Consider the following 126,755-nt stretch of genomic DNA (forward strand, 5'->3'; position numbering starts at 1 on the left):
CTTCTATCAGTTCCCTCTTCATCCAAGAGCAGTCTCAGATTTTTATGACTTGCTTCATGAACTGTTGTATTCACTTTGAATCCTTTATCAAAATATTTGCAATTTGGCAAGCTTTGGGTTACTTATCTGAGAAATTTTTAGAAATTTACTCTTCCTTGACCATTCTGACTATTTCTCTGGCCCATAAATGAATACTTTTCTTATTTTGGGGGGGGGGGAGGGGCCACACCTGCCATTGCTCAGGGCTTGCTTCTGTGCTCAGGAATTGCTCTTGGCAGGGTTTGGGGGATCATATAGAGTGTTGGGGTTTGAATCCAGGTGGGCCACGCCCTACTTCCTGTACTGTCTCTTGTGCCTTGCTGGTTCTCATCTTTCATTCTATCCATTATATCGTGTAGCAGCATCTCATTATAGATTTTGTTTATATTTCTCTAAGGTCTAATGAATTTGAGTACCTTTGCGTATGTTTTTTTTTTTTTTTAAAAATAGAAGCTACAGTAGTTTAATCATTCAAGTAACACAAATGCAAATAAAAATATGCCTGGGCTTGCTTATCACATGGCTGCTCTGAATACTATGGTATGTTAAGTGGCTGGATATCAGCCAACAAAATACCTGAAGTTCTTCACAGACTGGACCCAGAGGTCCACCAGCTTTTGTGAAAGAAATGCTTCTTATATTTTCTACACAGTATGAAATTTCCACCATTGAGTGTTTTTCCTAATACTGTTTTGTATAAGTCTCTCTGAGATTTTTCTCAAACTTTATAAATTGCTTCTAGAGTGATGAAAGAGAGCAGTATAGGAACTCCAAAAAGACAACTGTTATAGAACTTTGAGGATATGTGTTTTGTAATCCTCTGTAAATACCTGGGCTTTTCTTAGAAACCGTATTCTGGGATACCCACCTGTGCAAAAGGCATGTCTTTACAACTATATTTATGTCAACATTTGTAGCATTGTAGTACTGTAGCACTGTCCTCCCATTGTTCATCGATTTGCTCGAGTGAGCATCAGTAACATCTCCATTGTCAGACTTGTTGTTACTGTTTTTGGCATATCAAATAACTCACAGGTGGCTTGCCAGGCTTTGCCGTGTGGGCAGAATACTCTCGGTAGCTTGCTGGGCTCTCTGAGAGGGGCAGAGGAATCGGGCCTGGGTCGACTGCATGCAAGGCAAATGTCCTACCCACTATGATATGGCTTCATTTTGCAGCATTCAATTGTTTACCTTTGTGTATGTTTAAACTTTACTTAGAATTTCTCTCTTACAAAGTCTCTGTGTAAGACATTTACCTATTCTTTTAAGTTCACTGCCTTCCCTCCTTCCCTTCAACTCACTTGCCATACCACTCTCAGTTTTTTTTTTCTTTTTTTTCAATTTGTTCCTCTGTGAGCTCTCCTTCCTCTTTACAGTGGGCAGGGCGTTTGCCTTGCACCCGGCTGACCTGGCCCACCCAGGTTTGATTCCTCCACCCCTCTCGGAGAGCCTGACAAGCTACCGAGAGTATCTCGCCCGCACGACAAAGCCTGGCAAGCTCCCCATGATGCATTCGATATGCCAAACACAATGGAGATGTTACTGGGCCCGCTCGAGCAAATCGATGAATAACAGGAGAGTGACAGTGGCAATGACAGTGACCCAGAATGTAGAGCCAGACTTTGCTTCCCCTAGGGTCTGACTATATATTTTTATTTATTTATTTATTTATTTATTTGGTTGGTTAGTTTTTAAGCACCTTCTCAAATAACCTGTTTATTCTCATTTGGAGATTCATTCTGCTAAATGAGCCAGAAGTTCTAGTTTATAGTTCATTGGACTTCAAAATCTAGTAAGGGTTTCTTGAGTAGTTGGAGCAAAAATGGAATCAACTCTGTGTGTAACAACAGTCTGGAGAACGTGTTTTAAGTGTTAAGAGTTAGAATAATTCCTGTTGGGGTTAAAGATTGACTACCAGATAATTTTAGGAAAATGAGGAAAATTTGAAGGTGGTCAAAATGTCTTTTTCTCTCCTAGGGGGGAACTTTTCTGATGTGTGATATCTTTCTGTGCTATGCTCCATCTTGTATTTCCAATTTGCTTCTCTCCTGCAGAAATCTTCATTTCACTTGAAAGTGACTCTGTTTTCTATGAACTCTTTCCAATTTTCATTACGAAGTTCATTTTCCCTCCTGGAAATGTTCACCTTGTCTCCTTTTGCATTCATTCTTCTCAAAGTTTAAATTGGTGAGTTCTATTCCCCACTGATATTCCTCCACCCCCTATACCAGCTAATCTCATTCATTTATTCTCCTGGTCATTACCTGACCATTATTTATTTATTTATTTTTCTTTTCTTTTATTCCATCCGGGATAGAAGAAAATGATAATTATCACATTTTCTGAGACTGTTTCTTCCCATTTCTTTACAGGGGCTCCCAAGTGGTGTATGATGGTTTAGCTAGGCATACATTCCAGTCTTTTGTACTACCTCCTGGTCCAAGACCATTTTAAGAAAAAGCCAAAGAAACTAAGACAGGACAATTGCGCTGTTTTCAATGACATTCCTAAATTACCTAAATTACCCGATCTTTTAAACTTCTGAAATTAATAAATAACTGTGTCACCTATTATAAATCAGCACCATCTAAATAATTTTTAAATGGTATTACATTTTAGCATATAAGTTTTAATAGATTGTAACTACAAAAATAAGCACCCATGTTTCACAATATATAAAAATAATGAAAATATTAATCAATAGATTATAGCTTAAATTTCTGTTCTGTACTGTGCTTTATAGCATGCAGCTCTCAACATATATTATCTGTGCCCATAATCACCCTCTGAAGGTGCTTATCAGTGAATACTTCCAATTTTTTATTCATTCAATACTTTCCAAAGAGAAAAACTCTTTGAAAATTAAAAAAAAATTGAATAGACATTTCCAGATTGTCCAACAATTGCCAACCCTGAATACATGTTAGAAATCTTGAACAGCATCTAAAAATATCAGTGTTTTCTGGTTTCTTCCTCAGACCTATTCATTTAAAATTTTTTGAGTAGGGCACTTTCATTGCTAGACTTGAAGATTTCCCAGAGAGAACAGCCAGGGTTGAGAAATGTTGAGTCTATGATGGAAAATGTGAAGGAATAATGACAATCAGTAAAAAAGTTAGAAAATTAATGATCTATAGTACATTTATATTTGCATTTCTGTATATTCACAGACGAGTAAGGGGCCTCTCTTTGGCCCAGCCCTGGATTTCTGCTTTTCCAAATATGAGGTAAAAGACCAAACCAAGCACATTAATGGCAGCAGACAGGAAAAAGACATTCCTCCATCCAGACACAGAATCCTGGAGATACAAAGCACAGAATCATTACTCTCAGTGTTTCTTCTCACACCAGTGCTAAAATACCTCTACTTTGTGTATAGCTACATTGATCTATAAATCTACAATACATGGAACACAATACAATAGCTACTTAATGTCTTACACTGCTTTAAAAGGTTTTATAACTCTATGATACTTGGCAGTAAAATGATTCTAAGATAAGTATTGGGGTCTGAGTGGAGATTTAACCCCCCAAAGATTAACTTAAACTAAGGATTTTCTGGAAAGTTGGATTTTTGCCATTTATGAAAATATGATACTTAAAGTCAAACCTAAATGACATTTTTAAGATGTCATTCTTATGTTCTGTTTTGGTTAGGGCTATTGACATCAATCACAATACCCCTTCAGTTGAGCATTTCAATACTGTATGAATTTGAGTTGCTGCCTCTTATTCCTCTCATAGAGGCTTCATAAAACACAATCGTTTCTGGTGTTGTAATCTGTGTGCATGACTAGCAATTTGAGTCAGCAATTAACCTGAAAACTAGATCACAGAGAAATGTATGAAGGACATTTTATTTGTAAACGGATTCTTCTCGTTCCAATCTGGTCCTGCTATTTCATCTTACCTACCAGACCTCATTTGAAGGTGAGAAAACTCAGTTGGCAATATTTCCCATTAGGTCACAAACCATTCTCTTTGACCTCTCTTTCAGTTGACCTTTGGACACTTTGTGTTTTCATTTCATAATTTCTTTACATTGAAATTAATCCAAAAAGATTCATTAATCTTCCCTTTCTGTACCTCTCTCCCCTCTCTCGTCATTCCTTGACAGGTTTCTTTCACTCTGTCAAGCTTTTGCTGCCCTAGAAAATCAAATATGCTGTTTTACCTGCACTATTTATTATCATCAACATCCATTTATTTATAAAAATTCATCTTAGATTATTTTGGGAAACTTAGTCTAAATGACATTAGTCCAGTGTAAGTAATATATTGAAACCCATGCTTGTTTTCATCATCAAATTATATAGTTCTCTAGAGCAGAGATCCCAATCATTTAAGCTCAGTGTCTTAAACAACACCTGCCACCCACAGATGTAATAACTGGCCCCACCTGACTGATAAGGAATCCAGTGGTAGTGGAAGAGATTATTCCCGCAATGAGTCCAAATCCCCTTGAGATTCCCATGAGGAAACTTGCGTATCTGTGGGGAGATAGTTTTGTAAATAAATCTAAGTGAACAAAGCTTATAGCCTTTAGGGAACTCAGCTTTTAGACAATTAAACACTAAAGGTAAAGTCATTTTGCTTAAAGACAATTTAATAAAGACATTCATCTGTTTTCCAGACCTCAAATCATTGTTCTACTGAGTTCACAACAAAGCAACATATCCCAGGAGCCCTGGAACCCACCGCAGCTTTACAAAGCGACAGACACCTTGTGCAGGAGATATGACAATTGATTCTGGATGGACTGCTTTGATTCCAATCCCAACTATGCTGCTGTTTGTCCTTAGACATGCCATGTCCTCACCTCAACCTTGCGTAGTTGTGTAGATGAGATATGTTGAAATATGATAAGGCTTTTATGTCACATCATGGCCAACTGCACTCCTATCTAGCAGTTGATAAACATCTGGTAGCTTTTCCAAATCAGACATGCATTCTGTTCCAGTACACATAGTGTGTAATATCTGATAGGGTTCACTGACTTGGAAAGATTTTCACCCAAATGATTAGTAACCAAGATTGAGAACTGTTGTTTTAAAAATAAAAACAACACCCCTAGATCAACAACAGAATAAATAAAATCCTAAATCAAAACAGCCTTGGATAAACTACAGTTGTTAATACTAAAACATGAGAACCAAACTACAATAATTAATCTTAAAAATTTGTTAAGGAGCGGGGAGGAGTGATGGTCAGCGGGTAGGGCATTTGCTTTATATGTGGCCGACCCAGGTTCAATTCCGGGCACCCCATATGGTCCCCTGAACATGCCAGGAGCAATTTCAGAGTGCAGATTCAGGAGTAACCCCTGAGAACCACCAGTTGTGACCCCAAAAAGGAAAAAAATGTTAAGAAGGGGCCGGAGCAATAGTACTGCAGGTAGAGCTTTTGCCTTGTATGCAGTGAACCTGGGTTTGATCCCTGGCATCCTATATGGTCCCCTGAGCACTGCCAGGAGTGACTCCTGAGTGCAAAGCCAGGAGTGACGCCTGAGCATCTGTGGGTGTAGCCCCCAAACCAAAAACCAAAAAAACAAATGATAAAATTTGTTAAGGACTCAAGCTGAATGGGAGAAATGGAATCTTGAGGACATTAGTCAGGGAAGTTGACACCAGCAGTGGGACTGATGTTGGAACATTGTATGCCTGAAAATCTAGTATGGACACAATAGTAAATCATGATGCCTAAATTAAAAATTATTCTAAAATAGTCTCAGGTCAAGATCACATGGTGACCTTTTGAGTTATTTGTCATTATTTGGCAATCTTTTAGCTCATGTCAGCAACGCAAAGAAAAGAATTGTGAAAGACTGGGACCCACCACCTCTGGAACAGACAAGACCATAGGAATAGACAGGAAGATGAGGAATAGATGGGTAAAGGTCTTACCTGGGGGCGACATCTAAGGTATTGATGATGAATCCAGAGTCACATAGATTGCTAGTCCCAGGAATAAGTATCAACAAAATTATGGTTGTCAGGTAACTGGAAGCCACAAAGGGTAGGGCCACCGCACACAGTGATGGCAGGAAGAGCCCTAAGAAATGAGGACGCACTATCAGGGTCCCTCTCAGACAGTGGGCAGAAGGAGGAATGGATTCATCAGTACCATCCACACATCCTTACCTAAGGATGAAAAGAGTTTCCGTACGTCGATTAATCTGAGAAGATTTCTAGACAGAAGGAAATCTGCCAACTGGCCTCCTAGAATTGTACAACTTGAGGCAGCAATGAAAGGCAGGGAAGACAGAACCCCACTCTGAAGGAAGGAAATTGGCACCGTGAACATAGAGATCCATTTAGTTCCACAGATCAACCCTTACCCCCAGCCCTCTCACCTCTGAAATTTTGAATTATTTTCAAGAAATTAGCATTATTTTCTACTATGAAGAACACTGTTTCAGAAAAGAAGGTTGGAACTTTTTTTTCATACTGGTTTCCAGAGAAAAGCGGTGTTAGTTTTTAAGGAAATTTGAAGAATCAGTTAGGGTAGCATAGTGACTAAGAAAGAGCTTGCTGTAGTTTTACCATTCTGCAGTTGTATAATTCAGGACAAGCCATTTTACCTCTTTGTTTACCCATTTTCACAGCTGCAACGGGAATCATAGTTTCCAGAAGAGTCAATATGAGGGTTCAATGAGTGGTTATGTGCAAAGACAAATGTATAGCCAACATAAAATTATTTCTCTTTATTCCATTACCATCGTCATAGATGTATTCCAAGTATACTCACATCTCTGATATTCACGTGAAGCACAGATCTGATGTACGTTGGTAGGTATGTGATGATTATGGTGCATAACCAGAAATGGCTAAAAAAACCAATGAAAATGGCCCAAAGTGGTAGGCATCTGACCATAGACTTTATGGGGACAGATCTTCTAGGAGAACTGGACTGAAAGAAAAATGTGTAATCAGCAGAGGTTATTAGGACAGGCAAGGAGGTACTCTCCTAGGAGCCCGGCACTCTGCCCTGGAGATCTCCACGTGGTCCACGAGTAGAAGAGATGCACGATACCTGCTGAGCCAGTGAGGATGTGATGTGCTCCTTTTCCCTGACACTTATGCATGGGTGATGCATTGGATCATCATAAATCACTGTGAACCACAGGAGACAGCAGATACAACCGATGCTACCTAGGAAACCGTGATGCAATTAGTTCTCAGATAGATTCAAGACGAGTATGTCCTTCGAAGTGAAACATCTATCTACCTCCTTACACAGACCTGTCATTTTATGATTGTTCTACCAGAAGGACCAGACTTCACTTCAATTCCTCCATAAATCTCCTTTAGCAGAAGCTCTCCAGATAACATCTCTCAAATATAGAGTGCCATTTGTCAACATCAGAGCACTCTGGAGATAGCATGAACATGACTGTACCATTGTTTTGCACATTAATTAAGTCTTAAGATTCTAATTATTATAGACTTAAGTGTTGCTAGTAGAAATTTTGTTGTTATTGTTGCTGTTTGGATCACACCCAGTGATGCTCAGGGGTTATTACTTGTGGATCTTCACTCAGGAATTAATCTTGGCAGTGCTTAGAGGACCATATGGGATGCCAGGGATCGAGCCTGGGTTAGCTGCATGCAAGGCAAATGGCTCTACTAGTTATACTATAACTCTGCCCAATCAGGAGAAAATTTTAATGTACAAATTATTGTAATTTTAAAAAATGTTTAACTAGGAAGAAATGAATAAGAAAATAGGCATATATATAGGGACCAACATGCCACAAAATCAGTATGGCAAGAAAAAAATTTATGCATATGTAATTGAAAATATTATTTGTGGTTAAAAAGCATATCAATTGCAGATTTGCAAAATAAGTCTCGGAAATACCTTATTAGAATATATAGATGAAAATGACCCAGGAGAACCATTGATTAATGACCCCATTTGTATATAACAAGAAAACAGAAGCTAGTCTCATTTGTCTTTTTTTCACTTTTTGGGTCACACCGGCATTGCACAGAGGTTACTCTTGGCTCTGCACTCAGGAATTACTCCTGGAGGTGCTCAGGGGACCATATGGGATGCTGGGAATTGAACCCAGGTTGGCCGCATGCAAGGCAAATGCCCTACCCGCCATGCTATTTCTCCAGCCCAAAGCTAGTCTCATTACGGATACTTGTCATGAAGAAAAGCTATCAAAAAACTTTGGTACTAAAATTATTTAAGTTCTAATTAGTGGATTTATTCGTTTCTATATAAAGCTGTATGTGAGTCACTAAGATGACATCAAAATAAGAAAATAAAAAAATTGGATTTCTTGCCTCAAGTATTTCACAGTTGAGTGGAGAGCAAGAAGGAAAAATTTATATTTATACACTAATATAGTCTAAAAGAGAAATATCAGTAAGTATCAGAAGAGACAGAAAAACTAAATTTGATGAGATAAATTCTAGAGCAGGCATATTTAAATTTAAGTTAGCAAGATTCCCATAGTAGAGACTATACTAAGAGTTTCTTGGCAAAATAATAATTGTAACTAAATATAGTGACACATTGAAAGGTCACTTTACCAACTTGGACATCACCATGCGTGACAATTAGACTTGACATTTCACATGGAGAGTAAGAGATTCTACAAGATGCCTGGGTGTAGAAAGGCAAGCTCCTGATTTCTCAGAGAATGCCACCCATGCATAATCACCCAGAGTGTGATGGCTCCCCTCCTAAAATTCCTAACGATCTTCCACTGAAAGGGACGTTTTCTCTCATCAGAGAAGTATTTTGATGATGGGTAAAAAGGTAAAGGCCCTCCCGTTGATCGTCGATTTGCTCGAGCGGGCCCAGTAACGTCTCCATTAGAGACTTTGTTGTTACTGTGTCTGGCATATCGAATACTCTCGGTAGCTTGCCGGGCTCTCCGAGAGGGGCGGAGGAATCGAACTCGGGTCGGCCATGTTGGCCGCGTGTAAGGCGAACGCCCTACCCGCTGTGCTATCGCTCCAGCAAGAATCAAAATTAATTCCTGAAAACAGAGATTCTAGAAATTTAGAGAAAGCAACTCACCAAATATGTAGAAGATAAAAGGCCAGCCCAAGGCCTGTGAAATTAGTCCCCCAACACAGAGGATGATGAAGGAACCAAAGGCTGACCCTAAAGAGATGGAGGGGAAAAAAACCCAAATTAGGAAAATTGCAAAGTCAGACACTAGAGTACCTGGACTTTATCTCAACAGAGTGGTGGCTAATGTGGGACTGGTAGAAGATGCGTCATTTCTTTCTTTCTCAAAGCTTTCCCACAACAAAGTCACGTGAAGTACAAGTAAGACAAATAATAATACAAATGATAAAGGTATGCCTCCTGAGATATTATTGATTCCTTAACACCAGCATGATCAGATCCAAATCTGTTAGTTTAGCACAGAAACACTGTATAACCATTGCCCTCCAGTTTCCCTTACATTTAGAATTCTAGGGCGTGGAGAGATAGCACAGTGGGTAGGGCATTTGCCTTGCACACAGCCCGGGGTTCGATTGCCAGCATCCCATATGGTCCCCTGAGCACCGCCAGGAGTAATTTCTGAGTGCAGAGCCGGGAGTAACCCCTGTGCATCGCCAGGTATGACCCAAAAAGAAAAAAAATAGAGTTCCTTTATGATCATGTTCTAATCGGAAAGTGGAGGGATGGGGTACTTGATCATTATATAACTGAAATGTAATCACTAAAGTTTGTAAGTCTGTAACTGTATCTCAAGGTGATTCATTAAAAAAAAATAAAAGTTCATATCAAATCAAAAAAAAAAGGAAAAAAAAGTAAATTGGAGACAAAAAAGGAAATTTGTACAAAAGTTGATGATGGAGAACCTTTCAGGATTTTTTGGCCTGTATGCATTCAGATAATGTATTAAATTGCTTATGTTAATTCTTTCCTTTGTAAAATGAGTTAAAAGTAGTGTTTTTTATCAGAGGATATGAGGATGAGCTCAGAATAGTAAAGAACATAGAATAATGTGCATTTTAAAAAATACACTTTCTGGCCTATTTCTCCTACTGCTTTGAATTCTAATCATTTTAATTTCCCCCTTTTCATCTTTGCTACACTGGTGTTTATACAATCTATTTGATCTTCTATGCATGCAAATTCTTTTTTTTGTAATGCGTTTTATATTTTATTTATTTATTTATTTTATTAGTGAAACACCATGAGGTATTGTTGTAGAGTTACAAACTTTCATGCTTGGGTTTTAGTTATACAATGATCGAGTACCCATCTCTCCACCAGTGCCATTTCTTTGCCACCAATGATCCTAGTAGTCCTCCCACTCCCACACCCCATCGCCCCCCTCCCCACCCCACCTCCGTGGCAGGGCATTCCTTTTTGCTCACTCTTTCCTTCAGGGTCTTGTAATTTGCAACAGAGGTATTGAGTTGCCATCGTGTTCAATCTATAGTCTACTTTCAGCACGCATCTCGTATTTATGCAAATTCTTAAGTATGACATTTCATTTACAATGCTTTTATGACTATTCTATCTCACAATGGGAATTTCTGCTTTTGAACTTCAGTGACTTTTATAATATAGACTTACCTTTCATGTTTGTTATGTAGCTGTCTTTTTAAAAAAATTTTTATTAGTGAAACACCATGAGGTACAGTTGTAGACTTACAAATTTTTGTGCTTGGGTTTCAGTTATACAATGATCCAGTACCCATCCCTCCACTAGTGCCCATTCTCCACCATCACTAGTCCCAGTATCCCTCACACCCCCCACCCCCCATCCCGCCCTGCCTCTGTGGCAGGACATTCCCTTTTGTTCTCTCTCTCCTTTTGGGTGCTGTGGTTTGCAAAAGAGCCATTGAGTGGCAATCATGTTTTGTCTATAGTCTACTTTCAGCATGCATCTCCCATCCTGGGTGAATCTTCCCAACTGTAGCTGTCTTGTATTCAAGTTGTTGATAGTACTTTTTTCCTTCTCCCACAAACCAAAGAAAGACGTGATAAGGTAAAGCGGATTTTAGAGCTGAGGTTCATAGTTATAAGTATCTATGGATAGATATATACAGATGATATATATAAAAATTCACATTTTTTATTCACTTATTTACTTACCTGATCCTGCAATGCTGGTGAGCTTGCTTCGTTCAAGTGGAGGAGCCCATTTGGCCCAAATTGTAAACTGACCTGTCCATGCCATTCCCTGAAATAAAAATCATTAAATAAGTCCTTTATTTTGGGCAGAATTCGGGGATGTGATTCACTTAGAATGCGAAAGCATCTCTATACCTGAGCCATGCCCTGAACTGTACGAATAACAATAACCCAAATCACTCCAAAGTCGGCAGCCAACGGTGTTAAGAGGGCGAGAAGGGAGGAAACCAACAAGCCGGTGCCCAGCATCAGTTTTGCTCCAAATATTCCTGCTAAATATCCACTTGGGATCAGAGTCAGTATTATCCCGTAGCTGATGGAGCTAAAGATGATACCCTGGGTCTCTGGGCTCCATTCATAAACAGAGACCTGAGGGGGTGGGGAAATAAAAGGAAAATTCTTTGCTAAGTTCTTTCATACAAATTTGCTTTATGGCCAGAGCTAGCAGGATTGGCAGACCCTACTGTAATATATAATTTTTCTGCATTTTCTCACTTATCCAAATAACCTCTAGGCCTTTAGATGACCTCTCTCGGAAGAGAACAAAAACAGAGAATGAAAAAGAAAAGAGATGAAGAGGGTATAACATAAGGATGAGAGGGAGATAACAATGAAAGGAAAGTTATTGTCACCAATATCTCAGCAATCACGATGATGAGACACCACAGAGGTAACCACAACCACTGAGAGAGATGTGAAAGGGCTTCTATCACTGTCTTGTCAGCACTGGGTGGCACGCTGATTCTCATTTCAAAGAATAAGAAAAATATAACTTTATTGAAGTTTCACTGAAATTAGTCCCGAAATCAAGTTGAGAAATTACAATCTGTCATGGCAAAAATGACTGGTAAGATATTCTAACTGGTTTGAAAGAATTCAAAGCACCACACAGACATAAGTAGGGGGCCAAGGTAAAGTATATTTTTAAATAGATGTCAAATTTGTCCTAGTCAATTGACAGGCAGGTGGAGGAGAAAATCGATGAACTTTTACAATAAAAAAAATTTTTTTTAGAGAATAGAACAAGATCAGTTGTGTTAGTATTTGTTATGTAAAACTTAGAACTGTAAAAATGGTTTAAAGACAACGGAAAATGCAGAGACTCATAAAGTTGAGTAGAATGATACACAAAAACGGTGCCTAGTTGTTCACTGAAAATGTCCAGCAATCTGTTCCATCCATAGGTTATAGAGTTCCCCCTATAATCTCAATTAAATGTTATATTTAGTGATTCTAATTTAAAAATAATCTCAGTCAAATGCTTTTTTTTAAAATCCCAGAGGTTTACAGTATCTCAAAGAAAACGGAATTGTAACCCTTTTTAGTTTGTCATTGGACATTCTTCTACAGAATCTAAATGCAAGCCTTTCTCTCAAATAAGTTTTTCCCTTTCAACAAGGGGATTTGTTCTCCATGTACTTACCCCTGCATTAACTTTCTTGATGGGATTATTGAGTGTGTCCACAAAAGGCCCTTCTGTGGAGGCATTCAATAGATCGTGCTGCTGAGTGCCATTCACCATGGCAATCATTGCAATACTCAGACTGACACGCTGGGTTATCATGGTGAAGTTGGAGAAGTGCATGATGAGAGCCAGCCCATAGCGCAAGGAACAGAAAATTGAACCTGGAGAACACAGAAGTCTGCAGCTATGAGACTGCTTTCCTTGCATTTCTCTCATTGCTGGATTTAAAATATTCACTGCATCACTGTATCACTGTCATCCTGTTGATCATCAATTTCCTCGAGCAGGCACCAGTAATGTCTCCTTCGTCCTAGCCCTGAGATTTTAGAAAGTGCCACATTTGAGGCTCTTTCAGGGTCAGGAGAATGAGACCCATCATTGTTACTGGTTTTTGGCATATTGAATATGCCACGGGGAGTTAGCCAGACTCTGCCATTTCGGCAGGATATTTTGGTAGCCTGCCAGGTTCTCCAGAGTAAGAACTAGATAATAAGATGCCGAGCAAGCATTTTTTAATATCACTTTTGAGAATATCACATAGATCACTGTTCTTTTTACCAAAGAGCCACAACTACCACCTACCACCTTTCTTAGCCTTTAGTTGGCTTCAAAACAACCAAGTAAATAGAACCTTTTTTTGCCAGAAGCTTAGAAAAACTGATTGTGGAGGACATAAAGAGAGAGTTCAAATGGCAGAGCATATGGCTTATATGGGAGAAGGCCATGAGTTTGATCCCTGACATCACATTAAAAAAAAACACACAAAAATGTAGTGGAAGAGATTGTACTAATGAAACTAATTTATGTTAATTATTTGATATTTGCTTGAGCGGGCCCAGTAACGTCTCCATTGGAGATTTTGTTGTTACTGTGTTTGGCATATCGAACACATCACGGGTGGCTTGCCAGGCTCTGCCATGCGGGCGAGATACTCCCTTCCTCCTGCATGGCAGAGCCTGGCAAGCTCCAGGTGGTGTATTCGATATGCCAAAAAGAGTAACTATTAAGGATCTCATTCCCCTGATCCTGAAAGAGCCTCCAATACAGCAGTGTTGGGAAGGAGGAGTGGGGAAAGGCTGCTAACATCTCAGGGCTGGGACTTATGGACACGTTACTTATGCCCGCTCAAGTAAATCGATGAACAACGGGATGACAGTGATATAGCGATAGTTTTTTCCACTACAATTTTTTTGGGGTGGTGTCACATCTGGCGATGCACAGCGGTTACTCCTGGCTCTGCACTCAGAAATTACTCTCGGAGGTGCTCAGGGGACCATATGGGATGCTGGGAATCGAACCTGGGTCGATCGCATGCAAGGGAAACGCCCTACCCTCTGTACTATCACTCCAACCCCAGCATTTTTATGTAGTGGAATAATAAATCTGACTCACTGAAAAAAGGATTATTTCTGTATCCCTGTAGTTTGCTAAGCTCAGGGCAAGTAGTTGGCTACTTGAAGGAATGTTATTGCAGAATTCATATGTAGGTTGGGAGTTCATTCAAGACTCATTCTATCTTTTAGGTTCTGATACTTTAAAAAAATTATTTGACTTTATTTCTGATAGGTAGCCCAGCAGGGGTCTTGTGGGGGCGGGAAGCAACCAACAGGATGCCAGGCATGAATTGGCATTGGTTCAGTATTTTGCCAAAGGAGTCTCTACAAACAGGTGGCATGGTAGATAAAGGAGTCGAGGAGAGCAAATATATGTGAAATTGCTGGAAATAATTTTTCATTCTTCTAGAAAGAAATAAGCTAACAAGACAGGTGGTTTTACCTTTACTGGTGGATGGCTTCTTATCCATTTGGCTTCTTTGGGAAATGGTACCACACTTGGTGGTGGAGTTTCCCTCTGCCCTGAATCTCTTTTATCACGACAGGCCTTTATCTATGGGAGAACAATAATCCAAAAAATGACACACAAATCATCTTACAGTGTTTATGTTGCCTCTCAGCAGCAATGTTTTTGACCCAATGTGTCAATGATTTACATTTTCACACTATACTTCTTTATTGCTCTGCTTGTAAATTACTAGATTTTTATGTAACAAATATGACTATAAGTAAGTTGAGCAATAGCACAGCAGTAGGGTGTTTGCCTTACACGTGGTTGACCCGACTGACCTGGGTTCAATTCCTCCACCCCTCTTGGGAACCCGACAAGCTACCAAGAGTATCTCGCCCACATGGCAAAGCCTGGCAAGCTACCCGTGACGTATTCAATATGCCAAACACAGTAACAAGTCTCAAAATGGAGATGTTACTGGACCTGCTCGAGCAAATCGATGAACCACGGGAGAACAGTGACAGTGATATAACTTAAAAGCTATGTAATTTCATCTATGCAACTTACAAACTAGTCATTAAAATTTTCTACGACTAGAGAGATAGTACAGGAGGTAAGGCAATTGCCTTATATGCAGTAGGCATGCAACTCAAATCCTCAGCATCACATATGGTCCTGCAAGCACCACCAGGGATCACTCATAAACCCAGAGCCAAGAATAGGTCAAGATCTATCAGGATCAAGTGTGTCTCTCACTTGATCTCTCTCCTCTTCTCCCCTAGCCAAATAAATTCTTTAGCCATCTGATCAATAAGAATATGTGTCCTTTCTGAGTAGTGTTGTAAGAATTAAAGGAAAGGGACCAGGGCTTAGCTCAAAGGGCTGCAGTTCATGCTTTGCACAGTGGAGGCCCAGTTCAATGTCTTGCACTGCATGGTGCCCCTGAGCACTACTTAGAGCAGCCCAGAACATTTCTGAGTGCCCCCTAGGTCTAGTTCCAAAACAAATAAGCAAAAATTAATGGGGAAATTTGTAGGTGCTTTATCAAACTCAGAGAACCATGCAAAGATAAAGAACAGTTAAACTCAAGATCTGAGAACAGCCCTTAAAGCACCTTTTCACCCTGTTGTAATTTGTCCTGTACAGCACTATGCTTCATGGACTCTTATTTGAACAAGAAGGACATTGTCTGACTTTTACATACATGCACATACACATACATTTATTCTTACTTTTCCTATTTACAGTTTGGAACTTTATTGAACTGAAAGGGTGTACAAAAATCACACTGAGTAGGAGCTTTCCATCACACAGACATTTTGGTAGGTAAAGATAATTAATGGCCACCAACTTGAAATGTTGAATTTGATTATTCGCATACCAAACTCTCTTTAAGAACATATACATTTGCACCTTTTAGGAATCTTCCCCATTCCAAGAATATTGTCCATTTTTATAGCCATTCCTCAATGAAAACATCTATAACTTTATTTTAAATTTGTTATCAACATAACAATTTTATAGTAATAAATTCGTATCTAAAAGTTAACAAAATTTAATTGTTCATCACCAAATGAATTAATAAAAAATGTTGCATTCCCATACAATGAAACATTATCCATCCCTTAAGCATCCATGACTTTAAAAACACATGTATCATGCTTATTATGCATATATGTATATTTCAAGATTTGCTTCTTTCTGCACATACATTTTTCAATCCTTAACTGAATCCCTAAGAATCTTTACTTTCTACAACATTTGAATGGAGTACCACAAAGAAAAGTACAGATGAAAAATTTTTGCCTAAGTCTATTCTCTTTGGGCCAGGGATGAGGCTTAAGTAGTAGAGCATACATCTTGTATGTCCAAGTCCCTGGTTTTGACCCCCTGCACTAAATGCCTTCCTTCCCTTTCCCCAGCATTACTGGAAGTGGCCTTGATCTTTAAAACATATTTGAGTGTGACTCCTACAAATAATACAAAAAATATCTTTGCATTTGTAGTCATTACAGCATAATATGGGAGATAAATTAACTTAGCAATAAGGACATCTGAAAGACACAATTAAACTAATGTTTTTAAAGATTTTTTATAACATTAAAGAAATCCTTATACTCCAAAATTAGAGCATGTTTTGTGCCTGTGTTAATACAGGCTCATTGAAAGAAAACCAGATTCACACAAGCATTGGCTATGGAACATGGTGATCACGGTATTCTTGGTGATTTTTCCATATTACCCAGTGAATTTTTAAAATAATTGATATATACTCATACCCGAGAGAAGCTAAGTATCTTAAAAAATAAGAATTACATTTTATTAGCAGTCAGAAGAGTTTTACTCTTGCCACAACTCTAGAATTCTGAGGATAAAGATTTTTATTTTACACTCAGGACAAAGAATTCTGTTTTGAAATGTTTTGTAATGTTCATTCTTTATTAAGATGGACCCAAACAGATGCCCAGCTGATAACAAGAGAAGGTCCAAACTAGGAAACATATTGACTCTTTGCTCTGACTTGGAAGATGTTCAAGTTTTGCTGACACCTGGATAATTATCAAGAGTTCAGTTCACTGCTTAACACTTGGATCCTAGCTGGAAGCAAACTGGGCACTTGGATCCTAGCTGGAAGCAAACTGGTATGGACATCTGGAGTTTGAACCTCTTTTATTTGATTTCCATTATTATGTAAGATCTTAAGAATTGGCTGAAGGCAACTTTTTAATTGTAGGTGCAGCTATAAAGTTAATATCTCACTTAAAACGTTGCTAGCAACTTCTCCAATACATCTTTCAAACAATGACCTCTGGAGCTGGTAGAAGACTCAGGTACCCTCTGATCCAACTGCACATTTTATTGATGAGCAAACTGTTGTATAGAACATTTGAAAGGTGGCATCAAATCAAAACCTTACAAAGATAGCATCATGTTTATAAATGCTCACCATGCTGCTTTTTCTATCTGTTAATAGTCTTTTCATCTATGTTTCTATTTTAAGTACAAACTACATACCTCACTTTCAAGTATTCCAGATAGAAATTTGTACAATCTTAAATTAAGTTTTATTCATTTATTTATTTATTTATTTATTTATTGCATTTTGGGTCACACCTGGCGATGCTCAGGGGTTATTCCTGGCTCATGCACTCAAGAATCACTCCTGGCAGTGCTTGGGGGACCATATGGGATGCTGGGAATCGAACCTGTGTCGGCTGCATGCAAGGCAAAAGCCCTACCCGCTGTGCTATCGCTCCAGCTCCTAAATTAAGTTTTTTAGTTGTTTATTCTGAAGGACATCTGATGACAGAAATATTTTCTTTGAAGTTGAAATTTGTACATTAAAAGATAAAATAAAAATAATTACATTTTCTTGTTTTTTTTTTGGTTGTTGTTGTTAGTAGAATCACGTCATCACATACTCTCATCACGTCAGTTGTCCTTCCCATTCTATTTAGATTCATGTTTTCAAATGCTACTTTATATTTTTGTTCAATTTGTAACTTTGCTTATAAGCATCCTGATTTTATTTGCATGAGAGAAATACAGAAATGTGGCAGACCCTTCTACAGTAGATTTTTGTGTGTGTGATATCATAATGGAAACTGTTTTTCTAAATCATAGCATCACTTGAAATTATGGGGCATGATAGAGACACAGTTAAAAACTAAAAAATAGTTCTTAACCCATTTATAAATATTACCAAAACTGTGCCAGGCAGGAGGGAGATTTTTTAAAATTTGTGAATTCTGACTGAGGTTGTAATAGGGCATATATCTCGCATGTATAATGATCTGGGTTTAATCCCCAACACCCAAAGCAAACAAAATGAGTGGATAACACCATCAGGGTTGGAAGTGAACATAGAAAAAGGAATTGCAATTAAATTAAAAGAAGATTCTATATCTTGAATATAACTTTGATACAAAAGAGCTGTACTTAATATATAGACAAATATGACTTAAACTCAAGCAAAGTAATAGTAATGGCCCTTTTTCTTTTCTTAGTCTAAAACTTTCTATTTGTTATGATGGTTTTTCTATTTCTCTTGGACTTTCTCTAATATTCAGTCTGTCTTGCATCACCTCTGTTAGCCAAATCTAGTTTACTCAGAGTAAATGTTACATGTGTTTGAAGGAGCATGAACCTGAAGTTCAAAGGATATGGAGACCAAGTTTCCCCCCTACCATTTATGATCTGAATAAGCCAATGCAAAGTTCATAAATGCTCAGAACTGTAATTGTTTCATAGGGAAAAAAATGGGCAAAATATTACTTCACAGGACTATTGCTAGTAGAAAAAAAAAGCACAAGATGTACCTTTGAATGTAAAACATTATAGGTCATAAAATGACTGACTTAGCAACACAATAATAATAAGCAGTCACAAGACTGACACTTGGTTTCTCGCTGATTACTGCAAGCATATAGCAGATAAAATATATTTCTATTAAATTGTTTTGATTATTAAATCAACTTAAAATTTTTGTTTTAAAAGTGAAATCTACTAGATTAGAATCCATGAGATGTATAAGAAAGAAATGAATCTTGCTACTAACATCAGAGAACATGGGAAGAAGTCATTTCTTCCATGTTTGGAACTTTGTCACCTTGCTACTTTGCTGATCGTGTAAAAGGTATTCCAGTAGGGGCTGGTGTAATAGTACAGCGAGTAGGGCATTTGCTTTGCACATGACCAACCGGGATTCAATCCCCGGCATCCCATATGGTTCCCCGAGCTCTGTCGGGAGTAATTCCAGAGTGCAGAACCATGAGTTATCTCTGAGCATCACCAGGTGTGATACCAAAAGCAAAAACCCCAAACCGAAACCCAAAACAAGGACATGAAATATTTGATCATATTTTCAACTCACTTAGGAAATTAGTCATGAAAGGAAAAAGGGAAATTATACTAAACATCCATAGTGGGTGATCGCAGAAGGCAAGGTTCAAAATTGCAGAGTGACACCTTATTATCTCCATGTTGGCACATGAGGGGATATTGTAGTGATTCTTTGTAGAAATATCCATTGACGATAAGGCGAAGTGACACTTTCCAGTGAAGTGCTCTAGGCTCAGATATGCTTTGGATTCAGGATTTTCCCCAGAAAGGTAGAGAGAGGACTGAAGGGAACTGTTTTTTTCACTGTGTCCTTTCCCTTCCAGCTTTCCATCCTAGCACCAATAGGCAACAACCATTGCATCTCTGTGCACCTTTCCTCCACTGTACAGTGAAGGCAACAAACCTGTCAATCTCTAAAAATGTACAATTTTTCTTGCCTTCAGGATCATTCACAGCTTCAACCATATTTTCCTTATCTTGAGAGAGAATTTTAAATATATAGAAAAATCTGAAAAGTCACAGTCCCCAAACCTAAACCTTGTTAGATCAAATCTTTATTTCCCAGCTAAAACACATCCAACTCAACAGACTGTTCCAGTGAGTACTCACATAATCCTTGGAGAACTGACCGTTGTCCATTGGCATTAGTAGCCTCTCAATCCTTGTTCTAGGGTGTTGGTTGAATTGATTACCTTTTAAAAGAAAGTCTCTTCGCTTCGGAGGCAGAAACCATTCCCGATGGAGGTCCTGAAACTGTCAGATCTTCCTCTAGCTTCCCCTCAAACTGTTACCTCCCATCAATGGATCAATGATGATTAGTAATTATCCTCCTACTCAAATAGAAGAAAAGCACTTACCTTCACCATTAAACCAGTATTTTAAGCCCTAGACAATAAAGCTACCTCGAAGAAAGGGTGTTTCTGTCCTTTCTTGTCTTACAAATAATTCTGCAGTTTTACAAGGATAAATAATGAACCACGTGGCAGCCAGACAGCGGTAGGGTTAGCCCCACAATATCAGGACAGAAAGCCTGGTTTTTGGTTGTGCTGCTTAATTTTTAACTTGCCTTTCAAGTGCTCACAGACAGAGTATCTCAAAAGACAGCACCATATTTTCCTGCTTTGAACTGTGTGTACAAAGAAGAAAGTCAACACATTCTTTTCCTGAAATGCAGATGATCTGGAGTGTAGGGCTCCTGGGATTGCAGTCAAAGGTCAGCCCCACTTTCACTTCCTACTGTTTTCTGTGACCTTCAAGTTACTGCATCTCTTTGATTTAGTGTCTATATTAGTAAGGTTCAGATGTGAGGCTCAACTCAAAGATGAGGAGAAATGTGAAGGAAACGCTTCTAGAAACTAAAAATGAGATTAAAAAATTTTTAAATTAGCTAGCATAAGCACTTACTGACACATCCTAATAATTGTGAATTTTGATTTCTCTATTACCTATCATCTTCCTGACTCCTGACTATAATGTTCTCTTTGTGATTCATAGTTTTGAATAGTAGCAGTTACTGGCTCTTAGCAGCTGTACTCCTGACCCTGATATATAAAGAGGAACTTTCTCTGTCTGCCTGTATCCATTTCAAGCAACCTTACTTGACTTCTGTTAGAGAGGTTTTATCCTACTACCCCAGAGAGCACTAGGATTAGAATTTTAGCTTCTCAGTTCCTCAAACTTAGTTTTATTTTTAATTGCTGCTGTAATAAATCAGCACAAACTTAATGGCTTAAAGTAACATATATTTATTTCTATCATGCTGGGACCACTCTCCACATGTCCGGATGGGCCTCATGCATGAAAGTACTGGCAGAGGAACCCAGGCATGTGGTTCCCAGGGCTGAGGTCTTCAAGCCTACTCGGATTGGGACTGGCCCTTCTCCACCTAGACCCTCCATCTTCCAGCAGGTAGGCATCACACCCACCAGCTGCCACCAGGTTGGTCCCATCAACAGCCAAGATGCAGAGACTATAAAACCCAGCTCCTGGAAGTGCGGCAACATCTTGTTTTTTTCTTTGGAGAACCTGGCAGACTACCAAAAGTATCCTGCCCGCCCGGCAGAGTCTGGCAAACTTCCGTGTCGTACTCAATATGCCAAATACCAGTAACAATGATGGGGCTCATTCTCCTAATCCTGAAAGAGCATTGAAATGGCTCTTTTAAAATCTCAGGGCTAGAAAGGAGACGTTACTGGTGCCTGCTCAAGGAAATCGACGAACAACAGGATGATTGTGATCGTGATTGTGATCATGCTGGAAGTTCAGAAGTCCAAAATGGGTTTACTGGGTTAAAAATCAAGTAAGGGCACATTTTCTCTGGATACTCTAGGGGAGAAGCCATTTCCTAACCTTTCCCATCTTTTAGAGGTCCCAAGCATGGCTTGACACCCAGTTCTACATCTTTAATAGACACAGCATTGCATTTTCAAGTTTTTCTTGTTCACTATGACTGGAGAGAAAACTGGAAGTTTTCTTCTTGTAAAATTCAAATTGTAAACAAAGAGATTTTAAAACAAGTCTCCCTATTTGTCTATAAACATCAAGAATAATATTGGGGGTAGAGCAATATTACAGCAGGTAAGGCTCTTGCCTTTCACATGGCTGACCTGGGTTCAATCCTCCACACCCCAGGTAGTCCTCAAAGCCCCACCAGGAGTGATACCTGTGTGCATAACTGAGCACTGCTAGGTATGCCCCCCCAAAACAAACAAACAAACAAACAAAAATCATCAAGAAAGGTGTAGCAGAAGAGATTCAAAATCCTTAAAAAATAAAATTTCTCCTGTCTGGTATTACCAAGTTGTTTCTAAGCAGAGCATTTCAATTGCACATTTGTTTCTTTTCTTTGCTTTTTTTCCTTTCTAGAGAATTTGCTTTGTTCCAGACACAGTGCTAACTTCTGAGAATACCAGTTTGTTTCAGATCTGGCCTGTGACTTCACAGAGTTCAGAGTCCAGTGAGAAAGTGTATACACAAAAAACAGTTCACTCACATGAAGGGGAATAAAAACAAATATTGACATGCACAGGGTTGTAGGAGAAAGGAAAATAAGGACCCTCAACAACTGGGTGTCAGAGGAAGCCTTTCTGGAGAAGGGGGGGGGGGTGGTGGCTGTGGTCAGTCCTCAGGTGTTGTTAATGAGTCAGTCACATGGGAATGACCCTCGAGAAAGAGCAAAGCCACAGATGCTTGGTATGTAGAATAAAAATCACTTAACACTCAGGTCAGAGCAATAGAATAGCAAGTAGGGTGATTGCCTTGCATGCTTCTAACCTGGGTTCAATCCCTGGCAGCCTATAGTTTCCAAGGCATTGCCAAGAATAACTCCTGAGCACCACCCCCGAGTCATTTAACACAATTGTGGTGTTAATATAAAGGCATAAAGGGAACTTGGTGAGCTGATTGAAACATGCTAAACATTTTATAAATCGATTGTTTTTCCATAAGTAGAAAAAATTGCCAGAAAAGGAAATAGAAAAATTAATGTTCCCTAGAATAAAAACTATACAAAGTTGGGAATTATTTAAGCAACAAAATTATGAGTCAAAAAGAGAAAGATAAGATTAAAGGACAAAAGAAAAATAAAACAAACAAACAAAAAACAAAGCAAAACTAGCCTAAAGGGTGCTCATATACCATATTAACATATGGAAAAATTCAGTATCATAATAATGTTGGTGTTTTCAGGGAGGACTGAGCTAACAAGCACATACAATAAAATTAATTTATGAGGACAAAAAGGACAAACTATAAAGATCTCTGGACCCTTGGCTGGATGGGGACAGATTAAGTCCCCACCCTCACAAAGGTCCCATGCTCCAGCCATCTACATCCAGATCCTATCCCTGCCAGAGGATAAAAAAAACAATTTCTAGACTGATCTCAGAGAGACCCTGGCAGCTGAATTACCCCAGGAAAGTCCAGTCGTCACCCAGCCAAGATTTCTGGACCCTAGACTGGATGGGGAATGGGAGCAGATGGAGTTCCCAACCTGTCAAAGTCCAGTTCTCCACTGTCACTCAATTTCCATCACTAAAAGAAAAATGTCCCAGCTTCAGGACTTATTTCGGAGAAGCTACAGAGACATCTGCAGTTGATCATCCCAGCTCCAAACCACTGAAGTGTGCGGCTACATACTTGGCCATGCAACAGCTCCAAACTTCCTAGAGTAGACAGCCTGGGAGAAACAAGAAATCTAGATGGGAAAATCAAGTGGAAGTCCACAAAGCCCAATAAGTGAAAAAAATAACACAGAAGGCCCAACTCCCACCTAACAGCTGGGTAAATCCTCAGGCCAAGACTTTAGCAACACAATTAGGAGATAAATGTTGCAATGAGCAATATTAAGTAAATGAATTAGTGCCTGCTAAGTAAGCAGGCTTGTGAGGTGGGTGAGATGAGAAACAAGGGACATCAGTGGAGGCAAGGGCACACTGGTGGTGGGACTGGTGTTGGAATATTGAATACCTGAAAAAATTGTGACGTGAACAACTTTGTAAATCATGATGTTTAAATAAAATTTAAAAAAAGACTGTATAAAATTGTCATTTAGAACCATCCATAAGTTTTATATTTTATATATATGTATATATGTGTATATATATATTTTAAATAATGATGAATTCAAAGCCTCATGACATAAGACACAAAATTTCAGAGAGCCATGTATTGATAAACATATTAACAGATGGGGAACTAAAAAGTCATATGCAATATATTACTATTAATAATATGTTCTTTGTGTTGGTTATATATGTGTCAAAATAGAAATTATATTGAAACATATTATTATGGATATTTTCCTTAAAACATACATACCCCTGTGTAAATAGAATGCTATGCTGTCATTTTAGGTGAAAAAAAATCAGAGTAATGTGAAAAATTATACATAAATTAACTAACTCTTAAAATTAAAATCTTTTAGGTATATAAAAAGTACAACAAAAAATTAATACTTATGTTACTAAATAATTTTCTACCTCTGCCCTTCCCTCCAATGAATCCAACATGACGATAATTACAATTTATATTTCATATTATATGGATGATAATAGCCAATGAAGTATTGGAAGAAAAATGAAGTTACTGTTAAATACTTCTAAATACTCTAACTAAAAGGCAACAATTGTTATAATAGATTTCAAATTGCAAAAAATCGATATATATTAGCTAAGAGAGAATTATCTTAAACATAAAACAGATGTTGAAAGTAAATGTATAAGACATAACATATTCTGCAAACAAACATCGAAAAACTGGAGGCCAGGGAATGTGACAGAGTGATAGAGTATTTGATTGGCATAAGTGATGCCCTGAGTTTGATTTCCAGCACCACACACACACACACACACACACACACACACACACACACACACACACGACTGGAGTCTCGATATTTAAAACAGATGGAGTACAGTTTAGGACAGAGTATTACCAAGACTGAACATGTCATTTTACTATTAGGAAAATAATAACCATATGTATGTCTGATTTTAACAGCCAAGATTTAATAAATACAGTAAAAATGGAAAGAATTGTAGGAAAAAGAAACAGCTCTTATAATATAGTTAAAGATTTTAATAGTCTTATTTCAGTAATGAATGGATTACTAAAAATCAGTAAAAACTTAAAGATATGAATAAAAATATTTATGGTTGTTAATTAATATTTATAAATGTGTGAATGTCCTCATCTACACTCTTTTCAGGTACATATGGTACATACTCTAGGCTATCATACAAGATGGTAAAATTTTAAAGAATTTAAAATTTGATGTCTGATCATAATGGAGATCAGCAATCAAAGTAAATAAAACATATAGAGGCAATAACCACTGGGATAATTGAAACTAACAAACTTCCAAATAACCAATCAATGTTCAGTGGCAAAGAATGAAACAGACTCAAAGGCTTGTCCAGGTCTCAAGCTAGCCACTAAAACCCATGAACAAAGGAATGCTGGCCATTTATTGAACATAATTTCTACTCTTCCATCATGGAATGTTTCCATTACATTAAGGGTGTTATGTTAAGGCACATTAATGGCAAAGGCTAGGATTTTTACATAGCTGTGGCAATAAGGTGATAAACAATCAACAAGCACCTTTAATATACATTGAAATAGGTTACTCTCCTTTTCTTGTCTGGAAAACACATTTGTAGCCTTCATAGGCTAAATTAAGCTAGATATTACACCCAAGAAATTTTCTTATCCCTCTAATTGACAATCTCTGATTATCTTGATCACTTGATCACCCAAGGACTATACTGACCTGAGGGTTATTATTAAGGGAATAATTTACCACAAGACAAAGAAGGAAAACAAAAGGAAACAATATTGATGAGAGAGAGAAATATCTATTAAGGTGTAACCATGAGCCAATTTTTGTACATGTCTATGACAAAACTTCACATCGTTGGGTTTTCAGAAGAAATGGAAAATAAGAGAAAAAAAATAAGGAAAATCTTTGTTACAATACTGAGTCAAAATGTTAAAATATTACATCCTTGTTTTGCTCCTCAATTTTGGAGTATTTGCAAATAGAGTATAAAACCTACAGTGCAAATAGAGTATAAAATCTACAGTGCAAATAAGGCCCTCCCGTTGATCATTGATTTGCTCGAGCGGGCCCAGTAACGTCTCCATTGGAGACTTTGTTGTTACTGTGTTTGGCATCTCGAATACGTCACGGGGAGCTTGCCAGGCTCTGCCGTGTGGGCGAGATACTCTCGGTAACTTGCCGGGCTCTCCGAGAGGGACGGAGGAATTGAACTCGCATGGGCCATGTTGGTTGCGTGCAAGGCAAACGCCCTACCGATTTGCAAATAGAGTATAAAACATACAGTGCAAATAGAGGATAAAACCTACTCCTCCTGTTACCTCACCGTTTCCAGACAAGCTAATTGCAAACCCTATGGACAACTTCATAAGTTTCCTGTCACCATCCAGGGCTCCACCTACCACAGTAGTTTCACTTCTGAAATAAACCCAACTACAGTGGACTTCCTTGTAGAAGCCTTAGAGACTGGCAGCCACCGAGAGGATTGGCAACAAAAATGTGAGTGTTTCTTGTGAGGGGAAAGAGTGAAAAGTTGAGATTCTCTCAGTGGAGGACAATGATGTGATGATGATGATGATGATGATGATGATGATGATGATGATGATGATGATGTGTGTCTCTGTGTGTGTGTGTGAGTCTGTGATTGGGTGTGTGTATACAAACGAGCTCACTCTGTACCATACCTCAGCACACCCAATATATGAGTGAAGACTCAGTACAGGCATCTTGGGGTCTCGGAGAAGGGATGTTCCTTCTCCTCAGAGAAGAGGAGCAAAGAGTGTCCCTTTAGGGAAATAACTTGTCAAGGAACAAAAGTTTCTAGAATAACTGCTCTGTGACTTCTAGAAACTGTTCCTGGTTTGAAGAAATGCCCTAACTGTTTACAGAAAAATAGTCTATCTAATTCAAATATTCTTTATGTGAACTCCTGGTTTTAGATGAGGGTATTATTGTCAGTTCAAAGGAAAGTTTATTCTCTAAACATTCAGCTGCCTCTGTTTCATTCCCCATAACCCCATCCCTTTCCTGCCTTCCCTCCCCCCCCCACAACCCCGGCCCTCCAACTCCAGGAAATTGGGAAATGGGGAACAGGGTCAGGTTTGAAGAAACAGCTGCAGCAGTGGGGGAAGGAAAGACTTCTGGTTCCCCTACTTTTGGTTCCTCTTCTGTGTCCCAGACTCTCAAGCTCTTCCTGGTGGACACTTGGAAACAGCAGTCAGGATCCCAGAGATGGCTGCCCCATCTGACCTCTCGCCTCCTCATGTCTTGGGTTTTGCAAACTCTTTATGTTCCAGTTATTTGAAGTTGTGGGAGACCATGCTGGCTTGGAGAAAGACTATTAACTCCCTTGAGTTCCAATAATTCTGTTCCCAAGAAAAACCCCCATTCTTTTCTTTTTCTTTTCCTTTCCTTTCCTTTCCTTTCCTTTCCTTTCCTTTCCTTTCCTTTCCTTTCTTTTTTTCTTTTCTTTTCTTTTCTTTTTCTTTTTTTTTCTTTTCTTTTCTTATTATTAAATCACCTTGAGCAACACTTAAAAAGCTTTCATGTTTGATTCAGTCACACTATGATCTGACACCCATCCCTGCACCAGTGCACATTTCAACCACCAAATATCCCCAGTACTCACTTCTTCCCTCCCCTCCCCTGCCTCTGTGACAGACAATTTCCCCCATACTCTCTCTCTCCTTTTGGGCATTATGGTTTGCAATAAAGATACTGAGAGGCTATTGTGTTTGGTTCTTTATCTACTTTCAGCACATATCTCCCACACTGGGTGATCCCTCCAACCATTATTGATCCCTTCTCTATTCCAGCTGCCTTCTACCACAGCTTATAAGGCAGGCTTCCAACTATGGATAAATCTTTCTGGCCCTTGTCTCTACTGTCCTTGGGTATCAGTCTCACATTATGTTATTTTATATCCCACAAATGAGTACAGTCACTCTATGTCTGTTCCTCTCTTACTGACTCATTTCACTTAGGATGATACTCTCCATGACCATCCATTTATAAGCAAATCTCATGACTTCATCTTTCCTAACAGCTGTATAGTTCTCCATCTTGTAGATGTACCAAAGTTTCTTTAACCAGTCGTTTGTTCTCAGGCACTCGGGTTGTTTCCAGATTCTGGCTATTGTGAACAGTTCTGCAATGAACATACAAATGCAGATGTCATTTCTACTGTGCTTTTTTGCACCCTCGGATTATATTCCCAGAAGTCGTTTTGCTGGGTCATATGGAAGCTCAATTTCTAGTTTTTTGAGGAATGCCCATATTGTTTTCCAAAAACGCTGGACAGTCGGCATTTCCACCAATAATAAAAGAGGGTCCCTTTCTCCCCACATCCGTGCCAGCACTGGTTGTTTTTGTTCTTTTTGATGTATGCCAGTCTCTGTGGTGTGAGATGATATCTCATTGTTGTTTTGATTTGCATCTCCCTGATGATTAGCAATGTAGAGCATTTTTTCATGTGCCTTTTGGTCATTTGTATTTCTTTTTTGAGGAAGCTTCTGTTCATTTCTTCTCCCCATTTTCTGATGGGGTTGGAGGTATTTCACTTGTACACTTCTGCCAGTGTCTTCTATATCCTGGATATTAATCCCTTATCGGATGAAACCTCCATTTCTTCCTAGCATTTTTTAATTCTCTTTCTCTCATAAAGGAAAACAGAGTCAGAGAGAACAGAAAAGATGTTCTCTTTTTTGTTCTGCTTCTTCAAGTTACCTTGTTGACTTTTATTCTGATCCTGGTTAGATAACCTTTGAGAAGATATTGCCACTTTTTTTTTGTTCTTTGGGGGTGGAGTGAGGGTTAAAAGAAACCCTGGGGCTTGAGCTTCAAAGTGAATCAAAGGTGATTGATTGTATGCGTGAAATTCTTCATAGAACTTCAATAACCTTTCCATTATTATCCATTACTACCAAGAAATCCAGGGACTCACTTTTGTTGTTGTTCAGTAAAAGAGAAAAGAGTTTCACATTCTCCCACTCAGTTTTTCTCAACTTTTGTGAGATGGTCTAATTTATTCTCTCTCTTTTGCCCAAGAAATTTTCTACAAAGTTAGAACTTTCTGTCTGGGTTATGATAGAGCCACATCCACTTGCAAATATTAAGCAATTTAAATGTGGTTAGTGATACAGAGAGACATAATTTAAAATTTTATTTAAATTTAATTTGTGTAAATTTAATGTAACTGAATTTAATGTACAAGTCAACTATATATTATGCATCTTCTCAATGATGACTCATTTCTTCTCTTAGAGAGAAGACTTGAACACCTTTGGAAGCACAAAGACTTGGATGAAGTGTATTTTCGACACCGTGGAAAATTCTGCCAGCTTCAACTTGCCCTTTAGTTCCAAATTTGGAGCATTTAAGCAAAAGCTATGGTCTCAGTCACAGCTACCAAGAAGATGAAGGAGGAAGCCACCTGCTCCATCTGCTTGAATCTGATGACTGAGCCCGTGAGCATCAACTGTGGGCATAGCTACTGCCGCTCTTGTCTAGTGGATAAACTTCAAAATCAACGTCATCTGGCTGCATGGCTTGGTAGGTTCTACTGTCCTCAGTGTGAGACTTCCTTTAATTGGGCAAGCATCCGGCCCAATAAGCAGCTGGAAAGCTTCATTGAATATATTAAGGAGATGAATCTTTCAAGTTTGTGTGCAGAACATGGAGAGCTTCTCAACATATTCTGTGAGGATGACAGCCAGCTCATTTGTTCATATTGTGAACGAAAATCAGAGCACATAGGACACCTCACAGCTCATGCTGAAGATGTATACCAGGGTTACAAGGTGAGTGTGTGTGTGTGTGTGTGTGTGTGTGTGTTTTGATATAGGAATACTGTGATTTATTCAGTCACTGATTAAGCTGATTGAAGCAGGCATGAACTCCACATTACTTTTTAAAAACAATTTTTAAAATTAGATATTCGTGAGATAGACCATTACAAAGCTGTTCATAACTGAGTTTCAGTCATACAATGATCCAGCACCCATTCCTACACCAGTATATATTTCCCATCATTAATGCTCCCTATTTCTCCTCCCCCCCCCACCCCCAGTACTCCTATTTAGGAGGTTGTCATAAGCGTTAAGGACATTAATAATGTAAAGAATAAGAAGTACTGACCTTTGTGGGCAGCAAGGACAATCCAATCTTCTTTTGCCAGAAGTTTTCATAGAACTCATTCATAAAAGAATGCAATAAAGAACCCATTCATAGAACACACCCACAACCTCCCTCTATGGGCAGCACTTTCCTTCTTATTCTCTCTCTCCTTTTCCTTCTGTGCATTATAGTTTGCCATCTAGGTACTAAGAGGTCATGGTGCTCAGGGTATTCGGTATTTTTATCAGGATGGCAATGCTGGAGTAGCTTTTAAACTGGGTGGCTGAGCACTGCCAGGATGATTCCTGCATGCAGAGCCAGCAGTAACCCCTGAGCATAGCGGGATGTGGCCCAAACACAAAAAGAAAAAGAAATAAAAATCTTTCCTCATTTAGGGCCAGAGAGACAGTACAGGAGGTAGGGCACTAACCTTGTATGTGACTGACTCGGGTTCAATCCCCAGCATTCCATATGGTCCCTGGAGCCTCCAGGAGTGATACCTGAATACAGAACCAGGAATAAGTCCTGAGCACTGCTGGGTGTGGCCTATATGAAAACAAACAAACGAAAAAACCCAAATAAAATTTTCTTTTAGAAAGTTATTGACTTGTTAAATGTGCAACATTTCCTAGCAAGAAGTGGCAACAGCTATAGCTCAGTTTCCGGGTCAGCAGAAGAGCCTAGAATCACAGCTCAATGATTTACATAATTTCTACCCTTCAGTAAACTTCCTACCCCTGTTCTGGTGTTATTTCTAAAACCAGTAATGACATGAAAATCCTACTAGGTGCTTAGGATTGCCAAAGACATCAAATATGTTACTACACATATACCTCTCAGCATGTAATTTTTTCCTATCATGTATCTAAAGACCCAACAAATATTCAATTGTTATTTTAAGTCTTGGAGAACAGGAATTCTCATTTGCTTGATTAGGAGTTGTAAAATTGAATGGATTTTATTTAATATTTTTTTCCATCAGGAAAAGCTTCAGAAAGCTGTGACAAAACTGGAGTATTTGGAAGACTACTGTAATACTCTGTTGATGTGTACAAGAGAGGAAATAACTGCATGGGAGGTAGGAATTTGAGTATGATGACACCAAATAAATTCTCTTACATATTAGGGATGATTGGATAAATCACCACAACAATTTAATTTCACTTAAAAAGCTCATATCACTTGATCACTTTATATCCCGTTACTCATCAATTTGCTTGAGCAGGTGCCAGTAATGTCTCCATTCATCCTGGTTGCGTGCTAGGATAGCCCAATGGTATCTGCTCACTCCAGGAACACGAAGAGCCTCAAACTGTTAGTTCAGGGTCTTGATGAAGAAGTCTGACCATCTGTAGGTGGGCGGCCACGCAATCTTTTGATGTCCCTTGGAAGCTGGTCGGTAATAGCTCTAGTCCAGTGATTGTCTCCAAATCACATTATGTGTCCAGCCCTTGTTAACATGTGAACACCTTGGCGAACAAGACAGTGTTCTTGATTCTTGATCATCGATGGAGGTCGGAACTCCGAATTCCTTCTCTCACTTGAGTGATACTTCAAGCATAGCTCTTTCGATTTTTCTTTAGGAGACCCAAATAGCGTTCTCATCCTGTTTCATAGAATCTAGGTCTCTGAGGCATATGTTAATGCAGGAAGAATGGTGGAGTCGAAGAGATGTGCCCGGAGTTTTTCGTCCTCTTAGCTAATAGCTAACAGCTAAGAGCTAACAGATCATATAGATGAACCTAAAAGGAAAACATTATTTTAATGCCCCTACTTGCCCAAATATGTAGTAACTTATATTAAATTACTTTAATATTTTAATATTAATTATCTAAATTCATGATATACTGGAGAATTAACAAACAATGCAAATAGGAGTAATTGCCTAAAAGTTAATTTGCTTCACTAAGTCCCCTCAGATCCATATGGATCTTTTTACGTGCTTCCATCATCAATTTTTAACCAATGAAGCAACTGACCTGGTCGATGTTCATGAGTAAATACCTATTTGTCCTGCCCTACTTTCTCCAATCTTTTAGGTGAAGAGGGAAATGAAGCAGGTGACCGGAGAGAACAGTGACAATATCTCTCCCTCATGAGTGCCTGCTTCTGAGGCATGCCTCACCAGCAGCAATTCCTCTAGCTCAAAGGAATCACTGGAGGACAATAGAAAAGTAGCTGAGCAAACTTTCTATTGTATGGGTGTTGTTAAAATATATATGTAGCACAAAATTTACTATTTTTCCCACTTAAAAATCTTCATAGGCATTAACACTTTCATTTTGTTTGCAATCACTGGTATTATCACTCTGCAGCACTTTCAAAATGAAAATAAAAATGCTATTAAATAATAATTCCAGTTACTCCATTCTCTCAACTCCTGGTATTCTCTCTCTCTCTCTCTCTTTCTCTCTCTCTCTATCTCTCTCTCTCTCCCTCTCCTTCCTTCCTTCCTTCCTTCCTTCCTTCCTTCCTTCCTTCCTTCCTTCCTTCCTTCCTTCTAGGTTTTTGGGTCACACAAGGTGATGCTCAGGGGTTACTCCTGGTTCTGAAGCTAGGAATTACTCCTGGTGAGCTTGGCGAACCATATGGGATGCTGGGGATTGAAGTTGGGTCGGCAGCATGCAAGGAAATTATTTGTCCTACCTACCGGTAGTATTGCTCTGACCCTCCACTGTTTTATGTGGTAAATATAACTATTTTTAACTATTTTGTAAAATCATACAAAAATTGAGTGCTTTTTTTGTTTCTGTTTTATTCCTACAGTATCCTCAGAATTCATACTGAAGCATGTTATCAGAGTTTCCTTTATTTTTCAAGATTGAATTGTATTTTATTTATATATGTGTTGATTTGATTTATCCATCCATGGACATTTTTGTTTCTCATCACTCACTTTTTAAGCATACATTCTTCATTTTAGGAGAAGATAGAACGTCAGAAAACACGTGTTCACTCAGACTTTGAGGATATTCATACTTTTCTTCACGAAGAAGAGATGTCTCTTATAATGAAATTGGAGAAAGAAAAATACCAGACTCTGAAGAGTTTGCAGGACAATAAAGCCAACCTGGAAAAGCAGAGCCTGGAACTCAAGAACCACATCCTGGAACTAGAGAAGAAATGTCAGAGCTCAGCCCAGAATTTATTGCAGGTGAGGGTGTGTACTTGATCGAAAGAATGGAGGCATTTGCTTCAGAGGTGCTAAGAGGAGCATGCTGAGGAATACAGGAAGATCGACAAGGCCTGGTGCTTCATTCAACACTGGACACCAATGTGGGAAATAGGGAGCAGAATTTTTCCTATACATATTAATATCTCCAGGGTCCTTCTATTAGTCTCTAGAGTGTCTTTATGTGAAGCAAAACATTTCACCACCTTAGTGTTTGTATGGTGGACTCCTAGGATAGGTAGAGACATGAGATAATTTCGCAACCATTTGTCTGTCTCTGTCCCATGTGCACAGAACTCTGTGTTGTTGACTGCCAAACTATCTCCTGAATAAACTCTTTCAGGTAGGGGATAAAGCAAAGTTTACAGAATGAGTGATAAACTTTTCCCTGATATTCTCACACTAAATAAAACAAAAATATTTGCTCTAGGAGCTCTGTGGGGCCTTCTTTCTACTGCATGAAAATCCAGCCTATTTATATAAATAGTTGGAGATAATTATTCTAGAACCATATATATGCACATAAGTACAAGTATATATGTACATATATATATTCAGAGGTTTTCTGGGGTTGAGAATGTCATATGACTGCTCAAATAATATGTAATAGCTGCTCTAATCACATTAATGTACCAGTTGTCAGGGGCTCTCTATAGGTTAACCACTAGGGACCTCTGCGATAAGTAATCTCTAACATGAGCTCATTGTGAAGGAAATTAGGTCACTGAAAACAAGAGATACACTGTACATCTTCCTGTCCTATTTTCCCAAGTAATTCACAACTGATGTGGTTGCAGACACAATTGCTCCCCCACAGGCCTCAGCAATGAAGACAACAGACTTAGAGACTGATAAACATACTATTATGCTGACTGTCCTAGGGGACTGGAACAGAATCATTTTACATCTGAATTCATCAATTTCTATTTTTTTCTTTTTGGGTCACACCCAGTGGTGCACAGTTATTAGTCCTGGCTCTGCACTCAGGAATTACTCCTGGCGGTGCTCCGGGAACCATATGGGTTGCTGCGAATCAAACCTAGGTTGGCTGCAAGCAAGGCAAATGCCCTACCTGCTGTGCTGTTGCCCCAGCCCCGAATTCATCAATTTATAATACTGGAATCACCTTACTTACTTGGAAGGCGGGTTTATTAGGAGTACGAACATGTATTGAGTCCCATAAAATATTCATGGTTCCCATACTCACTGTCTACCTTTGTTTTTCTATAGGATGTGAAAAACACCTTGAGCAGGTAAGTGCTAGATGAACACAGAGTAAAAGAGAATGACTAAATTGATCTGAATACTCCCTTCAGTCCCACAAAGGAGGTCACTGGTCTCTGCTTATTTTAGGAGTTCTGCTGTGAAGCTACGTTTACCAAATGCCGTCTCTTTGGAGGTTCATACTGAATGCAATGTTTCTGAGCGTTACTTTGATGTGAAGAAAATATCCAAGGATTCCTAAGGTATTTGAAGTCAAGAATGCCTAAAGCTACTCAGAGAATCAGAAGCAATAAATAAGATTGGCACATGTCTCTAGACAATTGGAAAGGGTAATTAATTTCCACGAAGCTATTATACTTTGTATACTCAGGTGCTGGGAAATATAGCATATTTGTTATTTGTTACAGATGCCTTAAATTCCTGCTCTCCCTTTTATTATATCACACCAGCCAAATAGCCTCCTCAGTTCTCTATATGAAAAATGAAAATAAACATTTCCCACTTCAGAATTTTTTTTGAAAATTAAGTTATCATCATATGTAAATATTTAGAATACACTCTATACTTTAAGTTTTACTGTTCATATTTTATTTTATTCATTTCCCAATTAAATGTAAAAAAAGTAGGTGAGTATTTTGAACTGTGATCCAAATGGTTCTAGGAAACTGATCTAAGTAATATGGTAAATCCTAGAGTTGTTAAGAGAGATAAACCTGACAAATCCTATCAGAAATGAATTGGAAGAGACCACAACAGTTAAAGCAAAAATAACAACAGGTTGGGGCTGGAGCAATAGTACAGCGGGTAGGGCATTTTTGCCTTGCACGCTGTCGACCTGGGTTCGATTCCCAGCATTCCATATGGTCCCCTGTGTACCGCCAGGAGTAACTCCTGAGTATTGCCGGGTGTGACCCAAAAAGAAAAAAAATATAAAATAACAACAGGTCATATGAGATTGCTTTGAAAAGCTGCATGCCAGTTAATTGAAGAATCTAAAAGGTGATAAATTTCTAGAGTTGTGCAACCTTCAGAAAGTGAGTCAAGAGGAAGTAGACAATCTAAATAGGCATATTTATATTACAGAAGAGACACAGTAATCAAAAACTCTTCAAGAAAAAAAATTCTCTGATCCAGAATGGTTCTTACTAAGTTTTCTAAACGTTCAGAGAGAATCTATTACCCATCCTTCTGAAGCATTTATAGAAAGCAGAAGAGATAGGAATTTTCCCATACACTTCCAATTAGATCAACATAAACCTGATTCTAAAAGGAGACAGACACCACTAAGAAAACAAAAGAACAATATCCCTGATGAATATAGAAGCAAGGATCCTCAATATAATTCTATCAAGTTCAATATGTTACATTAAACGAACCACACATCATGATAACACCATGGAGTTCCATCCTAAGATGGCAGGATGTGATAACCACATTAATAAAAGGGAGAATTAAAACAATATGATCACTGATATACATGAAGACAAAGAATTCAATAAGATTTATGATTTAACAATGATAACAATTTATGATTTTTTTTAAAAAGAAACTCAACAAAATAGGAATTTAAAAAGCTTACCTCAATACAGTAGAAGCTGTTATAACAAACTGAGAGACAACATTATACTTAATGGAGAAAAGCTTAAGTTTTTTTTTCCAGAATCAGGCACAAGACAAGATGTTTACTCTCACTGTTATTATTGAATATGATATTGGAAATCTTTTTTCATTTCATTTCATTTCATCATCCTGTTATTTGTCGATTGCCTCGAGCAGGCCCCAGTAACGTCTCTTTCATCCTAGCCCTGAGATTATATTCAAGGCTATTTAGGAGAGTGAGACCCATCATTGTTACTGGTATTTGGCATATTTGGTACGCCACGGGGAGTTTGCCAGACTCTGCCCTGTGGGCAGGCTACATTCGATAGCCTGCAAGTTTGTCCAAAGTAGAAATAAGACAATAAGATGTCATAAAAAAAAGTTCTGTTAAGAATTTGGAGGATCTGGGTGGAGGATGCTCGACTCCAATTCGAGTAGGCTTGGAGGTCTCGGCCCCGGAACCCGCGTGGCTTTGTCCCTCTGCCAGTCCCTTCATGTGTGCGGAGAGTGGTCTCAGCATGGTGGTGGCTGGTCCTGGAGGTCTTCGGCTGCCGTAGCCCTGGTCGGGGCGGGGAGGAAAGCTCAACCCGTTCCCCTCCAAGGGACTCCGGGAAGGAACACCCAGGCGCGGGGGCAATCTTGTGGAAATCTTAGCCACAATAATAAGATAAAAAGAGAAACTAAATAATTCAAACTGCTAATGAAGAAGTCAAATTCACATTATTCCCAGATGACATGACAATGAATTTAGAAATTCTTAAAGATGCCACCAAAACCCAGTAAAACTTTACAGTAAAGTGACAGGATATAAAAATCAATGTTGGATTCTTTTTTTTAAATAAAACTCATTTTATTGTACAAGCATTTATATATCATTCATTATGTGCCAACCACTGTCCAAATGCTTTACACATACATAACAATTTAATTAAATTTCACAATAGTTCTATGTAAAACAATTCTACTTAAACTCAAGGAAACAGACTAAGTCAGTACAGTAACTTGAACAAGATCTTAACAATTAATAAGTGACAGTGTTGGCGAGTATTGTAACTTGCCAACAAACTTTGGTTCAAGAATACTTGCATTCTTATAGGTAAACAATGTTGGGTAAGGGAAAGAAATTTTTTAAAACTCATTTATGACTATGACAAAAAAAACCCTCAAGTATCTATAAATCAGCTTAAGAAAGGAGGGGTGATATTTATTTAGTGAGAACTTTAAATAACTATTGAAAGAAAGACACAGGGGATAGGTGAAAATTCTATGTTTGTTGATTGGAAGAATCAATATTGTTAATATGATTGTCCTACCCAAAGCATCTTAGAGATTCAGTGCAATCCCCACCAAAATTTTGTTGGAATTCCTAAAGAACACAGAACAAACATTTCTGAAATATCTGAAAATGATAAAAATCCAACAACAGTCAAAGTAATCCTGAAAAAAATTTAAAGTGTTAAATTTCCAGACTTTAAAATATACTAACAGATATAGTAATCAAACCAGCAAAGTACTGGACTAAAAAGAGACTCACAAAACAATGGAATAGAATTTAGAACCCAGAGTTAACCCCTCAAATGTATGGACAGTTCATTCATGAAAGATGTATAAAGGCATGAAGTGGAGGAAGGAAATTCTTCATCAAGTGGTGCTGGGAAAACAGACTAGCCTTATGCAAAAAATAAAACTAGATCCACCATACACAAAGGTTAATTAAAAATTGATGAAGAACCTTGATATCAGGCCTTTATCCATAAAAATAAACTGAAGAAAACATGGACAGAACACTTCACAATATTGATGGACTGTATTCTAATCCAACCCTCATTAAAAAGGTGAGGAAACTAAGAATAGAATTTCCATATAACCCAGAAATTCTCTCCTAGGCACCTATCCCAAGGATGCTAAAACATTGATATGCATAACTATGTTCATTGAAACATTATTTACAATATTGAAGACCCAGAAAGAACCCAACAAATGAATGGATCTTGAAATTCTGGAATATGCACACAAGAGAATACTACTTAGCTAAGAGAAATGATGAAATAATGTCGTTTGCTACAAGCTGGATGGGTTAGAAGGTATTCTGAACAAAGTGAGTCTGAAGGAAAAACACAATCACCAAATGACATTCATATGTGAAATATAAAGAAACAAAGCAAGGGATTATTAGACAGTCCTTAACAGAAATGAACTCTGAGATAGTGTCAATAGAACAGTAATTTGTAATAATAAATCTGGGGATAGAAAGAGAATCTTGAGACAGTAGTTGTGGCTTACTGACACTGGTGGTGGGAACGGGGAAGTAGTGTTGGAAGTATTAATAAAATGGAAATTGTTTAATCCATGTTACTAAATTTTTGAAATTTTAAATAACTATAATTAAAACCAAGTTTTATCAAATCCCAAACTCAGTATCATGCTGTTGATTTTACTAATGATTGCCTGTTATAATTCCATAATATCCTAGCCACAATTATAAGTTCAAAAATTTCTGAGAACCGAATGAATTTTATATCTTGTTTGTCAAAAAATAAAATTTAACCTAAAATAAATTGGTGGCTATTATTTGTTGCACATATACATACTAAAGAGCTCTCACTGTTCCATATATTTTTGTATTGCTCTATGATTTGTGAATTTTTATAAACTGCTATATTTGAAGTGCAATTTGATTTTATATTAATTAATTTTATTTGGGGCCACACCCTGCAGTAATCAGGGTTTACTCAAGTAATCCTGGCTCTGAACTCAAGAATCATTCCTGGTACTGCTCGGGGATCATATATGGTGCCTGGCATTAATCCAAGTTGACTGTGTGTAAGGCAAGTGCCTTACCAACTATACTATATCCCTGATATATAGTACAAAAGGCACTTAATATTAAACTTAATTTATGTTTCTCCATTTTGCTAGGGAGGTTGAGCTATGTTTTTTGTTTGTTTGTTTTTTAGCCTATTGGCCCTGAAGTCTCTTCTATGGTTTGCCCTGATTTAAGAATCTTTCTACTGTCCAGAGAGATAATATAGGGTTTAAAGCATTTTCATTGTATGAGGGAGACCTATGAGTCCCTGGCACTGCATAGGGCCCCCACTGAGGACCTCCAAGACTCAATCCTGAGCACAAAACCAGGAGAAAACCTTGAGAGCAGTTAGACGTGTCCCAAGCCCTAAACAAAAATAAAACAAAAATTAAAAATATTCAAACTTCAAGAGCTCAGTGGCTTAAAGCACATCTCTAATATGTGTGAGGCTGCTAGTTCAAAAGCCAAATTTCAGCAGCTCCCTCCTCTGGATGTCTTTTTATCACTTCGCAGGCATATATACATATTTTTTAAGACCAAAGACTTGTTCAGTAGAACAAGTCAAATTTCCCCAGAGCTCAGAGGACCAAATGTGGTGCCAGGGACCAAGCTGGTTTGGCAACATGCAAAGCAAGCATCATGGTAAGAAAAGCCCTGGATGATGACTCAGCAACTTAAAATCACATCTGTGGCAAGAGAAAAGCATTAAAAAGGAAGCTATACTGACATGGAATGGAGTTATAGCACAGCGGTAGGGCATTTGCCTTGCACGTGGACCGGCCCAGCTGACGGGAGTTTGATTCCTCTGTCCCTCTCGGAGAGCCCAGCAAGCTACTGTGAATATCTCGTCCGCACAGCAAAGCCTGGCAAGCTCCCCTTGATGTATTCTATATGTCAAACACACTAACAACAATGTCTCACAATGGAGACGTTACTGGGCCTGCTCGAACAAATCGATGAACAATGGGAGGACAGTGCTACAGTGCTATACCAACACAGGAAACAAAAGAAAACAATGACTGAAGTGTGAGAATATGGGGGCTGGCCGGAGAGAAAGAGAGTACCCAGGGAGGATACTTGCTTTGCCTGATGCTGACCCAGTTTCTGTCCCTGACACCACCTCTGGTCCCCTGAACTTGGGGGAAACTTGACTTGTTCTACTAAACAAGCCTTTGGTCTTTGTCTGGAGAAGTGATAAAAAGAATCCAGAATTTCCAGCTGACCAGAGAATGGTGGTGGTGGTAGGAAAAGGCTCATATAGTTCCTGAGGTCCATATTTTAGTCTTTGCCTTTGACATTCAAAATACCCTCAAGATGATCTGTGGGAGGACCAGAGTGATAGTAGCGTGGGTAGAGTACTTGCTTTGCACGTACCCAGCCATACTTTGATTCCTAGCTGCCCAAATGATCACCTGAGCCTGGCCAGGAATGATTCCTGAGCTCAGAAGCAGTACTAAGCCCTGAGCACAGTCAGGTGTGGCACAAGAACAAAAATAAAACAGAACAACTCTGATCTGATGATGCTTGGGACTCCTAGACCTCCCTGAATTTATTTTAGCAAGATACAAAAGCCCTTCCAGAGAGCACTCAGGATTCGGGATTTGTTATCGGAGACGCAGTATGGAAAACTCACTTAATCACTTAATCACTTAATCCCCGTTATTCATCGATTTATTTGAGCGGGCGCCAGTAACGTCTCCATTCATCCCGGTTGCGTGCTAGTGTAGCCCAATGGTATCTGTTCGTTTTAGGAACATGTAGAGCCTCAAACCGATCATTTAGGGTCTTGACGAAGAAGTCTGACCATCTTATAGGTGGGCGTCCACGTGATCTTTTGATGTCTTGTGGAATCCAATCAGTAATGGCTCTAGTCCAGCGGTTGTCTGTAAACCTCATTACGTGTCCAGCCCATCTGATTTTTGATGTCTTGGCAAATGAGACAGCGTCCCTGATTCTTGAGCGTTGACGAAGATCAGAACTCCGGATTCTATCTCTCATTTGAGTGAATCGTGATATTCCAAGCATAGTTCTTTCGATTCCTCTTTGAGAGAATAGTGTTCTCATCCTGTTTTCGTAGGGTCCAGGTCTCTGAGGCATATGTTAATGCAGGAAGAATAGTGGAATCAAAGAGATGTGCTCGTAGTTGGAGGTTCTTTGTCCTTTTAGTTATTTCTTCAATGCTCTTGAAGGCATTCCAAGCCGCTCTCTTCCTCCTGCGCAACTCAGGTGCCAGGTCATTCATCATGTTGATTTCTCGACCTAGGTATATATAACTGTTGCATTCGGAGATGGTGGTTTTATTTTTCAATAAATAAATTGCCAGAAGTAACACAGGAACGTTACCGTCTCAAGCACATGGATGAACTAAGGGAGGTAACAATATACATTAAAGCCATAATTGTTAATCAACAAATAATGAAGGAGGATCACAGGGGAGGGAACATTGAACTGGAGGCGATGTCGGCATGGCGGAGAGCCATGAGCACTTCAGCAACAGGGCTGTGCAGTAACTTTGTACATCAACACCAGACACTAGCACAGTATTGTAACCCTATTACATTTTATTTATTACATTTTATTTATCATGGAAAACTATGAGAAATAAAAAAAGGACTTGCTCATGTGTCTACAGAACAACTAAGGAGCCTTGAAACTCCACGCAAGATAAACTGTAGCTCCCAACTTTGTGATAAAGGGAGGACTGTGAAAAATCACTTCCAACCAGTCGCTGGAGCATTCTCAGTGGATAGAGCCCTGATTGAAATTCACTTTTCTCCTCATTCACATGCATATTCCTTAGCTGCATAATCAGCTGCTACTAAAATAGGTGATGTCTGAGAAGAATGTACTCATGTGTGCGCAACCTTGGCATCAGCCCAATGATGTTCCTCATGCTTAATCCCTTATGTATATTCCACCCCTTAGTTCACTCCTCAAACAACCCTCATCCCAAACCCAGTGCATGGCTTGCCCTTGAGAACTCCTGATTCATGTTTCAGGTGCATACTAACTCTTTAATAAATCTCTCTAGACCATTGTCTTATCCTTTTATTCTTTCTTGGACAGAGCCCAGGTACAGTGGAGTACCCCCTCTTGCCTGCCCTTCCCCTGCACCCTCCCTCCTGAAAACCTTTCCCAAGGTTACTGTTTAGGTGGCCTGCATAGGATTAGAAATTAGTCTCCTAGCAGAATTCTTTCCTTGGGGAAGGAAAATAACCTTATCTGGGGTGGTGGCCACTTCCACATCTTTTTTAGTTTTAGTACTTTTTAGCCTTCTTTGAATTTATTTTCATTTTCCCCCTTACTCTTCATATAGACACCGTGATTTACAAAGTTGTTCATCATGATTTGTCACAGGCATTCAGTATTCCATCACTTTCCACACCTTTTGTTTGTTTGTTTGTTTTTCTGGAGCTAAATCTCATGCTGACCTGAGTTCCACAGCCACCCTGCGTTTCTGAGTCAGGAGTTTAGTTCCCAGGTAAAGTGGACATTATAGGTGTAGTGTGACTGCCTCCTAGAGGGTTTAGGAGGGTAGTTACTTTCCTTGAGGTTCAGAGAATGAAGATCATGGTCCCTGGAACTCATGAATGGAAGGGGGTGGGTTGCCTGTTTTGTAAAAGGAAGACAACTTGGATCTAAGTAACTGATTCTTTTCTTACTATCAACAGAGAGATCTTGTGGGCAAAGTCTAAAGTTCAGACAAGGACATAGTTGCAAGTTAATTTTTAAAATTTGCGTATTATTATCGTTTAGGTAATAGGGTTACAATACTGTGCTAGTGTCTGGTGTTGATGTACAAAGTTACTGCACAGCCCTGCTGCTGAAGTGCTCATGGCTCTCCCCCATGCCGACATCGCCTCCAGTTCAATGTTCCCTCCCCTGTGATCCTCCTTCATTATTTGTTGATTAACAATTATGGCTTTAATGTATATTGTTACCTCCCTTAGTTCATCCATGTGCTTGAGACGGTAACGTTCCTGTGTTACTTCTGGCAATTTATTTATTCCCTCACCCCTTCCCACCAAATCTGGCACTCTCAGGTCTGTATTCTCATACCTGAAATTTCCTGTCAATTGATATCATCCATACCCTTGATTTTTTAATTTATATACCACAGATGAGAGAGATAATTCTGTATTTGTTCTTCTTCCTGTGGCTTATTTCACTCCCCCAATGTTATAAAAACTTCTGTCAAATATACATTTTTTCCTATTGGCTGCAAATACAAAAAAAATGGTATACACAATAGTATTATATTTAAAAAAAATTATCTTTTGTTGGACATTTGGGTTTCTTCCATATCCTGGCTATTATAGTAAGAACTGCAATGAACATAGGTGTGTATAAACTTAGACACCTAGAGCAGGATAGCTGGACCAAATGGGAAATCCATTTCAACAAAATTTCCATATTGTTTGACATATAGGCTAGGCCAGATCCATTAGCAGTGAATGAGGATTCCTTTTCACCACATCCCTGTCAACGTTTGTTTTCATTTTTTTAAATATGTGCCATACTAGCATGAGATGATACCCTGGTAATATTGTATTTGTAGTCCCTGATAATAAAATTATAATGACAATTTTTTCACATGTTTTTTGGCTATTTGTTGTATTTCTTCATGGAAGTGTCTATTCCTCTCTTACCATTTTTTTGGGTAGGATTATTGGTTTTTTGTTGCTGTTGTTGTGCCTTGTGAGTGCTTTATAAATTTTTGATGTTAGACCGTTATTTGAAATATTATGTGTGACTATTACCCTCAGGTATTTGGGTGTCGTTTTATATAAAAGTTTCTTTTGCCATGAAGAAATTTTTCAATTTCATGTATTCCCACTTGCTTACTTTGGTTTTGTTACTTTTGTCAGTGGAATCAGGTCAAGAATGACTGGTTAGATGTCCAGATTCTGGAGAACTCTGCCAATATTTTCCTTTGTATTTTATGACTTCTGATCTAACTTCTAGGCCTTTGGTCAACTTGAGTTAACCTTCGTGTATGACAAGGGATACGGATTTATTTTCTACAAGAACCCAGTTCTCCCATTTTGAAGAGTTCCCTTGCTAGTTTTCCATGTTGTGTTTGTTCAGGAGAAAACCCCATTCCTTCTCTTTGGTAATTCACACATCCAAAATTCAGTTATTTATGAGACTCAGAGACTCAAAGGAGTGCGCAGAGGCAGGAGTTAGGAAGTGGGTGGGGATTCCGCGGGTTGGAAGGAGGTCCCTGCCAGGATACCTTCCAATTGAACCCCCAACTGACACTAACTTAGGGCCGTCTGGGTCCTTTCAGCCTCTTGACCTCGAACCCAGATTTGTGGCACCCAAATCTGAGCTCCTCCCTCCCACCACGCAATTCTCCCTCCCCTTACTTACCCGGACTGTGTTCTGGGGCCTCTGATTGGCCAGTTCTCGGAGCCAATCAAACATCTTTCCACTTGATTGGTTACACTGCGTGCGGCGTTGCAGACTCCCCCAGTGGGTCATCCTTTCTCCGTTCCTGCGACAGATCTGATGAGCTTTGGGGGGAAAAGAACTGAACCCGGGCGAACCTTCTTCGCTAGAAAAGTTGAAGATTCCCGGGGTGAGTGCTGGAGCGAAAGGGTTGAGGGGGAAATGCGAGTCCTTCCCCCGGTTTGGGTGCCAGAAGGGCGGGACCAAGAAACGGGGCAGGCGTGGAGTGGGGTTGCAAGAGTGGAAGAGCGGTGTGCACCCCCAGAACCCCTCGGCCTTTCCTAGGCTTGAAACAGCGGGGACTGGGCTTTTACTGTGAAAGACTGCTATTGCACTATTTACAAAAGGAAATGACATCATCGTTTGCTATTGTTGCCGTTGTTTTCTTTGGGGATCACTCGCGCTGTGCTCAGGGCTCGACCCGGACTCTTTCCCGGAGTCATCTAGGAGGGGCTCGCGGACCCTGCTTGGTGCTGGGGATCGAACAGGCTCTGCAGGGCTCCGAGACCCTCCCCCCGGCGCTCCCAAACGTCAGGTAACTGAAACCTACACCTTTAACTCCTAGATAGAAAAGAAATTAACATGTAATGATTGCATTTGGTTCAGATTGTGCTCTGAGAATTTTTTTTTAAAGGCAAGTTAAACCGAAGGAAATTTCCCCTGTTCCCCTTAAGGCAGCTGTCCTTCTGAAATCTCTCCCTTGAGATTCATTAATTGTTTTATATATTAAGAAACGTTTTAGGCTATTTTTCCTTCGAATATTCTTTCTGCTCCTTCCCAATTTCTCCTTTCTCCATAAATATGAAACACGCGTTGCACACTAATCTTAATGCTTCTTATACTCGAGACTCTCCTTAGAGAAGAGTCTTATTCCTGGAAGTAACTGTGCTGAATCACTGTCAGTAAGGTAGACAGTCTCCTATTGAGAGACCAAAGCTAATCTCTCCTCTTTAGGACCTCTCCTTTCTAGCTGTCAGGTCCTCCCTGGTAGATTGCAGAGGGTCAGCCCTCTGATTCCCATAGTAACTACTTGGCCTCTCCTTCAGCCTGGGTTCCAGAAACCAAACTTCTCAGAGGCCACCCGTCTGGGGAGGAGACATCTCTCTGTCTTCAAGACTCCTCTTAGCTCCTTTAATTCTCTACCCCAGGTCAGGGCGGATGACAGAGAGGGCATTCAGCTTCCGGGGCTTCTACTGTTCTCGGGTTAAATCTGGACCTTGATGTTATTAACCTGTTTTTGTTTGTTTGTTTTTTTAACTCTGGGTGTAAGAGAGATTTCGGTGGATGAGTAGAGTGTAGAAAATCAAATGAGAGTTCCAAGGACATTGGACCTGGGGATAGAGAATCCAAAGCCTTCTTGGACCCCTCCATCCTGGAAAGGCAAAAGCAGCTGTTTCTTTTTTTTTTTTCTTTTTGGGTCACACCCGGTGATGCACAGGGGTTACTCCTGGATCTGCACTCAGGAGTTACTCCTGGCGGTGCTCAGGGAACCATATGGGATGCTGGGAATCGAACCCGGGTTGGCTGCATGCAAGGCAAACGCCCTATCTGCTGTGAAAAGCAGCTGTTTCTATGAACTTCTTCCTAGGCCTCCCAGTTGCCTGTGTGTTCCTTCCCCTTGCAAAGAAATAATTTTCATCCTAGTCATTGATGTTCACTAGAGTTGAAAAACTGCCCTCGCTGAGTTCTCTCCCTTGGCTACGACTTCTGAGAGCAGGCCATTCTTGCTTCTTCCTCATAGCACTTGTTTCAAAAAGTCACCAGTGACGTATGTTCTCTCAGTGCAGTCATGGAGTGACAGCCACAAACAGCAGTTACACAGCTGAAATGTAGCCAGTGGGATGGAGAAATAACGCTAAATTTTATTTAGATTGAAATGGCCCTAGTTGACTGCTATCTTCCTCCACCACACATATTGTAGCACTGTAGCACTGTTCTCCCGTTGTTCATCAATTTGCTCGAGCGGGCACCAGTAACGTCTCCATTGTGAGACTTCTTGTTACTGTTTTTGGCATATCCAATACTACATGGGGAGCTTGCCAGGTTCTGTCCTGTGGGCAGGATGCTTTTGGTAGCTTGCCGGGCTCTTCGAGAGGGGCAGAGGAATCAAACCCTGGTCAGCCACATGTAAGGCAAACGCCCTACCCGCTGTGCTATCTCTCCAGCCCCCACAATATTGTATATATGTATATTCTCAAATCTGTTTCTTTTCTTCAGGAAGTTGGCATCTAGACCAGAGACACAGAAACTCAGGGAAGTATACCTCCATCACAGTGAAATATTGCAGCTTCATCTGTGTTTCTAAATCCCATATTCAGAATGTTCAAGGAAAGCATGACGTTGGCCAAGGCTACCAAGGAACTGAAGCAGGAAGACACCTGCCACCTGTGCCAGAAGCTGATGACGGAGCCCGTGAGCATCACCTTAGGGCACATTTATTGTCAGGGGTACATATTGATGTTCACTGAGGAACAAGCAAAGGTGAAATCATCCCGGGGGTCACTCGGCTGTCCCCTGTGTTCCTTACCATTTCAAGTGGAGAGTATCCGCCCTGTAAAACAGCTCAGCAGTCTCATTGAGATCATCAAGGGCATGCAATGTGAAAATTTGAATGAGGAACACAGAGAGCAACTCCACCTGTTCTGTAAAGACGAAGAACAGCTCATCTGCTGGCACTGTGAGCGGACACAGCACAAAGGACACAGCACCTGTAGCTTTTGTGGAAGACGTCTGCCAAGGCTACACAGTGAGTGTGTAGGGCAAGGAATTCACAAGTACTGGTTCTCTTCTTGCTCCCGGAGATGTGAGATTTTTCTTTTAAAACCTGAATCCCAGGATTTGATCTGGAACCACAATTCAAATCATGTCTTTTTTTCTGAAAAAGTAGGTTATGATAGGTCTCCACTAAATCAGAATCTTACTGTCCACCCTTCCATGGAATGGTCAAACTTGTGCCAATTCAATATGCCTCTGAGGAACTTCTGCTTTAGAGTAAATGTGTTAAACCTGACGGTCTCTATTACTTCATGCAGTGTATATACTTTAAAAAACCAGGACATACACCTGCAAACTCAAGGACAAAGACACAAAAGCTTTTAGCTATCCTAGCTAAAGGGTAAGCAAACCAGAGGAGTATCTCTGGGGAAGTTCATTGTTTTGGGAAATGGGAGCGGGCCACTATGAAGTTATGGGAGGGTTGGGGAAAACTTCCCAGAAATATATACTGAGAGACAGATAAGTAACAATATAGAGAAATGTGGAGAAAATCTGTAACCCTCTATAGAAATGTTATAAAATCTCCACCTGAGAGCTGGAACGATAATACAGTGGAAAGGGCATTTCTCTAGAATATGCTGACATAGGTTTGATTCCTGGTATCTATGTATGGTCCTCTGAGCACTTCCAAGAGTAATTCCTGAGTGCAGAGACAGGAGTAACCCCTGAGAATCTCTGGATATGATCTAAAAGCAAAACAAACAAACAAACAAACCAATCTCCACGTGGATGATACTTACGTTTCTCTGTTAAATGTGTGCCATGAAAGGATTACATGGCAGTGGCAGGAATCTCTTAGTGTTGAGCCTAGAATCACAATTCAACCACCTACCTGTATTTACTTGTTGAGTTACTAAGTCTCAATTTCTGTTGCTCAAAAATGATGTTAAAATTTTTACCAATTAGGGTCTGGAGCAATAGCACAGTGGGTAGGGCATTTGCCTTGCACGTGGCCAACCCAGGTTCAATTCCCAGCATCCCATATGGCCCCCTGAGCACTGCCAGGAGTAATTCCTGAGTGCATGAGCCAGGAGTAACCCCTGTGCATCGCTGGGTGTGACCCAAAAATGCAAAAAAAAATTTACCAATTAGACACTTCCTTTCCAGTATTACCAAATATATTAATGCACAAACATCTGCATGCTTTCTCTCAGAGTGTAAGGAACCTATGAACAGTCAGTGTTACTCTAATATTCTTGTTATTCAAGAATTTAATTCAGTGTTGTTCATGGAAGACTGGTATTCCTCATAGGTCACTACTGAAGGATTGTCAAATTGATTGCACCTAATTTATCCACTTTCTCCCTTAGGAAAAATTTGAGGAAACTATGAAAATGCTAAGTCTGCTGATAAAGAACTGTGAAAATATGCAACTGGATATAAGGAAACAACTAGTTAGGAGGTAGGAATTTGAATTTATTGTTTTCATATTTTTAAACAATTGTGTATGTGTTAAGATAATGATTTTGTTGTGCCCAAGTTTCAGATCCCCAATTATGGAGAGACCAAGTACACACACGATAATGCAAAAGCAAAGGAATTTTATTACTAGCCCAAGCCAGAGCTAGCTCGAGCTAGGGTCCAAGTCTCATCCAATTTAGTGGAGTCTTGACAAGGACCCCGACTCCAGATCACAAGCAGTTTATATAGGGTTCAGAATTAAGCAATTTATATACTGGTCTATTTTTAGTGATCACGATCACGATCATCCTGTTGTTTGTCAATTGCCTCGAGCAGGCCCCAGTAATGTCTCCTTTGTCCTAGCCCTGAGATTTTAAAAAATGCCATATTCAAGGCTCTTTCAGGGTCAGGAGAATGAGCCCCATCATTGTTACTGGTGTTTGGCATATTGGGTACGCCACGGGGAGTTTGCCAGACTCTGCCGTGTGGGCAGGTTACATTCAGTAGCCTGCCAGATTATCCAAAGTAAGAATAAGATAATAAGATGTCTTATTAACCCGGGAGCTGGGTTTTATAGTCTCTGGGTCTTGGCCGTTGATGGGATTACATGGCGCTGGGGGGTCAGTTGGTGGGTGTGACCCCTGCCTACTGGAAGATGGAGGATCTGGGTAGAGGATGCTCAGCCCCAATCCGAGCAGGCTTGGAGATCTCAGCCCTGGGACCCGCATGCCTTTGTTCCTCTGCCAGTACCTTCCTGCATGTGGAGAGTGATCTCAGCATGGTTGTGGCTGGTTCTGGAGGTCTTCGGCTGCCGGAGCTCTGCTTGGGGCAGGGAGGGAAACTCAACCCGCCCCTCACCCCCTCCAAGGGGCCCCAGCAAGGACAGCTAGGCATGGGGGCAGGAGACTCTGCGCTGTTCTCTTCCGGGAGCTGGGTTTGATAGTCTCTGGGTCTTGGCCGTTGATGGGATTACACGGCGCTGGGGGGTCAGTTGGTGGGTGTGACCCCTGCCTACTGGAAGATGGAGGATCTGGGTGGAGGATGCTCAGCTCCGATCCGAGCAGGCTTGGAGATCTCTGCCCTGGAACCCGCATGCCTTTGTTCCTCTGCCGGTACTTTCATGCGTGTGGAGAGTGGTCTCAGCATGGTTGTGGCTGGTTCTGGAGGTCTTCGACTGCTGGAGTTCTATTTTTTTAGCATTGGCCATATTACAATGGTGGTCAGCCATTAAGCAATGATTAACAATAGTTTCTAAGGAGGGTACAGTGACCCCTCATGACCGGCCAGACCCAACTGCCCAGATCCTTATCTAGGCACATTACTCAACTGGGAGTTTACCAGAAACTGCAAGTCCTGCTTTGGGGAAACAGTAACCGAGGCCTAGTTGACACTTAATGTTAGCTATGGGCTGTCATGGTGCTGAGGAGCCTGCTTTTTGGGCCTCACAGTTAATTTTATTTATTTAGATTTGGGGCAACACTTGGAGGTACTCAGGACTTACTCCTGGCTCTGCACTCAGTCATGTTTGGTGGGACCATATGTATTGCCAGGGTTTGTATCTGGGTCAGTTGCATTTAAAGCAAACACCTTCTCTGCTGTACTATCTCTTCAATCCCTGAACATCAAATTGTTTATGAAAATTTTGATGTAACCTTCAGTTGGCAGTTAGATTTTGCAGATTGGTGAGCCATTTTGCTCTTATAAAGGTTTCTTCCCACTCCTGCCACTGTTTTTCATGAATAGATGTTAACCTTGCACTCTCAAAGTATGCTCTTTTATTTTATTTCAGTTTGATTTTGGGGCCACACCAGGCAATACTAAGGAGTTACTCCAGGTTCTGTGCTTAAAAATCACTCCTTGCAGTGCTTCAGGGAATGTATGGGATGCTAGGGATCAAACCTGGTTTGACCATGTACCAGTGAAGTACCTTACCCATAATACTATTATTCCTGCTCCTCAGAGTATACTCTTTCCTCCCTCATCCAGGGTATTTTGGACAGTGGGAGAATTTTGATTCGAACATATAGGAAACTCCATCAGTGTAAGTAAGCATTAAAACTGTCTATGTCCTTTCCACAGAAGTTCCACTTCATCCTGAATTTGGTAGCTCACAGAAGGAGAGGTAAAGCACAAAGGAAAGGTTAAAGATAAACATGGAGGATTAGGGGTGTTCGTAAGAGCACTGTAAGCCTCTCTGGGGTGAGGAAAAGAGATAATGAACTGATGAAGCCTAAAACACTTTGTGTTAATATCCAGCAATCTATGATAGAATATCTGGGCTCTTTCTGTATCTTGACTGTTGTACCACACATTGCAGTGAACATAGGTGTACAAATATCTGTCCTCCATAGAGACAGAAAAGATGATGATCCCACCAGTAGTAAATGAGGGTTTCTGTTTTGCCACTTACCCACCAACACTGGTTGTTTCTAGTGATCTATCTTTCTTTTCTTTCTTTCTTTCTTTCTTTCTTTCTTTCTTTCTTTCTTTCTTTCTTTTCTCTTTTTTTTGAATCACTTGAGATACACAGTTACAAAGCTGTTCATGATTTGGTTTCAGTCATACAAAGTTCTAACACCTGTCCCTTCACCAGTATGTATTTCCCACCATATGTTTCTTTTTCTTGCTTAATTGCTGTGGCTAGGACTTCTAGAATTATATTGAATAATAGTAGAGAAAGTGACATCTTTGCCTTGGGCCTGAGCTCAGAGGGAAGGTTTTTAGTTTCTCACAGTTGACTATGATGTTGGAGGTGGACTTTTTATAACTGGCAGTTACCATGTTGAGGTATATTCATTCTCTCTATCCCGTTTTTGTTGAGGTTAATTTTTTTTTCATGAGTGGATGTCGAACCTTGTCAGAATCTTTGTATGCATCTGTTAATGTGATCATATGATGACACATCAACTGCCAGACACCAGCAATCATGACCCCTTGGTGAGACTCAATGCCACCTAGACCTTGTTGCTAAGGTAGTAGGTTTTAGCCATTCACGAATCCCATTGTGTCACGTATTACTATATTATTGGTATAATATTAACACTTATATTAATGCCTATATTAATGCTCATATATTAATGCTTTTCTTCCAGGAATGACTTGGCAGCAGGGAACTTGGAACTTTCTTCCAGTTCAAATGACACATGAGAAAATAATATTACAGCAACTGAACTAGCTTTCTTTTGTGTGTGTGGGGGGAAGGGGTATATAATAAAATACATAAAGCATGAAATTACTGTTTTAAAGTTAAGTCGTATTTAGTCTTTTATATTTTCTGTCATTATTGCTCTTCAGAACTTTCTCATCACACCAAACAGAAACACTATTCCATTAAACAATATCTCATAATAACACCTAATCTTTTTTTATTTCTGTTAGCCTTCATTTGTGTTTTGTCTCTAAGATTTTGTCTGTTAACTTCATATGAATAGAACAATAAAATATGAGTAGAATAATAAAACATGTTATAAGTAGAAAAATAAAATGCTTTGTTCTTTTGTTTCTGGCTTGCTTCACTTAGTGTAATGTCTTCAATTATCATGTTTCTTCCTACTTTGTTTTCTTTGTTTTTTTGTTTTTTATTTTTAATATTTTTTGCTTTTTGGGTCACACCCAGCGATGCACAGGGGTTACTCCTGGCTCTGCATTCGGGAATTATTCCTGGCAGTGCTCAGGGGACCTTATGGGATGCTGGGAATCGAACCTGGGTCGGCCCTGTGCAAAGCAAACGCCCTACCCACTGTGCTATCACTACAGCCCCTTCTTTGGTTTTTTTGATGTGCTCAGAATTGAATTCAGAACTCATATGTGAGTTTTCTTCCCAAAGGCTGAATAGTATCCCATTGTTTTGTGCACCTCATTTATTTGTGCATTTATTCCTTAGATGAACGTTTGGTTTGTTTTTAACCTTTTGATCACATTTAATTCTAGGAGAAGATACAGCTTCAAAAAGAGAAAATCCAGTATGACTTTAGGAATCTCTATGAATTTCTGCGTGGGGAGGAAAAGTCTTATTTATGGAGACTGGAGACAGAAAAAAAGCTGACTCTGAGAAGACCGAAGGACAATGAACTCTAGATGATAATCCAGAAAAGTCATCTCTTGGATGACTTTCAGGAGCTGAAGAAGAAATGTCAGGGTTCAGCCCAGAATTTTCTGCACGTGAGACTGTGCACTTAGAGAAGGTGGTTTAATAGTTCTCCTTGGTGTAGGTCTGCCCCTCCCCCCCTTCATCAATTTGCTTGAGCGCGCACCAGTAATGTCTCCATTGTGAGACTTGTTGTTACTGTTTTTGGCATATCAAATATGCCACAGAGAGCTTGCCAGACTCTGCCGTGCAGGTGGGATACTCTCGGTAGCTTGCAGGGTTCTCCAAGAAGGACAGAGGAATCGAACCTGGGCCGGGCGCATGCAAGGCAAACACCCTACTTGCTGTGCTATCACTCTAGCCCAACAGCATAAGTAATTTTTAAAAATTCAACTTCATCCAACTCAAACACATATGCTTCAAAAGACATCACTGAGGTGGCCAGAGAAATAATACAGAAGTTCAATCCCTGGCATTGCAAAAATAGTGTTTTCTGGGGCCAGAGTGATAGTACAGTGGGTAGGGTGTTTGCCTTTCATACCACTAACCTGGGTTCTATCTCTGGCATGCTTCTGGTCCCCTGAGTCTGGCCAGAGTGATCCCTGAGCACAGAGCCAGGAGTAAGCCAGGAGCACTATTAGGTACGGCCCCAAAACAAAATAAAACAAAAATAGTGTTGTTTCCTTTAGACATATCAATATGTGTAGGCTGTTGCTAATCATAGACTATCATATGAATCTGAAAGAGTGTCATATGAATCAGAAAGAAAGAGTAGTTCTTTCTGGTAGATATGGTGGGTTGGCCTATTGGAGTCATCATGTAACTTTTGCCACCATTTATCATCCGTGTCCCATAGTGCATGGATTTGTGATTGTCAGTCTATTGCTCAAAGACTCTACCAGATGACTGTAGGTGATAAGTTGTGGCATTCAAAATGAGTGAAAACCCTTTCCTTGGTTTTCTTGTGAAGTTCTTGCTCCAAGAGCTCTTATGGGACCTTCTCTCAGTTGAATTAAAGATCCAGCTCATTAAATTCCATAAGCGATCTGGAGGTGTCACTATAGGTCCAAAAATACAGCCTGACTGCTGTACACCTACTTCCACCACTTTATTGGTCCCATCTCAGAGACTCCTGCAAGGATTCACCCATGAGATCTCTGTGGCACCCAGTCTCTACTACATTGCCTCTAAAAAACTAAGCCTTTAAAAAGCAAGTCTTTCTAGAGACATCATAGACATTCTCCTAGTTTATTTCTAAAAACTGCCCACAGACTGATGTGGTTGCAGATAATTCAGCTCTTTACAAGCCTCATCAAAGAAGACCACACACTCAGAAGTTGATACATACTAGTCAGGGGACTAGTGTGGTTGTTAATTTACTTAGGGATCAGCACCAAGAATGGGGCCATTCTCTTTACTCCTCTGGAAAGAATGTTTAGAGACTCACATGCCAAGATCTGTAATATACTGATATATACTGTTATATCAGTTGTGTGTTTATACATTCATCCAGTGTCTACACGGGGTGGCACTCTACAGGCAATCTCTGACACTCTGAACATTCTTACTGTCCCATTTATTAGTTGTGTCACCCCAGGCATATCACCTGAAAATGAAAAATATTTCCCACTTTGATGGATTTTTATGATGCATTTACATCAGCCTGTTTAAAATGTTTAGAATGTTGTCTGGGACATAATGTGTATTGTTCATTATTGATTCAACTTGGTAATGCAAAAACAAGTCCGTAGGAAAAAATTATGAAGGTCAGTGAGGCTCTTGGATTGATGCAATTTATTTTATTACCTTTACCTATATAACATTAACTTGATAAATATAGAATCATGGTGGAAACCACATGCTTCCTATGGAAAATTCTGGACTCTGTCTCTTGATTCTCCTAGTTAATAATTGTTCTATTTCCAAAATCTCTAATTTGTAATTTCATTATTCAGAAAGCTTTGAAAACTGAAATTTTTGGACACTGATTTTTATCACTGTCACTGTCATTGTCCTCCCGTTATTCATTGATTTGCTCGAGTGGGCCCAGTAATGTCTCCATTGTGACACTTGTTACTGTGTTTGGCATATTGAATACGTCATGGGTAGCTTTCCATGTGGGTGTGATACTCTCGGTATCTTGCCAGGCAATCTGAGAGGGGAGGAGGAATCGAACCTGGGTTGGCCAGGTCGGCCGCATGCAAGGTGAACGCCCTACCCACTGTGCTATTGCTCCAGCCCTGATTTTTATCAGTGAGTTACTTGCTTTAATGGAATCATGTAGACCCCCTGAAAACTGTTTGGGAGGCGGTTGCCACTCCTTGCCACCAAGACTTTTTAAAATCTTAGTATCCATTCCAATTTTGCATTCTTTCTTTTTCTCATTGGATAAATCCACAAATATCTGTTTTAGGTTTCTTGAAGAATCAACTTTGGATGTTTTCATCTCTATTACATTTTCCTTTATTTTATTTTATTTTATTTTTATTTTAAAATTTCCTTTGGGTAGGTCTATACTTTAAAAAATTTACTTTGGATATACAGTGTACTTTCCTCAGAATTCTGCCTTATCAATTATATAATTTTCTGTATGTAGTATTTCATTAATCTTCAATTCTGTTAGAATTACTTCTATTTCCTGATAGAATATTTATATTGGTCTTTTTTTCCATTAGCATATGTTTATTAAATAATGTTCAATAAATATATACAAAGCAATGTTTAGGTGCTGGGAAAACATCAGTTAAAAAAGACAAAACATTTATGTAGCTTACATTCTAGAAGTCAAGAGAGAAATTGAGAATATTTTAAAGTTAAAATATTTTAAAGTTATTTTTAAAATATTTAAAAATATTTTAAAGTTATTCACATATTCTCCTCAATAAAATGCATCAAATGCCTCAGGGACTAGGCTTAGACTTTTTTTTAATTATATAAAATTTTTATTTATTTACTTTTTACATTTTTATTAGTGAAACACCATGAGGTAGAGCTGTAGATTGACAAATTTTTGTGCTTGGGTTTCAGTTATACAATGATTGAATACCCATCCTTCCACTATATTGGTCTTTTTATTTAATTTATTTATTTATTTTTAAATTAAATTTATTTATTTATTTTGAATACCCTTCCCTCCACCAGTAACCATTTCCCACTACCATGGATCCCAGTATTCCTCCCACCCCCCATTCCATCCCCATCCCACCCTGCCTCTGTGGCAGGGCATTTCCTTTTGTTCTCTCTTTTCTATTCGGTGTTGTGGTTTGTAAAAAAGTTAAGCCTGATTTTCAGGGAAAAACGTTGGAGAATTCACTTTCCATTGACCACTTTATATATAAGAAGATGTCGCGCAGCCGCATAAGCAGCCGCGCAGTTTGCAGTGAGAGTCCTGGTTCCTGCATGAGTGAGCTATGCTTGTAGAGGCTCATGGTCACCGGGGTTCCCTCTGGAGGAGGCGGGATGCGGCACCTACCCCATCTGGGACTTCCTGGTGATCTGGCTCTGGCTCTCTTCAGAACCGCATTCTCGGTAGCTGTGGAGCGCCCCCCCCCCCGCCCCCCACCCCCCGCCTTTCTTCTCTGTGGCTGTGTGCTGTAAAGATGGCGCTGGGGGGCGGGTTGTGGGCGTGACTTCCGGAGTCAGAGGTTACCTGGGTGCCAGGGCAGTCCCAGCAGTTTGCAGTGAGAGTCCTGGTTCCCGCATAAGCGAGCTATGCTTGCAGAGGCTCATGGTCACCGGGGTTCCCTCTGGAGGAGGCGGTCTTTTTAAATTACTGGTTTCTGACCTAATTTTACTGTTCCTGATTTTGCTTCTTTCTGCCCTGTTATCTCTATTTGGTGTGTCTCATTGACTGAACCAAACAGAGGTCAGAAGGAAGGGAGCTTCGTTGATGTGTTCATAGCGTAGCCTCCTGGGGAAAAGAGTAGGCAGAGAAAAGTGAGGAGTGAACTATTAAAAAACCACAGAGTGTCCAGCACAGGAAGGGTTTCTGCATACTCTTCCCTTACTAACACTCTGGTTGATTACTGTTTAACCAAGTACGCGGTCAGTTTTGAACCCTGTTGCTAGATCAACTCTATTGTGATGTCATATTGAGTGAATTGTACTGCTGGCCTACATCATGTTGGTCATCAGAACTTTTCTTTCCATCTTACTTGATGATAGACAGATCATTTATATATATATATATATATATATATATATATATATATAATGTCTCGGTTTTCTATTTATTGTTAAGCTTGTCCCCATGAACCATATCTAAAGTGTAGGATAACATTGGTTTGTCCTTTCTGCCTTGCTGCAGGGAGCTTAGGTTAATTGGGTTGCTCCCCTCACAGTGCTCTCATTCCTCTGTGTTTATTTGTAACTTCTTTATTTGTGCTCTGTTGACTTATAAATATTGTTTTCCTCTTCTTAAGTCCTTTGCATAATTAATTCAGAACAATGTGCTGTTGGAACAGACACAAGAAGACAGTTAATGCTATGCTTTTGTAACATGGGAGTTAATTGACTCTGAATGATAAAATGGGGATGATGACAATGACGATACCATTATTGCTGTTATTTATTGGGAACATGCCTTGCACCAACAACTTCACTCAGCACAAAGCATGCAGTAGGCCTTCCACACCATTCTTCGTAACAGATAAGGTTTTTAATTTGTTAGCAAGGTGAGCTCAGAGTATGATGCATGCAGCTAATAAGAACAAAGTGAATTTGAACAGAGAATAAACACCATCCTCAGCATGAAAAGACATCATCTTTTTTTTTCTTCTTTGGTGTTTGTTTTTGTTTTGCAGTGAGCCTGACTCTGGATCCAGTTACAACTCATAAGGATCTGGTTCTCTCTGAGGACCTGAGACAAGTTACATGCGAATGCCCCCAAGAGAAGCAGGACAGTTCTGAGAGATTTAGTGTGCTCCTCTGTGTGCTGGGCTGTGAGGGCTTCTCCTCCAGGAGACATTACTCTGAAGTGGACGTAGGTGAGGAAACTGGGTGTGACGTAGGCGTTTGTTTGGAGAATGTGACGAGAGATGTTAGTTCACAGCTGACGCCTCAGTCTGGATTTTGGGCCATCACAGTACCCAAGCAAAGCAACTCTGTATTCCTTACCAGTCCATCATTACTTCTCGTACTGAAGGGGCAGCTCTGGGTTTTGGGGGTGTTTTTTGTACTTTGAGGCAGGACTTGTTTCCTTTTACAACATGAATCTTGGTTCCCACATCTTTACCTACTCTCAAACCCTCTTCATGATTTTTCAAGATTCTCCTTTGATCTTACTCAGGAAGGAGGGTAAGGAAGGAAAAGAATGAAGTTTCTTTTTTAATTTTTTTTTTTTTTTTTGCTTTTTTGGGTCACACCTGGCGATGCACAGGGCTTACTCCTGGCTCTGCACTCAGGAATGGCTCTTGGTGGTGCTCAGGGCACCATATGGGATGCTGGAAATTGAACCCAGTCGGCTGTGTGCAAGGCAAATTCCCTACCCGCTGTGCTATCACTCCAGCCCCATTTAAAAAAAATTTTTTTTTAATGAATCACCATTAGATACATTTACAGACTTACAGACTTTCATGATTACATTTGAGTCATACAATGACCGAGTACCCATCCTTCCACCAGTGCCCTTTCTCCACCACCAATGTTCCCAGTATTCCTCCCACCACCCCACTTCTCCCCACTACCCCCCTCCCTGCCTCTGTGGCAGGCACATTCCCTTTTACTCTCTTTATCCTTGTGGGTGTTATGGTTTGCAACACAGGTACTAAGTAGCCATCATGTTTGGTCCATAGTCTACTTTCAGCACACATCTCCCATCTTGTGCGAACCCTCCAAGCATCATTTACTTGGTGGTCCCTTCTCTAGAAATGAAGTTTCTTTTGCTTTACCCAGAATAGAAATATTACATAAGACTTGAGAAGACACTATTTAGTTTTCTTCAGTGCTTTTTTTTAACCTGCATTAAATGAGTGGATTAAAAGACTGAAAAATAATGCATATGATGAGCCTAAGCTTGGAGGGAAAGCAAGATATTAGCATTGACCATGGATTCTCCTTGCCATCCACTTCAGTGGATTCAGATTTTTAATTTCCATGAATCTTTGACTGACCCAGAGGTAAGGAGAGTTGGGTTCTCTGTTTATTTTTAAACCATTGTCAGGGTTTCAAAGAAATCAATCTATACCCTCTGAATTCTTCAGACGCCAGACACCTAATCAAATAAGCTGATAAACATTGTCAGACAAAGTAATAAAAGAAGGATTAAGATGTTTATTAATGTTGTAGGCATTTTGATAGGGTCAGCCCCTAGTAATGAGATTTTCTGAGAAATAATAAAATTAAGAAGAAATTTCCTAGTTACTAGTCCTGAAGTAGCCAAAGACATGAAGACCACCTCTCTTTGTGATATGAATACCAAGTTCTTTGAAGATAACAAAAATAAGATTGCATCCGGATGCAGAAACTGAGGCATCACCCAGCAAAGAATGAACTCCCTCAGAAAAAAAGACAACCTAAAGAGCGTATGTGTCAAAAATCAAGAATCCAAGGCTTTTGTTTTTTTGTTTTTGACAAGGCACTGGAAACAGATTCTTACTCAGGGTGGGGTGGGGGATGGGAATTTAAGGAAAGTTTTGTTGTAAAACCAACTTTTATAGGCATGTGATTTTCATTATCCATCGTGGAGATTCACTCATGTCTCAACCTAAGTTGTATATATGTGCTCTTGACTTTTTTCCCAGTGCAGAAGCCTGTGTTCTCTCTCCTCCCACCCCCTACCCTCCCATACGTACTTTAAGTAATTTTCTCAAAATAAAAATACTTTGCAATTTCATTTTCTTTTTTTTTTTTAATGTAGGAGTAATGCTATGTACTCACCCATTGATTAAAATGATTGAATTGGGCTTGAACTCCACATTACTTTATTTTTAAATTCAGAATGTTAATTTTATTTTTATTATTATTATAATTTTTATTGAATCACCACAAGATCACGGTATCACGGCTCTCCCGTTATTCATCAATTTGCTCGAGTGGGCCCAGTAACGTCTCCATCGCGAGACCTGTTGTTACTGTGTTTGGCATATCAAAGACGTCATGGGGAGCTTGCCAGGCTTTGCCGGGTGGGCAAGATGCTCTCGGTAGCTTGCCGGGCTCTCCGAGAGGGGCAGAGGAATTGAACCCGGGTCGACCGGGCCGGCTGCGCGCAAGACAAATGCTCTACCGTTGTGCTATAACAATTAGGGATGTGGTAGCCCTGCCAGCAGGAAAGAATTGTGCCATTGTCTTAGGTCTTCTGACAGCAGCAGACCCTGTTTGAGAACAGGATTTTACACCACAAGATAGAGTTACAAAACTTTCCTGTTCAAGTTTCAGTCATACTATGATCGAACACCCACCCCTCCACCAGTGCACATCTTCCACCCCCAATGTCCCCAGTATCTCCCCATCCCACCCCTCCCCCTGCCTCTATGGCAGACAATATCCCCATACTCTCTTTTGTATTACATGTTATGAATAGTATAAGATGTTTCATGGTGCTGTGCTCCTGGAATTTGAAAATTTCAGATAATTGGGATCTGGAGAAAACTCTACAGCATGTTGCTCGGTTCAGAGATTCTTTTTTTGGGCGGAGGGATGTTGAGAAGGACCAACTCATCCCCTGTCCCTTGAGGCCTGGAGTTTGCCATCACTGAACCCACATACATGCCCTTCTCATTGGGTTCTGGAAGTTGTCGGCCATGGGGGGGCTTTTAGGAGGCAGGTGTAGGGATGACACCTGCCCCCGTCTGAGGCACCCCGGTGAAGTCGGCCTGGTTTAAGGGTCCTAAGGCATCTCTGCAGTGAGTTGCTCAGTTTGGAGATTCTTTTGTGTTGTCTCTGGATCATGGCCCTTGTTTCCATCTTTTCCAGAGAAATAAACTGTTGGCATATGCCCTGCAGGGCGTGCCCGCTCACCTGTAATGCACTGCACTGTCGGCCCTAACTGCGGCTTTTGATCTCTTTCGAGACGTATGGGTCTCTGAAATAAGGCCAATAAGTGAGCTTGTATAGCTGAGCCAGAGGTGGTTTTGGGTGTGGCTCCCACATACCTAACTTTTGGCCGTTTAATTTCTTGGTAAACTTGGCCCCAAGTTATTGAGGTCCGGCCAAAGGCACAGTGGCAATTTTGGGGTATCAGGAAGCCTGAAGGCACTATCAGGCTGCTGATGCACTCGCCCCGCAGGAACAGGTTGACCTGCTGGTGTCACCATACCCCCATTCATTTTCTTTTTAAATTCTTTTTTGTGAGGGAAAGAGATGTTCCTGGAAAACCTGAACAGGGGTTCTGACTGATTTCTCTTTTCCTGTAGAGTCTCTCTGGGCTGAGACCACAGAGTCCCAAGAACTCTGGTGGGGTGGGGCGTGCTTCCTACACCATGGAGATCAAGTGGGCTTCAGGCACAGCTTAACATCGGCCTTTCAGGCCTGGTGGCATCTATCTGTGCCTCACCGGTGCTACAAGAGACCCAGAAAAATTGGACTCTGTGCCTTGCTCTACATCAGTTCCTCTTTCTCAATATATAAATATTGGTGCAATATTTAAATAGCTTAGTTAAAGCAGATGAAATAGAAGAAAGGAAAGGTCGAAAGGGTGGTTTCAGAAAAGGCACCATAAAGATTGGCATGAAGATTTATGTTCTGCTTTCTCCATTAAAAAGAAAAGGAGATTGGGTCTTACAGAAATTCTCCTTTAAGGGAAACATTTGCTTATGAAATGTTTCACCAAAGTTTTCTTTCATAGAAGACTACTGCTACTCAAACTTTGAGCCCCTCCCTTAAAATTAACCTTACACGAATGACATATTTAGGGTGGCATGTTTTCCTCCCAGCCCACCCAGATTTCTTTCCAGGAATAGGGAACATAAAGCAGGAGTTATTTTGTACATTGGAGACTTGATTAGACATCTCTCTTTGCCCAGAGGAAGTCATCAAAGAGGTTAGACCATTATACTTCCAGCTTCAGAAGTCCTTCCAATCAGATGCATTGAAGCTGAAAAGAAGTCGTCACCATCAAATTTGTCACATTGACATAAAACATGTTGAGATGGGCGTAACTGAAGGTAAAAAGAAGGTAAAAACAGAAGGCTCTCAGCCTTCTGTTTGCCAAAGAAAAGCACATAAAGACACATAGTGCTTATTCCTTAGGAGAAAGTGTAGACGTTCACTGCCAGAGAACTCTCAGCATTGGCATAGCATGGAAGGATCCTCAAAACAAACCTTGCTTACTTTTCACTATTTTCCCATGTATTTGCCTACAGACTGTTACACAAAAGTGGTTTTCTTTCTCTAAAAATCTATTATTCTTGGGGCTGGAGTGATAGCACAGCGGGTAGGGTGTTTCCCTTGCACGCGGCCCTACCCGAGTTCGATTCCCAGCATCCCATATGGTCTCCCGAGCACAGCCAGGAGTAATTCCTGAGTGCATGAACCAGGAGCAAACCCTGTGCATCGCTGGGTGTGACCCAAAAAGCAAAAAAAAAAAAAAAATCTATTATTCTTTTAGCTAAGATGCTCTGAAAGCCACCAGTAACCACTTCTTGGAGTTACACATCTCTGAGTGTTCCCCTGAGTGTGCAAGATGCACACGTGTCAGGAAGACTTCCCTGTTTTATTTTGTTGTTGTTGTTTTAAATCTCTCACTACTACCCACATTTCCAACACCGCATTTATGAAACCAAGTGGATTGGGGTTTTCCCATCAGGCTGGGTATTGTACAATTCAACTCTGACTGCAGCTGGAATTAGAGGAGTTGGAGGATACCTCTCAGGTTAAGGACCCAGTTTTGCAGTTTCCACCCACCTCACAGTCATCACAAGTCTAGGTTGTCCCAGTGCTTCTGGGGTCTGAGGTTCCCAGGACCCTTCTCAGAGTTGCAAGGACAGTTCACAGGACGCCAGATTCCTCTCTTCCTGAAGCATGGGTGTTGTGGTAGAAAGTTCTGAGCTGCTTAATGTGGCTTACTTGTTTCCCTGGTAGCAAATCCATTTTGGAGGACCTAGGAGTTCACCAAAAGTCACTTCATTGGAAGCAGAGTTAATCCTATTAACTAGTAAAAAAATCTAAGGAATGTATCAATTCCATCAGGATCCAAGTTCATAGACCAAATATCAGAATAGGAGTTGCTCTTACTTCTGTTACTTAGGAAGTTAAGCTCTGTGCTTATACATGTGATTGATATTTTACTAATTAATTCTGCCCTACAACAATCTTACTAATTTAATCCCAGGTAAATTAAATAATCATGCTCCATGTTGTCCATTCACTGACTTCATCTGTAGCTGTTGCGTAGAGCAGCTTAGGAGGACACTGAAATTCTAAGGTAGCAGGCAGATGGGGGAGAAAAGAGAATTTAAAGTACTACTGAGCTGGGGGGGTATGTTAATTCTTCATTTTTCTTTTATATACCTTGACCTGGACTTCTGTGAACTACAGTTCAAAAAGTATGCATAGGGACATAAAGGCATTCCTGAAGAAGCTCTCTTTTTCTGGCCTATGTTGAGGATATGTGTGTTATAACACTCAGGAGAGTGGAGTATCCTTTGTAGTTTTTCCCTTTCTTCATCTCTGAAGCATTTCCATAACCAGATATTGAAAGAGGGGCACTCCATCCCATGCCAGAGAACTGTGGCCTCAGAGTGGTAGCGTGAATATCATTTCCTTTATTTTTCTCTCTGCTCCAACCATTTGACTGTTGACTAAGGTGTGGTTATAGAAAATGCACAGTGAAACAAATACAGCAAACAAATCAAATAAAGCAAACAAATCAAATCAAAAAGCAAACGAAGCAATACACTAAAAGAAGAACTTCAACAAGAAGTCGAAGCTACTAGGGAGATTTTTTTTTTTGGATGTGATAATATGTATTTTATGTATTTATTTTTTTAAAATTTTAATTAGTAAAACACCATGAGGAACAGTTGTAGACTTACAAATTTTTGTACTTGGGTTTCAGTTATACAATGATCAAGTACCCATCCCTTCACTAGCGCCCATTTTCCACCACCATGGGTCCCAGTATCCTGCCCACCCCCCATCCCCCCCCATCCCACCCTGCCTCTGTGGCAGGGCATTCCCTTTTGTCCTCTCTCTCCTTTTGGGTGTTGTAGTTTGCAAAAGAGGCATTGAGTGGAAATCATGTTTGGTCTATAGTCTACTTTCAGCATGCTTCTCCCATCCTGGGAGGATCCTCCCAACACCCTTTATTTGGTGCTCCATTCTCTATCTGAGCCCCCTTTTCCCCTAGCATGTATGGCTGGCCTCCAAGCCATGGAGCAAAATTCCTGATACTAATCTCGGCCACTCTTGGGTGTTAGTCTCCTATTTTGTTACTTTATGTTCCACTAGGGATATCTTAAAAGAGGAACTTGAGGAAAAAACAATTCATTTCTTGGCAGCTAATTTGATAGTAAAATTTCTCCATTTCTACTGGGCGAATAGAAAATGTCTAAGCAAAGAGTATTTATTTCACTTTGCTTGGTTTGCATAAAGTCTCTTGATACTTCGTGTTCTGCAGTATCGGTTATAACAGAAAACGGTGTTTTCTTTCTTTGAAATATGGATGCCTTCTCTACTTGCTTAATCACTCTATCTAGAAACCTTCGGTACAACACTGACTAGAAAGGGTAAGAGTCCACAACTTTTCAGATCTGAGGGTTTAATGAAAACAGAGTGCACTGTAGCACTGTCTTCGCATTGTTCATGGACTTGCTCGAGCGGGCACCAGTAACATCTCCGTTTGTCTCAGCCCTGAGATTTTAGCAGCCTCTTCTCTTGTCCTTCCCAACCCGCCGTATTGGAGGCTCTTTCAGAGTCAGGGGAATGAGACTGTTATTGTTACTGTTTTTGGCATATCAAATACGCCATGGGTAGCTTGCCAGGCTCTCCAAGAGGGAAGGAGAGGCTCCAGGAAATACTGCTGTCACTCTCTTCTGGGAACTTTGTTTCATAGTCTCTGGATCTTGGCCTAACAGAGTGAAAGAACACAAATCAGACGATGTAGCTTACTATGTCTTCACCCTTCTAGGGAAATCTGAGTGCAAAAATATCAGGACAGAGCTGGAGTGCTAGTACCTTGCACGCAGCCAACCTGGGTTTGATCCCTGGCATTTTCTATGGTCCCCTGAGCACCGCCAGAATGAATGCAGAGCCAGGAGTAAACCCTGCGCATCATTGCTAGGTGTGACCCACAAAGCAAATATATTGACAACTTCACAAGTTTCTTCACAGTGAGAGTAAACTCTGATCCTCACAGTAGTTTCACTTCCTAGTCTGGGTGAACTTCCTTGTCAAGGCCTCAGTAAATAACACCAACACTGGGAACTGGCAACTCTGGTGTAACTGCCTGCTGGGTGGTGAAGGCAACAATAAAATCCAGATCAAAGGTTGCTAGGTGAGGTCTAGAAGCCTGAGTGGGGGTTGGGAGAAGGCGTGGAGGCAAAGCTGCAGGGAGGGGAGTGCCTTCCACTCTGAAAGTGCTCAGGACTTTGCCTCCTCTCTCTTCCTGGTCTGCTTTTTCTTTTCCCAAACTCTGGCAACACTTCGTCTCAGAAGAGCCAGGATTACGAGGTGAGTGAAGGCTCAGGGTAGGGGCCCCTGAACACAGAGGAGGAAAGGATCTTTCTCATTGACAGATGAGAACCTGATGTATCCCGTAGGAGAAATAATCTGCCAAGGAAGAGACATTTCTGGAAGAGATGTGTGCGGCCCTTTAGAAACTCATCCCCAGGACTAGAGGGGACGCACCTTTCCCGGAAAGTCACAGTTGAATCCTGTTTGCAGTTCAGGGTAGTCAGTTCAAAGAAAAGTTCATTTGCTAAACGTTTTCTTCCCACAGTGGGAACTGGGGACAAGGTTCCTGAAGTGGCGATTGCCTAGAGGAGGGGAAGCCTCTTTTGCATCTTGTCAGTCTCCTGCCTCTAGTTCCTCACTGGTAGACACTGGGAAGTTCAATACTCTTGATTCCACAACGTCCTGCCTTTAGCACTCCTGCCTGCCTCAATATCCTGAGGTCTGCAAATATCCAGTGTTCCTGTCACCTGAACTTCTGGGAGACCGAAGTCTGACCTGGAGAACAGACATCACGTCATTCCCCTGGCCCTCTGTTCTCAGGAAGGGCACCTTTTTTTCTTAGCTCTTTCAGTTCTTTTCCCCTAAGGTCAGGGAGGATGACAGGAAGGACAAACTGCTTCTTCATGTTCTTCCTTGGCATTTATTATCATCCAGGTGGGATACACACTGAGACTTTATTAATCTGTTATCCGTTGTTTTTTTTTTTTTCTAGTAGAGTTAGTGGTAGAGTGAACTGGAGTTAGGGTTTCTAAAATGACAGCCTTGATGAAATTCTCCTAAGATAACTAGACATTTAAGCATTATTACAAGTACAAGGAAGTGATCTGGAATTAAATATTGTTGGTGCTCATTATAATGGGATAGAGTGTCACTCTGTGTTCTCTCTTCTCTCAGATTTTGGTCAGAATGCCTGTCTGTCTTTCTTTCTTTCTTTCTTTCTTTCTTTCTTTCTTTCTTTCTTTCTTCCTTCCTTCCTTCCTTCCTTCCTTCCTTCCTTCTTTCCTTCCTTCCTTCCTTCTTTCCTTCCTCCCTTCCTTCCTTTCTTTCTTGCTTCCTTCCTTTCTTTCTTCTTTTCTTTTTCTTTCTTTCCCACTCCCAGAAATGCTCAGGGTTACTCCTAGCTCTCCACTCAGGAATTACTCCTGGTGGTGCTTAGGGGACATATGAAATGTCAGGGATCGAACCAGGTTGGCTGTATGCAAGACAAACACCCTACCTGCTGTACTATCGATCTAGCCCCCAGTCCAAGAAGACTCTCTTCAGTGATGAGAAGTTCTGTAATTGGGCAGTCATATATTGCCAGCCACAAGTCATTACTAAGCAATAAAAATGTATATAGTTAGAATGGAAAACTGGATTTTAAAATGTGTTTAAATGTATGTAATCTACATTAGTTGATCACATGTGATAATAATTTTACCTGATTTTATGACACATCTTTATTTTGTGCATCTGTTGGGATCGGGAGTTCCCTAGCCCTGAGAGGCGCGGAGAGACCAGATAGACACAATTCCTGCAGGAGTAAAAACGGGGTTTATTTAGACCAGCATGCTGGGGCTCCGCAGCATACCCCAAAAATGGGCAGTGGCTGAGAGCCCTGAACTTCTTCAAAGGGGATCTTATATAGGCCTTCACTGGCCGTTGTAGCAAAGCCCGCGCATTTCATAGCCAATAGATTTGTAACAACATATACTTTCTTAACCAATCCATTTAAAAGTACCTCACTCCTTAGCCTATAGATTCAAAGATCAGCATTTACGTACATCTACATCGATTGTCAGCACAAGCAAGGTTATAGCTGGAATCATTAAGCCTTAGGTATACTCCCTTGACCATCCTCCTTTTGAGTTACCCAAGTCTGCAGGGTGCTTTAGTGAGACAATACATTCCAGGAAAGGGCAATTTCCCCCAACCACCCGCATCCTGAGTTATCCTTTACCCAAATCTGCAGGGTGCTTTACTGAGACAATACATTTCAGGGACAGTAAATACACCTGAATCCTGTCACACTTGGTTTAGAAAAGAAGTTATGCCCTGTTCACTTTCCAAGTCCCCTCTCCCCCAGGTGCAAAGCAGCCAAGCAGTTTTACAGAAAGCAATGTTGCAAGTTAGCTAAAGTACACAAAAATTTGATGCCCTAATATGGATTCTTTCACATCATCACAATTTTAATTTATTTTCCTTTCCAGAGAAAAGAATTTCAAGACCCATGAATGTGCAGAGGCTTAGTTGAAGTCTATTTCCAGCGGAAAATTCCTTTTTTTTTTTTATCATCTTACCACTAGATCCATTAGTAGTCTTTCAGGAGAAACCATGGCCTCAGACTCCACAGCTACTAAGAAGCTGAGGGAGGAAGCCTCCTGCTCCATCTGCCAACAGCTGATGGTTGAGCCCGTGAGCATCAACTGTGGACACAGCTTCTGCCGCATGTGCATAGTGAATTTTGTTGAGAATCAGAAAGAGATGTCGTCAGTGGAGACATTTTCCTGTCCTGAGTGTCACACTCCATTTCAGAAGGAAAGCATCCGGCCCATAAAACAGCTGGAAATCCTTATTGAAACCATCAAGGAAATGGAGCGTGAGAAGCTGTGTGAGGAACACGGAGAGCCATTCCACCTGTTCTGCCAAGATGATGGTCAGCTCATCTGCTGGTACTGTGAGCGCACACCACAGCACAAAGGACACAACACAGATCTTTTAAAGGATGCATGCCAGTTCTACCAGGTGAGTGTATTGACCAGAGCCCATCAGCAAATACCTGCTCTTCTATTAGTCCCCAACACCAGAGATTATGATTCTGAAATATAACTTTCATGATATTAATTTTCTGATAATTTATAATGGGTTACCTCTGATCAGGTACCAACTGTAAGGGGTTCCCTGACCTCTAGTAGGTTGAATATACAACTTCTTTCCATCTTCTCTTGCTATGAGGAACTTCTCTTCTAGAACTCAATGTTTTTGTGCTTCACCTGGTGAAGATCACTTGAGAAATCACAATATGCGTTTGACAGAATCTGAAAATAATGGCTGCAAAGACCACCTTTTAGGCATAGTCTAGGGTGATAAACGAACCATGAAAGAACTGCAGGAGTCCTTTGGTTTGGGCTTAGGGAGAGCATCAGAAGGTGGGAGAGTGGTACCTGGGGAAGATACTCAGGAGTAACTCTTATAGGACACATGCAAGATAACTATATGCAGAAAAGATAATTTTATATAGAAGAGAGGCAGTCCCAAGCCGAGAGACAGTATGTGCCGAGGCATAGACAAGGGAACTTACCTGATTGGCTAGCACAATTTAATAGTAGGGAAAGAAAACCATGGAAATAAAGTTGGGCCCAGAACCTTAGTATCAGCTCAGAGTCCATGTTCTACACCCAGACAGAATTGTTCTCTGCGGGAGTTTCACATGTGAAGTACAGGATCATAAAAAAAAAAAAAAAAAAAAAACCAACACTGTCCTCCCGTTGTTCATCGATTTGCTTGAGCGTGCCCAGTAACGTCTCCATTGTGAGACTTCTTGTTACTGTGTTTGGCATATTGAATACTCTCGGTAGCTTGCCAGGCTCTCCAAGAGAGGTGGAGGAATCGAACCCTGCTCGGCTGGACTGGCTGCGCACAAGGCAAACACCCTACCGCTGTGCTATCACTCCATACCAACAGGGGCTGGAGCGATAGCTACAGGATCATATTTACTTTAAAAGAGCATGCTGGCATGACAAAATACACAGGAAGACTGAACAGATAGTACGAGGGGGTAGGACACTTGTCTTGCACTTGGCTAACCTAGATTCAATCTGCAGCACCCCTTATATCCCTGAATATGAAACCAGAATTAAGCCCCATGCACAGCCGGGAGTGGTCTCCAAATCAAATACATATAAAGGCATCAATATAGTCAGCGGGGCACCTTCAGAGTTTCCCAACGAAGAGCATGTAAGGAAAACTACCCTTCGCAGTGCTGGAAGAAAGGTGCAAGCTGGGTTCTGTTTTACCATTTCTTCTCTGCCCTGTCTAGGTTGAGAAAAATGTGCCTGGTATGGGGCTCCTTACTGTTCTCTAAGGAAGCTGAGGTGACCTTGTTTGAAGTTCAGAGGTTCTCCCCGACACATTTCAATCCTGACCTAATAGGAATAGACTGTTCTTTCTAATAATCTATGGAACAGTGAATAACTGCTCATTCCAAAAGAAAATGAGCAGCATGAGATATGGATTATAGCATCAGGAGTTACACTGCTTAGGTTAAAATCTTGGTTCTGCCACCTACTTAGATAAGTAACTGTGAGCAAGTTATTTAAGTCTTTCTGTTGCTTTGGTTCCGCCCTCAGTAACTGGGGATAATCTTCCTCCTTGCCTTCCTTGCATCCCTAGAAAGTTTTCAGAATCTTTAAGGATACTGTCACTGTTACTGTCCTCCCGTTGTTCATCAATTTGCTTGAGTGGGCCCAGTAACATTGTGAGACTCGTTGTTACTGTGTTTGGCATATCAAATATGTCACGGGTAGCTTGCCAGGCTCTGCCGTGCGGGCGAGATACCCTCAGTAGCTTGCCGAGCTCTCCAAGAGGGGCAGAGGAATTGAACTTGGGTCGGCCATGTTGGCTGTGTGCAAGGCAAACACCCTACTCGCTGTGCTATGGCTCCAGCCCACTAAAAAATGTAAATTAAGGAGACATGTAATTAAATTAAGGACACGAAGATAAGCACTTGACACCTAGTAATAACAACAGGGATTTTTTTTTTGGTGTGTGTATTTATTTTTACAAAATAGATTTTATTTTCACTGTAAATATATTCCAAAATCTTGTCATATTTTCCTCTTTGACATCTCTAAAACTCATCTTTTTCCATTGGTTTTTATTACCTAAAACTCTTCCTGTATTTCGATCCTTTTTCCTTCTACTCCCCACAAATAACCTGCATTGAGAAAAACAGCAGGTCTTTTTTTTTTTTTTAAAGAAATGCTTAGCATTATCTGGGTCACATCTTTTTAAAAGCACTGACCCTTGCAGTTTTTTTCTTTTTTCTTTTTGAGTCACACCCAGTGATGCACAGGGCTATCTCCTGGCTGTGCACTCAGGAATTACTGGGGGTGCTCGGGGGACCATATGGGATGCTGGGAATAGAACCCGGGTCAGCTGCATGCAAGGCAAATGCCCTACCTGCTGTGCTATCACTCCAGCCCTGACCCTTGCAGTTTTGATGAGGTACATAACTACCTCATTTCTGAACCACCAAAGTGTCCAAGATCCTTGACCAATGTCCTTATGTTATCATTAGTCCACTTCCTTATTTGCCTCCCCCCACCTTTTCCTTGGCATTATCAATTCTGTAATCCAGGACCAAGGGTTTGCCATTGCCTAATACTTTTCATTTCCATGTCTTGTCACTCTATGAGTGACTTTTCTTGTCATCGGTGAGAATGTACATTATTTGTGTTAGTCTTTATTTTTTTTAATGTAGGAGTACCACTGTTTATTCGTCATTGATTAAGCTGATTGAATTGGGCATGAAGTTCACATTACCTTCTTTTATTCACAATGTTAATTTTATTTACTTTTATTTGTATTTTTTAAATGGAATCATCATGAGATACGGTTACAAGGTTTTCCTGTTTGAGTTTCAGTCAGACTATGATCGAACACCCAACCCTCCACCAGTGCACATCTTCCACCACCAATGTCCCCAGTATGTTCCATCCCACCCCTCCCCCTGCCTCTATGGCAAATAATCCCCCCATACTCTCTTTTGTTTTGCTTTTTATGAATAGCCTATGATATCACATGGCTGCAAGAACAGCCGCACACTCCTGTAACTCTAAAATTTTAGATAATTAGAGTCTCCTCAGTGAGCTGCTCGGTTTGGAGATTCTTTTGTGTGTCTCTGGATCATGGCCCTTGTTTCCTAGAAGTATTTCAGAGAACTTTCTTGATAGTACTAGAGAAGCAATGGGTTATGGCCCTTATACAAATGAGCTTACCTTAAAAGCTTATTATAAATACTCAAATATTTAAAATTGGTTATATATTTTTTTCAAGACATATCACAGTTTCTTCCTCCACTGACTCTAAAGACATCAGCTGACTTATTGGATTTCCCCCCTGATTTACGAATTCACATAGAAGTTTCTATGTGTTCAAACTAGCTGGCTGGAATTGTTTATCTTGGGCTCAGCATATTATTATATAAAATCAGTGATCTTCTTCATTGTTTCTCTGGCTCAGCTATACAGGTTAACAAAGAACCAGGTTCTTTGGTTGCAGAGTAGTGTATGATTTGTGAACCACAGCTCAAAAACCCCAGTTGTAACCTTGTGGTCAGATCATTAACCCCTTTCTAGCTTTAGTTTCTAAAGACAAAAGTTATGTTAAAAATATTACCAACTATTGAAAACTGTTAAGGTTATCAAATAATTACTGAGTCTGGAGCTTTAGCATGCTCACCTATCAGTACATATTCTTTGATGTTCTATGTCTTGGAGAGCAGGAATTCACTTTAAGTGTGTAAACAAAGAATTGACAGTTTGAATAGACTCTCAACAACCAATTTTTCACTCAGAAAAAGTTCCAGGAAGCTGTCATAAAGCTGAGGAAACTGGAAGACCAATGTAAGAGATGGAAGTTGAACACAAGAGATCATATAATAAAATGGGAGGTAAGAGATCAGTTAAGAAAAATGGGAGGTAAGAGTCTATTGACCTCAAATGTGTTCATATGCTCCAAAAAACAGGCTTCTTTCTTTCTTTCTTTCTTTCTTTCTTTCTTTCTTTCTTTCTTTCTTTCTTTCTTTCTTTCTTCCTTCCTTCCTTCCTTCCTTCCTCTCTCTCTCTTTCTTTCTTTCTTTCTTTCTTTCTTTCTTTCTTTCTTTCTTTCGCTTCCCCTCCCCTCCCTCCCTCCCTCCCTCCCTCCCTCCCTCCCTCCCTCTCTCTCTTTCTTTCTTTCTTTCTTTCTTTCTTTCTTTCTTTCTTTCTTTCTTTCTTTCTTTCTTTCTTTCGCTTCCCCTCCCCTCCCTCCCTCCCTCCCTCCCTCTTTCTTTCTTTCTTTCTTTCTTTCTTTCTTTCTTTCTTTCTTTCTTTCTTTCGCTTCCCCTCCCCTCCCTCCCTCCCTCCCTCCCTCCCTCCCTCCCTCCCTCCCTCCCTCTCTTTCTTTCTTTCTTTCTTTCTTTCTTTCCCTTCCCCCCTCCCTCCCTCCCTCCCTCCCTCCCTCCCTCCATCTCCCTCCGTCTCCCTCCTTCCCTCCCTCCCTCCCTCTTTCTTTCTTTCTTTCTTTCTTTCTTTCTTTCTTTCTTTCCCTTCCCCTCCCTCCCTCCCTCCCTCCCTCCCTCCCTCCCTCCCTCCCTCTGTCTCCCTCCGTCTCCCTCCCTCCCTCCCTCCCTCCCTCCCTCCCTCCCTCCCTCCCTCCCTTCTTTCTTTCTTTCTTTCTTTCTTTCTTTCTTTCTTTCTTTCTTTTCTTTTTTTATTTCCTTTCTTTCTCACTCCCAGAAATGCTCAGGGTTACTCCTAGCTCTGTACTCACGAATTACTCCTGGTGGTTTTTAGGGGATCATATACCCAAAAGCTTGACATATGGGATATTTGGACCAAAAAAGTGACAATATTTTTTACTAAAAAACAAAAATTAATTGATGAATTTCTACATTTATTCATATTTATGAGAAAGTTGTTTGCATTTATGAGAATTTATTTACCATTTCCTTAACCCCACTATAGTAATTGTCTGATTCCTGAAGCTCAGGAGATCCAGAAGTAACATGCTTCCTGACCCAGAATCACCCTGCACTGCTGCCTTAAAGTTTAAATATCTTTAAGTTCCTTTGAAGTCTCAACTTTGTCACTCTGGTATATTTACCACACTCAGTCTTCCATGTTCAGAACCCAGTTTGTAGAAACTAAGGAATAGGCTCACTCCTTATGGGATTCATATTCCTCAAGCGCACAAGGCCCGTGAGGATTACCAGAGCTGTCACAAGAACAAACACACTTATAACTGCACTATATGTGTCTCTGAGACTTTGCAGAGTCTCCAACCCCTGAGGAGAGAGTTCCATACCTTTTTTTGGAACCATTCAAGTGATCCAAGAGTTTTCCCTCCAATTTCAGTCTACAGTGTTACCTTTATCATGTGTCTCTTCCAACTTCTTCCCTGGTCTTTAGGTGCAGATGTTTAACTTGAACTCACAAAAGATGTGATAGTTCCCTTGCTTAGGATCCAGGGCTGTGGGAGGACAAAGATGATAACTAATAGAGAAATCTATTAATTGAAGATAAATACACTTTGTCTTTGAAAATGTCTTGCATCAACCTAAATCATTGACCTTCTGCCCTAGTATTTTGTTTGTGAATTCATTCATAGATGAAAATTTGGTTTGTCTCTGCTTTTTGAGCACACTTTACTCGTTCTAGGAGAAGATAAAGCTTAGAAAACAGAAAATCCAGTCTGATTTTAAGAATCTTTACTGTTTCCTGCATGAAGAGGAAAAGTCTTTTCTGTGGAAATTAGAGAATGAAAAAGAGCAAGTTCTGAAGAGACTGCAGGACTGTGAAGCTAAGCTGGATAAGCAGAGCGAGGAACTCAAGAAATACATCATGGAACTGGAGAGAAAATGTCAGGGCTCAGCCCAGAAATTGCTCCAGGTGAGACTATGTACTTGAAGAAAGGAAGGACGTGTCTTTTCCTCAGCTGCTAGAGAAATATACGGAAGTATGGGGAAATTTGCAAGATCTATTGGTTCACTCACCCATGTACACTTGGGTGTGGAATATGAAAGTGTTCCTCTAGATCCATGCTAAGATTTGTATTGAGGTCTAGAGAGTTTTTATGTGAATAATTTTGATAATGTTCACTCTGAGTAAATGCAGGGAGAACTTTTGTGATTTGCCTCTGTCTTCTGTTCACTGTACTCTGACTCTCTTTTGAAGTTCAAAAAGAGAGTTCAAACTCTCTTTTGAAAGAGTCTCCAGGTGACCAGTGGGTGATAATGTGGCACAGCCTAAATGTAGTGCAACTTTTTCCTTAGTTTTCTCATGGAATCCTTGCTCCAGGAGTTCTTATGAGATCTCTGTCAGCTAGAATTAGGATCTGTTTCATTAAGATATGTAGCACTGTAGCACAGTTGTCCCATTGTTCATCGGTTTGCTCAAGTGGGCACCAGTAATGTCTCCATTGTGAGAATTGTTGTTACTGTTTTTCACTTATTGAATTTGCCACGGGTAACTTGCCAAGCTTTGCTGTGTGGGCGGGATGCTCTCAGTAGCTTACTGGGCTCTCTGAGAGGGACGGAGGAATCAAACCCGGGTTGGCCGCATGCAAGGCAAACACCCTACCTGCTGTGCTATTGCTCCAACCCATTAAGATACGTATCCAGAACATATTCCAATTCCCATAAAGAAATTGGTAGTTGGGGTTGGAGTGATATCACAGCGGGTAGGGCGTTTGCCTTGCACGTGGCCGATCCTGGTTCAATTCCCAGCATCCCATATTGTCCCCCAGCACCATCAGGAGTATTTCCTGACTGGATGAGCCAGGAGTGACCCCTGTGCATCGCTGGGTGTGACCCAAAAAGCAAAAAAAAAAAAAACCCAAGAAATTGGAAGTGATACTTTTGGTTGAGCATGTAACATGATTTCTCTATCACTATGTGATATCTCCCACCAACACTTAGGTGGTCAGTCCGAGGACTCTGTATGGATTTATAATCTAGTTTCATGGATTCAACACTGAAGAAATTTATGATAAACAATTGCTAATAAGAATTCCTCGGAGAGAATTAGCTCACTGAATGCAGAGGGTCACTTGTCAACTTGCCAGAAGGATCGTAGGCACACTCTAGTTCTCTTCCTCAAGTATTCACCAAGATAATATGATTGCAAACACTTCAGGTCCTCATAGTGCTCAGCATGGAAGATACCAACTTAGAGTTTGCTAACATGCTACATATTGACTCTCTAAAGGAACAGAGACGGTAATCATACTACCTGGAATTTAACAGTATTTAAGTGTGAGGTCACTCCTTTACTTCTTTGCAACAAGTTTTTATAGAGAATAGCTCAATGAGCAAAACCCATTAGAAAATGATGTTCCCATACCTACTTTTTATTTTGCTTCTCTACAGGATGTGAAAGGCACCTTGAGCAGGTGAGTACTGTGTGAATGGAGAAGGGAAGAAGTGTGGGTATACAATGCTGAATGAAATGTGTCACTGAAGGAATTTCTGCCCATTTGTTTTTCTAGGAGTTCAGCCGTCAAGCTAAAAACACCAGAAGTTCCCTCTTTGGAAGTCCACACTGAATGCAGTGTTTCTAAACTTTACTTTGATATGAGAAAATTTTTAGAGAGATATGAAGGTATGTAACATCAGCAACTCCTGTGGCTGAGGAGATTTTTATTTTGTTTTGAGGCAGAGAAGAATGCTTAAATATCTCTTGAGGGCTATATTTTTAGTTTTTTGTAGTTCTATAGTTTTTACATTGCATGTTATGATATATGTTATTAGTACATGTATGTTTTTAATTGGAATACCTTCCCAGTGAATGAATACTTTTCTGTACTAGGTGGTCCTTGTTATTGCTAATATTACTTTGACATCACACAGTGGGTAGGGCATTTGTCTTGCACGCGGCTGATCCAGGTTCGATTCCCCCACCCCTCTCGGAGAGCCCCGCAAGCTACTGAGAGTATCTCGCCCACACGGCAAAGCCTGGCAAGCTACCTGTGATGTATTCGATATGCCAAACACAGTAACAAATCTCACAATATTACTGGGCCAGCTCGAGCAAATCGATGAACAATGGGAGGACAGTGACAGTGACAGTGACATATGTTTTGATATAATCATATAAATATAATAGGTATATAGCAATATTATCCATAAACTGTCGACAATTATGAGTTTTGTTTTGAGTATTATTTACAAATAATATGTAGATAGAATTGAAAATCTCAAACAGAATTTTCTTCCTTTCTAGTATATTTCTCTCTGGACTTAAATATTTAAGCTTCTTTAGATGCTTTTTCACAGACCATTTAGGCAATGCAAATGAAATCTCAAGTATTTGTTAATCAGATTCATGATAAGGACTGATTGAAGAAAGTTTGGTGAAGAGTTTATTTGCAAATATGAGAATTAGGGTGTTGAGGAAAGGATAGTCAAGCACCCAAATCAAGGATGAGTTAGAAACTATCATCCCTTGGGACCTTAAATAGCAACTGAGTAATCATAACATAGGAGCAAAGATAGGAGTGTGTGGTCAGAGGCAAAGGATTGCAGACGCTCTCAATCACAGCAGTGTAGAGGTACTTGTGTACTCATTACTCCTACCCTGCTTCTTTATTCCCCATGGTTTCCGCTAGTACTCAACATTGATAGAATCAGAGTCAGAGAGATGGAGCCTCCTTAGGGCATCTATAGGATCACCATTCCTGGGAATAGAGAAAGTTAGAGAAAGGAAGGGAATGGCCTGGAAAAACACAATAGCATCAAGCACTGGTAGTGTTTCTGGAAATGTACTGGCCTTATTGCCTCAGTGCAATTTCATCAGTTTGAAAGTAAATGGTGAGACTCTTTTATTTTCCCTTTAGCAAGATCTCATTTTTATTGCATTACTTTATTTTTTAATTTTCAATTCAGCCACCATGATTTATAAATGTGTCCATAATAAAAGTTTCAGGCATAAAATGTTCCGATATCAATCCCACTGATGTCGGTGGGCCCCACGGGTGACTTATGTGAAGTGGGGAGGAGAAAGACGGTCACTTTCTCCCCACCCGCCTCTGCCACCTGGGACCCAGGGTTACTGGGTTCTTGTCTCGCCTCTCAGAAAGGAATTTCAGGAGTAGAGAAGCAGTGAAACAAATAGATTTTATTTGGATGATTTTTAGGTGCGGGGTGGGGGAGAGCGAGGGCAAGAGAGAGAGAGAGAGAGAGAGAGAGAGAGAGAGAGAGACAGAGAGAGAGAGACAGAGAGAGAGAGAGAGAGTATCATACTCAAGAGAGAACACAAGCTTCTCTAAGGGCAAAGAGAGCCCCTACACACATCCTAGCATTAGACACGAAAGCATGAAAGTTCACGTCTCAAGAGGGGAGATGCGGACGACACATGTGCTCAGGCACCACATGTGCTTGGCCACGTGGGCGCAAGCAGCACATGGGCCCAGGCAGCATATGCGCGCCCTTCCTTTGTTCCAGGCGGCCTTTATAGGGTTTCTCCAACCTGCCCCCATGTGGGGCTTTTTCCCAAGTAAAAGTCCATTGCTAAGGAGGTTACCAGGGAGGTTGGGAGTAAAGGGGAGGTCCAAAAAGAGGAACTTCATGGAGAGGAGGCCTATATCCTCAGGGTCTGCGGATCATCTTGGATGGTCTTATCAGGCCTTTGTTTTCTGTATCCACAAGGTGGGTCATTCCTAGAATTCTTCTTCCATGAAACTTTGTTTCATTGCAAAGGGCCTTTCCATATCTACGTGCTTACATCACCACCACCAGGTCAACTTCCTGCCATCAGTGTCCTCAGGTTCCCACCAACACCCCATCCTGCCTCCTTAACAGGCACATTTTTATTTTTGGTTATTGTGGTTTGGATCCCATGCTTACAGCAAAATGCAGTTGGTGGTCTCAACAAGAAATAACCTTATCATTTTTGTTTTCTCCTGTTTGTAACTCAATTTTGTTTTATTCTCATAGCCAGTGTGATTCTGGATCCGGGTACAGCTCATAGTGAATTAATTCTGTCTGATAATGGAAGACAAGTGACTCGTGGATCCATCCAGATGAAGTCTAATATTCCTGAGAGGTTTCGAGTTTTACCTTGTGTCCTGGGTCACGACATCTTCATCACTGGGAGACATTACTTTGAAGTGTACATGGGGAAAGGAACTGAGTGGGATGTAGGACTCTGCGTGGAAAATGTGCCCAGGGACAGTGACATGACCCTGAAGCCCCAGTTTGGATTCTGGGCCATCAGACGTTGTAAACAGTATGGCTATGTTGCCCTGACCTCTCCCCGAACTCCTCTTCAGCTTAGAGAGGAGCTGGAGTTTGTGGGGGTTTTCCTGGACCGGGAAGCTGGACTTGTCTCCTTTTACAACATGAATACTGGCTCCCACATCTTCACCTTCCCCAAGGCTTCTTTCTCTTATAATCTTAGACCCTACTTCCGAGTTGGTAAAGATTCTCTGTTGTCATTGCGTTCATCCAGACATGTAAATAAAGAAGCCGATTCTCCATCTTCTCTAGTTTAGAGAAGCAAATTTAAATCCTGTGAAGCAGAAATGTATTGTTTCTTCACAGCTATTGCACTGTATTGAGAACAGTGCTCATCTTACTTTATGATATACTAATAAATCTATGATGTATCTATTAATGAAATAGTATAATACAATGTGATAAGCTACATTATATAAATGAATATGAAGACTATGAAGCACACAGATAAAGCAAAATAATACCAGTGATCCTATATTCCTCTCCTGCGGATTTAGATCTTTGATTTCTAAAAGTTTTGGGGTGAGCAGTTAAGTAACTACAAAGCCGAGTATGTAAATGTGGATAAGTGACTCCATGTACTGCCTGTAAGCCCACACACAACATTCGACATATCCGAATAATAAACCTTGCCTAACTCACCTTTTCCTGTCATTATTTTCCCCATAAATTTACTTCCCTCAGCCAGACAGGGACTGACTCATTTTCCTTTATCATCTTAATTTTATTTGGTTGATTTTGTTTGGTTTGGTTTTTGTGCCATACCTGCTGATGCTTAGGGCTTGCTCCTGTCTCTGTGCTCAAAGATCACTTCTCGATGGTGCTCAGGGACCATATGTGGTGATAGGGATAGAATCACATAGGTCAGCTGTGTGTAAGGCAAGCACCTTACCCACTGTACTCTTGTCTCTATTATGTCATTTCTCCAAAGTGCTCCTTTGCAATGGAGCTCTGTTAGCCCCAGTTCTAGCCTCTGAGCACTGCTCTGTGTATGCAGGATGTACATGCTTTGGAAAGCTCCATTTTTTTCCCTCTCACCATGCACCTTCACATCACTTCCCTTCACTCTGACACCAGGCAAGTCATGGTAATTCTTTTATTTCTCCAGAATTTTGTCTTTTTTTTTTAAAAAGGTATGTATTTAAAAAAATTATTTTATAAAGTTACTCAATAATATATTACATTCAATATTTCAACACCAATCCAACCACCATTATACCTTCCCGCCAAATTTATTTGAAATTTTCTCACCACCACCCAAGCCTGCCCCAGAGGCAGATGCTAAATAATTTATTTTGTATTGCTTCTTATGAATAATAGGCTAAAATGATCCAAAAAGGTTTTCTTAGAGGAAAGTGTGTGAAAATTGTTGTATCTCACCTTGGAGCCATTAAGCCTCTGGGTAAGAGATCACTAAAATGTTTTAGAGTTTGACACTTGTGTGCTAATATATATCATCAAGATTGGTTGTCCTCTACCTTACACCCCATCAAACATGGTGTGCTACTCTTGGTATATCAGTGGTGTAGAGTATGAGATATAGCTCCAGGAATTCTAAAATTTTCAATAGGGTGCTAGAGCTGGAGTTTAATTTTTAACTGGATGGTAATTTGGGGTCTGGAGGCATCTCTGCAGCATGTTGTTCTCTTCTGAGATTTACTTATGAGTCTCTGAATTGTGGCCATTAACGACCTTATTTGGCACCAGAGGCAGTTTGTGGGCGTCACTGCCAGGGACCTAGATGTACAGGGAGATGGGAGGAGGGAGCCCTTTCCTGAATCCGTGTGAGCCTGGAGATTTTAGTCACAAAACCCACATACCTGGGTTTTTCAGCAGATTTATTCTCACGTGTGAAGCCCGAGTCTGTGAAGATTGGTGGTAGGCATGGTGACAGTTGGGTTCTGGAGGTTTGTGGTTGCTGGGATTCTGTTGGGGCAGGCAGAGGGAGACACCTGCCCACCTCCAAGGCATCTGGACATGCTAGTTCTTTTATTTGAGTGTTCTGCAAATCACTTAAATATGAAAATATTGGAGTTAGAGTACACAGTTCAGGGTATAGGTTTGGTTTATAGCCCCATCCTCACCCCCACCTTGTAAAATCCTAGCACACTGAGGTTGTGTGTTCGCGGGATCACTCGATGGCACTATCTCACCGCCCACGTTCGGTGCTCTTGAGCCGCTGTGTATGGCCTGGATCAGGATGGCTGTTGGCCAAGAGCAGGCGAAGGAAGAAATGAGGGCCAGGCTGGTCAATATCAATTGTAGCTTATTCCAATCCTCTTCACTCCTGTCTCACCTCTGCCTTCTTCTCTCCTGGACCCCAATCTGGAACCCTTTCTCCTTCCGGCTCTGACTCTGGATCTCTGGATCTCTGGAACCTGAGCTCTCTCATTTCTGACTCTGCTCTCCAAGCTTACATCTTAGTTTATATAGCAATCATTTAAGGCAGTGACGCAAAGGTGGGTTGAACACTAACAAATCAACAAAGAGAGGTAAGACCACTCCTCCAGGAGATTAACTAAAGGATAAAATATCATCTAAAGAGATTACTCCAGATTACTAGGAGATCCGCTCAAGGGTGGGATCCTAACAAGGGTGTGTTCTTTCCTCAGCTAGTAATCTACTTAAATAGTTGTAGTAAATCTACTTCTAATATTTCTAGCAATGTCATTCTGTGTGAGCACAGTAAGAGATATAAACATCTCATTATACATTCTGCAGTCCTCAGGCCAGGTTAGTCTTCCTAGCCCCAGCAAGGTCCTAGTCTCGTCGTTGCTTACTTTGGATCATGACAGCATTTGTCCATGATCATGCCCTCAATTTATAGTTGAGTATCGTGGTGCTTTGGCTTGGCCCATTTCGATGCCAGGGTAGCTCACAGCTTGCCCTGGGTCCATTCAGTCCCTCATCGGAACCCTGCTTTTGGGGTGCTAGGAACTAAGGGCAACTGAGTCAAGAAAGAAGATGCCCAGGAGTAAATATTATTTGGAGTCAATCAACTCCTAAGTTACAAAACATAATATTAACTGTCTTCCTGTGTCCATACAAAACATTGTTTACAATACAAGTTCAGTGTCCTAGGATGGGTGTGACCCGATAAACTTAAGCTACCTGAGAAAGGACAAAACAGTGTTATCCTACACACTTCATACTAGCTCCACGTTCAGGTTGTCACCTGTGACTTACTGACTTAACATCAAAGGTTTTTGTGACTGCCTTTGTTTTTGATCACTTGCTAGAATGGTTCACAGCTCTCAGGAAACACTTTGTTTACAGGTTTATTACACCGTAAGTGACATGATAAAGACAATTCATGGCCATCTGATAAAAATAGGTGGTGTCAGAAGGGTTCCCAGAACAGGAGCTTCTATTTCCATGGAATCAGAGTCTGCCACCCTCCTGGATAGGGTTGTTTGCATAAACCCAGAAATTTTCTCATATCTGTACCTTTAGGATTTTTATGACATCATCAGATAGGTATAGTCAATTATTATCCCCTCTTACCTTCTTGGAGGAAGAGCAGTTGAGTTAAAATATTTGTTTCTCGTTATGATTCAGTAATTTTGGTGACTTGTCCCATTCACAAGCTAGTTAAAATCTCAAAATTCTACTAAGGGAGCTCTTACATTAGAAAACAGGGAGCTCTTCACACCCAGGAAATTCCAAGGTATTTTGCAACTTTGTGCTGCAACTAGGGTCAAAGACCAAGTGTTAGACTCAAACATGCTCTAGTGCTCTTAGATCTTAAGAAATTACAGGGCTGAAATTGTGCCAGGAGCTGGTGGCAGAGGTTAATATATATGTTTTGTGTTGTAAGAAAGAAAATTCAACCAAGTAAGTTTAAAAATTAATTGAATTTCTTACATAGTTAAGAAATTGGGCAGCAATACAACCAATAAGTGGAAAACAACTCCTAGGAAGTGTATGAAGTACATTCTAAAAAAATATACAGGGGTGGATATGATAAGAAAAGGATTGATTTTTTAAAAAAATTTTTTTATTAGTGAAACACCATGAGGTACAGTTGTAGACTTACAAACTTTCATGCTTGGGTTTCAGTTATACAATGATCGAGTACCCATCCCTCCAACAGTGCCCATTCTCCAACACCAATGATCCTAGTAGACCTCCCACCTCCACACCCCATACCCCTCATCCGACCCCACCTGTGTGGTGGGGCGTTCTTTTTTGCTCACTCTTTCCTTAAGGGTGTTGTAGTTTGCAATAGAGGTTTTGAGTGGCCATCGTGTTCGGTCTATAGTCTACTTTCAGTATGCATCTCGCATCCTGAGCGAGTCCTCCAAACATCCTTTACTTGGTGTTCTCTTCTCTATCTGAGCTGGCTTTTCCCCCAGCATGTGAGGCTGACTTCCAAGCCCTGGAACAGATCTCCTGGTACTTATCTCAATTATTCTTGGGTATTCAACTCCCATTCTGTTACTTTATATTCCCCAGATGAATGCAGTCTTTCTATGTCTGTCCCTCTCTTTCTGATTCATTTCACTTAGCATGATACTTTCCATGTAGAACCATTTGTATGTAAGTTTCATAACTTCATCTTTTCTAACAGCTATGTAGTACTCCATTGTGTAGATGTACCAGAGTTTCTTTAACCAGTCATCTGTTCTCGGGCACTCAGGTTTTTTCCAGATTTTGGCTATTGTGAACAGGGCAGCAATGAACATACAAGTGCAGATTTCATTTCGACTGTACTTTTTTGCCTCTCTGGGATATATTCCCAGGAGTGCTATCGCTGGGTCAAATGGGAGCTCAATTTCTAGTTTTTTGAGAATCATCTATACTGTTTTCCAAAAGGGCTGAACCAGTCGGCATTCCCACCAGCATTGAAGGAGGGTCCCTTTCTCATCACATCCACGTCAACACCGGTTGCTTTTGTTCTTTTGGATATGGGTCAGTGAGATGACATCTCATTGTTTTGATCTGCATCTTCCTGATGATTAGTGTTGTAGAGCATTTTCTCATGTGCCTTTTTGCCATTTGGATTTCTTCTTTGGGAAAGTTTCTGTTCATTTCATCACCCCATTTTTTGATGGGGTTGGATGTTTTCTTCTTGTGAAATTCAAATGCTGGCTGACTGTCCATGAGTGTGCAAAGCTCGGACTGCAGCTGAATCTCATGAAGACAATGTCTATGAGAAACAGTTTTGTTCCTGACATTCCATTTGTTCTCAATAGAATGAACATCTCCGAATGCAACAGTTATGTGTACCTAGGCCGAGAAGTCAACATGACGAATGACCTGGCACCTGGGCTGCGCAGGAGGAAGAGAGTGGCTTGGAATGCCTTCAAAAGCGTTGAAGAAATAGCTGAGAGGATGAAGAACCTCCGGCTCTGGGCAAATCTCTTCGATTCCACTGTTTTTCCTGCATTAACATATGTGTCATAGACCTGGCCCTAAGAAAACAAGATGATAATGCCATTCGGGTCTCCCAAAGAGGAATTGAAAGAGCTATGCTTGGAGTATCATGCTTCACTCAAATGAGAGAAAGAATCTAGAGTTCTGGCCAACAATCAATAATCAGGGACGCTGTCTCGTTTGCCAAGGCATCGAAAATCAGATGGGCTGGACACATAATGAGATTTGGAGATGACCGCTGGACTAGAATTCAACCAGTACTTTGTATATCCTTGATATCAACCCCTTGTCAGATAGGTATTGGGTGAATATCATTTCCCATTCTGTGACTGTATTTTGATCACTGTTTCTTTTAAGTTGCAGAAACTTTTTAGTTTTAAATAGTCTCATTTGTCTATCTCTGTTTTCACTTGCTTGGCCAGTGGTGTGTCATCTTTGAAGATACCATTAGCTTCAATGTCCTGGAGGGTTTTGCTAACCTTGTCTTCAATATACCTCATGAATTCCGATCTGATGTTGAGGTCGTTTTTTTGATGTTTAGGTCTTTAATCCATTTTTATCTCACTTTTGTACATGGTGTAAGGTAGAGATCTGAGCCCTTTTGTACATGGTGTAAGGTAGAGATCTGATTTGCATGTAGTTGTCCAGTTTTGCCAGCACAATTTGTTAAAGAGGCTTTCCTTGCTCCACTTCACATATCTTGCTCCCTTATCAAAGATTAGCTGATCATATATTTGCGGGGGTGGTGTCAGTATATTCGACTGTATGTCAGTATGTTCCATTGGTCTGAAGTTCCGCCTTTGTTCCAGTACCATACTGTTTTAATTATTACTGCTTTGTAGTAGAGTTTGAGGTTGGGGAGGTTGATTCCTCCCATTTTCTTTTTCCCAAGGATTGCTTTAGCTATTCGTAGGGGCTTATTTTTCCATATGAATTTAAGGGCTGATTGCTCCATTTCTTTGAAGAATGTCATGGGTATCCTTATAGGAATTGCATTGAATCTGTACAATGTTTTGGGGTGTATTGCCATTTTGACAATGCTAATTCTCCCGATCCATGAGCAGGGGATATCTTTCCATTTCCTCGTGTCCTCTTTTAGTTCCTGAAGTAGCGTTTCATAGTATCATAGACACATTTTTGCCCTCCTTTTCTTGGGTTCATATAGCTGGGTGTCTAAGAACTCCTGGAAATTATTAACTAACATTTACTATTTCTTCGAACTCGCGTTGGCCATGTTGGCTGCGTGCAAGGCAAACGCCCTACCACTGTGCTATTCTGGAGGATAGCACAGCGGGTAGGGCGTTCGCCTTACAAGCGGCCAACATGGCCGACCCGAGTTCGATTCCTCCGCCCCTCTCGGAGAGCCCGGCAAGCTACCGAGAGTATTTGATATGCCAGACACAGTAACAACAAAGTCTCCAATGGAGACGTTACTGGGCCCGCTCGAGCAAATCGACTATCAACGGGAGGGCCTTTAAACTATTTCTTCATTTTGATAAGAAAAAGAAAGAACTTTGGTTTCCGAAAATTTTAGGCTGACTGGAGAAAGAAGTCAGACAGATTGCATTTTATGGTTTATTCCTCTTCCAACATAGACCAGTTTTATATAATTTTTACATAACTTTGGTAAGTAAGATATCTTTAACAGAGGTGAAAATTACAAGCATCTGCCTTTCAGCAATCTCCTGATAATTCACATTATCCTGGCTGAACAAAAGTTGTATTTAAACTTACAGGCCTGAAATACATATCATTTTAGGTGACTGAATGACATCCTGTGATAAGAATTTTATAGTCATAACACAAGACAGAAGGATGCCTGGTTACCTGATACTTGGGCCTATTTACCACAATGGCTTGGACAAGTGTCTCCAATGTCAATTGGGTGGATATTTTTCAGCACTTTTATACTAAAAAAATAGGTTTTTTTTTTTTTGCGGGGGGGTGGGTTGCTGTTCTTGTTTCTCAAGAAGAAATCCTCAGAGCACGAGTACGAGCCTAGAGCCAGAAGTAAGATCTAAGCATTGCTGGGTGTGGTCACCCAATAAAAACAGAGCAAAACAGAAGCAACAACTTTGCTCTTTTCTCATTTTTCAAGGGGAGGTCCGCACAGAATTGAACCTTTACCAACCCTGAAGTAAGGTTTGAGGGGCCCAGGGAAGTTGGCGTTCTGGAGGGTTAAGATGCGAGACCTAGTGTTCATATTGTAAAAGGACACATGCCTATTCTCACAGTCCAGGAAAACTCCAATATGCCAACTTATCATCTCTGAATTAATGAACTCTACGGGAAGGGTAAGTACTACATACCCTCCCATCTTTCTACTACGGCTAATAGCCCAGAATCCATATTCAGGGTCCCGTTCTATATCATCTCTATCAGCCATTGGTACACTTTCCAGACAAACTCCTACATCCCAATCAATGCTGTTCTTAACACTCACTTCAAAAAAATGTCTTCCAGAGGTGAAGGTCTCACAACCCAGGACACAGGGTGAGACAGTAAATCTACTAGGAATTTTAGTCTTCCTCTCAGGGCATCCACGAGTCACTTGTTTCTGATTCTCAGTCAGAATTAGTTCACGATGAGCTGTATCTGGATCCAGAGTCACGCTAACTGCAAAATAAATAAGAAAAGAAAAATATGTTTCTTTCATATTGAAATGACAGTATCTACTAAACAAAACCAATTTATGTTCAAAAGCAAGTTGTTTTTTTTTTTTACTCTGTATGGATCATGCTTAGACTTAGTTTGTTAAAAATAAAGTTTAAATCCTATAGTTCATAAAGAATAGTGTTAAGAATGAGATAACATATGAGATTGCTGTTATATGGTATAGTCAAGTATCTGGCAAAAGTAGCAATAATAATAATGTTAGCATCACTACTAGTACATTTACTAATACCATGACTCTGTTCTTTAGCATACTTTCCTTATATAAGTTAAGGAATTGAGCTAAAAAGCTGAATGCTTATATAATTCTCTTTTCCAAGCTCCTCTTCTATGTAGGAGTCCATGTAGAGTTTTACAAATCATAGAATATCGTTGGAGAAACAAACCTTCCCAGTTTTTTCAAATTATATGAACATTGAGGATCAGAATAAAACAATAATTTTGGATACGCAAAAACAATGTTCTTTCCTCATGTGTAGATAAACTATCTACAAATTAAGGTCTAATGAAAATAAAAGTTAACAAATTTTAATAAATGCATGTTATACAGATAATATTCATTGGCATCAATATAATTAAGTTAGACTAAAAAGATCAACTGTGTTCTAAATATTAGGAAATGGACAAGTAATAAATATGAAGGTACACAGGCATGAACAATAAAAACATAACATGAAAAAGTAATAAAATAAGTCAAGGTAGAATTTTTAGAAAGATGTATTACCCTTAAATGTTTTTCTAGAAAAATGAATGCTAGAAAACTATAAACTAAGGATGGAGTTGTTGGGCGCAGCTGAAATTTTGGGGAGACACAAAAAGATAAATGTTGCACAGGCTTCAAAAGGGGCATGAAGCTGGAGACCCATTTAACGAATGTATCCCACAGCAATTAAAAGTCAGGAAATGAAACTTAGAGCAGAAATGAAAGAAATAGAAATCAAGAAAACAATACAAATGCTAAATGAAATCAGAAGCTTTTTTTTTCCACAAAAGTAAATAAAATAGACAAACCTTTTATTCGATTCGCTGGAGCGATAGCACAGCGGGTAGGGCGTTCGCCTTACAAGCGGCCAACATGGCCGACCCGAGTTCGATTCCTCCGCCCCTCTCGGAGAGCCCGGCAAGCTACCGAGAGTATTCGATATGCCAGACACAGTAACAACAAAGTCTCCAATGGAGATGTTACTGGGCCTGCTCGAGCAAATCGCCGATCAACGGGAGGGCCTTTACCTTTTTTATTCGATTCATGGGGTAAAATGAGAAAAAAAAGTTTCAGAGATGACAGAGTAGAATTTAAAAGGTATATCACCAGAAATAGCAAAAAATCATAAAAGATTCCTACAAACAGCTTTATGCCAATAATTTGAATCACGGTCACGGTCACGGTCCTCCCGTTGTTCATCAATTTGCTCGAGCGGGCCCAGTAACGTCTCCATCATGAGACTTGTTGTTACTGTGTTTGGCATATCGAGTACGTCACGGGTAGCTTGCCAGGCTCTGTCGTGCGGGCGAGATACTCTCGGTAGCATAGAAGAAAAGCATCCATTCTCCCAAGACTAAATCAGAGGAAGCAGAAAGCCTGAACTTAAAAAATCATTAATAAAAAAATTAAAACCATAATTTATAATCTCTTTAAAGCCCAGACTCAGAAAGATTATTATTAAGCTTTACTAAACACTCAAAGAAAGCTTATTACCTATACACCTAAAGCTCTTTGAAATATTGAAAAAACATAAATTATTCCTAAAGCTTCTATAAAGTCAGCATTACCCTAATACTTAAAAAAGCAGACAGATTTTATTAAAAGGGAAACCTGCAGGCTGATTGATCCTCAATGAACACTGATGCAAAGATCCTCAACAAAATTTTGGTGAACTGAATCCAACAATATATCAAGGGGAACATACACAATGTTCAAGTGGGGTTCATTCTAGGGTTGTAAGAATGTTTTGATATATGCAAATTAGTTAGCATAATGTTACATTAAACCAAAAAACACTGTCCTCCCGTTGTTCGTTGTTCATCGATTTGTTCTAGCGGGCCCAGTAGCATCTCCATTGTGAGACTTCTTGTTACTGTGTTTGGCATATTGGATACTCTCGGTAGCTTGGATACTCTTGGTAGCTTGCCAGGCTCTCCGAGAGGGCCGGAGGAATCGAACCTGGCTCGGTCAGGCTGGCTGCGGCCAAGGCAAATGCCCTACTGCTGTGCTATCACTCAAACCCAATGTTACATTATCAAAAACTAAATATAAAAATTATATTATTATATCAGGAGATGTAGAGAACACTTTTGACAAAATTTAATTTCTACTCATGATAAAAAAGTAAATAAAAACCTCAACAAAATTGGAAGAGAAGTAATGTAACACAAGACAGTAACATCCACATACAATAAGCTCACACTCAGTACCTCTATGGCAAAAAAACAAAAGCTTTCCCTCTGATATTAGGTACAAGGCAAGGAAGTCCACTTTCACCACTATTATTCAGTATAATTTTCAAAGTCCTCAACACAACAATCAGGAGAGAAAAGAAACTAAAACCTGTCAACTTGGAAAAGAAGATAAATAAATTTTGTTTAAGATAAAACAAAACAAACAAAAAAACACTGTCCTCCCGTTGTTCAGTGTTCGTTTGTTTGTTTTTTTATTTAAGATAATAAGATACATGATTAATTACTATTTTATGATGAAACGATAACATACATAGATGACCCTACAAACGCTGCTAAAAACTTTTCTTGAAACATTAAACTGGTACAACGAAGTAGCAGAGAAAAAAATCAATATATTAAAAACATTTGGTTTTTATATATGTAAACAATGAACTAGAAGAAAAAGAAAGAAAATGGTTAAAGTAATCTACATTTATAAAGTACTCTCTAAATACATCAAGTACCTAGGAATCAATTTAATGAAGTGTATTTGAAAGACTTGTACATCATAAAATATACATAAATATTGAAAGAAATGAGAAGAATCAGAAAGTAGAAAATTTTTCCATGCTCACATATTGAAAGAGTTGGCATTGTTAAAATGACCATCCTACTCAAAGTATTATACATACTCAGACGCAATAAAATCCCCATCAAAAATTTTCAAGGAAAAATAAATTCTACTAAAATTTACATGGAATCATAAGCTTCCTGAATAGCCAAAGATATTCTTTAAAAATGAATATTTCAAAGATATTCTTTGAAAATGGGAATTATTGCATTTCCTGGTTTTAAAATGTACTATAAATGCATAGTAATAAAAATTGTGTGCCACTGAAATAAAGGCAGATTCTCAGACCAATATAATGGAAATAAGTGTCCAGAGATAAGCTGTCAGATATTTATTTGAACAGTAAATTTAGACAAAGGATCAAGATTCATGAAGTAAAGTAAGGAAATAATCTTTAGTAAATGACACCGCAAAAACTGGACAGATACATGTACAAAACGGTTATTCTCAATGTTATCTTCAAGTGAAAACATAGTTCAATAAATATTTTTATTACAACTCTGCAGGATTCTTACTAGAAAACTCATCTGAACCCTTGAATAAATTTGTGATCCAGAAAACCTGTGAGATACTTGGTGTTACTTTACACCACTACTCTTTAATTAAATCTAACTGCATTAACATATGCCTCAGAGACCTGGGCCCTACGCAAACAGGATGAGAACGCTATTCGGGTCTCCCAAAGAAGAATAGAAAGAGCTATGCTTGGAATATCACGTTTCACTCAAATGAGAGAAAGAATCCGGAGTTCTGACATCCGTGGACGATCAAGAATCAGGGACGCTGTCTCATTTGCCAAGGTGTATAAAATCAGATGGGCTGGTCACGTAATGAGATTTAAAGACGACTGCTGGACTAGAGCTGTTACCGACTGGATTCCACAGGATGTCAAAAGACCGCGTGGCCGCCCACCTACCAGATGGTCAGACTTCTTCGTCAAGATCATGAACGATCGGTTTGAGGCCCTTCATGTTCCCGGAGCGAACAGATGCCATTGGGCTACACTAGCACGCGACAGGGACAAATGGAGACGTTACTGGCGCCTGCTCGAGCAAATCGACGACTAACGGGAAGTTAAGTGATTAAGTGATTAAGAATAATTATTTCAAGTTAGATATGACTTTATAGCCTTACAAATTGCATCACTGTCCTGTAGCATTGTCCTCTCGTTGTTAATCGATTTGTTTGAGTGGGCCCAGTAACATTTCCATTGTGAGACTTGTTACTGTGCTTGGCATATCAAATACATCATGGGTAGTCATGGGTAGCTTGCCAGGATTTTGCCATGTGGGCGAGATGCAGGAGAGATACTCTCGGTAGATTGCTGGGCTCTCTGAAAGGGGCGGAGGAATCAAACCTAAGTGGGCCAGGTCAGCCAAATCAGCCACGTGCAAGGCAAATGCCCTACCCATTGGGCTATTGCTCCAGCTTTACAAATTATTTTTTAAAATCCTTTAAGCTTATAGATTTTTCTCAATTACTGCATAATTATTTTCTGAATTACTGAAAAATTATTTTCTGAATACTATGGATAAAAAAGACCGAGCCTCACACATGAACGAAGTCCCACAGAACCCAAATAATCTGGAACTTCGTGACCTTGGACTCTGGACTCAACGGAACCCAGGAAAAGAGAGTCTCTGTCTGCTTCCCCCAGTCTCGGGTGACTCAGTGATCACACCCATAGCCATCCCCTGCCCACACCAGATAATGTCCTTATCAGCCACCCTTCAAAACTCAGGATACTCCTCCCAGACGGGAGTGTAGAATGAGGCTCCCAGAACCATGCCACCGGATTCTTAACCAGGCTGTGGGGCAGGTGAGAGCCCTCCCCAACCCAAGGGACCCAGCCCTGGCAGCCAACCTCCACTACACAACCACCGCCACACATCAGGCTGCTTTCTGGAAACATTATAAGAGACCTCCTACCCATTCTCCACAAGTTACCACACCATATCTGATGGGGTTCAGACAGTAGGCAACAAATCTAAGAGAAAAATATATGAATATGTGCCCCACGAAGAGCCTGGCAAGCTACCGAGAGTATCCCTCCCACACAGGCAGAGCCTGGCAAGCTCTTCGTGGTGTATTCAATATGCCAAATACAGTAATGACAACAGGTCTCATTCTCCTGACCCTGAAAAAGCCTCCAATCATTGGGAGAAGAAGAGTAAGAAGAGGCTGGTAATCTCAGTGCTGAGAGGAATAGAGACGTTACTAGCTCCTGCTTGAGTAATTCAATGATCAACGGGATGACAGTGATACCATGATACAGTGATATGGATGAATGAATATGCAGATATACCAACGATAATGAGAATCAGACCAAAAAAGCAAAAGTTGTGAAATTGGTATAACTTGATTTTCATGATGATTCAGATTTTTATTTTCATTTTTTATCTGCTCAAGCCCCAAAATTTGAAATTACAGTCAATGACTAATCCTTACCTATAATTTTTGCATTCTTTTGAGAGTTGAATGAAATGTGAACAATAAACATTATGTTCAAGAACATTACTTAGGTAATTCATGTCACTTGTGATAGTCCACTGAGAGAGATTTATCTATATTTTTGTTTCTTATAGGAGGAAGATGAGAGATTTTTTTGGCTGGAATATGTTGCTAATAAACAAGACAGCAAGAATTTGGAAATTACCAATACTCTAGTCACTGTAGACATGATCTTCTAATGATGATCTTCTTGAGAAGAAATCTCTAATAGACACTCCCCTAAAGAAATCTGGCCAATGGCTGCAAATCTTGCATTCAGAGAGCATGGAAAAACTCTTGGTCCTTTTTCCTAAGCAGCTCACAGGTTGATAAGGTCGCAGTTATGACAGCTCCTCACAGCTCTCAGCAGAAGACAGCACACTCAGACATTGCCAGTCACACCACCAGTGGAGAAGAAGAGTAAGAAGAGGCTCTAATTACCAATACTCTAGTCACTGTAGACACAGAAGTTACTAATGTGGTTGGGGAGAGGAAGGGATGGAAGGAGAGAGAGAGAGAGGAAAGAGATAGTGAGAGAGGGAAAAGGAGAGAGAGGAAAAAGAAAGTGAGAGAGAGGGAAAGAGTGAGAGAGATAGAGAGAGGGAGGGAGAGGGAGAGAGGCAGAGAGGAGGGTTAGGGACACAGAGGCACTTGTGCTGAACTAATTGAACATTCCTTGAACCTTCCTAGGGAAGGGAAATAATGTTTTATTTTTTTTGCCTAAGATCCTTTCCACCTGTATCATTTATACAATTATTGTTGTCACATACCATGACAGGTCTCTAAAATTGTCTTCATATTAACGTAAATATTAGAAACTTTACACAGGTCAGGAAGCTCCAAAGAGACAGTCTCCGGTGATTCCAATGTCACAGATGAAATCCTTGAATAAGCAGAGACCAAGACTTCATCAGTGGGACATTCCATCGAAGTTCAAACACATCATAGTCTTTCCCTTCTTGATTTATAGAGCACTTACCCTTGCAAGATCTTGGCTGCATCCTATAGAAAAGAAAAGATAAAAGGAACAAGACCACATGAAAATTTTATGTGACTTGTCATGTATGTCTTTTGTCTAAAATCGCTTCTTTTTTAAAAAATTTAATTTTTTTAAAAAAATTTTATTAGTGAAACACCATGAGGTACAGTTGTAGACTTACAAATTATTGTGCTTGGGTTTCAGTTATACAATGATCAAGTACCCATCCCTCCACCAGTGCCCATTTTCCACCACCATGGGTCCCAGTATCCCTCCCACCCCCCATCCTCCCCATCCCACCCTGCCTCTGTGGCAGGGCATTCTCTTTTGTTTTCTTCTCCTTTTGGGTGTCGTGGTTTGTAAAAGAGGCATTGAATGGCAATGATGTTTTGTCTATAGTCCACTTTCAGCATGCTTCTCTCATCGCTTCTTTAAAGAATAAACAAATGTCTTAGCCCCAACTGATAAATTCCCAAGTCAGATTATTCCAATCTTCTTCCCTAGGCTCTCCACTGGTGGTGTGACTGACAATGTCTGAGTGTGCTGTCTTCTGCTGAGAGCTGTAAGGAGCTGTCATAACTGTGACCGTATCAACCTGTGAGATGCTTAGGAAAAAGGGCCAAGAGTTTTTCCATGCTCTCTGAATGCAAGATTTGCAGCCATTGGCCAGATTTCTTTAGGGGAGTGTCTATTAGAGATTTCTTCTCAAGAAGATCATCATTAGCAAAATGTAACGTCCCAAATTAATTCTCGAAAGTGACAGCAGAGGGAGTCACAAGGCTGCTACATTCTCAGCCAGCAGTGCTCACCTCTAGTTCTCTTATGGGAACTAGAATAAAGAGTTCCACGAATTTTTACCATTATGGGGGTAGGGAGGTTTGAGGAGGGGGAAACTGTGACAATGATGAGAGAAGGATAAACTCTGGTGTACAATGTTGAGTTGGAAGACTGTGTTTATTCTTTGACTTTAATTTTTTACGTTTATTCTGTATCAGTATTGGGGCTAAGACCATTTATTTATTCTTTTATATGTTGGAACATGAACATTCTGTAAATTATAGTGGATCAAATAACTATACATACACGCACACACATGCACTCATGCACACACACACACACACACGCCTATGCGTGTGTGCAAATACCAGGTTCTTATCCCCTTAGATTAGACTGTTATATCTGTATTCTAGTTGAAATAAAGCCACATAAAATTTTTTTGATGTAAAGACTCATGAGCATGAATGAAAGATTTTGCTCATTTAAATTGCTCATTTTATCTCCCACGAGTGGGTGGGAGCACACCCAGCTATAGTTAGTCCTACTCCTGGCTCTGGACTTAGGAATAATTCTTGGCAGGGCTTGGGAAACCATATGTGGTGCCAGGGATTGAACACAGATCAACTCTTGCAGGGCAAGCAACGAACCAAGCATTATCTCTCTAACCCTGGAAAGTCTTTCAGAAAACAATTTTAGAGATTTTTGTGCACATAGAACAAAGGCTAATAAGCAGTTACTACTGAAAGATACCGCATGTTCCCTTAAGAAATCAACCATATTGTAAACTTTTTGGTTTATGTAAAGACATTCAACACACTGTACAAATGCAGTGAATCCAGAAGAAGTGCAATTCCAAATTCCACACGCTTACATGACCTTGTGAAATGCTGCAGATACTCTGAAAGGCCCCCAGTCTTTCTCTTCATTCTCCTCTAAAGAACTCAGCATCAGTCACCTCCTTCCTTTTTCCCCAGCACACAGCCTCACCTGCATCAAATTCTGGGCCAATCCCTGACATTTATTTTCTAGTTCCAGGATGTGGTTCTTGAGTTTCTGGCTCTGCATTTCCAGACTTGATTCTCGATCCTCCAGTTTCCTCAGAGTTTGCTCTTTCATTCCCTCCAGTTGACACAGACAAACCTGCTCCTCTTCATGGAGGATCACGTAAAATTTCTTAAAGACAGACTGGATCTTGTTTATATTAAGCTCTATCTTCTCCTAGAATAAAGAAAATGTACTCAACAGTTATGGCGGGGTGAGATGGGGGGGCACACAATTTCATCTATTGATGAACTGACAAAATGCTGTCATTGAGTGTCAATGATTTAGAATGAAAAGGAACTTTTATGAGAGACTAGGCCATTTATCTCTCACATTTGTGGGGGTTCTCTGCATTTTAATTATGAACTGTTTCCTCCTACTTCCTAAGATCCCTAAAAGTGTCCTTTGAAAGTATCCTTAAAGGGGCTGGAGCTATAGCACAGCAGGTAGGATGTTTTTGCCTTGCACGTGGCCAACTCACTTTCGATTCCCAGCATCCCATATGGTCCCCCGAGCACCACCAGGGGTAATTCCTGAGTGTAGAGCCAAGAGTATCCCCTATGCATAGCCAGGTGTGACCTTCCCCACAAAAAAGTGTGCTTAAAGTACTCTAAAAGTGTGACCAAGGTGATAGTACAGTGGGTAGGGTGTTTGCCTTGCACACGGCTGACCTGTGTTCCAAACTTGGTATCCCATATGGTTCCCCAAGCACTGTAATTGCTGGAGTAATTGCTGAGTGCAGATCAAGGAGTAACCCCTGAGCATTGCTGGGTGTGACCCAAAAAGCAAAAAAAAAAAAAACTAAAAAACAATGTTCATAAAAGAGTTCAAGTTTAATATCCATACACCCATACACGGATATCTGGAGGAGTGATCCACAGCAGGTAAGGCGTTTGTTTGCCTTGCACGTGGCCGACCCGGGTTCAATTCCCAACATCCTATATGGTCCCCTGAGCACTGCCAGGAGTAATTCCTGAGTGCATGAGCCAGGAGTAACCCCTGTGCAATGATGGGTGTGATCCAAAAAGAAAAAAAATGTTTGAGTAATATGAATCCCTGAATAGTCATCCTGAATAGGATTAGCAGAACACTAGATGAAGGACAACCATGTGAACAAGCTGGATTCCGAAAAGGATTCAGTACCATTGACCATATCCACACAATAACCAAGCTCATTGAGGTATCTCGGGAGTTCAAGATGCCGCTCTGTCTAACGTTCATTGATTTAAAGAAGGCCTTTGATTCTGTTGAGACGGAAGCGGTCATGGAAGCCCTAGCCAATCAGGGCGTACAAACTCAATACATCAGGATCCTTCGTGAGCTCTATTGCGGATTCACTACCAAGATCTCACCATTCTACAAAGAAGTAATCATCCATATCAAGAGAGGGGTTCGGCAGGGTGATACCATTTCACCAAAACTCTTCAGTGCCACCCTCGAGAACATCATGCGACGACTAGAATGGGAAAACATGGGAGTGAAGATAGATGGTCGGCAACTACACCACCTCCGCTTTGCTGATGACATCGTTCTAATAACACCAAACATCAGCCAAGCGGCACAAATGCTGGCGGACTTTGACCGTGAGTGTGGAAAGGTAGGACTACAGCTGAATCTTACGAAGACAATGTTTATGAGAAACAGCCTTGTTCCTGACGCTCCATTCGCTCTCAACGGAACCACCATCTCCGAATGCAACAGTTATATATACCTAGGTCGAGAAATCAACATGATGAATGACCTGGCACCTGAGTTGCGCAGGAGGAAGAGAGCGGCTTGGAATGCCTTCAAGAGCATTGAAGAAATAACTAAAAGGACAAAGAACCTCCAGCTACGAGCACATCTCTTTGATTCCACTATTCTTCCTGCATTAACATATGCCTCAGAGACCTGGACCCTACGAAAACAGGATGAGAACGCTATTCGGGTCTCTCAAAGAGGAATCGAAAGAACTATGCTTGGAATATCACGATTCACTCAAATGAGAGATAGAATCCGGAGTTCTGATCTTCGTCAACGCTCAAGAATCAGGGACGCTGTCTCATTTGCCAAGACATCAAAAATCAGATGGGCTGGACACGTAATGAGGTTTACAGACAACCGCTGGACTAGAGCCATTACTGATTGGATTCCACGAGACATCAAAAGATCACGTGGACGGCCACCTATAAGATGGTCAGACTTCTTCGTCAAGACCCTAAATGATCGGTTTGAGCCTCTACATGTTCCTAAAACGAACAGATACCATTGGGCTACGCTAGCACGCAACCGGGATGAATGGAGACGTTACTGGCACCCGCTCGAATAAATCGATGAATAACGGGGATTAAGTGATTAAGTGATTAATATGAATCCCATTTGTAGTGATTGTGTTTTGTTAATATTTACAAAGATAGAGGTTTCTGAACATGAGTCAGACCCTGAACTGTGGGCAGTGTGAAAAAGAAATGAGACTGAGGCCTCAAACCAGGATGATGCATTGCGATGTTTATGTTTTTAAGTACCCAAAGTATTATAATAATAAGGAAATCATTTCTGCTTCTCTTAATAGAGGTTTAGGAACCCTAGAGAATTGTCATCCAAAGTTTAAAGATATTGGGGATAAAATCTTATATATTTACAAAACTAGGGGCATAAACATAAAAATCTTTTTTGTATATATATACAACTAGGGGCATATATATACAAGTTGTATAAGGTAAAGGTAAAGGCCCTCCCGTTGATCTTCGATTTGCTCGAGCGGGCCCAGTAACGTCTCCATTGGAGACTTCGTTGTTACTGTGTTTGGCATATCAAATACTCTCGGTAGCTTGCCGGGCTCTCCGAGAGGGGCGGAGGAATCGAACTCGGGTCGGCCATGTTGGCCGCTTGTAAGGCGAACGCCCTACCGCTGTGCTATCACTCCAGCCAGCACAAGTTGTATATATATACAAAACTAGGGGTATAAATTTGGGTGCCATCTAGTCAGTCTGATTTAATGAGAATACACCATAATTTTGGCTCTCCAATACTATCGTACACCCAAGCTCTAGGAGAGAAATAATCTCACATCAACAAATTCTTTACCTTGAATTTTATTTTTTGTTCATTTGTGTCCAACATCCAACGATTACATTGGTTTTCCAGTTTCTTCAGTTTGGTCACAGCTTCCTGGAACTTATCCTGAATAAAAATTGGTCAATTGGTTAGAATCGACTCAGTTTTCTAAGCCTTCTTTATAAACCATAAAGAGAATCCCAGTCCTCCAAATGTAAGACTAATATTGAATACTTATCAAGTTCTTAACTTTCAGAGGAAATTTATTAAGTGTTGGCTGTGCGGTTTTATATCCTTTAAAATTATGAGAAGTTTGGAAATATTTTTAATATAATTTCTGTCTTGTAGAAATTTAGGCTCATCTGCTAACTCAAGGCCTAAGTCACTCTTACCCAAAGTGAATGGTACTGCACCCAGGGAGACACTAGTTTAATGGGGGTTAATTGTGGTTGGCAACATCCTGATTACAATTAGGGAAGTGTGATATTTTCTAGGAATTCACTAGTAAACAGTAAATTTCCCTATGAACAGTGGGAGTAAACTTTCTGAAATAGGGATTGTGTATCAAATAAATGTTCATACCTATGGTCAAAGTTATTCTAAGTCCTACATTCTTTCTAGGGAAATATTGCTCAAGGAGCTAGATCATATTTTTCTAAATAATTTTATATGTTAAATCTTAAATGACAAATACCAAATTGTTGACATACGTGGCACTTTGTTCATATTAGTATGAGTCAAGAAGTATAGCTAGTACCGCTAAGTTATTAGAAACAGTCCATAGAAAGCTGTTAGTTCAAAGGGCTAGAGCAATTACTTTGCATGCAAAGATCCAAAATTCAATCTTCAGACCCATATTCTCCTCTGAGTACCCTTGCTATAGTCTTGGTGTCCCCCAACACTGCTGGACTCAAGCAGTACATATCACCAAGTCCTAAAACTGATCAGTGAGTCGCTCTGGTCCTAGTATGGTAGAGAATAGCCCCCAATCACAGAGCACAGGGGAAAAAAAGAAAAAGAAAAAAAAAAGGAAAATAGGGCAACTTAAATACTGCTTGAAGATGCTGTTGCACAATCGTTAGTAAAAGTTTAACTAAAATCTTTAGTAAAAACATTAAGCTTTCAATTTATTTTTAAAAACAGTTTCTCACTGTTTCATAGAGTCTTTTAAGGTGAACCAACTTTTTATGTGATCAGTACTAATCTCCTTGTTCTGTAGACAAAATAAATTATATAAAATCCAGTATGAGTACTAAGCATAGCCATTCATTTTTCTGTACTCGCAAGACAAGTTTCTGTGAAACTTTTACAAAACACTGAGTTGTTCTTTCAGTCATGGACCAAGTGGTATTCCACTCTTGTGCATATTAATGTCCTTAAAGATAAAGATGATTTCCTGGGTATCTGTATTGGAGAAATAGGTGAGAGTTATTATCCCAATTTACTGGGCAAGGGATCAAACCTAGGCCAGTCACATTCAAAGTGACTGCCTTTCTCTCTGAACTCTCTTTCTCACCTGCCTCATTTTCTGGTGCGTTTGTATGTTCTTTTCTTGTTAACTCTATACATCTTAGATAGTAAAACTTTGGAAGATGACTGTTGGGCAAATATTTTCTCCCAGTGTGTGGAATGCCTTTTTATTTTAGCCATCATTCCTTTCACATTGCAAAATTTATAAATTTTATGTACTCCTCTATTTCTTTTTTCCCCCATTTTCTTAGCCAATGATTTTGAGTTATTGAAGATGCTACTAGATAGACTGTCATCAAAGGTTCTGCCTATGTTTCCTTAATATCATTATGGATTTAGATGTGATATAAAAATCTCTTAATTAAGAATGAATTTTAACTCGATACAGCTAACGTCACATACCACAAATCCGCCAACTTTGTACTAAATGGTGAAAATTTGAGAAAGTTCTCTCTACAATTAGACACAAGATAAGACTGCCTACTCTCATCATCATTATTCAACATGGTATTGGAAGTCCTTGCCACAGCAATTAGATAAGTAAGATATTAAGGGGTCCCGTTTAAAAAAGAAGCTGAATTATCACAATTTGTAGATAACTTGATACTATACTTAGAAAGCCTAAAAATGCTACCAAAATACCTGAAACAATAAACTTCTAAAGTAAAGTGGTGGGCTACAAAATCAACATTCAGAAATGCGTGGCATTGCTATATGCAAACAATGAAGTAAACAGGGAATATTTTTAATCCCCATTCACAATTGTGTTCCAAAATATTAAGCACACACTGGAAATCAGCCTAAGAAAATATGTTAAAGATTTATACAAAGAAAACTATAAACCACTACTAAAAGAAATTTTAAAAGACACAAGGACATGGGAACATATTTCCTATTTGTAAATGTCAAGAATTAACATTGTCACAACAGCAGTCCTACTTAAAGCACTACATAGATTAAATTAACTCCCTATAAAATTACTCAGGACATGTTTTAGAGACAGAACCAAATGTTGCTCAAATTTAACATGGGGAGAGCGGAATGGGAAACTTCACCTTCCCCAATTTTAAATTATTCTTTAAATCTATACAGTATGGTACTGGAATACAGGTAGATTATCGAACCAAATGAATATGAATTGCAAGCCCAGAAATAGATCCTCTGGTACATGGACATCTCACTTTTGATAAAGGAGCTAAAAGTATTAAGTGAAACCTGGAAAATCTCTATAAGTGATTCTGGGAAAACTCATCAGTCACATATAAAAAGTGAACTCAGACTCCTCTCACACTGCACCAAAGACAATTCAAAATGATTCAAGACCTCAACATCAGATCTCTCTCCTCTCTTTCTTTAAACAATATATTCACACCTTGATATTAAGTTTTTCCAGTGCTAACATAAATAAATGCTCCATAATTTAAAACTCTTTAGTAGACTGTCTTATTCCGGGCTAATATTTGAGCTCTAACTTGACATCAGGATTTGGGGGGTTACTTACATCCCATAACATCAACTGCCATTGCCTCCCTAAACCTGGACTGGATGTGTGTGAATCAGTAATCTCCTTTATCCTAGCCCTTGCCTGTGGGGTTTCTCTGTCTAGGACACTGCCTCTTTTCTCTGAATTTTCACATGATTCATTTATCTTTTCTTCAAGAATCGCTTCTGTTCATCTTGCCCAAGTGTCACTCCCTCTTTTTGCTGACCCTCTCCAAAAAGAGAGCTCCTGCCACGTTCTTGTTAGTTCATTATCCTTCTAAGCATAAACCTTTAATTCAGTGTTTTTAGATTCTATCAAACAGTGAAGTGGTTTTTTAGAGCACATTCACAGGATGAAGTTGGAACATTTATGACTAATCGCAAAGTAGAAAAATATTATTAGAGCAAGAGAGATAAGAAAGAAGATAGTGACAACTCTCTTAGGATGTTGAGTTGGCTCCTGAATCATTTGGAACTCATTACAAACTATTTATTAGAAAATTAACATAATTAAAATTATTTTTCAGAATTACCATCTTAGGTTCCAATCTAAATTATCCCCGGGACAAAATTGGCACTAGCTAAAGCACTCTGGACCACAAACTCACCTTGTAACTTTGGCATACATCTTCAACCAGAACTATGGTGTGTTCTTTGTGCTGTGGTGTTCGCTCACAGCGCCAGCAGATGATCTGTTGATCGTCTACACAGAATAACTGGAGCAGCTCTCGATGTTCCTCACATAAAGTTTCCTGCTCCACCTTCTTAATTGAACTGATGATGTTTTCCAGCTCTTTGACGGGCCGGATGCTCTCCTTTTGAAACTTTGACCTACACACAGGACAGTAGAATGTCTTCTTATTATAGAGTTGTTGGCTCGTCACGTTTTTCATTATGCAAGATTGACAATAGCTATGCCCACAGTCAATGCTCACGGGCTTAGTCATTATTTCTAGGCAGATGGAGCAGGTAGCATCCTCCTTCATTGTCTTGAAAAGTGCACCTGAAGCCATGACTTTCACCAGAAATTTTCAATATTGAATCTGGAGACAGAAATCAAGCAGACAGAATGTTCTGTGGTGATGGAAGTCTTTATCCAAGCCTCTGAAGAAATTGAGAATATGCACAAAATAAAGCTGTGTTGCTGTTAATTGAAATGGATAAAAGATATCAAGATTAGACCAAAAGACATCATTTGTACTAAGGAAAACACAAGCATAACTCTCCAAGATATGCGTCTCAAAGTTTTCAATGATTTTACTCCATAGACAAACATATAACAATAACAACAACCAAAAAAGAGACTACATCAAATTACAAATATTTAAATGGCCAAAGAAATTTGTTCTAAAATAAGAGATAACCAACTGAAAGTGAGAAAACATTTACATATTGGAATAAATAGCCAATGTCCAAGATACATAAAACACTCTCAAAGCTCTACAACAACAACGACCCCACCAAAACATCTGGAGAGCAAATGAATAGACACTTTCTTGAAGAAGCTACATGGGTGCCAGTAGGAATTTTCAAAAGTACTCACCGTTACTTATTGTCAGGAAAATGCATATCAAAAATCACAATAAGATTATCATCTCACACTAGTGAGATTGTCATATTATATCAGAGGAGAGGTCAGGGCCAGTTTTGGCCAATATGTGGTGAAAACAGAACACTCTTTCAGAGATGATGGGACTTTGTCAGATTCAGGAAATAGTGTGGATCTTACTCAAAAACTTAATTATAGAGCTGCTATCTGACCCAGTTTTCTACTTCTTTTCATCACTCCCTCAAAAGATCATCAATTTGAAAAAATAGATGTTTATCTGTATTTACTGCAGTGCTTAGTAGAATAGCAAGAAAATGGAAATAACGCAAACATCCAATGACATATTGATGGATAAAAGAAGTTGTGGCATAGATTCACAATGGAATATTATGTAAATATAAGAAAAGATGAAATCTTACACATTGCAACAACTTGGATGGAACTGAAATGTGCCAGTGGTACACATGGTCATTGTTTTTGTTGTCATAGAGCTTTGTGAGTAATTTATGTATCTTGGATATATAAACAAGCTAAGTTAGATAAGTACCAAAGGTGGAAGGGGTCTGGGAAGAAATGAAGTGGAATAGATGTAACATAAGGACACTGGTGGAGGAAATTGGTCACTTTAGTAGTGCCAGGAAGTGATGACAACACATGAAAATCCTGAAAGTTAGCATGATTAAAACCACGTTATCTAAATGACAATAAAAATAAGTAAAATAATGTAGCTCTGTTACGGAATATGTTTATACTTTCAACTGTCGTCACTTATATTTATATTAATTAAATTAAAAAATCATGCTTAAATTTAGCTTCTTATTCACATGACTGGAGATATATGACATTTGATATATAGAACATTCTAAGTATACCTGATTTTAGAAAGTTTTCCTGAACAAAGACTTGTAAGAGGGAGATGCAAGAACCAGTCTTCAGAAAACTCACAGCAAAACAGAGATAACAAAGAGGATGGAAAACAAGTTTTCAGTGCAACAAACAATAAAATATTTATTTTAAGATATGTTCTTTATAACTGGTAATAACTGTCATTAGGGCAGTCTGTAAAATTTACGGGGGATAGTGCAATAGGCAGCATCCAGGTGTCATGTGTTTGTGAGTATCAAAACATAAATTCAAGTTCCACAGCTTATTAGATTTACTATTCTGAGATTGAGAGCAGTCCAAGATATGCCAAAAGATTTTTGGGAGGCAGAAAGCAGTTAGAAACTGGGCCTCTGTAGACTTGTGGAGGAGGACCTAAGAGTCAAGTTTAGGGGAAATAAAAAGTGCATGAGAGTTCTCTGATCTTCCTTTTCTTCCACGACGAAAGTTGCTCCAGAAACCTGATATTATTCTCCTTTTCTTTTTAAGCACCTTAATTCCCAGTACTGTTCATGGGTCGTTGGTTTCAGGCACACAATGTTCCAGCACCAACTGCCTCTATCAGCGTCCACAACCATTCCCCAACATCCCAGTGTCCGGCCCCTCATCTCACACTCTCTTCCAAATCCATGGGAAGCTCAGTTCTATAAACCAGGTTTGAGGCTCTGCCGCCTTAGAGAATTTGTTATTTCTTTAGTCTGTTTCTTTATGGGCTGGAGAAATAGCACAGCGGATAGGGCATTTGCCTTGCTCACAGCCCACCTGAGTTTGATTCCTCCCTCCCTCTCAGAGAGATTGGCAAGATAACAAGACTATCTCGCCCACATTGCAGAGTCTGGCAAGCTCTCCATGGCATATTCGATACACCAAAAACAGTAACAAGCCTCACAGTGGAGACCTTACTGGTGTCTGCTCAAGCAAATCAATGAACAATGGGAAGACAGTCCTACATGCTACAGTTTTCTTATATCCCACATATGAGGGAGATCATTATGTATCTGTTCCTCCGTTTTGCACTGTCCAGAGTTTGTGAGAAGACTGAGGTAGAAGAAATCTACAGTGAGCTTTTGTCAACACACACACACACACACACACACACACACACACACACACACACAAGTCTTGACCTCTCCAAGGCAAATTTCACTTGAATTTTCACTAAGTTCCCCAATACTGAACACTTACTTTTAGTCTGTAGGTCTCCTCAGTCGCTGCCTCTTCTGAGTTCTGAGTTCTCAATAAGGAAGTTCACTCTAAATCAAACTCAGAAGTGCAAGTACCATGCATGTGGGGTCAGAGTCCACCTAATGGAAAAAAGCTGTCCCTGTGTGAATTCATAGCTTTGAATACAGTTTTACAAAAAGCATTAAAGGAGCATGTTTAAAAGACATGACAAACTTCTCAATACTCTGCCTTTAAGTATGGCATTCACTCATGGGCATTGCAAAATACATTCACCACAGCTTCCCATTCATCTCTGTCCATTGCTGGGTTTCGTTTTCCTTCTTCCCATCCCTCAGAGCCAACCAGGACAGCTCAGGACCCAGGAATGCCCCAGCAGGAAGCGTTATCAGCTGAGAGCCACCAGAGTCCTAGGCCACCACTCTCTTCTGTGCTGTGTCAACAATCAATGACATCAGATAGGGAGTCCTCAGTGAGTCAGCACCAGCCTTTCCTGTTCAGTTAAAGCAAATCACCTCCCCCATACAACCCAGAAACACCTTTTAACAGAAAACATGACTCAAAATAAATTCCTGCCATTTCGGCCCGTCTCAAGTATGAGGCACTTAAAGATAACTTGAACATGAATGATGTCCTATAATTAATAACTCTATGCAGTGTTCTAAGTGCTGATAGAGAGGGGCAGGAGAAATAGCTCTAAAAGGCCAATACATAATTTACATGCAGGAGGCTCAGTGGAGGCACTGCCCTTATTCCCCTAGTACTGCCAAGCAGTGCCCCTGAGCCCAAGCCAGGCTCTGCTCCTGAGCATTGCCAAGTGTGGACTTAAAAAAAAAAAAAGCAAAATACCAAGAAATCAGTAAAGTGCTGGTAGAGACACTAAAAGCAGACAGAAACATCAAACTCGACTATGAATGTGTGGACTGACTTGACCTTTCCAACAGAAGGAGCTAACCTCAGACCTGTGTGTGTGTGGGGGGGTGGGGGGGCAGGAACGTGTGTTTGTGTGTGTGTGTGTGTGTGTGTGTATTTATCTGCCCAGGGCACCAGATCTATGGGAGGAACTGGGTGCAGCTCAGGCCTCAGGTCCAGCAGCTCATGTCAGAGACCAAATTCAAAGGCAGGTTCTTATCCTCCCATCCCAATAAGGAGTCTTTCTTCACCTCTTTGTCCTCCTGGCTCCTCATAGAGTCTCAGTAAAGTCGTGAAGGTTGTTTTTTTTCTTTTTGCTTCACACCTGGAGATGCACAGGGGTTATCCTGGCTTTAGACTCAGGAATTACTCCTGGCGGTGCTCAGGGGAACATATGTGCTGGGAATCGAACTCGGGTCAGCCACGTGCAAGGCAAATGCACTGCCCACTGTGCTATCATTCCAGCTCCAAAGTCATGAAGATTTCTGGGTAAAGAAAATGTACTCACCTTCAAGGGGAAAAAAAACCAGATCGGAAGTATGGGAAATCAGCACATGAAAATGAAATCTACTTCCTGTTCAAAAACAGTATATTGGGGGTTTGGCAGGGGAAGGGGAAAGCAGGACCTCATAGTTGATCTCTGAGAACCAGTAATGCAACTAAAGTGGATGAAAATCCAAGATCTCAGAAATCAGCTCAGCTAGAGAAACAGTTTTGGACACAATCTATTAAAAGCAGATCTCATTATCTTCAATGTAATTCACATTTTATACAACGACTGAACCCTAATCTTGCTTGATTTGCTCGAGCGGGCCCAGTAACGTCTCCATTGGAGACTTTGTTGTTACTGTGTCTGGCATATCGAATACGTCACGGGGAGCTTGCCAGGCTCTGCCGTGTGGGCGTGATACTCTCGGTAGCTTGTCGGGCTCTCCGAGAGGGGCGGAGGAATGGAACTCGGGCCGGCCATGTTGGCTGTGTGCAAGGCAAACGCCCTACGCTGTGCTATCACTCCAAAGATTGGTTTTAGATCTTGGCGCCACCACTCTGTGATCTTGCCTATGGGCCTTGCTCCAGAGACTCATAAATAAATCTCAAAAGAGATTAACAAGCTGAAAAAGAATTTCCCTGGACACCCGCAAATGGCTGAGTCTTCCAGAGCACCCCAGCAAGGGCCAGGTCATCTCAATGCCTGTCCAAACAGAGCCTTGGCAGCCGCTTGCTCTCACATTCCAAAATTTCCACCATGCCACTAGCCAGTTTCCACTGTCTCATGACAAGCTTCACCCAGAAATTAATCTGCTGAAAAAATCAGATATATGGTTTTTGGCACTGAAATCTCCAGGCTTTTCTTGGAGTCAGAATGGGATAACCGCCCCCCCCCCCCCCCCCCACACACACACACACTTCCTAGACCTTCCAGAAGCCCTGGCAGTAAGGTACCACAACATCAAAGCTCAATATCATGATGTGATCCAAGTATAAAATAAAATTAAATGTAATGTACTTTAGATCCCAGAAGTAAAAAGCTATATACATGTAAATTGGAGTAGACATCTTATTATACAGTATTAAAGAGTTTTAATTTTCTTATTACATAGGTCAAAATCATGGAGTAATCACAAATGGGCTCTTATTGGTCTATTTTCTAAATCATTCTATTTGACATTTCTTTTTTTCTTTTTTTTTCTTCTGCTTTTTGAATCACACCCAGCAATGCTCAAGTTCTGGTTGAACTCCACAAGAAGAAAACATCCAACCCCATCGAAAAATGGGGCGATGAAATGAACAGAGACTTTCTCAAAGAAGAAATTGGAATGGCAAAAAGGCACATGAGAAAATGCTCTACATCATTAATCATCAGGGAGATACAGATCAAAACCACAATGAGATACCATCTCACACCACAGAGATTGGCCCACATCCAAAAGAACAAAAGCAACCAGTGCCGGCGCAGATGTGGTGAGAAAGGGACCCTCCTTTACTGCTGGTGGGAATGCCGACTGGTTCATCCCTTTTGGAAAACAGTATGGAAGATTCTCAAAAAATTAGAAATTGAGCTCCCATTTGACCCAGCAATACCACTCCTGGGAATATATCCCAGAGAAGCAAAAAAGTATAGTCGAAGTGACATCTGCACTTGTTTGTTCATTGCAGCACTCTTTACAATATCCAGAATCTGGAAAAAACCTGAGTGCCCGAGAACAGATGACTGGTTAAAGAAACTTTGGTACATCTACACAATGGAGTACTATGTAGCTGTTAGAAAAGATGAAGTCATGAAACTTGCATACAAGTGGTACTACATGGAAAGTATCATGCTAAGCAAAATGAATCAGAAAGAGAGGGATACACATAGAAAGACTGCATTCATCTGGGAACATAAAGTAACAAAATAGGAGACTAACAGCCGAGAATAGCCGAGATAAGTACCAGGAGGTTTACTCTATGGCTTGGAGGAAAAGGCAGCTCAAATAGAGAAGGGAGCACCAAATAAAGGGTGTTGGGAGATCCTCCCAGGATGGGAGAAGCATGCTGAAAGTAGACTCTAGACCGAACTTGATTGCCACTCAATGCCTCTTTTGCAAACCACAGCACCCAAAAGGAGAGAGAAAACAAAAGGGAATGCCCTGCCACAGAGGCAGGGTGGGATGGGGGACATGGGGGGTGGGAGGGATACTGGGATCTGTGGTGGTGGAAAATGGGCACTGGTGGAGGGATGGGTACTTAATCATTGTATAACTGAAACTCAAGCACAATCATTTGTAGGTCTACAACTGTACCTCTTGGTTTGTCACTAATTAAAATTTAAAAAAATAATAATATTTAAAAAAATTAGACCCGACGGAGGCCCAGCTCTGGGCAACAAAGCTGAACGGCTCCAATTTCAAACAGGTACAGCCTGCCTCCAAGGGCCTGGGACCCTCTCTGGGCATGCGCAACCTAGATCCAGCCCCTAGACAGCCGGTTTTCAACCCCTGAGCTGCGCGGGACTGGCACAGAGGCCCAGCTCTGGGCAACAAAGCTGAACGGCTCCAATTCCTAACAGGAGACGTTCCCAACTCCTCGCCAGTGCCAGGGACTCTTTCCGGAGCCGCGACCGCTAACGCGGCCGCGAAATATTTTCCCACTACATATGCCATAGGAACCATAAGCTAACTTCTTAGATGGAAACTTCTCTATTTTAGCTCAGCCACTAGAAACACAGTAGCCAATAACTCATAAGCCTATCTTAACTCACACTGCATATCAAGCAGAATAGTAACAGTGAACGTGAAGGACTAAACCACACCTCTCACAATGGTAAAGCAACGCAAAAGCCCACCAAACTTTCATATTGAAGAGTCTAGCCCAGATGACACCAACAGTACTGTAGTGTTAGACAACCTCTCTGACAAGGAATTCAAGAGGGAGCTACTTAGGATGCTTACGGAATTAAAAGAAACAATGGAAAGCAATGCCAATAGAAGACAAGAGGATCTGAAGGCAGAAATGAGGAAAATGCAATCAGAAATGTCAGACCTGAAAAATCTCGTAGGCGAATTGAAAAGCTCAGTGGAAGGCCTCAGCAGCAGAGTAACAGCTGCTGAGAACAGAATCAGTGAACTCGAAGATGAAGTTCAGAGACTCTCCAGAAAAGAGCAGAAAATGGAAAAGAGACTCACAATTCGAGAACAGATGGCAAGAGAAGATCGGGATGAAGCCAAGAGGGGTAACATAAGAATTATTGGAGTCCCAGAGGTACAGGAAGAAAACCTTGATGAAGAAGAAACTGTCAAAGACATCATTGCAACAACGTTTCCAGAGCTGAAGAAAACTTGTGACCACATTCAGGAGGCCCGAAGGGTACCAGCTAGAAGAAATCCGAATAAAAATACCCCAAGACACATTCTGATCAAAATGACCAAAACCTTAGACAGAGACAAAATTCTGAAAGCAGCAAGATCGAAGAAAGAAATCTCTTACAAAGGAGCATCCTTAAAATTCACAGCTGATTTTTCGGATGAAACCCTCATGGCCCGAAAACAGTGGTGGGACATAGTGAAAAAACTCAATGAAATAAATGCCTCTCCAAAAATACTTTACCTAGCGAGACTCTCATTCATAATAGAAGGAACAACACACAGTTTCACAGACAAACAACAGCTCAGGAACTTCATAGACTCAAAACCATGGTTACAAGAACAACTAAATGGGCTACTTAAAGGCAAGAAAGGCCCCTCAAATACACCAAATTTTAACAGAACAATGGGACAAAATCCCATAACATTAATCTCTCTCAATGTCAATGGGCTAAACGCACCAATTAAAAGACATAGAGTGGCAGGATGGATTAGAAAATTGAACCCAACATTCTGCTGCCTGCAAGAAACGCATCTCAAGAGTCAAAGCAAACACAGACTCAGAGTCAAAGGCTGGAAAACAATCCTACAGGCAAACAGCTCCCATAAAAAAGCTGGGGTAGCCATCCTTATATCAGACTACATCGATTTCAGAGTGAGGAAGGTCATAAGAGACATTGAAGGCCATTTCTTAGTGATCAAAGGATCTGTACAACGGGAAGAACTTACAATAATAAATGTATATGCACCTAATGAGAGACCAGCAAAGTACTTAAAACAACTACTCATAGATTTGGAAAAAGACATCAATAGCAACACAATACTAGTGGGAGACTTCAACACTGCTTTGTCACCTCTTGATAGATCAACCAGACTCAAGCTTAGCAAGGACATACTTCATTTGAGGGAAACAATGGAAGAAAGGGACTTAGTAGATATATACAGGACACTTCATCCACAAAAAGCTGAATACACATTCTTCTCAAGCGTCCATGGAACATTCTCCAAGATAGACCACATGCTGAGCCACAAAACATGCCTCCATAAAATTAAGAAGATAGAGATTGTATCAACAATCTTCTCAGACCATAATGCGCTGAAATTAGAAGTAAATCACACACAAAAACAGAAAACTAAATCAAACACCTGGAAATTAAACAGTGCACTATTGAACAACGAGTGGATTAGACAGGAAATCAAAGAGGAAATCAAAAGATTCCTAGAAACGAATGAAAATGAGAACATGAGTTACCAAAACTTATGGGACACAGCAAAGGCTGTGTTAAGAGGAAAGTTTATAGCTCTACAAGCATTCCTCAGGAAGGAGCAGCGAACACACATAAGTAACCTAACGTCACAGCTTAAGAGCTTGGAGAAGGACCAAAAAAAGGAGCACAACCTGAACAGGAGAAAGGAAATAATAAAACTCAGAGCAGAGATTAATGAGATGGAAACCCAAAACACAATCCAAAAGATCAATGAAACCAAAAGCTGGTTCTTTGAGAAAATTAACAAGATCGATAAGCCTTTAGCAAAACTCACAAAGAAAGGGAGAGAGAAAACCCTAATAAACCGAATCAGAAATGAAAAGGGGGTCATTACAACAGAAACCACAGAAATTCAGAGGATCCTCAGGGAGTACTTTGAGAAGCTTTATGCCACGGAACATCAAAACCTCGAGGAAATGGATAAATTCCTAGACTCCTACAGACTCCCAAGGCTGAACCAAGAAGACCTGGAATACCTGAACAGACCTATCACCATCAAGGAAATTGAACTGGTAATAAAAAGTCTCCCCAAGCACAAAAGTCCTGGCCCGGATGAATTCACTAGTGAATTCTTCCAAATCTTTAAAGAGGACTTACTCCCAATGCTCTTTAAGCTTTTCCACGAAATTGAAATATCAAAAACACTTCTGAGCAGTTTCTACGAAGCAAATATCACACTGATACCAAAAGGAGACAGAGATACCACAAAGAAAGAGAATTACAGGCCGATATCCCTGATGAACACAGATGCAAAGATCCTCAACAAACTACTAGCAAATAGAATCCAACTACTCATCAAAAAGATCATACACCATGACCAAGTAGGATTCATCCCAGGGATGCAAGGATGGTTTAACATTCGAAAATCAATCAACATAATCCATCATATCAACAAAAGAAAAGATAAAAAGCATATGATTATATCAATAGATGCAGAGAAAGCATTTGACAAGATCCAGCACCCCTTTATGATGAAAACCCTAGCCAAAATGGGTATAGAGGGGACCTTCCTCAACATAATTAAAGCCATCTACCACAAGCCTACAGCAAGCATCATCCTCAATGGGGAAAAACTGAGAGCCTTCCCTCTAAGTTCAGGGACGAGACAGGGATGCCCACTCTCTCCACTTCTGTTCAATATAGTACTGGAAGTACTTGCAATAGCGATTAGGCAAGAAAAAGATATTAAGGGCATTCAGGTAGGAAAGGAAGAAATCAAGCTCTCACTATTCGCAGATGATATGATACTCTACTTAGAGAACCCAATAACCTCCACCAAAAAACTCCTAGAAACAATAGACTCGTATAGTAAAGTTGCAGGTTATAAAATCAGTACCCAAAAGTCCATGGCTTTCCTATACACAAACAGTGAGAGAGAAGAAAGCAACATGAAAAAAACAATCGCGTTCACAATTGTGCCCCAGAAAATCAAGTACCTAGGAATCAGCTTAACTAAGGAAGTAAAGGACCTGTACAAAGAAAACTACAAAACGCTACTTCAGGAAATAAAAGAGGACATGAGGAAATGGAAAGATATCCCCTGCTCATGGGTCGGGAGACTTAACATTGTCAAAATGGCAATACTACCGAAAGCATTGTATAAATTCAATGCAATCCCTATAAGGATACCCATGACATTCTTCAAAGAAATGGAGCAAACACTCCTGAAATTTATATGGAACAATAAGCCCCCACGAATAGCTAAAGCAATTCTTGGGAAAAATAAAATGGGAGGAATCAACCTCCCGAACTTCAAACTGTACTACAAAGCAGTAATAATTAAAACAGCATGGTACTGGAACAAAGGCAGAACTGCAGACCAATGGAACAGGGTTGAATACACTGACATCTCCCTTCAATCATATGATCATCTAATCTTTGATAAAGGTGCAAGTAATGTGAAGTGGAGTAAGGAAAGCCTCTTTAATAAATTATGTTGGCATCATTGGACGGCTACATGCAAAAAAATAGGCTCAGAACTCTGCCTAACACCATGTACAAAAGTAAGATCAAAATGGATTAAAGACCTCAACATCAGACCAGAAACCATAAGGTACATTGAAGATAAAGTTGGCAAAACCCTCCATGACATTGAAGCTAATGGTATCTTCAAAGATGCCATGCCACTGGCCGAGGAAGTGAAAACAGAGATAGATAAATGGGACTATCTTAAACTAAGAAGCTTCTGCACCTCCAAAGAAACAGTGACCAACATACAAAGACAGTCTACAGAATGGGAAAGGATATTCGCCGAATACACATCTGACAAGGGGTTGATATCCAGGATATACAAAATACTGGTTAAACTCCACAAGAAGAAAACATCCAACCCCATCCAAAAATGGGGCAATGAAATGAACAGAAACTTTCTCAAAGAAGAAATCCGAATGGCAAAAAAGCACATGAGAAAATGCTCTACATCATTAATCATCAGAGAGATGCAGATCAAAACCACAATGAGATACCATCTCACACCTCAGAGACTGGCCCATATTCAAAAGAACAAAAGCAACCGTTGCTGGCGCGGATGTGGCGAGAAAGGGACACTCCTTCACTGTTGGTGGGAATGTCCACTGGTTCAGCCCTTCTGGACAACAGTATGGACGATTCTCAAAAAATTAGAAATTGAGCTCCCATTTGACCCAGCAATACCACTCCTGGGAATATATCCCAGAGAGGCAAAAATGTATAGTTGAAGTGACATCTGCACTTGTTTGTTCATTGCAGCACTCTTTACAATAGCAAGAAACTGGAAGAAACCTGAATGCCCACGAACAGATGACTGGTTAAAGAAACTTTGGTACATCTACACAATGGAGTACTATGTAGCTCTTAGAAAAGATGAAGTCATGAAATTTACATACAAGTGGTACAATATGGAAAGTATCATGCTAAGCGAAATGAGTCAGAGAGGGATAGACATAGAAAGATTGCATTCATCTGGGGGATATAAAGTAACAAAGTATGAGATTAATACCCAAGAATAGCTGAGATCAGCACCAGGAGGATTACTCCATAACTTAGAGGTCAGCCGGGTATCCTAGAGGAAAGGGCAGTTCAGATAGAGAAGGGAGCACCAAATAAAGGATGTTTGGTGAATCCTCCCAGGAGGGGAGATGCATGTGGAAAGTAGACTATGGACTGAACATGTTTGCCACTCAATGCCTCTTTTGCAGACCACAACACCCAAACGGAGAGAGAGAACACAGGGGATTGCCCTGCCACAGAGGCAGGGGGGGATGGGGGGATGGGGGTGGGAGGGATATTATCCATGGTGGTGAAAAACGGGCACTGGTGGAGGGATGGGTATCTGATCATTGTATAATTGAAACCCAAGCACAAAAAAAATTGTAAATCTACAACTGTAAAAAAAAAAAATAAAAAAAAGTAAAAAAAAAAAGAATCCCATAGCAAAAAAAAAAAAAAATTAGACCCTAGTACAGCTGAGTATGGCCCAAACTCCCTCAATTCTAATTGTTGAGTAACATTTCACGGTATATATACCACATCTGTTTCCTTGTTCTTATTATTAGTTTATGATGTCATAGAAATGCAGAGGTACAGTTTAATACTTCCTTATTTTCTGACAATTTACAGTACCACCTCTAAACTTTCAATGCTATCCCATGTCAAAAAGACCCTTTTATCTATAACACACTTTCTCTTCAGGACACACCATACTTTCCCCAAATTTTAGAGTTAATTTTTGTGTTTTTTTTTCATCAATTTTTTAAAATCAATTTTACTGTAGACAGAGCCACAACTGTTGATACAATTCTAGAGTTGAGTAAACAACAAAGCTCCAATATTAAAATCAGTAAGTATGTACAAAAAGTCAAACTTTACGCAAATATTGCTATATCTGATCACAGATATATATATATATATTTATATATATTAGGTCCTTGTCTAAGAATTTATTAAGCTGTTTGTTTCTAGCTGAACCTTCTGTGTTACTGTTTTAGTTTGTTGAGTTTGGATGATTCGTATGTTATTTTCCCATCTAATTTTGTGTGCTCCTGTTAGAATTTCAGTACTGAGGTGTCTCGTGGTGGAGTATGCCATCCTGTGGTTCAGAGACTTCAGGACCTATGCCTTGGGTCAATGAGTTTACATTGCATCATCTGTGGGAGGTGGGCGTGAAGTATGGAGGGGAGGTTTGGGAGGGGGTATTAGGGGAACTTTACCCATCCCGTTCTGAGAAGATGCCAGAGTTCTAGCCTGTGCACCAGGGTAACTGAAGTTATTCTCAGTTTGGTGTCTCTGCAGAGATATTTGGGAAGTGGTGAAGTAATTCCCCTCTCTGTAGCTGCAGTAGTGGACGGTGGGAGCAGCTGCCAGGGCGTGGCAGGACAGGTACGCAGTCCCCCTCCCCCCCTCCCCTCCACCCCCTGGACTTCTGAGGGTGCCCCAGAATTTTCCTTCCTGGTGAAAGGTGTTTTCATGTATTTTAGCCGCCCACATCGTTTGCATCTCCTGGGAGATTTAGTTATGAATACATAGAGCAGGGCCAGTGGGTGAGTCAACATGGGGGGTAGCTGTGGCCTTTATCAATTTCTTTCTTTAGCTAATTATATTCTATGAGTAATGCCCGTTCAGCAAAAGCTTTTAACTTCCTTTCTTAGCTTTAACATTTCATGTTTCATTCATTGGGCACTAGAGGGCAGACGATCATCATTTTTATAGACGGCAGTATTCCACTGAGTATAGAGCACAGGTTGTTTTCTTTTTTCTTTTTTTTATTTACAAAGTTGTTGATTATGCAGTTGTTTCAAGCATTTAGTGTTCCAAAACCACCAGTGTAACCTTCCCAGTTTCCTTCCAATATCAATATCCCAGTTTCCTTCCCAGTCCCAACGTACCCCCTTAGGCATAAAACAATTTACTCTATATTGCTTATTCCAACAAAACATTAAGAAAATGCAAATAGGGGCTGGAGCGATAGTACATTGGGTAGGGTGTTTTTCTTGCACGCGGCTGATCCAGTTTCAATCCCCGGCATCCCATATGGTCCACCAAGAACCGCCAGGACAAACTTCGAAGTGCTGAGCCAGGACTAACCCCTGAGCATTGCTGGGTGTGACTCAAAAAGCAGAAGAAAAAAAAAAAGAAAGAAAGAAATGGCAAATAGAATGATTTGAAAATAGATTAATTAGAGCCAATTTGTGATTACTCTATGATTTTGACCTATAAAAAGGTAAAGGTAAAGGCCCTCCCGTTGTTCGTCGATTTGCTCGAAGGGGCCCAGTAACGTCTCCATTGGAGACTTTGTTGTTACTGTGTTTGGCATATCGAATGCGTCACGGGGAGCTTGCCAGGCTCTGCCCTGCGAGCGAGATACTCTCGGTAGCTTGACGGGCTCTCCGAGAGGGGCGGAGGAATCGAACTCGGGTAGGCCATGTTGGCTGTGTGCAAGGCAAATGCCTGACCACTGTGCTATCGCTCCTCCACCCCTTTGACCTATGTAATAAGAAAATAAAAACTCTTTAATACTATATAATAAGACATCTACTCCAATTTACATATATAGCTTTTTACTTCTGGTATCTATAGTACATTACATTTAGTTTTATTTTATACTGGATCTCATCATGATATTGAGCTTTCGATGTTGTGGCACCTGACTGCCAGGGCTTCTGGAAGGTCTAGGAAGTAGGGGTGGGGGGTTATCCCAATCTGACTCCAAGAAAAGCCTGGAGATTTCAGTGCCAAAAACCGCATATCTGATTTTTTCAGCAGATTAATTTCTGGGTGAAGCTTGTCATGAGAGAGTGGAAACTGGCTAATGGCATGGTGGAGATTTTGGAATGTTAGAGCCAGTGGCTGCCAAGGCTCTGTCTGGGCAGGCATTGGGATGACCTGGCCCTTGCTGGGGTGCTCTGGAAGACTCAGCCATTTGCGGGTGTCCAGGGAAATTCTTTTTCAGCTTGTTAATCTCTTTTGAGATTTATTTATGAGTCTCTGGAGCAAGGCCCATAGCCAAGATCACAGACTGGTGGCACCAGAGGTCTAAAACCAATCTTTAAGATTAGGGTTCAGTGGCTATATAAAATGTAAATTACATTGAAGATAATGAGATCTGCTTTTTTTTTTTTCCCCTTTATTTTATTTTATTTTTTTTAAAGTTGTAGATTTACAATTTTTTGTGCTTTGGTTTCAATTATACAATGATCAGATACCCATCCCTCCACCAGTGCCCATTTTCCGCCACCATGGATAATATCCCTCCCACCCCCATCCCCCCATCCCCCCGTCTCTGTGGCAGGGCAATCCCCTGTGTTCTCTCTCTCCTTTTGGGTGTTGTGGTCTGCAAAAGAGGCATTGAGTGGCAAACATGTTCAGTCCATAGTTTACTTTCGACATGCATCTCCCCTCCTGGGAGGATCCTCCAAACATCCTTTATTTGGTGCTCCCTTCTCTATCTGAATAGCCCTTTCCTCTAGGATACCCGGCTGGCCTCTAAGTTATGGAGTAATCCTCCTGGTGCTGATCTCAGCTATTCTTGGGTATTAATCTCATACTTTGTTACTTTATATCCCCCAGATGAATGCAATCTTTCTATGTCTATCCCTCTCTTTCTGACTCATTTCGCTTAGCATGATACTTTCCATATTGTACCACTTGTATGTAAATTTCATGACTTCATCTTTTCTAAGAGCTACATAGTACTCCATTGTGTAGATGTACCAAAGTTTCTTTAACCAGTCATCTGTTCTTGGGCATTCAGGTTTCTTCCAGTTTCTGGCTATTGTAAAGAGGGCTGCAATGAACAAACAAGTGCAGATGTCACTTCGACTATACATTTTTGCCTCTCTGGGATATATTCCCAGGAGTGGTATTGCTGGGTCAAATGGGAGCTCAATTTCTAATTTTTTGAGAATTGTCCATACTGTTTTCCAGAAGGGCTGAACCAGTGGACATTCCCACCAACAGTGAAGGAGTGTCCCTTTCTCGCCACATCCACGCCAGCATCGGTTGCTTTTGTTCTTTTTGATGTGGGCCAGTCTCTGAGGTGTGAGATGGTATCTCATTGTGGTTTTGATCTGCATCTCCCTGATGATTAATGATGTAGAGCATTTTCTCATGTGCTTTTTTGCCATTCGGATTTCTTCTTTGAGAAAGTTTCTGTTCATTTCATTGCCCCATTTTTGGATGGGGTTGGATGTTTTCTTCTTGTGGAGTTTAACCAGTATTTTGTATATCCTGGATATCAACCCCTTGTCAGATGTGTATTCGGTGAATATCCTTTCCCATTCTGTAGACTGTCTTTGTATTTTGGTCACTGTTTCTTTGGAGGTGCAGAAGCTTCTTAGTTTAAGATAGTCCCATTTATCTATCTCTGTTTTCACTTGCTCGGCCAGTGGCGTGGCATCTTTGAAGATACCATTAGCTTCAATGTCATGGAGGGTTTTGCCAACTTTATCTTCAATGTACCTTATGGTTTCTGGTCTGATGTTGAGGTCTTTAATCCATTTTGATCTTACTTTTGTACATGGTGTTAGGCAGAGTTCTGAGCCTATTTTTTTGCATGTAGCCGTCCAGTGATGCCAACACAATTTATTAAAGAGGCTTTCCTTACTCCACTTCACATTACTTGCACCTTTATCAAAGATTAGATGAGCATATGATTGAGGAGAGATGTCAGTGTATTCAACCCTGTTCCATTGGTCTGCAGTTCTGCCTTTGTTCCAGTACCATGCTGTTTTAATTATTACTGCTTTGTAGTACAGTTTGAAGTTCGGGAGGTTGATTCCTCCCATTTTCTTTTTCCCAAGAATTGCTTTAGCTATTCGTGGGGGCTTATTGTTCCATATAAATTTCAAGAGTGTTTGCTCCATTTCTTTGAAGAATGTCATGGGTATCCTTATAGGGATTGCATTGAATTTATACAATGCTTTCGGTAGTATTGCCATTTTGACAATGTTAAGTCTCCCGACCCATGAGCAGGGGATATCTTTCCATTTCCTCATGTCCTCTTTTATTTCCTGAAGTAGCGTTTTGTAGTTTTCTTTGTACAGGTCCTTTACTTCCTTAGTTAAGCTGATTCCTAGGTACTTGATTTTCTGGGGCAAAATTGTGAATGGGATTGTTTTTTTCATGTTGCTTTCTTCTCTCTCACTGTTTGCGTATAGGAAAGCCATGGACTTTTGGGTACTGATTTTATAACCTGCAACTTTACTATACGAGTCTATTGTTTCTAAGAGTTTTTTGGTGGAAGTTATTGGGTTCTCTAAGTAGAGTATCATATCATCTGCGAATAGTGAGAGCTTGATTTCTTCCTTTCCTACCTGAATGCCCTTAATATCTTTTTCCTGCCTAATCGCTATTGCAAGTACTTCCAGTACTATATTGAACAGCAGTGGAGAGAGTGGGCATCCCTGTCTCGTCCCTGATCTTAGAGGGAAGGCTCTCAGTTTTTCCCCATTGAGGATGATGCTTGCTGTAGGCTTGTGGTAGATGGCTTTAATTATGTTGAGGAAGGTCCCCTCTATACCCATTTTGGCTAGGGTTTTCATCATAAAGGGGTGCTGGATCTTATCAAATGCTTTCTCTGCATCTATTGATATGATCATATGCTTTTTATCTTTTCTTTTGTTGATATGGTGGATTATGTTGATTGATTTCCGAATGTTGAACCATCCTTGCATCCCTGGGATGAATCCTACTTGGTCATGGTGTATGATCTTTTTGATGAGTAGTTGGATTCTATTTGCTAGTAGTTTGTTGAGGATCTTTGCATCTGTGTTCATCAGGGATATCGGCCTGTAATTCTCTTTCTTTGTGGTATCCCTGTCTGCTTTTGGTATCAGTGTGATATTTGCTTCGTAGAAACTGTTTGGAAGTGTTTTTGATATTTCAATTTCGTGGAAAAGCTTAAAGAGTATTGGGAGTAAGTCCTCTTTAAAGATTTGGAAGAATTCACTAGTGAATCCATCCGGGCCAGGACTTTTGTGCTTGGGGAGACTTTTTATTACCATTTCAATTTCCTTGATGGTGATAGGTCTGTTCAGGTATTCCAGGTCTTCTTGGTTCAGCCTTGGGAGTCTGTAGGAGTCTAGGAATTTATCCATTTCCTCGAGGTTTTGATGTTCCGTGGCATAAAGCTTCTCAAAGTACTCCCTGAGGATCCTCTGAATTTCTGTGGTTTCTGTTGTAATGACCCCCTTTTCATTTCTGATTCGGTTTATTAGGGTTTTCTCTCTCCCTTTCTTTGTGAGTTTTGCTAGAGGCTTATCGATCTTGTTAATTTTCTCGAAGAACCAGCTCTTGGTTTCATTGATCTTTCGGATTGTTTTTTGGGTTTCCATCTCGTTAATCTCTGCTCTGAGTTTTATTATTTCCTTTCTCCTGTTCGGGTTGTGCTCCTTTTTTTGGTCCTTCTCCAAGCTCTTAAGCTGTGACGTTAGGTTACTTATGTGTGCTCGCTCCTCCTTCCTGAGGAATGCTTGTAGAGCTATAAACTTTCCTCTTAACACAGCCTTTGCTGTGTCCCATAAGTTTTGGTAACTCGTGTTCTCATTTTCATTCGTTTCTAGGAATCTTTTGATTTCCTCTTTGATTTCCTGTCTAATCCACTCGTTGTTCAATAGTGCACTGTTTAATTTCCAGGTGTTTGATTTAGTTTTCTGTTTTTGTGTGTGATTTACTTCTAATTTCAGCGCATTATGGTCTGAGAAGATTGTTGATACAATCTCTATCTTCTTAATTTTATGGAGGCATGTTTTGTGGCTCAGCATGTGGTCTATCTTGGAGAATGTTCCATGGACGCTTGAGAAGAATGTGTATTCAGCTTTTTGTGGATGAAGTGTCCTGTATATATCTACTAAGTCCCTTTCTTCCATTGTTTCCCTCAAATGAAGTATGTCCTTGCTAAGCTTGAGTCTGGTTGATCTATCAAGAGGTGACAAAGCAGTGTTGAAGTCTCCCACTAGTATTGTGTTGCTATTGATGTCTTTTTCCAAATCTATGAGTAGTTGTTTTAAGTACTTTGCTGGTCTCTCATTAGGTGCATATACATTTATTATTGTAAGTTCTTCCTGTTGTACAGATCCTCTGATCAATAAGTAATGGCCTTCACTGTCTCTTATGACCTTCCTCACTCTGAAATCAATGTGGTCTGATATAAGGATGGCTACCCCAGCTTTTTTATGGGAGCTGTTTGCCTGTAGGATTGTTTTCCAGCCTTTGACTCTGAGTCTGTGTTTGCTTTGACTATTGAGATGCGTTTCTTGCAGGCAGCAGAATGTTGGGTTCAATTTTCTAATCCATCCTGCCACTCTATGTCTTTTAATTGGTGCGTTTAGCCCATTGACATTGAGAGAGATTATTGTTATGGGATTTTGTCCCATTGTTATGTTAAAATTGGGTGTATTTGAGGGGCCTTTCTTGCCTTAAAGTAGCCCATTTAGTTGTTCTTGTAACCATGGTTTTGAGTCTATGAAGTTCCTGAGCTGTTGTTTGTCTGTGAAACTGTGTGTTGTTCCTTCTATTATGAATGAGAGTCTTGCTGGGAAAAGTATTTTGGGGGAGGCATTTATTTCATTGAGTTTTTTTACTATGTCCCACCACTGTTTTCGGGCCATGAGGGTTTCATCAGAAAAATCAGCTGTGAATTTTAAGGATGCTCCTTTGTAAGAGATTTCTTTCTTCGATCTTGCTGCTTTCAGAATTTTGTCTCTGTCTAAGGTTTTGGTCATTTTGATCAGAATGTGTCTTGGGGTATTTTTATTCGGATTTCTTCTAGCTGGTACCCTTCGGGCCTCCTGAATGTGGTCACAAGTTTTCTTCAGCTCTGGAAATGTTGTAGCAATGATGTCTTTGACAGTTTCTTCTTCATCGAGGTTTTCTTCCTGTCCCTCTGGGACTCCAATAATTCTTATGTTACCCCTCTTGGCTTCATCACGATCTTCTCTTGCCATCTGTTCCCGAATTGTGAGTCTCTTTTCCATTTTCTGCTCTTTTCTGGAGAGTCTCTGAAGTTCATCTTCGAGCTCACTGATTCTGTTCTCAGCCGCTGTTACTCTGCTGCTGAGGCCTTCCACTGAGCTTTTCAATTCGCCTACGAGATTTTTCAGGTCTGACATTTCTGATTGCATTTTCCTCATTTCTGCCTTCAGATCCTCTTGTCTTCTATTGGCATTGCTTTCCATTGTTTCTTTTAATTCCCTAAGCATCCTAAGTAGCTCCCTTCTGAATTCCTTGTCAGAGAGGTTGTCTAACACTACAGTACTGTTGGTGTCATCTGGGCTAGACTCTTCAATATGAATGTTTGGTGGGCTTTTGCGTTGCTTTACCATTGTGAGAGGTGTGGTTTAGTCCTTCACGTTCAGTGTTACTATTCTGCTTGATATGCAGTGTGAGTTAAGATAGGCTAATGAGTTATTGGCAACTGTATTTCTAGTGGCTGAGCTAAAATAGAGAAGTTTCCATCTAAGAAGTTAGCTTATGGTTCCTATGGCATATGTAGTGGGAAAATATTTCGCGGCCGCATTAGCGGCCGCGGCTCCGGAAAGAGTCCCTGGCACTGGGCGAGGAGTTGGGAATGTCTCCTGTTTGGAATTGGAGCCGTTCAGCTTTGTTGCCCAGAGCTGGGCCTCTGTGCCCGTCCCACGCGGCTCAGGGGTTGAAAACCAGCTGTCTCGGGGCTGTTTCTAGCTGCGCGTGCCCAGAGAGGAACCCAGGCCCTTGGGGGCGGGCTGTACCTGTTGGAATTGGAGCCGTTCAGCTTTGTTGCCCAGAGCTGGGCCTCTGTGCCCGTCCCACGCGGATCAGGGGTTGAAAACCGGCTGTCTAGCGGCTGTTTCTAGCTGCGCGTGCCCAGAGAGGAACCCAGGCCCTTGGGGGCGGGCTGTACCTGTTGGAATTGGAGCCGTTCAGCTTTGTTGCCCAGAGCTGGGCCTCTGTGCCCGTCCCACGCGGCTCAGGGGTTGAAAACCGGCTGTCTCGGGGCTGTTTCTAGCTGCGCGTGCCCAGAGAGGAACCCAGGCCCTTGGGGGCGGGCTGTACCTGTTGGAATTGGAGCCGTTCAGCTTTGTTGCCCAGAGCTGGGCCTCTGTGCCCGTCCCACGCGGCTCAGGGGTTGAAAACCGGCTGTCTCGGGGCTGTTTCTAGCTGCGCGTGCCCAGAGAGGAACCCAGGCCCTTGGGGGCGGGCTGTACCTGTTGGAATTGGAGCCGTTCAGCTTTGTTGCCCAGAGCTGGGCCTCTGTGCCTGTCCCACGCGGCTCAGGGGTTGAAAACTGGCTGTCTCGGGGCTGTTTCTAGCTGCGCGTGCCCAGAGAGGAACCCAGGCCCTTGGGGGCGGGCTGTACCTGTTGGAATTGGAGCCGTTCAGCTTTGTTGCCCAGAGCTGGGCCTCTGTGCCCGTCCCACGCGGCTCAGGGGTTGAAAACCGGCTGTCTCGGGGCTGTTTCTAGCTGCGCGTGCCCAGAGAGGAACCCAGGCCCTTGGGGGCGGGCTGTACCTCGAGATCTGCTTTTAATAGATTGTGTCCAAAACTGTTTCTCTAGCTGAGCTGATTTCTGAGATCTTGGATTTTCATCCACTTTAGTTGCATTACTGGTTCTCAGAGATCAACTATGAGGTCCTGCTTTCCACTTCCCCTGCCAAATCCCCAATATACTGTTTTTGAACAGGAAGTAAATTTCATATTCATTGGCTGATTTCCCATACTTCCGATCTGGCTTTTTTCCCCTTGTAGATGAGTACATTTTCTTTACCCAGAAATCTTCATGACTTTGGAGCTGGAACGATAGCACAGTGGGCAGTGCGTTTGCCTTGCACGTGGCTGACCCGGGTTCGATTCCCAGCACATATGTTCCCCTGAGCACCGCCAGGAGTAATTCCTGAGTCTAAAGTCAGGATAACCCATGTGCATCTCCAGGTGTGATTCAAAAAGCCAAAAAAAAATCTTCATGACTTTATTGAGACTATATGAGGAGCCAGGAGGGCAAAGAGGTGAAGAAAGACTCCTTATTGGGATGGGAGGATAAGAACCTGCCTTTGAATTTGGTCTCTGACATGAGCTGCTGGACCTGAGGCCTGAGCTGCACCCAGTTCCTCCCATAGATCTGGTGCCCTGGGCAGACACACACACACACACACACACATACACACACACACACACACACACACACACATGTTCCTGCCCCCCCCCCCCCCCCCCCACACACGCACAGGTCTGAGGTTAGCTCCTTCTGTTGGAAAGGTCAAGTCAGTCCACACATTCATAGTCGAGTTTGATGTTTCTATCTGCTTTTAGTGTCTCTACCAGCAATTTACTGATTTCTTGGTATTTTGCTTTTTTTTTTTTTTAAGTCCACACTTGGCAATGCTCAGGAGCAGAGCCTGGCTTGGGCTCAGGGACACTGCTTGGCAGTACTAGGGGAATAAGGGCAGTGCCTCGGCTGAGCCTCCTGCATGTAAATTATGTATTGGCCTTTTTGAGCTATTTCTCCTGCCCCTCCCTATCAGCACTTAGAACACTGCATAGAGTTATTAATTATAAGACAACTTTCATGTTCAAGGTATCTTTAAGTGCCTCATACTTGAGACGGGCCGAAATGGCAGGAATTTATTTTGAGTTATGTTTTCTGTTAAAAGGTGTTTCTGGGTTGTGTGGGGGAGGTGATTTGCTTTTTACTGAACAGGAAAGGCTGGTGCTGACTCACTGAGGACTCCCTATCTGATGTCATTGATTGTTGACACAGCACAGAAGAGAGTGGTGGCCCAGGACTCTGGTGGCTCTCAGCTGATAACGCTTCCTGCTGGGGCATTCCTGGGTCCTGAGCTGTCCTGGTTGGCTCTGAGGGATGGGAAGAAGGAAAACGAAACCCAGCAATGGGCAGAGATGAATGAGAAGCTGTGGTGAATGTATTTTGCAGTGCCCATGAGTGAATGCCATACTTAAAGGCAGAGTATTGAGAAGTTTGTCATGTCTTTTAAACATGCTCCTTTAATGCTTTTTGTAAAACTGTATTCAAAGTTATGAATTCACACAGGGATAGCTTTTTTCCATTAGATGGACTCTGACCCCACATGGTACTTGCACTTCTGAGTTTGATTTAAAGTGAACTTCCTTATTGAGAACTCAGAACTCAGAAGAGGCAGCGACTTAGGAGACCTACAGACTAAAAGTAAGTGTTCTGTATTGGGGAAGTTAGTGGTAATTCAAGTGAAATTTGATTTGGAGAGGTCAAGACCTGTGTGTGTGTGTGTGTGTGTGTTAACAAAAGCTCACTGTAGATTTCTTCTACCTCAGTCTTCTCACAAACTCTCAATAGTGCAAAACAGAGGAACAGATACAGAATGATCTCTCTCATATGTGGGATATAAGAAAACTATAGCACTGTAGGACTGTCTTCCCATTGTTCATTGATTTGCTTGAGCAGACACCAGTAAGGTCTCCACTGTGAGGCTTGTTACTGTTTTTGGTGTATCGAATATGCCATGGGGAGCTTTCCAGGCTTTGCCATGTTGTGAGATACTCTTGTTATTTTGCAGGTCTCTCTGAGAGGGAGGGAGGAATTGATCCCAGGTCAGCTGTGAGCAAGGCAAATGCCCTACCGGCTGTGCTATTTCTCCAGCCCACAAAGAAACAGACTAAAGAAATAACAAATTCTCTAAGGCGGCAGAGCCTCAAACCTGGTTTATAGAACTGAGCTTCCCATGGATTTGGAAGAGAGTGTGAGATGAGGGGCCGGACACTGGGATGGTGGGGAATGGTCGTGGACGCTGATAGAGGCAGTTGGTGCTGGAACATTATATGCCTGAAACCAATATCACATGAACACTACTGGGAATTAAGGTGCTTAAAAAGAAAAGGAGAATAATATCAGATTTCTGGAACAGCTTTAGTAGAAGAAGGAAAGGAAGACTGAAGAACTCTCGTGCTCTTTTTATTTTCCCTAAATTTGACTCTTAGGTCCTCATCATAAGTCTACAGAGGCCCAGTTTCTCACTGCCTCCTGCCTCCCACAAATCGTATGGCATATCTTGGACTGCTCTCAATCTCAGAATAGTAAATCTAATGAGCTGGGGAGCTTGAATTTATGTTTTGATACTCACGAACACATGACACCTGGATGCTGCCTATTGCACTTTCCCCCCTAAATTTTACAGACTGCCCTAATGACAGTTATTACCAGTTTTAAAGAACATATCTTAAATTAAATATTTTATTGTTTGTTGCAGTGAAAACTTGTTTTCCATCCTCTCTGTTATCTCTGTTTTGCTGTAATTTTTCTGAAGACTATTTCTTGCATCCCTTTCTGTAAGTCTTTGTTCAGGAAAACTTTCTAAAATTGAATGTTCTATATTTATTTATTTATTTTAATAATTTATTTATTTATTTAATAACAATGGGAAAATTTACAAAGATTTCAGGTTTAGGTCTCGGTCATGCAAATATCAAACACATTTTCCTTTACCAATACTTATTTTTCACCATGAAGAACCCCAATAAACCCCCACTCCCCACCCCCCCCAATGCCTGTGAGGCAGATGAATTCTAGTTAACACTCTATCTACTTTGACTAGATTCATTGTTTCGATAAAAGATGCACCATTATTATTTAGAGTTCACCCCCCCCCCCCCCATATCAGACCTGCTGAAAAAGCATTGTGAAATGATTTGCATTCTACAGCTGGGTTCAAGAATTAAATGATGCTTTTAGAAGAATTAAACTATCGTGGCCGCGCTGTTTTGGATTTCTGCTATTTTACTTATTAACCCTGGAAGTATTTCTACTGAGAGTCAGATAATTAAGAGATTGGTTTCTGTGCTCTGGAGTCATGGTCGTGCCCGAGAGCCGCTCGTGGGGGGCAACTGGTGACCTCGGTAGGGCGTGAAGGACGGGCAGGAACACCCCTCTTCCCATGAGGTTTTAGTCGCCCCATCACCCCCAGCTCGTACCTGCTCTCCACAAGGCTCCCATGTGGCCGCCATCTTTCTTTCCAGGGGGGACTAGAATGTTCTATATTTAGAATGTTATATATATCCAGCAATGTGAATGAGAAGCTAAATTTAAGCATGATTTTTAAAATTTAATTAATATAAATATAAATGACCACAGTAGATAGAACAACCATATTTCATAAGAGAGCTACATTATTTTCACTTATTTTTATTGTCATTTAGGTAACATGGTTTTTATCATGCTAACTTTCAGGATTTTGATGTGTTGTCACCACTTCTTGGCACTACTAAAGTGACCAATTTCCTCCACCAGTGTCCTTATGTTATATCTATTCCACTTCATTTCTTCCCAGACCCCTTCCCACTTTGGTACTTATCTAACTTACCTTGTTTATGTATCCAAGATTAATAAATTACTCACAAAGCTCTGCGACAACAAAAACAATGACCATGTGTACCAATGGTACATTTCAGTTCCATCCAAGTTGTTGCAAAGTGTAAGATTTCATCTTTTCTTATATCTACATAATATTCCATTGTAAATCTATGCCACAACTTCTTTTATTCATCAATATGTCATTGGACATTTGTGCTATTTCCATTTTCTTGTTATTCTACTAAGCACTGCAGTAAATACAGATAAACATCTATTCTTTTAAATTGATGATCTTTTGAGGGTGTGATGAAAAGAAGTAGAAAACTGGGTCAGATGGAAGCTCTGTAATTAAGTTTTTGAGTAATATCTACACTATTTCCTGAATCTGACAAAGTCCCATTATCTCTGAAAGAGTGTTCTGTTTTCACCACATACTGGCCAAAACTGGCCCTGGCCTCTCCTTTGATATAATTTGCCAAT

At 40.5% G+C, this 126,755-nt stretch overlaps 5 protein-coding genes across 10 annotated transcripts; 3 read left to right on the top strand and 2 right to left on the bottom strand.

Moving 5' to 3' along the window:
* Positions 1 to 1,960: 1,960 nt before the first annotated feature.
* Positions 1,961 to 20,245, bottom strand: SLC17A2 (solute carrier family 17 member 2). 4 transcript variants are annotated; one of them, XM_056132363.1, is made up of 13 exons: positions 20,107 to 20,245; positions 19,859 to 19,941; positions 14,399 to 14,509; positions 12,581 to 12,783; positions 11,293 to 11,526; positions 11,119 to 11,206; positions 9,076 to 9,162; positions 7,072 to 7,190; positions 6,787 to 6,948; positions 6,180 to 6,312; positions 5,943 to 6,090; positions 4,439 to 4,529; positions 1,963 to 3,338 (listed from the first exon to the last, which is right to left on the bottom strand). In XM_056132363.1, the coding sequence occupies exons 3-13, from the start codon at positions 14,424 to 14,426 to the stop codon at positions 3,204 to 3,206; spliced, it is 1,428 nt and encodes a 475-aa protein (XP_055988338.1). In that variant the 5' UTR covers positions 14,427 to 14,509; positions 19,859 to 19,941; positions 20,107 to 20,245; the 3' UTR covers positions 1,963 to 3,203. The 4 variants fall into 4 exon arrangements, with proteins under 4 accessions (XP_055988341.1, XP_055988338.1, XP_055988337.1 ...); XM_056132362.1 differs by lacking the exon at positions 19,859 to 19,941; XM_056132365.1 differs by lacking the exons at positions 19,859 to 19,941; positions 20,107 to 20,245 and adding an exon at positions 19,942 to 20,087.
* Positions 20,246 to 29,194: 8,949 nt separating this feature from the next.
* On the top strand, positions 29,195 to 64,544 carry LOC130040120 (E3 ubiquitin-protein ligase TRIM38-like). Its single transcript, XM_056132137.1, is given in 9 exon segments — positions 29,195 to 29,605; positions 30,904 to 30,999; positions 32,845 to 33,075; positions 34,324 to 34,346; positions 34,447 to 34,559; positions 57,239 to 57,603; positions 57,605 to 57,731; positions 61,397 to 61,537; positions 64,426 to 64,544. Coding segments are annotated over 9 exon segments (1,626 nt in total).
* Positions 44,198 to 51,569, top strand: LOC130040326 (E3 ubiquitin-protein ligase TRIM38-like). 3 transcript variants are annotated; one of them, XR_008794988.1, is made up of 4 exons: positions 44,198 to 44,303; positions 46,391 to 47,288; positions 50,336 to 50,390; positions 51,442 to 51,569. XR_008794988.1 is itself a non-coding variant. In XM_056132367.1 (3 exons), the coding sequence occupies exons 2-3, from the start codon at positions 46,493 to 46,495 to the stop codon at positions 50,374 to 50,376; spliced, it is 468 nt and encodes a 155-aa protein (XP_055988342.1). In that variant the 5' UTR covers positions 44,198 to 44,303; positions 46,391 to 46,492; the 3' UTR covers positions 50,377 to 51,569. The 3 variants fall into 3 exon arrangements, 1 of the variants encoding a protein (XP_055988342.1); XR_008794989.1 differs by having other exon boundaries at positions 46,391 to 46,919; XM_056132367.1 differs by having other exon boundaries at positions 46,391 to 46,919; positions 50,336 to 51,569.
* Positions 64,545 to 67,358: 2,814 nt separating the features above from the next.
* Positions 67,359 to 78,275, top strand: LOC130040121 (E3 ubiquitin-protein ligase TRIM38-like). Its single transcript, XM_056132138.1, has 6 exons — positions 67,359 to 67,769; positions 71,602 to 71,697; positions 73,445 to 73,675; positions 75,154 to 75,176; positions 75,273 to 75,385; positions 77,719 to 78,275. The coding sequence occupies exons 1-6, from the start codon at positions 67,359 to 67,361 to the stop codon at positions 78,273 to 78,275; spliced, it is 1,431 nt and encodes a 476-aa protein (XP_055988113.1).
* A 7,205-nt stretch (positions 78,276 to 85,480) lies between these two features.
* On the bottom strand, positions 85,481 to 101,362 carry LOC130040122 (E3 ubiquitin-protein ligase TRIM38-like). Its single transcript, XM_056132140.1, has 5 exons — positions 100,958 to 101,362; positions 97,428 to 97,523; positions 94,298 to 94,538; positions 92,335 to 92,469; positions 85,481 to 86,010 (listed from the first exon to the last, which is right to left on the bottom strand). Exons 1-5 carry the CDS (start codon positions 101,360 to 101,362, stop codon positions 85,481 to 85,483), a joined length of 1,407 nt encoding a protein of 468 aa, XP_055988115.1.
* Between the last annotated feature and the right edge of the window lie 25,393 nt (positions 101,363 to 126,755).

This window comes from Sorex fumeus, unplaced genomic scaffold (genome assembly GCF_029834395.1).
Source record: "Sorex fumeus unplaced genomic scaffold, SorFum_2.1 ptg000094l, whole genome shotgun sequence".
NCBI classification, from domain to species: Eukaryota; Metazoa; Chordata; class Mammalia; order Eulipotyphla; family Soricidae; genus Sorex; species Sorex fumeus.

What these genes read in the sequence shown, in the direction of transcription:
- LOC130040121 (XM_056132138.1), top strand. Translation starts at nt 67,359, where the DNA reads ATGGCCTCAGACTCCACAGCTACTAAGAAGCTGAGGGAGGAAGCCTCC. An exon ending in CAGCCCAGAAATTGCTCCAG is followed by an intron (nt 73,676 to 75,153) that starts GTGAGACTATGT and finishes GCTTCTCTACAG; the next exon opens with GATGTGAAAGGCACCTTGAG. An exon ending in GTGAAAGGCACCTTGAGCAG is followed by an intron (nt 75,177 to 75,272) that starts GTGAGTACTGTG and finishes TTGTTTTTCTAG; the next exon opens with GAGTTCAGCCGTCAAGCTAA.
- LOC130040326 (XM_056132367.1), top strand. Translation starts at nt 46,493, where the DNA reads ATGTTCAAGGAAAGCATGACGTTGGCCAAGGCTACCAAGGAACTGAAG. An exon ending in ACGTCTGCCAAGGCTACACA is followed by an intron (nt 46,920 to 50,335) that starts GTGAGTGTGTAG and finishes TCCCTCATCCAG; the next exon opens with GGTATTTTGGACAGTGGGAG.
- SLC17A2 (XM_056132362.1), bottom strand. Translation starts at nt 14,426, where the DNA reads ATGGATAAGAAGCCATCCACCAGTAAAG. An exon ending in GAAGCCATCCACCAGTAAAG is followed by an intron (nt 12,784 to 14,398) that starts GTAAAACCACCT and finishes TGTGTTCTCCAG; the next exon opens with GTTCAATTTTCTGTTCCTTG. An exon ending in CAGTTCAGGGCATGGCTCAG is followed by an intron (nt 11,207 to 11,292) that starts GTATAGAGATGC and finishes TTTTTATTTCAG; the next exon opens with GGAATGGCATGGACAGGTCA.
- LOC130040122 (XM_056132140.1), bottom strand. Translation starts at nt 101,362, where the DNA reads ATGGCTTCAGGTGCACTTTTCAAGACAATGAAGGAGGATGCTACCTGC. An exon ending in ATGTATGCCAAAGTTACAAG is followed by an intron (nt 97,524 to 100,957) that starts GTGAGTTTGTGG and finishes ATTTTTATTCAG; the next exon opens with GATAAGTTCCAGGAAGCTGT. An exon ending in AACAAAAAATAAAATTCAAG is followed by an intron (nt 94,539 to 97,427) that starts GTAAAGAATTTG and finishes TCTTTATTCTAG; the next exon opens with GAGAAGATAGAGCTTAATAT.